Raw genomic sequence first — 144,179 nt, forward strand, 5'->3', positions numbered from 1 at the left:
TGTTGTTCCAAACGATGTTGAAGAACAGACTGTTGTTCCAATTGACACTGAAGAACAGACGGTTGTTCCAAATGACGTTGAGGAACAGACTGTTGTTCCAATTGACACTGAAGAACGGACTGTCATTCCAATTGAGGCAGAGGGATAGGATGATGTTCCATTAACAAGGGAACCACAACGACCTTTCATTCGTGTTAAGAAAGAAAAGGAGAATAAAGAGATCCAAACAGAGGCACCACCCTCAGGGGTAATTCGGGTTCTGAACTCCAAACAATATAATAAAAAGGTTCAGGTAAAACTCCCGGCCTCTACGGCTCTATGGAAAAAGGATCCGAAAACAAGAACCTTGCACAAGATGATGAAGCAAGATCAGCAAGAAACAGAACAGCTGAGAGAACAAACAGTCCCTCGGGAGAAATATGAAGAGTTGCAACAGCAACTTCGGGATATGAGTCAGTCCGAGAGCCAGGCTTTCGAAGGCTGGCAAAAGGAGCAAGAAAAGATTGCCAAGGTAACTCGTCGATTAGATATTGTTGTTAGGCAGATGGACACTGTGTGTTCTTTGTATAATGACGTTCTGGCCTGTAGGGCCCCTGCTAAAAACTATACTTTATTTTTGCTTGAATGATATTTACGATTAAAGATAAAAGCTGTCAGGGCGGGTGCCCCTATACAAATCAATGTTGTTAATGATTTTATAGATTGTTGCAAGCATTATGGAATTAAGGTTCAAAGATTATTGTGTGAATTTTACTTGCATAACCTCGTGCTAGACCAGGAAACTGACTTAAATCTTGGCCCTTTTGTTGGGGATATACAATTGCAAGCCTTCGTTTCATTCGGGGTTAATCAGCTAAAATGGCTCAGGGCTTATAACACTTTTCAGAGATAGGAAAATAGCCTAGACTTGTGGGTAAGAGCCGAGCCTAGAGACCCAGTGCTGCTATGAAGAGCACATAGGGACCTTATGAGAACCCCGGGTGTTATGGAGACATTAGGACCCATGAACGAGGACCTAATCCGACACAGTCTGGAATATTTTCTGACTATTAAAGACCTCGCCATCGATGCTGCAAAATTCTGATACCGGACTTCTAACCCAAACATCCAGCTCAGGGAACCGTTCAAATACGAAAATTTTGAGCTGGCTGCCAACCGATTGAACTTTTATGGCGAGCGTATTTTGCAAGCAGGGCCATCTTGGTTAGGGTATCGATTGCGTAGTCCAATCATTTGGCACCCTGCACCCGGATATGTGGCCTTGTATGAAATGTCTGAAGGTCAAACAAATCAGTTCTTTGATGATCTAGTTGCTCATCACGGTTGTAGGCCTCAACACGAGGTTCCCTCTCCAGCCTATTCTCTTACCGCCTTGCATGTCAACTATAATGTTTTCATGAGGGCATGAAACAGGGTAAGCAGGGGGGTGTGTGGAGCACTGGAAAGGTATGTTTTTGACGAACAATTTAGTGACTTTTCAGTAACAATTATAACCCTTTCTGCATCATGAACTTAAAGAAATAAATAATTTTAATAGAATGTGTGAGAATTAGTATGGAAAGCTTAATCGCTGATAATTGTCATTTTTCTATGCAGGAAAAGGTGGAAACGAAGCGTTGCCGCCAAAATGGAAAGACAAAGGAGGAGTAACTGTTGTCCCTCTAGAAGGGAACCAGATGCAAACGAGATCGAACAGATCGAAGCAGAACGACCCAGGAAAGAAAGAAGGATTACCAATTCGGCGGAACAGGGAAAGAAAAGTGAAGGATTAACGGCTTGGCGAATCCTTCAAGATCTTTGATCCTGAGGGATCGTTGTTTTGCTTATTTTTGTTACCTAGATACCTCCGCCGTTACTTTTATAAAAAGGAATAGCACCGTTAAGCAAGGAGACTTTTTTAAAGTTTCAGACTAAACTCTGATCATCGACTCTCACTGAGACTTGGTTTGTTGTACGTTTGTTGATGCGTTAATATAGACTTGGTGTTTATTTCATCTCTGCGTCTAGAGTAATCTAAGGCGGTGTACCGTTGGAAGCTAAGGGCCCAGCTCCGAAGGACACTTGCTTTTGTATCATTATAATTTGATTTCTGCGTGGTTTGCTTATCTTTATTGCTCAGCGATCTGACATGTTTTTTTATATGCTATTCCATGCTCTGTTACGATTAATTCGTTAATGGTTTCTTCAGGGGATTTATGTAGTGACTCTGTATCGTATGAGTGAATCCTTTCAGAGTTGATTGCATGTTATCAGTCTAAGCCAGCTATTTCTGTTACAGAGCATTTGTACTGAATATTACTGTTATTGGATTCGTGTGAAATCCCAATTATTGGAATCCGGAAGTAATGTTATTCTATTTGGAAACATAGTCATATTCTCTTTAACCATCAGATTGCTATATTAGCGTGGTGTGTGTATATATGGTTGATGCTTGCTATTCCATAATTCATCAGCGAGTGTTGTTCCATAAAGTAACTTCCATCCAATTTGCTTTAAGAGAGAAGATTGCTATTTTATTGCAGAATGTGAGTTTGGTTCAATAGAGCAAGTTTAGTTCTGACTCGCGAGACTTAGTTTATTTGATTGTTGTTCCATTTACTGTTGTTCCATTTCAGACTTGCTGTTCCATTTCCTGTTTGTTGTTCCATTTTACTTTCTGTCGTTCTATTTACTTGCAATTGCTGCTTTGGTGTGAGAGAAGGTCTAAGGCTGTAGAGAGCCTCAGTTGTCGCTGCCTAGCTCCCAGACCTATGGTCCATGCTCTAATTTCCTTTCCATCAGTTTCTAGAGGGATGGGTTATCGCTTCCGCACCCTTGACTGATAAGCTGCCTTGTGTGATTTTATGCCTTTAAAGTAATCTAGTCATAGTTTAGCATCTATTTACTCTTGTATTTTCTGAACACTGTACTACGAAGCATTACTCTGACGAATAGCCTCGGATTGAGATACTCTTTGCAATAACAAAGCGTTCCCGGATTGACTTATTAATGTGGCATAACTAGAGGTGAAAAAGACCCTTGTTACAGCTCTACACAACGCTTTTCTTGCCATAACTTTGGTCACAAAGCAGCTCAATGTGTTGCATATAAAACGATCATGACTAGAGAAGCTCAAAAACAAAGAAGTATGACCGGGATTACAAAAAGGACCTATAAAAATTTTTCGGTTCTTGAAAATGAAGTTGAATGTTCTATTTGCAATAACTTTGGTCATGAAGATTCTGAATGCAGGAGCAGGTTTCAGCGGACAAAGGAACAAGCCTCAAGCACCAAAACATGGAAAATAAAGGAACCACAAACAGAAAGATGTGGGATAGCATTTTATGCAGAGGGACAGGAAAATCTATGGTACATTGACAGTGGATGTTCGAAGCATATGACAGGTGATAAAGAAAAACTTGAATCATATTCTGCTCTAGAAAAGGGAAAGAAAGTTTCTTTTGGAAATGATACTCCTGCAGCTATAAAAGGAAAAGGCACTGCCCAGTTAAAAGAAAAGGTCAAAGCTGGAAATGTTTTGTATGTTGATGGATTTAAACATAATCTTCTAAGTGTTAGCCAGATGTGTGATCAAGGAATCGAGGTGATATTTAGAACAAATGGATGTCTTATTCGTGATCTTGATACAGGTAAAACGGTGATCAAAGGTAAAAGAACTCCAAATAATCTATACATATTTGAAGAAGGACAACAACAATGCTATCTAAGCAAGGATGATGAACACTGGTTATGGCACCGGAGGTTGGGGCATCTAAGCTTTTCACAAATAAGGAAAGCATGCAAATATCAGGCAGTTCGCGGCTTTCCAGATATCAAAATTCCAGACAACACCATATGCAAATCATGTCAGTTTGGAAAACAAACCAGAACTAACTTTCCAGAGAAGGATCAGCTAGCATGCCTCTTGAGCTTGTACATACAGATGTATGTGGACCATTCAGGAAAAGGACACCTCGAGGAGAAGAATACTTGATATTATTCATTGACGATTTCTCCAGGTTTGTCTGGTTAGGACTTATGAAGCACAAAGATGAAGCATTCGAAAAATTCAAATCCTTTAAAGCCTTGGTTGAAAATGAATCAGAATACAAAATTAAGTGCCTCAGATCCGACAGAGGTGGGGAGTTTACCTCAAATGAATTTTTCGATTTCTGTGAAGAACATGGGATAAGAAGAGAATTCTCTACAGCTAAAACTCCTCAGCAAAATGGAGTAGTGGAAAGAATGAACATAACAGTCCAACAAATGGCTCGTGCTATGCTTGATGAGTCTGGAACTCCCGCAACTTTCTGGGGTGAAGTTGCATATGCTGCGGTTGTTATTCTCAACAAAACAAATGTCCGGGTGAACAGCACTCAAACTCCTCATGAGCTCTGGGATGGTGAGACTCCTTCGGTAAAGCACTTCAAAATATTTGGGAGCAAATGCTATATTAAGAACACTGATGAGCAACTTGGCAAACTTGAACCTAGAGCAGATGAAGGCATTCTTCTTGGTTATTCTCCACACAGCAAAGCATACAAGTGCTACAATAAAAGACTTGGAAGAATTGTTGACAGCATTGATGTAGTGGTTGATGAGAAGGGATACATTCCCAGGCAAGTAAATCATGAAGATATCGAAGAAGATGAAGACTACCCTCAAAGACAGAATCATGAAGAAGAAGAACCTCAAGAAGAACCAGAGGAGCAGATAAAGATAGAAGAGAAGACTCCATCCAGATATTTTCAAAAGAATCATCCAGAATCTCAGATTTTGGGGCAGAAAGAAGCAGGTGTACAAACAAGAACAGTTGCAGAAGCTTCAAGCTATTTGGCATTACTCTCTTCCACTGAACCACAAAATGTGAAAGAGGCATGCAAAGATGAATGTTGGGTGAAAGCAATTGATGAAGAACTTGAGCAGATTGAAAAGAACAACACTTGGGAGCCGGTTCCTAGACCAAAGGATAAGAACGTTATAGGGACAAAATGGGTCTTCAAAAATAAATTGAATGAAAATGGAGAAGTAATTAGAAACAAGGCCAGACTTGTTTGTAAAGGGTATGCGCAGCAAGAGGGAATAGATTTTGAAGAAACCTTTGCTCCTGTTGCAAGACTTGAGGCCATCTGAATGTTCCTTGCTCTCTCAAGCTTTCAAAAATTCAAAGTATTTCAAATGGACGTGAAATCAGCCTTTCTGAATGGAGACTTGGAAGAAGTATACATTGAGCAGCCAGATGGTTTCATTCTTGGAAATGATCCAAATCTTGTATGCGGATTGAAAAAGGCTCTCTATGGTCTCAAACAAGCTCCAAGGGCTTGGTACTATCGTTTGGACAAATATCTTCATCAACAAAGGTTTTCAAAAAGATCAGCAGACAACAATCTTTATATAAAAGTTGAAAATGACAAATTGCTAATACTTGTGTATGTAGATGACATTATCTTTGGTAGCAATGAAGAAGCTATGAGTCAAAGCTTTGCCTTGGTGATGCAGAAAGAATTCGAAATGTCCTTGCTGGGAGAACTGACATATTTTCTTGGTTTGCAAATCCAACAAAAAGGAGAGATATTTTTGTCTCAAACCAAGTATCTCAAGCAGATTTTGAAAAATGTGGCATGGAAGATGCAAAACCAGTATGTACACCCATGGTCACAGGATGTAGCCTCAGTGCAAATGATGAATCAGCAGCAGTGCATCAACCAACCTACAGATCTATGATTGGAAGTCTACTTTATTTGACAGGTACCCGACCAGACATCATGCATGCAGTGGGAATAGTTGGAAGATTTCAAGCAAATCCGAAGGAAATTCATCTTCAGGCAGTGAAGAGAATCTTTAAATATCTTCAAGGGACTCAAAATTATGGCTTATGGTATCCTAGGGATACAGATCTCACACTTCATGCTTATACAGATGCAGATAGGGCAGAAAGCGTGGATGACAGGAAGAGCACAAGTGGTGGTGCGTTCTTTATGGGTTCCAGATTAGTATCTTGGTTCAGCAAGAAACAGAGTTCGATTGCCTTGTCTACAGCTGAAGCAGAATATGTTGCTGCTGCATCTTGCTGCACTCAACTCCTTTGGATGATGCAGACCTTGCAGGATTTTCAAATCACTTGTACACCACCTATCTTCATCTTATGTGATAACACAAGTGCAATCAGCATTTCAAAAAACCCAGTGATGCATTCAAAGACCAAGCACATACCGATCAAGTATCATTTTCTCCGGGAACAAGTACTTGAGCAAAAGGTCAAGTTGGAGTATGTTCCTTCTAAGGATCAAGTTGCTGATATACTCACCAAACCATTGCCCAGGGAAACCTTTGAATACCTCAGGCAAAAGCTGGGGGTTGTTGATGCATCATCTTGTTGAATCTCTTCTGATGGTTGTACGCAATGCTTATCTGGGGCATATGCGTACATGCGCTGGGTTGCGGATTGGTTGAAGATCGAATAGCACAGGTTCAGGGGGAGCATATAATGCATTGTTGGCATTATGGAGGACGTACAGAAGGAGATCATGGATGCTGGTCTGAATATTGCTGCAATATGTCTTTATCTCTTTCATGGTCATTTATGGTGTTTGGTGGATTATGGTTCTTCTTTGCAGATCTGGTTTACATTCAGGAGGAGCATGTTCTTAGGGGGAGCATAACCCTTTGCCCTTGATGTCAAAGGGGGAGAATGACGTTGAAGATTTTGAAGTTGCCATCAAGTCCAAAGGGGGAGATTGTTGGCATTATGATTCTGGTATGGCTCTATGATACAGATGTTGTACTTGATGGCAACACCCTCAAGTGGCAATGCTCTGATCAGGCCCTCAAAATGTTGGAAATTAAGAGGTACGCAGGAGAATAGTTCAAAAGGTGCATACCCGCAGGTACGCCGTGAAGGGACGGCAGCCACACACGCAGGTCACCCGTTCAGAAGGTGCGTACCCCCAGTTCACTTACTTCAAGGCAGAGAAGCGCGTTCACGTGGGGTTTCTTATGTTTGGCCCGTGGTATGTAGCCCGCCGTTCTTGATTCTATGGTTTTGGCCCGTGGTATTGTTTTGTATTATTATTATTATTGAGCCCCATGATTTTGGGCCCCTTGTATTGGTTATCTATGGTATTGATCCATGATTTTAGGAAGAGCTTGCCTATATAAAGCAAAGGAGATCACTTGGCTAAGCATCTTTTGCAGAATTGAATATCTTAAGATCTGAAATATTGGGTTATTGTTTTAAAAGCTTGATATATATAAAAGTGAAGTTGAAAGCGAATCTATGAAGGGTGATCTCTCGAGCGCATGATCAGATCTGAGCATCTGACTATCTGTGGCACACTGGGGGACTGCCAATTCGGCCATAATCAGAGGTACGCAGGTGATTAACGGTGCAAGTGCGTGGGTACGCAGAGTAGAAGAAGGAGAAGTGCGTGGGTACATAGAGCAGAAGAAGGCGCAGTGCGTGGGTACGCAGCGCGACAGAGGTTCAGGTGCATAGGCACAGGGAAAGTACGCGGCACTTCAGAAGCCGCAGGTGCATAGGTACGCGGCGCTTCAGAAGTCGCAGGTGCGTAGGTACGCGGCGCGATAGCGTCTGTGGGTGCGTCGCTACAGTAGCAGTACGCGGCACGATAGTGTTTGTGGGTGCGTGCCTACAGTAACAGTACTCTGTGTGATTAAAGAAATAGTGCGTGGGTACGCGGTGCAGCAGAAGGCTCTCTGAGGGTATACGCAGGGGAGCAGAAGGTGAAGTGCGGGCCACGCAGGCCAGATAAAGGAAAACTGTGGATCTGTCTTAAGACCTTTTGTTGGCTGAATTTTTATGTTGATAAGTTTGAAAATTTATGAAAAGTGGTCCTTGAAAGAAAAGAAGTAGGGGGTTGTAGCTCCCTTCCAGGAGAGACTGGAAAACGAGAGAGTTGTAGCTCTCTGTAGGTTGCAACCTGCGTACTGCTAAAGGACTGCACCAGTACAAAACCATTGTAAAAGGAGTTTCTAATTTGAAAGAAGATAGAGACATATTGCAGCAGGTGGTTTTCACCCACATTGGGTTTCCACCTTATATCTGGTGTTCTTTGGTGTGACTATCTGTTTTCTTTGTTCATGCTCATTATTTTATGGTACTGATATGCAAAAATGTTGTCATTACTATTCAATAGTCAACAATTAACAATGGAATCATCTATCAAACATAGTGTTGATGATTTCCCTTATCAACCACTTCGATATTGGTCATCCACCTTGTCAATTCTCTATCTGGATAGTCTTCCACTATCAATTCTAGTGATCCCCTTTCAATGAACACCTTTTCAACAACATACGCCATGCCTTTAATATTACATGCAGCGTGAAAGGTAATCCATCACATATTTTAATAAGTCATTTCACTACATTAATAGGAAAACATAGACTAGTTTTCTTTTCTCACACCATGTCATTTGTTGAACTCAAAAATTCATTTTAAATTAAAAGGCATAACGTTCCACTATCAGCAACAAAAACCAAGAAAGACTCACCTTTACCTTCTTCTAGAGTAAACAAGGTTTGCACGTTCATGACATTTAAGGTTGAGACCACCATGCAAGTTCTTAAGAAAGAGGTATGAAAGTGATGAATACTAGTGATGGCTTCTTCAAAACAATGAAATAATTATTTTAGATGTGATCCCAATAATATCTAAAAAACAAAATCATAAGCCATGTGCTACGCAATGTCGTAAACAATGAAACCATGGAGCATTGCATAATGTCGACTCGGAGTACCATTGAACTTTGACAAAACCAAAAGCCAATGGGCTACTCATGTCAGAAACTATGAAACTAGGTAGTACCTTTGACAAATTACACAAATTGAAGAGACTATACTATGGTAGTGACATTTACAGTGACATAGAAAGTAGGGAGAAGGTAGGGAGACTAGGATAGAGTAACATAGGGAGTTTTAAGAGTTTTTAAGATGGTTTAATTAGGCACACTATGTTGTTACATAAAGACAGTTGGCAAAAAAAATTTAAGAATATGGGATTTGTATAGTATGAGCTAGCTACATTCATTGAGGAAGTAACCTCAAACTTGAGAAAGGAAAAAGGTAGTGTGAGTAAACATGGTAATGGAAAAAAACTTTGGAGGAGATTCAACAAAATAAAAGAATAGTTTGAGCTCAGTGAATACAAATCTTGCAAAAGTAAATCGAACAGTAGATAGGTGACAAACACGCCTTGTATGTGCTTCAATGAAAGGCAATAATGATAATAATCTAATTTTAAAGCCAGACACCAAAAGCACTTTGTTTGTGTAACAAGGAATCTGCCTCCATACAGTGATTTAATTGCTAAAGTTTATAAAGGTATACATACTCTACCTCCTCTGGATTCAAACCTATAAGCTTTTAAGAGGAAACACATATTCTTAACCATTAGACCCACTCAAATTGTATAATAATCGCAACAAATACTTGAGCAAAGACTAAAGTGGATGAAAAACCATGCACTATGAAAAGAACCCATAATATACAATAGATATGATAGTGTCGATGATACACTGTCATATGACATTGTGGATGAATCACCCCAGATAGATAAGAAACCCACATCATTGTGTAGCATAACACACTAAGTTGGGAAAGGTGATGGCTCTCCAAAGTACATGGTGTCGAGTTCAATTGGGACTATAAGCGAAGTGAGTTCGATTGGGACTAACCAAAAATAGTCCCAAAAACAAGAGGAGGTGAGGCTTTCCATAAGTGCATGGCAAGCTCTTTTGGGAGTACAGAGGTTAAAAAACAAGAAAGATCGTTGTGTCAGATTAACATGTCAAGGGCAGGGAAAACCGGAGGATGCTGACTACTACCAACTTAACAACAAAAATGAAGGATTGTTTTGCCCTGTTGGGAGCTGTTGAAAAAAAATAATGTTGCAAATTCTTTTTTGACTTTCCTTGCCCTTGGTGCAAACGACTTTTGTGAAAACAGAGATGTAAATTGAAAAGTTGTCCTTCAAGCAGAATGAAGCGTGAACAACGAGTTGCAATCTCGTTAAAGAGGGGCTTGATGTGAAGCATTAGCTATTAACCTTTACGAGGCCCTAGCACAGAAAAGTGAGGCCTTGGTTGGAGATGGGCAGAGGAAAGTAAGATTGACCGATATTTGGTGAAATCTATGCTTAAAACTTAATGGATATTTTAAAAAAAGTTTGATTACGCACTTGTAGGACTTTGACTTCGGTAACAACAAAGTTGCTAAAAGTAAAAGCAAAAGGCAAACTGAAAAAGAAATTGCTTAAGCAAATTGCAGTGCAGGCAATGAGTTACTGTTCTTCATAGTCCCTTTTACACAGAAGGGGCTTTAACCACTGTTGCTCACGAGGCTTTGGCGGAAGGTAGTAAGAGAATGGCTTTCTACGATCAAAATTCCTAGACGGCCAACAAAACAAAGTAGGGTAAACTTCTGGGAGGTGTTAGGAGAGTTGATTTCTACACTCAAGCTCCTTGACTGGCAACAAAACAAAGTAGCATCGACCAATGCATTAGACTTGTAATGCAAGAGTGATTAACACCAAACCCAAGAGAGTTTGAGATAGAATCGCAGCCAGCTCCCTCAATGAGAGTAAGGCAATGATTGGTGATCGATTGCGTCGAAAATTTGATGAGCGTTCAATCAACAATCCCAACGGGAAGTGCGTATACATATAAGTTTGAGTACCACATAGCTAGTATGTGGAGTGACACCTCACTCCTCTAACCGGAGCACCTCACTATAGACATTGGATCATTCATAAGCAGCTTCATGTAACCACCGCACGAGAATTCCTTTCCTTCCTCTTCGTTTTTTTGTAGTTTGGTAATATATTATACACGTCATCGACTCTTGCCCAGAACCATCAATGAACACAATCGAACCATGTAGACCCTTGCCCAAAACCACGAATGGGCATTATACACCAGGTACTCCTCTTGACCAGAATCATGAATGGGCACAATGGAACCATGTAGACCCTTGCCCAGAACTAAGAATGGCCTGCATTGTGCATCAGGTGCTTCTCTTACCCGCCAACCATGAAGAATGGCCTGCATTGTGCATCAGGTGCTTCTCTTACCCGCCAAACATGAAGAATGGCCTGCATTGTGCATCAAGTGCTTCTCTTACCAGAATCATGAATGGGCACAATGGAACCATGTAGACCCTTGCCCAGAACTACGAATGCCCTGCATCGTGCATCAGGTGCTTCTCTTACCCCCCAACCATGAAGAATGGCCAGCATTGTGCATCAGGTGCTTCTCTTACCCCCCAACCATGAATGGGCACAATGGGAACCATGTAGACCCTTGCCCAGAACAACGGGATGGCCTTCACTGTACACCAGGTACTCCTGCCTGAACCATGAAAGAGAAAGTTGCAACCATGAATAGCCCATACCAACCCACTCCATTCATGGTTCAGTTCCAGGCAGGAGTCTGAATGGCTCTTAATATTATCACTGGAAGTAACAATCGAGATTCCATGTGCACCATAAAATCAGGCAGAATTTTTGTATACCATAACCGTAGGTTAAAGTCACAGTATAGAGGAGATCGAGGGGGCAGTCGTGCAAAAGGCAAAATTCTGGTCATACCGAGGGGAGCTTTAGGTAAATGGGTCCCAAATAGGAGAGATGCCTAACGTAAGACTTGACATTAATTGCAGACTGGAGCAATGAAAAGACATCCCACTAATAATTCTTGCAAAGGGATATGCTGGTTTCTTGTGACAAGGCTAGAAGGGTAGACAATCACTGGATAAAGGTGGTGTACCTCGGGATGCCCCAGTCCTTGTTAGTCCTTGTTTCCTACTATGCGCAGGTTTGCAGGCTATTGGCGCTAGCCTCGAGGTTATTGTGGCAGCCAGTAGTCTTTGAACCTAGGCCTCGCAGCAAGCAGGAGGCTTTGAACCTAGGCCTCGCCGGGTAATCACGATGAGTTACCACTTTAGACATCCACTAGGCCAAAGTTCCAGGGAAGATTCAATGGATCAGAAAATCTCAAGTCAAGTGTTAAGCCCGGGCAGACTAGTCCGGAAGGATAACTTTCAGGAAGGAAAGCCAAAGTGGATAATCGCAGGTTGACGTGAAATGAGTGACTTTGGAGGTAATCATCATACAGATATCATAGGACACCATAAGCATCCAGTGCGCAAGTGCAAATTTTGTTTGCAACAATGTCTAATTGGATACTAAGTATCTAGTTGAAATACTACATACATTCATAACAGACCCCTTGTAGCCTCTTAAAGCCAAAAAAAAGAGGACATACCCAAGAAATTCTTGTTCTGTGTATCTTAACCTTCCAATAATCTGTCTGCTTATAAAAGAAATGGTACGTCTTAATTTGTAATCTAAGTTCATGTGCAAAAGTAGTGACAATCCAAGATGTGATATATGTGGCTCAGTAAATGCATCCATTATGTCCAATTGACTTCTTGATCTCGTGTTAGACACTCTGCTCACCTGGCCTTTTAATCTAAAAAGATTGCAGGCATGTATAATCTAATCAGATAGCTGGCATGTAGTCCAATTAGCGTGAGGTAAACGAGGATAACGTGGACAGTGAGACGTCACGGTAGTAAGTCCAGGTGGGTCTCAACCAAATAGAAAAACACCGGATGATAATCTGGGGTATAGCAAATTTGATGGAAAATCAAATCGCTAATCAAATGCTAAAAAAAGGAACTGAAATTTTACGAAGATACTCTCATCCTAACGATGACATGAGAGATTGGATACGGAATCAAAAAGATTATTTATTGTTCTCCGATGACACATGCAGTGATTATTGGACCCACAGCAAACAACCACGCAGAAACTTACGCCTGAAGATGTAATCGTCCTTTTTCTGGGAAATTTTAACTACAGATGACCAGATTGAGACTATCATATATATCCCGGACTAAAATATCCTTAGTAAGTTCTGGAGTTAGGAAGCAAAACACGTCCCCACAAAATTGAACCAGGAAGCATATAAAAGGACAAATCTAGCCATTTCAGTCCCAGTTAAAAGCATTGGCCTAGTTAATGGAAACAACTCAGAAACAGAGGAAGATTTACACACCATAAAAATATAGGATACATGAAGAAATCAGAAAGAGTGCCAGATATCTCATCTTCAGTTGCAGTCACAGATGTTGGTCAATTTCTGTGGTGATCATTCATGGACCTGTCTCTCCGTTGCCATCTACTCATGGATCTCCTGTAGTCCCCCTCTTTAGAATGGGTAAATATATGCTCTCAACAGATGTTGTATCTCTGCTAGCCAATGTCACATGGTTCGGGTTCGGGTTCAGGGTCGACAATGATTACGTTCGGTTTGAGTTCGAATTTTTTGATGAGGTTCGGATGAGGTTCGCTATTAGGCTCCTCTATATATATACACATATATTAATTTAAAATGAATTATAGGATAAAATAGTAACAAATCAACATCAATAAACATGAAATATGCTATCACAAACTTCGAAACTGCAAGGATGAATTACAAGCTTGAGTTGTGACATGAAGCTATGAGTTTTGATCTATGGACTTGGTCAATGGCTATGGGGTTCGATGAGGTTCGTCAAAATTCGAACCTCAAGGTTAAAGTTCGACGAACCTTGTGACATAGCTGCTAGCAATAGGACTGTTTGTGTTAAAACAGTTTTCCCCGCGGCATGTTTTTAGATTTGTCTGTATCTTCCTTTATGATATCGAGTTCCATTATACAGGAAAACCAAACTCAGACAGGCTGGACTGTCTTGTATAAAATTTTGTACGTGTGGTAAAGCAAGATGTATGTAGTGGGAAGACTCAAAAGTAAAGATGTACTGTAGCTATGATAGCAAGGTCCCATCGGAAAGAATGCAGGTCTGTTTCACAAGTATACTATAAATTATCGTCTAGCAAAAACAGAAAAAGAAGTTTAGTATTCATTTATTCCATAAACATTAAAAGCCGAGTCCGTCAAAGTCGACCACATCCCTCTTGCAAAGGGAAAAGCCACAGTGACAATCAGCCCAACTAAGCAAGACTTTCACTCGACCAAATTACGTTTTGCACAAGGCCACAATTTTTAGCTCGAAACATTCTGAATTGTTTGTACAGACCAACGCAACATAAATGAATCACAATGCCATGTGTCAATAGACTGCCTCATTCAAGTTGCCTTAAGTATTGGATTTGTATTTCAGCAAAATGAAGACAGGATTCCACGGAAAATCTAGTAAATTACCCAATTTACCCATCAATAAAAATACTTGATGTGATGATATGAGGTGTTGAGAATTATAGCTGTGTTGAAAATTATAGCTCAGATAGGAACTTCTGCACAGATTCATTGTGAACATGTTAGTTTGAAATATTTTTAAAATGTACTTTCAAAAAGTAATTCTATTTTTTTTAATTCTAATTTATAATTAAATTTACTTAAAACGTGAAAGTCTTATATTTAACAGTTGAGTCTAGACTCTAAATAGTTGAACCAAGTAATTCTATTTTTTTTAATTCTAATTTATAATTAAATTTAGTTAAAATGTGAAAGTCTGACATTTAACAGTTGAGTCTAGAATCTAAATAGTTGAACCAAAATTTGTATCTCATGCATGACTTGAAACTAGAAAATTCTTAAAAATGAGTTCTCAGAGACACGGGAAAGTTGGGACTTTCATAAACAGGAGAAGAGGAAGAGACAGCCAGGGAAGAGGAAGAGATTCTCAGGCAGCATGCAGTATGAGACATGCATCCGTACCTATATGTACATTCATATGGAAGAGGAAGAGGCATTCTCAGGCAGCATGCAGTACGAGACAGCCGTCCCTACATATCTGTACATTCATATGGAGAAATCTGTAGATGTCCATGCAGTCAGGCAGACAGTTTATAAATTGTCATGCAGGTTGTACAGCAGTTTTCCGCTGTTTCAGAATTTTTCAGCAGACTGTAAAAGCTCAGTTCAAGGCATTTTGGTATCCGTGCATGTTGTTTTTCTTTGAGCAGCGTATGCAAATTTCCTTGCAAGTTTTTATCGGCTTAATGAAAACCTGATGAGGAGTAACTGCCTGTTTCGGTGAAATTAATTTTTTATGCTTCCACACTTCTTTCTAGCTGTAAGTGATTGATGCTATGATGTGAAAATTTAATTTCAGCATTAATCAGCTATCTACTTGTTTGATTGAAATCACAAGGACAGTAGTCACCTACAGCTTGAAATTCTAAAATTCTAAGATGATGTTCAATTTCCCAGCACTACGAATGAAGTAGACGAAAAGGTTTGAACCTCAAAAGAAGACATCGATAAAAAGCTTACACTTGGGTCAACAAAATATAGAATTTAAAAATGTATAGATATATTTATTTTATGTTGCCATCAGTGCAGTTGACGCACAATCACGTTTAAAGTTTAAACACCCACCTGACACCATAGAGGAACTTATTATTCGACAACTTCCACTGCGCTTGAGAGCTACAGATGACTAGCATAAATCATCTTTAATTGCTCTGTTCAAGGCAAACATAAAATTCTCTAAAAATTGCACAGGCAAATCAAAGGATAGGATGCTCAACTCTGTAATTAGATAAACTAGTTATTTAGAAGGTTTCACAAACAAGACCAGCATGCTTTGATACAATACCAAATTTTTGCAGCATCCTAGCTTACAGAACCGTTTTGAAAGTTAACAGATGCACCAAAACTATAACTCTAGGATTACAAAGAAATGCATAAAAAATAGATCCATGACCTAATTTTAACTATGCATGGCCATGATTGACAGGCCTTCTGCAATATTACACACAGCTATGCAAGGATAAATCATAAGACTGCATACTGCAATGCGTTTGGCCCTTTCTGTCAAGATTATCCCCAGCTGAACACCTTTTAGTCTTGCATTTGCAGAAACATGAAAGGACGTCTCAAACAGCCAAATTCATGAAATCCTGGGACTTTACAGGTCTGTGAAAGAGTATGGAGAAACTAACAATGCAATGCAATTAGCAGCAATCATCAACCCTAGGCAAGCTATGTCCCTTCTGTCCAGATTGCCATCATTACTATGGTAATTAGTTGCCCAACACACAATTATCTCTCTGTCTATTAAAAAAGGTCTGTCCCTGCCTCACACTAATTTCTTCACCTCCCTGTAACAAGGAATTCTATCAAAAACAAGTTTACAGTGCAAAACAAATATGATAAAGCAAGCCACATGTTTTCTTGTTTCCAGTGAGTAAACCTCACTTCATTATTTATAATGAAAAATATAATAAATGGGGAGATGGTACATTTCACTGCTCAATAATCCACTATCAGAAACACCTCAGGCATAGACATGCAAGGCACCAGAATATTACTCCAACACATGAAAGAATTATGTATTGCGTAGTTCAAACATAATCAGTATCATGTGATCACATTTTACTCAAAATATATGCAATGTAATTCATATTAACTCCAAAAATAATGCCTCTTGTTTGCTTGTCAATCCCAATTCACTCAAAGAGGATCCATGCTCCCCATCAGTGAATGCACGTCTTGGATATTGCCTCACCTGTTTATACAATATGGTTATCATTAGTCTGTCAACATGAGGGCACACATCCATTAGAAATAAAACATCATTTCATAATAAACATTATTGAGAAGTCAAGCCATAAATATGTGTAATAACATGCCATTTCAACATTCAACCATTATCAAAAACATGATGCAGGAATGACAACTTCACAAAATTCCGCTGGTCCCAGGCAAAAATATTTCAGAACATAAATGCCAACAAAAATGGATGCATTACCAGTCTATATGTTTTAGGCTTGACACCGCCACCTACATCTATAAAATCAAAAAGGGACTGCAGCAGAAAAGTCAGAGTATTAGTCTCTGGCATGTATGATGAACATAATAAGAGATACTTTGCCAAATAATATTCTAAACAGAATAATGGGCTAACTAAATTATACCTGAAGCCTATCGGACTTCAGAAAACGACGACCACGACGAGTGCCATCAGGCATCCTCACAAGAAGTGTAACAGCATTTTCATCTTCTACGGATGGCTCAGGTGGAAGAGAAGCTTTTTTTGCTGCGAGTTCTCGCTCTGATTCCTGTATCCACAGGCAGAAAGGTCAGCCCTTTGCTAGAGGAAATGGTTCATGTAATAAATGACCAAAACTTCAATCACAGCTTGGGGATGCACTAGCATACGCTGTTTGGTTCAGATTTGAGATACTGGTATAGCTCTCTATTTATGATGCATAATCATTCTAACAATTAATTAAGATTACTTTTGTGAAACATGGAATCTAATTGGTAGTAATCTCATGAAGACCCTTTCAAGTAGAACTCGACATATATATCGTGTGCATCACTCAAGAGAAAGAGCAAAGGTCTTACAATTGATCACTCGAAAAAGAGCAGAGGTCTTACAATTGATCACTTGAGAAAAAATACAAAAAACATGCAAATCAGAATCAATTACTCCACTGGAAATATATAGGAACCGAATTTGAAAATTGTTAAAATTGGCAACTAGGGCCAAACTCCATGTGGGTCATCTTATTTATGGCAGCTGATATTTTTCTTGGATTCCTCTCGTCGAGAGGTGTAGGATTGATCTAACGATCATCCGATTCCGACAAGTAAAACTCCACATATCTATCGTGTGCATCACTCAAGAGAAAGAGCAGAGGTCTTACAATTGATCACTCGAGAAAGGGAAGAGGTCTTACAATTGATCACTCAAGAGGAAATACAAAAAACATGCAAATCAGAATCAATTACTCCACTGGAAATATATAGGAACCAAATTTGAAAATTGTTAAAATTGGCAACTAGGGCCAAACTCCATGTGGGTCATCTCATTTATGGCAGCTGATATTTTTCTTGGATTCCTCTCGTCGAGAGGTGTAGGATTGATCTAACAATCATCCAATTCTGACAAGTATTTATGGAAATATATAGGAACCAAATTTGAAAATTGTTAAAATTGGCAACTAGGGCCAAATTCCATGTGGGTCATCTTATTTATGGCAGCTGATATTTTTCTTGGATTCCTCTCATCGAGAGGTGTAGGATTGATCTAATGATCATCCGATTCCGACAAGTAGAACTCCACATATCTATCGCGTGCATCACCCAAAAGAAAGAGTAGAAGTCTTATAATTGATCACTCGAGAAAGCTCAGAGGTCTTACAATTGATCACTCGAGAGGAAATACAAAAAACATGCAAATCAGAATCAATTACTCCACTGGAAATATATAGGAACCGAATTTGAAAATTGTTAAAATTGACAACTAGGGCCAAACTCCATGTGGGCCAACTTATTTATGGCAGCTGATATTTTTCTTGAATTCCTCTCGTCGAGAGGTGTCGGATTGATCTAACGATCATCCGATTCCAACAAATATTTATGGAGATATGAATTTATTTGTATTTACTTGACAAATTGTCAAGGTCGGCCAGCAGCTAAATGTGTGGCACACATGCCCAGCTTATCATATAAATACAAGTGAGGTTGAGGCATTATTCACTCATCTCATCTCTCACACATTCTTCTCTCTTTCGCTGAATGAGTCTACACACAAGGAAGAGAAGCTCACAAGTGGGAAGGAGGAGGACGCAGAAGGGCAAGGAAGGAGGATGCAGAAGCTGCAGCAAGACGTTTTGACCAGCGTTGACCAAGCGTTGACTTTTCAGGAGTGTGGTTTTGGTGTGGCTGCCTCTCCTAGGTAGGCCGCAGTTTTGGGCACACAAACCGAGGCAATCTGACCTCTGGTTTGACCACTGCCCTAGTTTGTGGCAGCAGGTTGACTTCAGTTGACTGAAGTTTGACTGTGTTTTTGGGACTATTTATGGGCTGCTTCTTATTGTTGTTGGAGGACTAGATGACCAGGAAATTGACCAAGCATATTGAAGGTCAATTTCATCTTGTTTGACCAGATTTGACTTTGTTGGTCAGGGTTTGCTGTCGCTGTCATTAAATTACAGATTTATGTATTTGTACTATTTCTCTCTGCTGAACTATTGAAGACTAAGGAAGAATTGATCAAAGGGTTTCCCCACATTGGGGTTTGTCCCTATCTAGCCGCCACATCTGGTCTCTCTTGTCTTGGCTTGTTTTCAGTCGATCTATTAATGTTCTATCTAAATTTTACTTTATGTTTATGTGATTGCTAAACAGTGGCTAATAAAAAGAAATCGAAGTAAACCGCACTAAGCATAGAACATAATACCATAAATTAACATAGTATCAAAGCTGAGGTGAAGAAAAAGCCCAAGAAAAAGCAAGAGCAAGAGCAATCACCGAACGTTGTTGAAGCAATCTTAAAAGACTTCATGGATTCCTCGTCATACTTCCCCGCCGAAAACAAGCTCTATGAGAAGTCTGACTATCACGGATGGAAGATGTCTCTTGATCTGACATTGGAGGAGCAGCAAGTGTTGGACCATGTGAGAGGTAGAACCATTGAGCCTCCATCAAATGCATCTGTTGCTGCAAGGAACAAGTGGACTAGGAGAGAAGTCAAAGCTAAGAAGATCATCCAGGATTCTATCAACAAGTGCCTGGTGGCCTATGTTTCCGAGCTGACCACCTCCGAGGAAATCTACGATAGACTGGTAAGCTTATTCAAAGTTAATGATGCAAATCAAGTTTTGTTCCTTAAGAATAAGCTGAAGGAAATTAAGAAGGGCAAAGATGAGAGTATGCAAGCCTACTTCTTAAGGATCACCGAGATCAAAAATGATCTCCTACCAATCAAGGAAGTTATTCCTAACAAGGAACTGACCATCACTACTCTCGGAGGGCTCCCATCTGAATGGTATATATTCAGAACCACTCTTCTCAACAACAATGTAATTCCAGGACTTGAGGAACTGATGGCGAGATGCATTCCAGAAGAAACAAGGATGGAAGAGCAAGAAATGCTTGCACTTAGAGGCAATCCCGTTGCATTCTCCTCTCATGCTAAAAGGAGAAATAATTTCGGGACAAAATCTAAGGGAAAGGTCAGACCGAAAGGTGGAAGGAAAGGTAGATGTTACATTTGCAACAAAATTGGCCACTATGCGAGGGAGTGCCCTGATAGAAAGGACACATCTCATGATGATGATCAAAATCACTCCCGAGGCAATTCCAACAACAATCAAAGGAAGGGCAGGTTCAATGGCAAAGGAAAGAGGAATGACGGAAATCAAGGAAGTGGTCAACCCTCCAAGAAGGCAAGAAACTCCAGGTATGAATCTAACGTTGTTAACAATAAGCAAGATGAATATTATCTACCAGCGACCCTCTCTACTACTTCTCCCCCGGACTCGCTGGGAAATTGGTTTATTGATAGTGGCGCCTCAAGGCACTTCACTGGTTACAAAGAAGCTCTCTCTAATTTGATAGAGAAGGAGACCAACCTGGAAATTGTTCTTGGGGAGAACTCCAAATATACCGTGAAAGGCATAGGGAAAGTCTCTCTTCAATGGAATCAGGGTAATACAATTCATTTGCAAGAAGTCCTATATGTACCTGATCTCAAAAAGAACTCTTTCGGCAATGGAAGACAAAGGCTACAAGGTGGCCTTCATCGATGGCAAGGTACATGTATGAAAAAAGAGTTTCAAAATGCTTTCACTCTTGGGTTTCGAGTTTATTCTTTATATCATGTCGGAGGAAGTCCGTTGGGTGTCATGACTTGTGACACATCTCTTCAATCCGAACTATGGCACTGGAGGTTTGCCCACCTTCATTATAAAGCTCTACCTGATGTGAGACAAATGGTGACCGGGATGCCCAAGTTCAAATTAGAGCAAGAAGGTATATGTCTTGGATGTGCTGAAGGAAAGCTCAAAAGGGAACCATTCCCCTCAAGCCATAGCAAGACCTCCGATATATTGCAGTCGGTTCACTCCGACATATCGAGTATGATGCCTGTGAATTCCTTGGGAAGATATTTATATTACCTCACTTTTACAAATGATTATTCTCGCAAGACATGGATAGACTTCTTGAAAAAGAAGGATGAAGTGTTCTCCAGGTTTAGTCACTTCAAAGCCTTGATCAAAAATCAAACCAAAAAGAAGATCAAAATCTTAAGGACTCATGATGGGACTAATTATGAATCCAATGAGTTCCATGACTTTTGCAAAGAGGTTGGCATTAAGAGGGAGATTACAACACCATATACTCCTGAGCAGAATGGTATGGAGAAGCTGACACCAAGAAACCAAAGGAAAAGGAAGATGAGACAATGCCCGATGTAGAAGCACTTATGGATCCACCTCCGCAAGAGCCTTCCTCTTCTAGGAAAAGGCCTTCATAGCTCAGGGGGGGCACTTGATGATGCCGAAGGACACATTGCACCCAAAGGGACTTTCCGAGAAAGTAAGAAGTCGGCCAGGTATCAGGAATACTTGACCCTCATGAGCACGATCATTCAAAATGAGCCTTCATCGTTCGCCGAAGTAGTCAACCATCAAGTATGGAAGGATGCTATGACTGAGGAAGATGAGTCCATCATGAAGAACAATGTCTGGGATGTGGTCTCCAAACCCCAAGACAAAACAGTTGTCACTTCAAAATGGCTTTACAAGATAAACCCTGGAGCTGATGGAAGTGCTGAAAAGTATAAGCCTCGTTTTGTCGCTCGTGGCTTCTCTTAAAAGGAAGGTATAGACTATGACGAGATATTTGCACCTGTTGCCCAATACACCACCATCCGCTCGATCATAGCCCTTGTTCCTTCGCAAGGATGGAAGCTACATCAGATGGATGTCAAGACCGCATTTTTGTGTGGTTCGATCAAAAAGGAAGTCTGTGTGGAGCAACACGAAGGATTTGAGATTCATGATCGAGAATCTCAAGTATGCAAGTTGAAGAAAGCCCTCTATGGGCTAAAGCAAGCCCCTGAGCTTGGTATGAGAGAATCGATAGCTACTTTATGAAGTTGGGATTCACTAGGAGTGAAGCCGACCCTAACCTTTACTTTAAGGTTGAAGATGATAAACCTCTCATACTGGTGTTGTACATTGACGGCCTCTTTCTAACAAGTGCAGACCCTCTCATTCACAAATGTAAGAGGGAGTTGGCTTCCGAGTTTGAGATGAAGGAACTAGGATTGATGCACTATTTCCTAGGACTAGAAGTCTGGCACAAGCCAGGGGAGATTTTCCTATCTCAAGGAAGATATGTGGTGAAGATATTAGAGAGATTCAGTATGGTGGATTGCAAGCCCGTGACTACCACGATGGAGCTTGACTTCAAGAACTTAAGCGGTAGTGTTGCGGGACCTGTTTTGCAAAATGCTACCGAGTATCGTCAACTCATCAGAGCATTGATGTTCTTGGTGAACTCTCGTCCGGATATATGTTTTGCAATCAACACGTTGAGTCAACATATGGTTGAGCCTCACCACACACATTGGATTGGTGCCAAGAATCTGTTGAGATACCTTCGTGGCACAATCACTCATGGGTTGAGATACACTGCCAGAGATGTGAGACTACATGGATATACCAATGCTGATTGGGCAGGCAGTGTGGTGGACCGAAAGAGCACTTCTGGGTGTTGTTTCTCTTTGGGATTTGCCTTGATATCCTAGATGAGCAGGAAGCAGAAGTCGGTGGCTTTGAGCACCACTGAGGCAGAGTACATTGCTGCGAGTATGGCCTCATGTGAGGTTGTCTGGTTGCGGAAGCTCTTCAATGAGTTGTTTGGATTTACAATGGATACTATCATTATCCTATGTAACAACTAGAGCGGGATTTGTTTATCAGAGAATCTCGTATTTCATGATCGCTCCAAGCATATCGATATCAGGAACCACTATATCCGGGATATGGTGCAGCCGAGAACAATAAGGCTCCAACATATCGGTACAGATGAGCAGGTTGCCGACGTTTTGACAAAGCCCCTGGGAAAGGTCAAATTCTTGACTTTCCGAGAACAACTTGGTGTCGTTGAGAGACCCTCTCATGAGGGTCGTGTATGATGCATACATTGAGCTCTGGGAGCTTGGGGTACTTCTTGGAGCGACATGCGACCACAGGGCGACTCACCCTCCCCTAGTGGTGCGCTATGTATAGGGTGAAAGGTTCAACCTTCCCCTGTGATACCCCGTGGCGACTTATGGACAGGATGATTAGTTCTTCTGTCGAGGCAACCTACCCATGCAATCTAAGACTCATGGGAAGTACCTCTCATATGATCAATGAGTAGGGAAATGGGGTTAGGGACCATAGTAGTACTATCGATGGATGCATCGTTGTATCTACCGTACTCCCTATGCTAGGATGACCTCCATTGATTTGGGATCAATGAAACTGATCTGGGATCAGTGAGAGTGGTATGACACACTCTCTGGGACTGACTTCGAGTCAGTGGAGGATGGTATGATACATCCTCAATCATTTCTTCTTCTTCATAGTTCAGCAGAGCAATGTCGAGCAGTGCAGGGCAATGCTTTTGATGGCAGAGATAGTACCGACGGTCAGACGGATTAGCAGATGGAGTTCTCCCGAGTTGAGAGGGAGTATTAAAATTGGCAACTAGGGCCAAACTCCATGTGGGTCATCTTATTTATGGCAACTGGTATTTTTCTTGGATTCCTCTCGTCGAGAGGCGTAGGATTGATCTAATGATCATCCGATTCTGACAAGTATTTATGGAGATATGAATTTATTTGTATTTACTTGACAAATTGTCAAGATCAGTGAGCAGCGAAATGTGTGGCACACATGCCCAGCATATCATATAAATACAAGTGAGGTTGAGGGCCGAGGCATTATTCACTCATCTCATCTCTCACACGTTCTTCTCTCCTTAGCTGATTGGGTTTACACAGAAGGAAGAGAAGCTCACACATGGGAAGGAGGACGCAGAAGAGCAAGGAAGGAGGACGCAGGAGTTGCAGCAAGACGTTTTGACCAGTGTTGACCAAGCGTTGACTTTTCAAGAGCGTGGTTTTGTTGTGGTTGTCTCTCCTAGGCAGGCCGCAGTTTTTGGCATGCAAACCGAGGTAATCTGACCTCTGGTTTGACCAATGTTGATTGCCCTAGTTTGTGGCAGCAATTTGACTTCAATTGACTGCAGTTTGATTGTGTTTTTGGGACTGTTTATGGGTTGCTTCTTCTTGCTGTTGGAGAACTAGATGATCGGGAAATTGACCCAGCATATTGAAGGCCAAATTAATCTTGTTTGACCACATTTGATTTCATCTTGTTAGGGTTTGCTGCTGCTATCATAAAATTACAGATTTATGTATTTGTATTATTTCTCTCTGCTGAACTATTGAAGACTAAAGAAGAATTGATCAAAGGGTTTCCCCACATTGGGGTTTGTCCTTGGCTAGCCGCCACATCTGGTGTCTCTTGTCTTGGCTTGTTTTTTGTCGATCTATTAATGTTCTATCTGCATTTTACTTTATGTTTATGTGATTTCTAAACCGTGGCTAATAAGAAGAAATCGAAGTAAACTGCACTAAGCATAGAACATACCATAAATTAACAAAAATTGAATACTTCCCCTCAAGGGAAACTACTTCCACACCACACTCTCAAGGGTACATTGATGTTGTTGGGATGAGCTCTCTTGATCTTCTCTTCGGATTCAAGGTTGTTTTTCCAGTTCTTCCATTATTTATCAAATCATTGGAACCGAATTTGAAAATTGACCATTTCCCCTCAAGGACAACTACTTCCAAACCACACCTTCCCACTGGGTTTTCTCCCAAACAGTTTTCCCAGAGAGCATTTCTTGTGTCCTGTGTGTGTGTGTTCTTATTTTGTCAATCTCTACTTTTTTGCATCATTTCCATTCACATTCATGCACTAATTACAGTTAAATCTATAGATATTAAAGTTTAATAAACTGTAATAATGTAGAATGTTCAGAGTTTTTAATATAATATTATTAGATCTATTGTGACGAATTGTCCAGTGGAATATCCATGGAAATTTACATATCATTTGGTATGAGATTGGGTTTCTTGCGTATTTTGTGGAGATTGCAGGGATTTAGGTCAGCAAGTTTGTAGCTCGAATGAGCTCTCTTACTCATCTCTTCAGGTTCAAGCCTGCTTTTCCAGTTCTTCCATCATATATCAAATCATCGAGCCTTGCATCGTTCATGAGATACGACATATGACTATACCATGGTATATCAACTCCTATGCTTACACCTTAAACGCTATACTCACAGATCATACTTAATCTTATTCTTTAATTCAATCCATGTGCTATGCTTTCATGTGTAGGTTTCTTATCGATAAATGGTGTGATGGTTTCTAACCTTGTCGTGAAAGTAATTAACTTTAGAAGTGATTTAGTAACAATTCTTAACTATAATAATTTTATTATTTTATCTCGTGTACCACTAAGTGAGTGTGTTTTGCCATGGTTTTAAAAACCAACTAGTTCAAACCGGAAATCAACCAAACTAGTCGGTCAGCTAATCTCGGGATCGAACTGGTCCCATAAACCCAATTCATTGACCGGTCAAGACTAGTTGGGTGCCAAACCGCCCGGTTGGCACCTAACCAGTTCTAACTAGACAATTCCGTCACCTAACCAGTTCTAACTAGACAATTCCGTCACAAACCGGTTGATTCAAGTGTCATGCAGGTTGACAGAAAGATGGGGCCTGTAGGTGGTTTTTAGGGGTGGTGTTTTGCCAACCATGGGTAGATTTCTACCCAAATCTGCCCCCCTAAACTTATAAAAGCAAGTCCAACCTCCTATTTGCCTTACACATTTGATTTCTAGTGTTTGTGATAATTTGAGAGCTTGGACAGTGCTACAATAGAACTGAGTTTCAGAGCAACGACAGCAAATTTGGAGGTTCTTTTTCATTTTGGAGGAGCTTTCTAGTGGAGTTGCCATCTTTGGGAGGAGGCTTCATCAATCAGTTTTTATTTCCAACCTTCCAAGTATGATATTTCCCTAAAAAAATATCAGAATTTCATTGTTGTCTCCATTTTTTTATTTTTCCTCTCTTTCAAGTTAAAAACAGCAAGAAAGAAGGATAGTAGTTGATTATAGTTTGTGAATTTTTCTATTTTATTTGCAGATCTCTTTCCTTCCAAATCTAATATTTCACCATCCATTATGGCCCCAAAAGCCAAAGACGTTGCATGGGTTCATTGTGATGTTGTTGATGGAAAAGTATCGCACAGATATTGCTAGCACCCAATGGGAGGAGAGGGTATTTATAGGTTGAAACAACACTTGGTTGGTATAAGAGGCAGAGTAACCCCTTGTGATGCACCAGATAAAGCGATAGGGCTTGTTAGGAAAGAATAGCTTGAAAAGTTTGATGAGTATCAAGAGGCAAAGGCTAGAGAAAAGGTTATACAATATTAAATTGCAAAGAAGGAACTTGCAAAAGCTATGGCTAGGAGAGAAACAAGTGAGTATCATGATTTTCACCTTGAAGACTCCTCTATCCCTTCCACCAATCTCCATGAGCCCTTCTGTTATGCTCCTCCCCCTCTTGGGTCTTACTCTCAACTTCAAGGGAAAAGCCAAAAGTGAAAAATGGATTAACATTAAGAGCAATTTCACACCTTCCTCCACCTTTCCATTTGCTACTGCCACTGCCTCCCAACCAAGTCAAAGTCAACCCACCTTGGATGCTCATTGGAAAATGCAATCCAGAGATGTTGCTTTCGAATATACGTTGCCATATGATGGTATGATGCAGATATCCCCTTTAATGTTGCTTGCTCACCTTCTTACCAAGCTATGTGGGATGTTGCTATCGCTGCAAGAAAGGGCTTCAAAGGCCCTACTATGCATGACTTGAGGGGAACTCTTTTGCAAAGAGAGATTGCATCCATGGAAGAATATTTGACCGAATTTAAAAGAGTCATGGACCAAAACAAGTTGTCCCATCATGTCAAATGGATGGATTGATGGAAAAAATTGCACTCATAAATTTCATTGTCTCTTGCCCTCAAGGAACCATGTTTTTGAGATCGGTTGATGCATCTAATAGGGTGAAATATGCCAACCTATTATTTGAGTTTTTGGATGAGATTGTTACAACAGTGGGGGAACAAAATGTTGTGCAGATCATCACCGATAATGCCTCAAACTATGTTCTTGCTGGAAAGATGCTAGAGGCCAAATATAGGATCATATTTTGGACCCCATGTATTGTACATTTCATAGACCTCATACTTGAGGGCATAGGAAAAGTGGAATGGGTAAAGAACATTGTAGAGCATGGCAAGAGTATCACAAAATACATCTATAACCACTCATGGGTATTGAGCCTAATGAGAAAAACCATTGAGGGCAAGGAGCTTGTTAGGCTTGTCATCACGAGATTTTCAACTCACTTCCTCACATTGCAATCTCTCACTTACGAACAACAAAACTTGCAGAAAATGTTTTCCCACATATTGGTGGGCTCGTAGAGCAAATGGAAAAGCACCAAAAAGAAAGTTTTGTGAAAATATTTTTTGCGAAAAAAAAAATTAAACAGCGAAGCTTGTGAAAATTGGTGAGCCCCTTGTTAAGGTGTTACGATTGGTGGATGCAGAGAATTTGGCCATGTGCTACATCTATGAGGCTATGGATCAAGCAAAGGTGCAGACACAGGTAGCCTACAAGGACAGAGTATGTAAATATGGGTCTATTTGGGAGATCATTAATAACAAATGGAACAATCAACTTCATAGTCCTATGCATCCAGACAAGTATTTCCTGAACCCAAAGTATCATTATAAAGCTAAGCTAGGAGAAAACCATACTAGGGAGGTCAGAGATGGGTTATATAAGTGCTTGGAGTGCATGGTACCTAATGAGTCACAGCGATTGAAAATACATCAACAACTCACTGCGTTCTCTAAGGCCACATGCACATTTGGCAAATATTGGCAAAGATTACAGGAGATGTGGATCAACCAAGTAAGTTATTCCAATTTATTTGTTTTTCTTTTCTAAAGTTCGATTGTTTAAAATTGAAGTTGTAATTTGTCAATTGTTCAAATTACCATCTAAATTGTTGAACAATGAACTAACTCTAGTTTGTCTTTGTCGCACACTGGTGGGAGTCATTTGGAAGCCAATGTCCTCAACTGCAAAGTTTGTAGTTAGAGTTTTCAACCAAACTTGCAATGCTTCTGGGTGTGAGCGCAATTGGTCTGTTTTTGAACAAATTCACATGAAGAAGAGAAATCATTTGGAACAAAAATGATTAAATGATTTTGTCTTTGTGCAGTAAAACCTTCGACTAAGGTGCAACCAATTGTTGAACAAAAGACCTAAAACAAATCCCATTGTGTTGGATGATATTGATCCAACTTCAGAATTGGTGGAAGAGACTCAACCAACTGAGTTTGATGTTGATTTTGATATTGACACCATGCAGTTAGGGGTGTTGATCCCAATACAGATCTGGAAGTTAAATCGGTGGGAGGAAGAGAACCACCAGGACCAGACATGGCACATGGTATTGGTGAGGAGAGCAGTAGTCATGCAACTCGGCAACTCGTGCTTCTAGTTCTATTAGGCCTAGTATTTGCTATTAAGGGTGGAGAGGAGTTTGAGGAGCCCTCAAACTCTGAGCCAGATGATGTTTATGTAGCTCTTGTCCATGATCCCATGTCTAGTAGTGGTGATGTGTTTGATGAGTGATCATGTTGATCAATGATTTGTAGTAGGCTAGTGGCCTAGTAGCTTGAGTTTTAGAATTGTTTTTGGACTCCAGAGGCCATTTAGAGTTATATATTTTGTTGATGATATCATTATATGTATTGCACTCGATACCATTTTAATATATGCACCCTTACATGGTATATAGATGAGAAGACTTTCCATATTTTGTTTCTAATGGTTTGGAATCATAGTTTGTAAACTTAAAAATAAGCTTTTTCATTAAAAAAAAAAACTTTTTTTTTTAAATTTTGGTTTATTGAATCTAGTTTGATCTGGTTTGATCTTATTTGATCTAGTTCCAGTTCGAATCACGGTTATATAGGCGACCAGTTCAATGCCCAATTCCAATTTTTAAAACTATGGCTTGGACAGTGCTGCAACAGCAACAACAGCAAGTTTGGAGGTTCTTTGTCATCTTGGAGGAGCTTTCTAGTGGAGTTGGCAACTTTGGAAGGAGGCTTCATCAACTAATTTTCATTCCAACCTTCTAGGTATGTTTTTCCTTAAAAAAAAATCAAGAGTTCATTACTCTCTATTTTTAATTTCAAGTTTCAACTTTCAAGTTAAGAAAACATAAAGGATAATAGTTGATCATAGGTTTTGCATTTTTCTATTTTATTTGCAGACCTCTTTCCTTCCAAATATGAAATTTCACCATCCATTATGGCCCCAAATGCCAAAGACGTTGCATGGGTTCATTGTGATCTTGTTGATGGCAAAATGTGCAAATATTGAAAGCACCCAATGGGAGGAGGGAGTATTTATAGGTTGGAACAACACTTGGCGGGTACAAGAGACCAAGTAACCCCCTGTGATCCACCATATTTCATTATTGTCATCATTGATTTGTGAATGATAACTTTACATTGACAATAAGAAGTTTTGTTAAATATCTTGTTTTGAATCATTGGCCAATTGTTTTAAGTGGATATCTCTTGTTGGCACTTGTAAATTTGGCACATATTCTTGTTGATGAGATTGTCTTTTACTTTCCATTGTTATGTACTTGTGGGCATAACTCAAATAATAACTAAGTACTTAAAGGAATCTTAAACAATCTCACATCAATATCTCTCACTCATAACCTTGCATATCATCCTAAGAGCTAGTCTTGCATTTAACAAACTGACCTCCAAGCATAAGCTTGGTTGATAGAGATAAAAGGACCACTTTTCTCACCTAGCTTGAGGAGCCTAACACCTCTTTCGTGGATAACATGGTGACCTTGCAGTCTATTGATTTGGGGTTGCATCGGATGTGCTCTAGCCATGAAAATTGGTGGAGAGGCTCAAGCACTTGAGACCTCCAAGACCTAGAAATGGTTTGGGTAGATTCTAACCGATTTGGGAGATATTAAAATAATTAATATTTTTAATGGAGTTCCTAAGTCTAAACTTAGAAAGAATAAATATTAGGGTATTAATATAAAACTGAGTTAGAATGGTCCAAAAGTCATGGATCAAGCCAATCTAATCTTAGCTGTTGATTAGAGATTTAATCTCGGTCGTTGATGGACCAACGAGAAAAGTATAAGAAAAGGCTTGAGGGTCAGTTGGAGAACACACCAGAGTAATCAGTCATTCTATTCTCTAGAGCGAAGTTTGCTAAGAGAGATAGAATCAGTGATCAGCAGCGAGGGGCAATGAATACATAGCAGAGAGGCAGAGTTGGTACCAGAGAGGCAGCGCAAAGCCCAGAGAGGTTGATGGAGGGGTAGATGGAGGCTACGTAGAGACAACCAGGAGTTGCGCAAAGCCAGAGAGACAAGCGTGTGAGATGCAGACGGTTTAGGGGCTAACGCAAAGGCTCCAGACGCTGACGCAAAGGCCAGAGAGGTTGACCCAAGGCCTAGAGGCAGCGCTGGGAGGATTTCATGGCACGGACTGGAAGCTGGTGAGCCAGATAGGGTGATGCAGTCCCTATTAGAGTGACGCAAAGCAGCAGAAGCTGCACTTGTTGTTGTGGATCGTTCATCCTGTGATTTATCAGCCAAAATATTTGTCTCCGAGCGAGAGGTACTACTACCGAGGGCATTCTCTGTTGGGTGAGCCATTTCTGGCACCCTGGTTGTATTCTAAAAACTGCATAATAATAAAACCCTCAGAATAGCTGCATCAGTTTTCCTGCATTGGGTTTTTCCAAGGACATTGGTCCAAAAACAACGGTGTCACTTGTGTGCTTCTTTACTTTCAGTTGATGATCTATAGATGTTGATATTTTGTATTTATTTTCAGTATTCACATGGTAAATAACTTGTTAAGTAATTGAACAAGTAGGAAGAAATAAATCAGATAGTACAGAAAGAATTTCTAATGGGTTAAACTTAGAAATTCCAACACAGTTGTCAAAACCGCAGACTCTGCAGCACTGGAGGCACCAAGTGGTTAGTACTTGAGGGGAGGTTTTGTTAAACAAGCCTCTGCTTGCTTCCCCTTGGCCTTTTTCTCACAACCTACTCTAGAGACTAGCTTCAAAACGGCGAAGAGGAAGGATACACCTAAAATAGTTATTTAATTAAAAATAACCAACATTCTTGCATCACACTTAAATTCTTAGGATTTTCATATCATATAGGATAGTTAAGCATTCAAGCAACGGTTATTCATCCAGTTACTTGGTCTTCAATCGATATAAAGCAAGAAATTGACTCCATAAGGCACTGGTCTCACATCTAAATCTAATCAAATCTATAAATCTTGCTAAATCAACCAAGTGGCTAGTCCATTCAACTGTCTCCCGGACTTGTTGGTTGCCAACAAGTCTTGCATTTCTATCTTCCATAGGGACTACCCCCCATAGCCTGCTGTTAGGAGACAGCTAGAATAGAGTGAGCATGGATTAGAGTAACAGCCGCCGTCCAAAGTCATTGTCGCACCGTGCCTGTACAATCCGAGCAACAACACCCCCTTTATAAATATGCAGGAATACAATGTCTTCTTCCTACCTTTATAACAATAATACATTGTCTTGAATAATGGGGACATATTATGAGAAAATGGATTAAACAACCAAAACAATTATTCAGAAAACAATGCCTAGATGTAAAGATGAAGACTGAAACACAGACAATGCTTTAGTTAAAGGCAAGACTGAAACACAGACAATGCTTTAGTTAAAGACAAGACTGAAACACAAACAACTTTAGTTAAAGACTTGGAATAAAGTTAATGTTGAACCCTTTCACCTTTGGAAAAGTAGATAATGAAAATTTGACAAAACCATTCATGACCCTTTAAGCTAATAATATAGAAGCCACTCACCTGGAAAAGTGTACTGAAAGAGCAAGATTATGAAAAGAAATCATAAATTCTGTCAATACAAGAACAGATCCTACAGATATAATGGGCAATAGATTACTCCCTCTAGAATAAGAGCTGTGTCACGTAATAACATGAGATCTTGGTGATTAAGTTGCATGGAAACAGATCTAGATTCAGATCCACCAGAATTTTGCAAATCACAATCCACATACAGGAAAACAGCATATATGAAAGCTTGAACCTGAAGCATAGAAAATTCAGATCTCTAATTTCATTCAAATAGCTAATAGACAAAAGTTGGGATTTTTAGATAAAATGGGCAGGTATTTTTGGAGATGGGTTTTTTGGTTAAAAAAACATCAGCGTAACATTTCTGGCATAGAGGCATATTCCAAACAGTCCTCCAGCACTTCCAAACTGGAAACATAAGCCAAGTAGATCGAGGATCAGTGGAACATGGTTCCTGAATCCTCCATAGGCAGATCTGGTCACATAGATTGACAAAAATGCCAAGAAAGAACTAAGTTAAACAAGAAATGGACAATAGCAAATTATTCTGAGAAAAAAGGATCCAACAAAGAATCAAGTGACTGGTTATCACATATCAGCCTCAATCAAAAAAAATAACTCGCTGAGAAAAATATGGAAGGACATTAAAAACCATTATCAAGTGTTAATACATTCATCAGCAAAAATAATAAACCCCAACTCATATTGCAAGCATTACAAAATCATCAGAAAACCAATTATGTATTTCAAAAGGTCAAAAAATGAACAATCTATTTAAATTATCATGTCAACAAGAATTAATTATTCCGACAGGCATGTCTATTTTGGAATAGGATTTCCAAAATTTTAATTTAATTACCAATCATTATTAGGTGGATGTTAGGGATTTAAACTCCACAAGATATACTAAAATATTCTTAGTAATAATAATAGATCAAAGGTTGCCCTTTTTTCCCTTTTAATTAAATTGATTAATAAAAAAATGTCATATGAACATGAGTTATGGTTTTTTCGGCATACGGTATTAGTAAGCCATGGTATTGTAACAAAAGTATCTCCATCGTTATGAATCATGTTACATGTTTTTTCAAATGTATATATGTTTAATTTGTATATTAATTCTTTTTATAGTTAATAATAAGAAGAAAAATTCAAAATAAAGTTATAATTTAGTTAATTTTTATGATTTTTTTAAACTTGACAACATATCATGATGTAAGTGTTTTAATGCCTATTGGCATTTACCAGCCATTTACTTTATATGGCTAGACTAGTATTAATAATATTCATAATCTGCCAGGGTCTACTGATTGATAGAGGCTGTCACCACAATAAAGACTCAGGTTCAAACCCCAGCCAGCATATAGAAACAAGCACCAATCAATATTCAAAGTTTTCCAAATTTAGCAGTCCCCACATTAATGTGGATTTACTGCAGTTATGCACACAGTTGGCATTGAAAGCTCCCCATGATCAAGAAAAGGCCATTATAACTTGGGCATCCTTGAACATATATATGTGTGGCCGCCATGTTAAAGTGAATTTTGTGCAATAACAAGAGTTGTGTACACTGCATATAATGAAGACTTAACCTACTTCTTAATGTTAAGAGCCACTATCTAGAAAAGAATGAAAGCATCATGTTACCATTACCAAAAGTGCATCATAACAATTTCCAATGAATAATCCATAGCTGCAACAAACCATACTCATTATTCAACATGAGGTTGCGACAGATATCTTTCATATGATACTAAAGATAGAAGTGGTGTTAATTCGAAGAATGATGGGATGTCAATTCCATTTACATTTTGAAGCATTTCAGAAAGGAAAAGCATGTTATATAACTCAAACATTATTGAACTAGTTCGATTGGTTGATAATATTAACTTTGCAAATATGTATTAGGGAAAGGTCATGTCAATTAGTGAACAGATATTAAGACATGTAAATATGCCTCCAAGTTATCACAGGATTCATCTCACAATATTATTCTTCTAGTCTTGCTTAATATCTTACAACTTTGAACAGCACCCCACCTGGTAAGTTTCCACTTCAAAATATAACACTTGGGATAATAATTTCTGCAGTTTCTTCGATTGAGTGCGTTGTCAAAGTGATAAATGAGGCACATTTCCGTATCTCATGCTAATTTTAACTAAAACTTCACTTGACACATATCTAGAATTGCAATTTATCACTTCACAACATAAAACACAGAGAGAACAATGATTTACATGGAATTGCTTATAAGAGAAGAAAATCAAAATAATAACATAACAAAGAGTTCATATAAAAATATTATCAGTCAAAAATTATGATGAGCAAATCCGTGTGTGTGTGTGAGTATAATTTCAGTGAACTAATAAATAAGATAACTCAAGAAAAACTAAAATTTTAAATGACATCAAACAATTTAAAGACTTCTTTTTATTGAAAGACACTTTCATTGAAGGGCTATGAGCATAGAATCAGCATGCAAGAATAAATGGCATTGTCAATGCCAGTGACCAAAAGGAACCTTGTAAACATCCAATGGAAAATTCATAATCAGCAAAAGGAGCTATAATAAATTATAGGAACTTTTATCGGAAACCATCCATGTAACCATATGCATAAGATTTAACAACTCATCACCTAAAAGAATGGATGATACTATATAACTTACCTTCTCCTCCTGTAATCTTCGAAGTGCCTCCTCCTGTTGACGCTTTTCTTCAGCGGCAGCAGCTTCTTTTGCCGCCGCCTCTTCCATGCGTTGAGCCTCAGCTTTTTCCCTATCTGCTTGTAATGATGCAAGATACTCATCATCCTGCAAAACAGAAACCATGTAAATTCTCACAAGAATTACATCTAATAATCTTGGTCAACATTTACGAAGAAATAAATGTCGATTTACTTGCTGTTCACGAAGCAGCCTCTCTGCTTCCAGTGTAGGAGATGGTGGCTGAGGAATTCGCCTCCTGTATGGTTGTTCTGTAACTCCAATATTAGAATCATCCTGGAAGGCACGTTGGCGTGGATATGAAAAATGGTAGGCAGCCTCACCTGGAATCCCACCAAAGAGGGCAGCCTCGAGCATAACTGCCTCATCGTGTTCCTGAGAAGATATTCCCCACTTGAACCAAGATGTAAAGGGAACAGAACGAATAGTTCAAGTTAGACACCACATGCATCCTTCTCTCGAATCAGAAACTAGTTTCCACCGACAATGAAAATTGTACCCCAACTGCAATTTTATTAGCCACTCAAATTTATTTTTCACTATCAATTTTTTTTCAAACTGTGCCTTCATCTCACCTCATGGAAGGGATCCCCATTGTGCTGAGGAGCACCAGTGATACTTTGTGGCCCAGAACTCAATGGTGGACTGTCTAAATCTTGACCTATGTCTGTGTCAGTTTCTGCAGTGCCTGACACAGTGCGTCTTATTGATCTACGCCTAAGCAGAGGCTGATCTTCTGGTTCTTCTGTCTCATCTGGTATACTAACAACATCGAGGTGTCGGTGTGTGTCCACATCCATTTTTTCTTGATTAGATGTACCAATATTACTTGAACTGGGTCCTTGCCTGAAAAGGGACAAAAAAGGCACTAGAAGATTAACATGAACTCCCAAGGAGTAAAGGAATTCATAATAAGAGAACACGAAACAAGTATCAAATTATAAGAAGTGTGTTTGATGGATTGCATCTATGCCTCCACCTTCTTCCCATGTTTGGTATCTCTCTTTCGAGAAGGTTAACATAATCCTCATTCTGTTCACCACTTCCTGCCACCCCCTCAAGTTCCCGCCATGCCATTTCTTGTTGTGCCGTCTGTTCCTCAAATAGAAATGCATTAATCAATATGAATATAAATGTTTAGTTAAAATATTACATACTAAAAAATAAATAAATAATATATATATAAAAGAAAAGAGTAAAAAAATAAAAATAAAATAAAATCTAAACAAACAAACACACAACAAACAAACAAACAAACAAAATAGGTAAACACCTTTATGGACAGTGATAGTGCCCGTGCAAAATCATCATCATCTGATATCGGAGTAATTTGATCAACTCCAGAACTAAGTTGATCCTAAACACATGAAAAAACAAAACCATATACTCTGAATATTCACAACCAGTAAACATATCTATAATCACAAAATCCAAGCCTTTCAGCAAATATTAAAAAAATTAAAATAGTGTAAATACCAAAAACAACATACATTAGTTAGACCATGCTGCTGCCTCATGTTTGCTTCCTCTGCTTCCCTTTTTGATGCCTCAATTGCAGCTTGCAGCATTTCCTCTTCTATAGCATTTCCTTCTTCAATGGCTGCAACAGGTTCTTCAGTAACTTGTGGAGCACTTGCTCTATGCTCTCTACCATGAGGATACGAATTATAGTAACCACTTCCTGAATTTGAACCTGATATGAAAGTGGAAGATGCAGTACTTGGAAGCTCGTCATCATCATCAAATATCGGTGTCCCTCTGACTTCTGGACCTTGTGCATGAACACTAGCAGACACCTCCTCAATGGCAGGTGCAGAATTTGCATCCGCTACTTGACCCTCCTCATCCTTCGACTCAATTGGAATAGTTCTCACATTTCTTGGATGAGAAACATGTGGTAGTGAATTCCTAAAAGGCATGCGAGATGTACTTCTCCCATCAAATATAGGACTACCAAATAATCCTCGGTTTATTGGTCCAACTGCAGGAAAATTTGTAGGAAGAGAATGGAAAGGCTCAACCGGGTATCGAACTTCCATTTCAGGAGGTTCACTCTGTTCCATCCAATCAGGTTGGGGATCTTCATCACGATCTGGTCGTGTTCTGAACAGCAGAAAGGACAAATCAGTTTCACAGACTAGATACCAAGTACCATTGCATTATAAGCTTGGATACTTTCCTGAGATTTTCAAATAACCAACTCTGTAAACCAACATGACAGAGAGGCTGAAATGAACAATGTAGTCATGAATTACATACAGAACATGTTCTCCTTCGTTGAAATAGGCATTTACGGCTTCATTAAGATCTCCCGCATGTGTCTGAAAAGTAGAGTCAATCAATCAGAAACTCTCTAAAACGAGGGGGATGGGAATCAAGAAAAAGGGTGACAAATTCAATCTATATCTGTAATCCTGTAATCCTACCCACTTGATAATAATAGAAGACAAGAAACACATCTGAAGATTTGAATAAAAAATGCAGAGACAATATAAGCTTTGAAAACAGAGGGCCGTATATTAGGGTAAAATGCAGAAGGAAGATTGAACATATAAAAGGAACTCCAAATATATATGGCCCACAATCTCAGAATGCTGCATGAATTTACAAGAAAATCTTGAAAGAACTTACTTGTGACCTGCTACCTCAAAATCTAGCAGGTCTTGTGAGAGGCCTCATTGTTTATGTAGTTTGTTGATGATATGTAGTGCACTCAATGCCATTTTGATATATGCACCCTTACATGGTATATAGATGAGCAGACTTGCATATTTTGTCTCTAATGGTTTAGAATCATGGTTTTTAATCTTATAGTTAAAAATATTTTTTTCATTAAAAATTAATTATTTTACGTATTTTTTTGAATTCTGGTTTATTGAATCTGGTTTGATCCAGTTTGATCATGGTTACATAGGCGATTGGTTCAAAACCAAGTTCTGTTGATTAAAACTATGTTATGGAGGTATCAAACCCTAGAAGGGAGTAAGGGTGGAAAAACCCTAGTTTTTCAAAACCCTAGTTATCACTTCATGAGGGGATAAAAATAAAGAGGAAAGCTCTCTAGGAGGTTCTCAAGGGATGTCCAAGATTCTTTAATTTAAACATACAATATTTCACCAAAATTCCATATAAAGATATGCAATTAAAAAAAAACATAGAAATGCTAGCAAAAAATAATGCATGCAGTAACCATTAAAAGGTATTCAACAAAAAGATACTCACAAGATATGCATGAACAAATCCTTCATATCCCAAAGTGATGTATCCACAACGAAAGCTAGTCCCCAATAGCAAGATTATCCACAAAGATCACATCTCCACAAGAGTACAAGGCTAAAACAGCTAGGCCAAAATCTCTAAGGAGGCCCAAATAGCAAATTGTCCACCAGTGATGATGAAATGAGAAGTGAGCTGACCTTTATTTATATGAGATCTACCTCACCTAATTTTAGCCTAAGAAGCCCCTAAAAAAGTTTGGCAATGAATAAACATAAAATAATCCTTGGGTTAAAAGAAAACCCACTAGCTCAATGTATAATTATTCCACAAAATACCCACAGGTGTGAGTCATAACCCTCTAAATGATGGCGTCAAGTCCTTTTTGGGCTCCATATGCTATGTAATGGTGAGTATAATGCTGAAAATGTGTCCATGTATCGTGATCATCCATCATTTGAAGAATATCCTTCAAATCAACCTCAAAACAGCTCCAAGGGTCCTAAATCCAACTGAGGTGTCACAACATCATCTCCATGGGTCTCCAATGGTCAACATAAAGCCTCCTCTCTCCAATATTAGGGCTCCATTAGGTGCAACAAGCCCTCACTAGTCATCTCATGGAATACCATCCTCATCTAGACTATGAATAACGACCTGCCATTAGGTAGTGACAAGGTCAGCCTAGGGGCATGTTGGGTCCAGTCATGCAATCATAAAAAATCCTCTATGTCAAGTCAAAGAAGATCCTCATCCTAGGTCATGGGGGTGCTCTAGGACGGGCATCAATTGCTCAAGTCATCATAATGCCCAACACTCTAATGTAGGTGGGCAATGCTCCATCTGATAAGTCATTAACCTCCCTGAAAGGCCTAGTTACCTATGGAGTTGGTGCCCTCAAGGCCTGTGCCACTATGGACCACCTGAAAAAACCAACTTAAACTCTAGTGAAAGTAACCATTCATTAGAGACTAAAATCATATAAGTGTCTAAGTGGACCAAAATTGCATGTTAAGGGCATATTAATACTTCAAACTTGGATCGACATATGATATCTAACTAGACCAAGTCCCATAAAGGTGTTCCCTACCTTGATAGAGGTGGCTAATGATCAACCCTATTAGGTGCTTCCAAACCCCTAAGGGGAGGTGGCATTTCCAAGGTCAACCCCTCAATCAATAGGTGTTAGTGTAAATGAATGGCAATGGAGGGGAAAGGCTTCATGGCCAAGTGCCATGGTTAAGGGAACTAGCTAATGGGAGTCCACATCCTATAGATGCAATGAAGGGAGCAATCGTGGAGGCAGGAGGTACCATGCCCGGCCTGCTTTTTCCATCCCTCTAGTACACCTTTTACTTTTTCATAAAAATGTTTTTTAATAGTGTAAATGAGTGGCAATGGAGGGGAAAGGCTCCATGGCCAAGTGTCGTGGTCAAGGGGACTAGCTGATGGAAATCCACATCATGTCTATAGAGGTAATGGAGGGAGAAATCATGGAGGCATGAGTTACCGTGCTCGACCTGCTTTTTCCACCCCTCTAGTGCGCCTTTTTACTTTTTCATAATAATGTTTTTTAGTTTGTGTGCATAGCTCAAGGGTTTGAGCTTGCTCTTTATGATATAACATTTAATTTTACCCTTTAAGATGAGACAATTCATCACTCATCAAGGTTGGAACATGCAAGGGTTCCTTTTGATAAAATGCAACATCAAGTGCTTAGGCGCCGAGTGATGACCAATGAGGAGGGTAGAGCTCATGCTAGATTTTTGCCCACTGGCTAATTTATGTCCCAGCCATCTTTTGCATTTTGATTTTCTTCATTTTCTTTTGATGTGTCATAATATGCTTTTCCATTCTTTTTAACTACATCAACCTCCAAGGCAATGTTTCTCGGCCCTACTCAAGGGCATGGATAAGAGGGTGCCAAAACTCAATGAACCAATGACAAGTTTGACCCAAAAAATGGAGGCCATTTATAAGGGGTTTGCAATGTAGCATGGAAAGTGGTAAGTATGGTGTGAGGAAAGTGAACATGCTATATCAATCGGAGCTTTCCAAGTAATGCCCCTCGTATGACCCTAAGGCTTTAAGGGAGGTCCCACTGGACAAGGGCTAAGGATTAACCCCCCTAGTAAAGTTAGAGAACATCCAAGAGGAAATGCCAGATGGCGGAAGGTATATGGTTGAGATGTTGGAGGCACATGGCATTATCATCATCAAGAAGTGAATATCAAGGGTTGGTTGGTTTGTTGTCCGATTAGTTGTCCAATATAGGAGAAAAATTTTCTCCTATAGGGTTTACCCATTTTGGTGGGTAACATGACCAATACATATAAAACCTTCGAAGCAACACTTGACCTATAAGGTTTCAATATAACGTTATGTAAATAATAAAAGAATTCAACAAGAACAAAATTGAAGTACAAAAGTCAATAAATTCAATCCAAACTTAAACAATAAAAAGTAAAGCTTACCATATTGCCTAGCCCGGTCCAACCTCAAGAAAGGTTGTAAATTGATGGAATGTATGGAATGAACCAATTAAGAAAATATGTTTATTTTGCTTTTCTATCAATTGTGTTTTTTATTGTAATTACTAAAAGTTATACAAAACTTACCCATCATTTGCATAAAATGTAGAAGATAAACTCTTCAATTTAATTTTACATCCTCTACATTGAAACTTCTTTTGAAATTGTTTGCCAAAACCTCAAAAGATACTTTTCTCATAATTGATTAATATAAACACAAATATGCCATTGACAAAGATACAACAAGTAATGAGACAAAAGAAAAAGATATAATATTACCCGGCACTTGGAGGGGTAAAACTCCAACACCACTTCATACAGGCAACCTCAAAATGAATTCACATATATCAACATAACCCCTCTATATATACAATATCTCATACTTATAGAATGGAAGTAGAGAAAAAAGAACATAGTGTCTGCATGACAAATAGAATGGCCCTTACATAGCAAGTAAAAAGAGGAAAGAAATAATTGTATAAGTAGAAGAAAGTAATAGTGTGGGTAGGCACAAACATGACACCCCTTTGGCTAGCTCCCTCTAATGGTTAAGTGCTTTGCACTTCATATATGAAGTTTCAAGCTTAATCCCTCGGCCTAAATGCCTCTATTGTGTGCCTCACTCAACGTCCCTATTGAGTTATGCACCATAATGAGCATGAACAAGTTTCCCTATGTACCATCTCTGAAATACAAGCAAGTGTCGAAGGGTTTCCCCGAGAATTTTCCTTAGGAAAAAGCATTGTGCCTTCTTTGAAAAAACTTGGCCCTCAAAGCTTTGATTATCCTCAGTTTCCCCGAAAATTTTTCCTTAGAAAAAAGTGTTGTGCCTTCTTTGAAAAAGATTAGCCCTCAAAGCTTTGGTTATCCTAGGTACTTCTAAATGAAATCCTTTGCTCCATATAGCATCATCAAAAGAACAATTCTTTCATTTGATCAAATATTCAAAAATCATGTTGTGACATAACTATTGGCTTCAAGTATTTATCGTTGATTCTAGCTCCAAAATAAATTTTGCAATCTTCATTTAACGTAGGTGATCTAAATTGTAAATGTGCTTCCCAATAACATTTTCCAGAAAAAGGACATGGAAGTCAATAAGAATGCATCAAGATGAATGATGTACAAAGATGAATAAGGATAACTATTAATGCATCTGCAATCTCTCTAATTTTGTTCACAATCTTGTAGGATCCTTAGAACTTGGGCAATAAACTTTGGCTATGTTTTTTCTTTCACAAACATGTGTTCTTAAGCTTGAACAAGAACCAATCGCTCTGAAGGATTCTTACTTCCTTGTCTCATCTAGTTTTGGGTCTGTTATCACACAATCTAGTGCTTCCTAACATAAAATCCAAAAGCTCAAGTGTCATCAAAGTAAAACTAAGAGGGAGGCCACTATCACCCCATCAACCCTCTTCTCACTTCAGGTCAGCTCTCCTCCAGCTCAAGGGGGTCTTCCCTAGGTTAAAATAACAAGTTCTAAGGTGAAATAAACAGTAAATCCAGCAAAATGGTTTTAATGTCTTTTCATTGGGAATATGGGGTCAACCATGGCTCCTTTCAGAAGGTACGAATGGACTAAGGGTGGTGCCTAGAGTTGTCAACTACTAACCCTATTGGATCCTCTAATTGCCTTTTATAAGCTCTAAAATAAGTTTAAGGGAATTTTCTCCACTAGAACTCTTCCTGGGGTTTACAACATAAGATCTATCTAAGAACAATACAAAGAGAATGCACTCTCACCACTAAATAAGCACATTTGCACTTAATACATCCAACAAATAAATCCACGAGACTTAATGAGACCACTTACTCAAGAAATCATTATTCATCCATAAACCTTAGCCATGAACCATAACTAATCATCCACAAAATCATTCCCTCTGAATGGGGCACATTAACCTTCCATCCATATCACCAAATACAAGACAAAAGATCTCCAACAAAATTTCAGACATTTCAAAATTTACCAAGTGATTTCTCCCCCAATCCAATCATATGAGAAAATAATGAGGAAGACCATATCTATTTATAGGGGATGCTCAACTTCCTTTACATTAGAACATTGAATTTTTAGCTAAATGCCCCTAATCTAGCCTACGGAGGGACAAGAGGCCGCCTTCTCAAAATATTTGATTTAAAATACAAAAAATAAAGGGTTGTTCAAGCCACATGCACAATCCAATTGACCCCAAAGAGGGGTATCTCCGCAAATGATGAAAAGAAAGGTCTCTAAGATGCCACATCTAACCTTCTAAGGCCCCCTCCAAATGGTGATGCCTCCTCAAACCATGAAATAAATGCTCCAAGTCTTCTTTTAATCAGGCATTGACAACCTCAAGGTGAGGAAGTATTCCAAAAACATGAACAATTCCCTCACAAGGGGACAGCCTTACCATATTAATACCAGTCCTTGCCAATTGTGCCATGAAAGCATCATATGAACCCCCAACAACGTGGTTGCACAAGCCTTGAATGTGAACAAACCTTCTTAAGCAATATTTGTGTACTCCAAAGTTTCTGAACAAAAGCATATGTACAATAAAAGCTCCAGCCAACAAACCATAACATTAGTACAAAAGGTATTAAAAAAGGTTTCTTCATTCAATGGCACTTGAGACCATCCTCTTGTTAAAACACCCTGTTAAATGAAATAGTGTGTGACATTAATCCTCCAAGTAGAACGCCTCCTTCCTTCAGGGCAAATAATCACATGTGAAGGAACATTTGAAAAGCATATTTTCAAAACCATGCTCGTTTTAATGCTTTAAAAACTTTCCAAATGCTATTTTTTTAAAGCATAAACAAAGACATGCTTTTGAGTAGCTACATTAGTACCCATTTCAGCACCAATCCTCGGTAGAAATATCTTCCTGACTGCTGCCAGTACACCATCTTCACCATGAACTTGAATTAAGGCACCCAAAACCTTGCAGATTTTGACAAGCTTTGGAGTTCATCCTTTACAATGAGGTACCATGTGCATGTCGTAAAATTTTAAGGGACCGATACCTTTCTTTTTCATAACGATTTGAATATCTCCAACAACGCCTTCATTCCAGGTTGTAACAGCGATATTAAAACCATATTCCATAAAAGATCTTTCTACCTCCTTTACTATTTAAAACATTCAACAAGGCTACATTCAATCAAGGCCAAAAAGTAATTGTGCATTGTCATTCTTCTTGCTAACGCAGCTTCTTGTTACTCGTCGTGACACATCCTCAATTGGCATCAAGGGTGTCGAGTTCATCAAATGGTTCCATCCTCCTTTCCTTTCATGATCAAGTTTTTTCATTGCATAATCCTATCAATATTGCAACTGAAACTTTGTTATTTAGTGAGCCATCTGAACTTTTTGGATGGAAAACACATTTTTGTTGCACCAGTATGCCCTCCATGACGTCTTTACGAATAACGCATACTACACATAAAGCTTTCCATATCAAATCTGCCCTGGTTATGCAAAAATTTTAGTTCTTAATGCTAAACCCTTCTACTAGTACTAAAGTTGAGATCCTCATAATCAAGTTTCACTTCGAAGGTGTCTATCTTCATGTCCAAGGGCTTTGATGGAGGTATTCATATCAACTTCAACCTATTATGGTATTGTCCATAGCTCAAAGTAAACCCCAATTCAAATTGTTGGTTAACAAAGTCAACATACGATCATCTTGTTTAAATTGTAGGGCATCTTGAACCTTCTAACTATATAAGGTGTGACTATTAGAACCTTGTAGCTAGAAAGAATGTGGTGGAGGATAGCCACAAACAGCGTAAAAAGGGTAATATTCGATGCCATATAATATAAGTGTTATACCACCATTTTGCCAAAGGTAGTTATTTAATCCATTAGGATTGTTTGTTAGCAACAAAGCAATAAAGATAGCCTTCTAGGCACTCGATCATAACCTCAATTGCATTTATTTATGGATGGAAGCCGAAGTTCATACCAAATTTGGTGCCTTGGAGCTTACATAAGTCATTCCAAAAGTCACTCATAAATTTAGGATCCTAGTTTGACTACAATCACTTTCGGTCATCCATAAATTCTTTGAAATATCACTAAGGAAAACATTTGTAATTTAGCTTGCTTTGGAAATAGATTAAACCGCTAATAAATGGGCATATTTGGCAACTACAGCAATGGCAAAAATAGCATATTTTTTCTACTATGGGAAATCTAGCATTGAAGCCCATTAAAAACTCCCCCCCCAAAGATGATTTGGAATGGGTAGGGGTTGAAACAGACCTAGAGATTTGACAATTTCTTACCCATTGTGTTTGTTCGTCCACTTGAATACAAACTCATGAACATCACCCTTAAGACCATCTCGAATTTGACAATTTCTTACCCATTGTGTTTGTTGGTCCACTTGAATACAAACTCATGAACATCACCCTTAAGACCATCTCGAAAAAAATAAGCATTTGACACTAAGCTGTATTTTCAAAAAGCCAAAATGCCTATGTATGTGAGGCATGCAATTCAAATAGCATTTGTTTCTTGAAACTATTTCGCATACAACAAGATACATTTTCTATACCTCAATGTCTGCTTAAGTATAATGTTTGATAGGGTTGAAACCGCCTTGAAGTTGGTGTATGAATTGTTATGTGCATTAGTAAACATGTTGTTGGTTTTTTACTACTACTGTCCATGTCAGTGAAAGGGAAAATATGACATATACATGGAGTTTAACCTCATATTGAGTAGACAGTGCATCGGCGATAGTGTTGTCCTTTTTATATTTGTAGATGAACTCAAAATCATACCGTCCACCATTATTTTGGTGTGAGTTTAACAATCTCCAAGCCCATGTAACTTTTCCTAAGTTTCACCTAGGGAAAATGTCTTAATTAAGTTAATTAACGATTTTTAATTAATTAAATGGCATTAGTTGAGATAAGGTCGATTTGCCTCTAGAAGTTTATTAAAAGTTTATAGGATGATCTTAGCCATTGATTGGGATGAGATAACTTGTAATAATGGTCGTTCATTTGTGAATGAGAGACTATAAAGTGGAATCGACGTGCAGCGTTGGAGTACATTGAGTTGAGTATTGTTGGGTCTGTTTTCAGTGAGACACTTGGAGGTTTTCAGCATCAATAATTGAGAAGGAATTTTTTAGGGTTTATTCTTCATCCGAGAGACTTCCATCTTCTGAGATTCAGGGGGAGGTTTTGCTAACTGAATTATTTTCTGCAGAGAGGATCGAGTTTTCTCCAAGTCATGTGAGAGCAATAGAAGGTTGTGAAGAGGGCATGTGAGTGTCAAAGGAGGTTGTGTGAGTGCTAGAGAAGGCCATGTGATTTGTAGAAGGAGGGCCAGGTTTTCCTTCACCAATTTGATCAGTAGGTGTGAAGATCGATTTGCTAGTGTGATGCAAACAATAAATGTGATTTCTCATTCGCAAATTTGCTAAAGATTTGATAATAAAACCCTCATCCTGAAAACCGGTTTCCCCATCTTGGGGTTTATCCAAGGACATTTGTCCAAAAATGTTTGTGTTATTTGTGTGATTGGTTTCTCGTATGTTCCACTACATTTTAATTTGGTGAATGGTGTTGTTCATGTTTTTTATTCATTACTTTCAGCTGAAAAATTAAGTTTGTTGTGCATAAGTAATCAAAAAAAATTACTAGGTTAATAGCACCTTTTGGGTAGTTGAAATTTCACACCATATCACATCCCAAAAAAAATTCCGAAGTGCTCCAATTCAACCTGCCTAGCCATTGGCCCAGTCATCGACTCAAGATGCCACATGTCCCCATCAACATCTACTTTGCACATGGAAAAGGTAGCCTCAAAGACAAATTGAAGGTTTATAAGAAAACACCAAATCACCAAAAGATCGACTATCAACTAAAGATGACAAAGATAAAAATGACCATGCACAATCCCACATGTACCATTACACTACTAAATTAACAATGACCTCCAAAAATGTAGGAGACTTGAACGATTATAGCTTGCCACCATAACCAAATACATGCATGATCAAAATAGTACATGCTAAAAATCAAAACTCACTAACAATAGTAAGTTCACCAACCCATCCTCAAAATGTTAAAACACATCCAATGGCAACATTTACTAAAATAGAAACACCTAAAATTCGCCACCACTAAAAATAGAAATCTCCTGCATGTGACTGAAAATAGGCCCATTAGACTTGTGACAGCAATGAAAAAGAATATGATGTCAAACTGACTCAAAACCAATATGTAAGCATTATAACAACACCTGCCAAAAATTGGTAGTGTCACAAGATTGCATGCATGTCACGTGCACACTAATAGGAAGCTCTCCATGCAACTAGAATTTCACCATCAATCCTATCTGCACTAAGAATTATATCTTAAGTAACAAACACAGGGTGTAAATGGCGCATGTAGTCGTCCAAAATTAGTAACACTAAAAACAAGCATGCATTTGTATGCAAACTATAACTAAAAAGTTGAAAGTTCATACAAGCATATAGCAATGTGAAATTTCAAGTGTTAACAAGGTGCTTTTGAAATCAATGAGAACCAAAACTCTATGGAGTAGCAATATCAGCTAGAGCATCATGCATGGAGAGCATGAGGACCTCTAGTTCAACTGATGTTGTTTCCTCAATAAACCCAGTTTATCTTGTTCCTCTTCATGGTTAACTTTAGAATGAAGTGTTTAAACTATTTCACACATTTCTAACTTCTAGACCACTTATTACTACACTGAAAACAAAGACCCTCATCAAGATGTTCTTTTAACTCTTTAGGAGACATTTTGATTGTGGCAACCGCAAAAAAAAACCCTAGGAACCTTATAATATTAATAAAAGACTATGGGGGTCAAAAGACAATAATTTTGGCCTCAATTTATTAATCCAATATAACTAGTGTAAGGATGCCCACAAGCTAATGCATTTAACCTCAACATTGGATGTCATTGTGATGCCCTCTAATATAAAGCTCAAGAAGCTTACTAACATTGAGACCAGTCAAATGGCTGACTTGTTTTTAGTGTTGGAGCATGTAGTCATTTGCAGTTCCCATGCTACAATTTACTAACCTCACTGAAGTAGTCATTTTCCCACAAATCATCATACTAGGTCATGAGTTCCTTCACAAATCATCCCAAGCGTAGAATTCATTGAGAGGCCTCTTTGTTTACCACCAACCATACCACTGCGATAATTGAGCATCAAGGTGCATGGTAGCCAAGGGTAGCATCAAGGTCCATGGTAGCCAAGGCTAACATCTTATTCATAGGAACTTGGTGTACAAAAATATACTATTCCAGTTGAACTAACATAGCCTTCACATCCATACCATCAAACCTCTTAATGTCAACCTTCGATTAAAACTATTTTTGTAGCCCAAGATAATTTGATTCAACAAAAGAAGGAACACAATCCTATACAAAACCTAAAACCTATAGGTAAATGTGAGTCTTAGACCTATTTCAAGACATTGAAGATGGTGTCCACTTGTTTAAGCAAGCACTAGAGACATTAGATCTCAACATCCAATGCACTCAATTTGCTAATTGAGGGAGATATTGGTATTCTCAAGGTATATGTGGCATTCTCGACAAAAGGCATCCTTGAGCTTGTCAAGGTTTGGTGGAGTAACGCCATAAGGGGTGTCCAAAGTATTATAACCTATGGTGATGAATCAAAAGGCACAAGTGATATTACTCAAATACTTAAACACAAAGGACTGAGCAAGTGTGTTGTTGCTAGGGTTAACAAACTTTACAATTGATTCTAAGATAGGGTAGTTGTATTTTTACTTTGTGATTGTGGTGAATAAAAAAAAAATCTTTCAAACAATTGCCCTAACCCCACCCATCAACAATATGAAGGTCTATAATGGGGTCTTCAACCCCCACATGGGAAAGAGAATCATAAAAAAGGTTCATAAGAAAATAATGGCTTGGGTAGGTGAGCCAAAAAAATACAAGATATGTAATCAAGGATAGACCACTTTGAAACCACTAGGCAAGATACTTTACTCATATTTGATGATATGTACACATATATGCCATTAACATCCAACATCAAGAAACAACAAGCAATGATGTAAGGTCTACAATGGGGCCTTTAACCCTTTCAACCCCCACATGAGAAAGAGAATCATATAAAAGGTTCATAAGAAAATAATGGCTTGGGTAGAAGGGCCAAAATATACAAGATATGTAATCAAGAATAGACCACTATGAAAGCATTAGGCAAGACACTTTACTCATAATTGATCATATTTATACATATATGCCATTAACATCCAACATCAAGAAATAACAAGCAATGATGTATAAGAAGAAGACATTAACCTCAAAAATGAATCTCACATATATCAAAAGAAGACCTCCATACACATGATGACTTATCTAAAGAGTGGAAATAAAGAACATAGTGGATGTGCGACAAAATATAAAACCCTTATATATCATGGTAAAAAGAGAAGAAGCTAGAAGTAAAGGCAGGTAAGGAGGAGAAGATTTGAAATAAAGGAAAATAAGGAGAAGAAGAAAGTAATAGTATGGACAGGAACATGACAAAACCACTCCAATCCAGTGGGAAAATTGCGCTTTTCATTTTAATTTTAAAGAAAATAGTTACATGGAAACCATTAATAGGCCCTTAGAGCACAAGTTAACAAACTTTAAATTAAATACTCATAGAAATGGACGTTTAAATTTTAAGTAAAATTACTTCTGCAAAGATATATTTGAAATAATTGAAAACATAATTTTTTCCTATAATACATTCATAGAGGAAACCATCAAGCACTCCCATCCATTTCAAAGAGGACAACGCTCAAGGTAAATTGGATTATTCAAGACTTGGAACCAATACAACAATATATTCATTTAAGAGCCCAACATGTCACTCACTAGAATTGATCATCGGTTGAGTGGAAAACACTCCTCTCAACCACTCCAGCTAGACCCCATTAACAATTGAAACATAATTACAACAATATGCATCAAAAAAGATTCAAGACTAATCCATAGATTTAAGGGATAAAAAGGCTAGTAGTAATTCTTGAGATTAGAGTATTTGCATTGATGTGCAAATCCCTCCATGAACAAAATAAGGAAAACAAAAAGAATCGAGAATCCTGGTCTTTGTTGAAGGTTAGATAATAATTAGTTGAAAACAAGTCTCAAGATGTTGGCCCATTCAAGGGAAATGAAAAATCACTACTAGTAATATGTATGATATGTACTAGTCAAGCAATTAAGACAAAATAAACATGAATTTACTGAAGAAACAAAAATCTCACCAGCTCTATCAAACAGTAAAAATAAACACTTCAACACTTAATGCATGGTTTGATGACAACAAATGTTCCCAAACAAGAACATGGACATTAATCTCCTAAATCTACTCAATATAGATTTCGAGTCAAGTGTTTTACTGTTGGGTTGTGTTATATTCTTTCCACGACTAGCCCCAATAGTTTAGCTGGGGGGACAGAGGGGAGCCGGAGCGCCCCCTTTGTTGCGCAGGGCGCAACAGGGGGGTTCACAAGGGCGGCGGCAGCCCCCCCCTCAAGGCATTTGAGTGGGACGGTAGTGTTAAAATTGGCAACTAGGGCCAAACTCCATGTGGGTCATCTTATTAATGACAGCTGATATTTTTAATGGACTCCTCTCATCGAAAGGTGTAGGATTGATCTAAAGATCATCTAATTCCGATAAGTATTCATGGAGATATGATTTTATTTGTGTTATGGGACAATTCGTCAAGGTCGGCCAGCAACTAATCTGCCCCCTCTTGTGCTCCACATTTTACTGTTAAAGAAGGAGGTCTTCAAGTCATTTAAACACTCACTTCTCCTAAGATCTCTCTCCACTCGTTTGGGTTTAGTGGCTAGAGAGGTCAAGAGGGAGAAGCCCTAGACTCAGTGAAGAAAGGGTTCTATGTGCCCTAAACGCAGTTGAAGAACGCAGTCCTAGCCACAGTCAAAGGGAGCTCAAATACGCAACCAAAAGGAGCCCTAACAACTGTCTAAAGGAGACCCTAATACGCAACCAAAAGGAGCCCTAACAACTGTCTAAAGGAGGCCCTAATACACAGCCAAAAGGAGCCCTAACAGCTGTCTAAAGGAGGTCGTAATACCAGCAAAGAAGGAGCCTTATACGCAGCCAAGTGGAGGCCCCAATCCACAGATCTAAGGAGCCCTATACACAGCCAAGTGGAGGCCCTAATCCACAGCAAAGAAGGGAGATCTACCCACTATTTAGGGGAACTTCTACACGCTGCAATGTAGCCCTAATCTGCAGACATGAGGAAGCCTTAAAGGAGCCTTAGCTTGCATATCTAAGGAAGGGTTAAATGTGCCCTAGATGCAGTCTATACATGGCTGAACGCAGGCCTAAACGCAGTCACCTTAACACTATTCTAGGCTGCATTTGTGGAGGGTTTCATGTGCCCTTAGACTGTTGTGAGAAGGGATTTGAATGGTTCCTTATATGCAGTCTCATAACTGCCCTAGCCACAAGAAAAGAGAAGGTTACAACAGTTCATTAATGGGACAATTTGGGAGGTCTACTATATCAAGGAGGACCGTTATGATGCATCGTGGAGGGCAGCAACTCATTGGAGGACAACCACAGTCATTAAGAGCAATTCTGGGCCAGCTTAGATGGGTTGTTAGGGACTATGGTCAGTACCCTAATCAATCCCTGAATTACAGCATTACATCATGTTCAAGAGTTGACATTTCTATAGACTAAATGTTGTTGCGTTAATAATGATTGGACCCTATCTGGGATACGTTTGTTGCTATGTGCTGGGCCGCAGGCCATAGCACCATAGCAAGAGTTTTTATGGGCAGTGTATCAAGGTGTGCAGCACAAGTGTATCAAGGTGCAGCACAAGGGGATGCAGCATGATAGGCACAGTAAGGTACAGTTTGAAGATGCAACACAAGGAGGTGCAGCATGATTATATGGCGCAACAGCATGATGTGTGCAGCATGAAGATGAAGAGCAGCAAGATGTGTACATCATGATGAGGTACAGCTCAGCAGTGATGTTGCATGGTGCAGCTCTGGGATGAGACATGGTATGATGGTGCAACATGGAGCAGCACTGTGATAGGGTGATGGAATCGCATGAGTCCATATCAGTTACCTCATGAGACTTTTGATGTATATGTACTATCTCTCTCCCTCTCTCTCTCTCTCTCTCTCTCTGCTGAACTATTGAAGAAGATATAAGAAGAATTGATCAAGGGTTTCCCCACATTGGGGTTTGTCCCTGGCTAGAGCCACATCTTGTGTCCTCTTGTCTTGGCTTGTCTTTTGCGATTTATGTTTATGTTCTATCTGTAGTTTACTTTAACGTTGACGTGATTGCTAATCTAGAAGAGATATTGAGCCAACTGTGAAAATTGAAATAAATTGCTCTAAGCAAACACTGTATCAGAGCTGAGGCGAAGACAAAGCCCAAGCAAGAGTGAAAGAGCAATCACTGAAGATAGTTGGGAAAGGGCAAAAGGATCAATGGATTCCTCATCCCTCTTCTAATTCACCAAGGGTGAAGTCGAAGCAGAGAATATTATCAGAATGGCACAGTGAAGTTTCCAATGGCCTACCTGAAGATCACTTCTATGGGAAAACTGGATCTAAGGTGGAAGGAAAGCCAGATGCCTTGGTTGAAATAAGTTCGACCATTATGCGAAGGAGTGTCCAACTAGCAGGGACACATCACTTGATGATGATAACAATCATTCCAGGGACATCTATAATGATCGGAGGGATGCAGGTCATCAAGGATACGGCTGATTCTTCAGAGAAAGCAAGGAACCCCAAGTATGAAGAATCAAATGTTGTCTCTGATAAGATAAAGAATTGTTATCTTGTATTGGCCCTCTCCTTCAGATTCTTTGGGATACTGGCTTATTGATTGTAGTGCTTCAAGGCACTCCATCGAATAGAAGGGTGCTCTCTCTCTCTAATTTGGTAGAGATGGAAACATTCGTTGGATTATACTTGGAGTCGATGCCACCTATCACGGAAAGGGTGTTACCCCTCAATTGAATGAGGGTAACTCGATTCATTTACAGAATCTCTTTTATGGACCTGATCGCAAGAAGAACCTGGTGTCCATTTTGGCAATGGAAGTCAAAGGTTTCAAGGTGGCATTAATCAATGGAAAGGTACGTGTTTGAAAATGAAATTTTCAAAGATGCTTTTACTCATGGGTTCAGGGTTGGTAATTTGTGTCAAATTGCAGGATGGTCCATTGGGGATCATGACATATCTCATCTATAACACCTGAGATCTACATTATGAGGCCCTAACCGATGCGAGTCAGATGGTGACTCGGATACCTGAATTCAAGAAGAGCATGAAGGTACATGTCTGAGATGTACCGAAGGAAAATCTTACAAGGGAACCATTCCCCTCACATGTAGCAAGTCCACAGGTTTGGAACAACCCGAGGGGATTGAGATTCATGATTGGGAATCTCATGTATACAGGTGGAAGAAAACCCTCTATGGCTTGGAAGTAAAACACCCCGGGCATAATATGAGGGGATTGATAGCTCTCTGATGAAGCTGAGATTCACTAAAAGTGAAGCCGATCCAAACCATTGTTTGAAGGTTGTGGATGATAGACCTCTCATACCAGCACCTTCTAAGAAACGACCTATTTCTGACAGGTGCAGACCCTCTCACTTGCAAAAGTAAGAGGGAGTTAGATTCCAAATATGGAATGGTAAACTGCAAGCCTGTGACTACCTCGAGGATCTTAACTTTCAAAAGTTATATGGTGGTGATGACAGACCAGATTTGGGAAATGCCTCTGAGTTTCATAAACTCATCTGCATTGATGCTCTTGGTGAACTTTCGTCCGTATATATGCTTTGCAGTTAGCATGGTGAGCTCATATTTGGTTGAGCCTCACTAGATTGGTGCTAAGAATCTTCTGAGATATCTTCAGGGCACAATCTCTCCTGGATTGAGATACACTGCCGGAAATATGAAGCTGCATGATTATTCAAATGTTGACTGGGCAAGCAGTGTGGAGGATCGCTAGAGCACTTCCCAGTGTTGGTTCTCTCTGGATTCTGCTTCGATATCATGGATGAGGAGGGAGCAGAAGTCGGTTGCTATAAGCACCGCCAAGACCGAATACATAGCTACGAGTATGATCTCGTGTGAAGCTGCCTGGTTGTGGAAGCTCATCAGTGAGTTGTTTGTACATATGATGAATACCACTGTGATTCTTTGTGACAACCAGGGGGGATTCGATTATTAAGGAATCCCATATTCGATGATTGCTCCAGCAGATAGACATCAGATACTACCTTATCTGGGATATGATAAGTCAATGAACAAGGAGGCTCCATCGCATTGAGACTGATGTACAGGTCGTAGACACTTTGTCAAAGCCCCGGGGAAAGGTCAAATCTGTGATTTTTCCGAACGACTTGGAGTCGTTGAGAGACCTTCGTATAAGGGAACTACATGTTGCATGCAATGAGCTCTGGGAGCTCTAAGGGGCTTGGAGTACTTACTGGAGCGACATACGACCATAGGGGGACTCACCCTCCCCTGGTGGTGCACTATGTACAGGATGACGGGTTCAACATTTCCCTGTGATACCTCGTGGCAACTATGGCACAGGATGATTAGTTCTCCTGTGGGCCAGGATGATTAGTTCTCCCGTGGCAACTATGGAACAGGATGATTAGTTCTCCTGTGGACCGGGATGATTAGTTCTCCCGTGGAAACTGTGAAACAGGATGATTAGTTCTCCTTTGGGCCGGGATGATTAGTTCTCCCGTGGCAACTTTGGGACAGGATGATTAATTCTCCTGTGAGACAAGATGATTAGTCCTCCTGTCGAGGCATCTTACCCATACAGTCTAGGACTCATGGGAAGTACCTCTCATCTTATCAATGAGCAGGGAAATGGGGTTAGGGACCATAGTAGTACAATCGATGGACGCATCGTTGTATCTATTGTACTCCCTATGCTAGGATGACCTCCACTGTTCTGGGATCAATGAAATTGATCTAGGATCAGTATGAGTGGTTTGAGACGCTTTCTTATGATATTGATCTGGGATCAATAACACTGACTTCAGGTCAGTGAGAGTGATATGACACACTCTCTTCATATGAAACTGACTTCGGGTCAGCAGAGAATGGTATGAGACATTCTCGATCAATTCTTCTTCTTCATGGTTCAGCAAAGCAGAGCAGAGCAGAACAAAGCTCAGCGAAGCAGCGCAGAACAGAGCTCAGCAAAGCAGAGCAGTGCAAAGCACCGATGGCATAGATAGTACATTTGGACAAATGGATCAGCAGATGGAGTTCTCACTAGTTGAGAGGGAGTGTTAAAATTGGCAACTAGGGCCAAACTCCATGTGGGTCATCTTATTAATGATAGTTGATATTTTTCTTGGACTCCTCTCATTGAGAGGTGTAGGATTGATCTAAAGATCATCCGATTCCAATAAGTATTCATGGAGATATGATTTTATTTGTGTTATGGGACAATTCGTCAAGGTCAGTCGTGCAACTAATCTGCCCCCTCTTGTGCTCCACGTTTTACTATAAAAGGAGGAGGTTTTCAAGTCATTTAAACACTCACTTCTCCTAAGATCTCTCTCCACTCATTGGATTTACTGGCTAGAGAGGTCAAGAGGGAGAAGCCCTAAACGCAGTGAAGAAAGGGTTATATGTGCCCTAGACGCAGTTGATTTAAACACTCACTTCTCCTAAGATCTCTCTCCACTCATTTGGGTTTAGTGGCTAGAGAGGTCAAGAGGGAGAAGCCCTAAACGCAGTGAAGAAAGGGTTCTATGTGCCCTAGACGCAGTTGAAGAAAGCAGCACTAACAGTTGTCTAAAGGAGGCCCTAATACGCACGCAGCCAAAAGGAGCCCTAACAGCTGTCTAAAGGAGGCCCTAATACGTAGCCAAAAGGAGCCCTAACAACTGTCTAAAGGAGGCCCTAATACGCAACCAAAAGGAGCCCTAATAGTTGTCTAAAGGAGGCCCTAATACGCAACAAAGAAGGAGCCCTATACACAGCCAAGTGGAGGCCCTAATTCGCAAATCTAAGGAGCCGTATACACAGCCAAGTGGAGGTCCTAATCTGCAGCAAAGAAGGGAGATCTACCCACTGTTTAGGGGAACTTCATGCAACAACACAACCCTAATCCACAGACATGAGGAAGCCTTAAAGGAGCCTTAGTTGCATATCTAAGGAAGGGTTAAACGTGCCCTAGACACAGTCTATATCAAGGAGGACAATTATGATGCAACGTGGAGGGCTGCAACTCATTGGAGGACAACCACAGTCATTAAGAGTAATTATGGGCCAGCTTAGACGGGTTGTTAGGGACTGTGGTCAGTACCCTAATCAGTCCCTGAATTGCAACATTACAGCATGTTCAAGAGTTGACATTTCTATAGACTAAATGTTGTTGTGTTAATAATGATTGGACTCTATCTGGGATACGTTTGTTGCTATGTGCTAGGCCGCAGGCCATAGCACCATAGCAAGAGTTGTTATGGGCAGTGTATCAGGGTGTGCAACACAATGGGATGCAGCATGATAGGCACAATAAGGTATAGTTTGAAGATGCATCACAAGGCACAGCAAGGTACAGTTTGAAGATACATCACAAGGAGGTGCAGCATGATGATATGGTGCAGCAGCATGATGTGTGCAGCATGAAGATGAAGAGCAGCAAGATGGGTATAGCATGATGAGGTACAGCACAGCAATGATGCAGCATGCTGCAGCTCTGTGACGAGACATGATATGATGGTGTAGCATGGAGCAGCACTATGATAGGGTGATGGAATCACATGAGTCCATATCAGTTACCTCATGAGACATCTTCTTAGAGAAGATCTATGTTCTTATCTTGTCAAGTCAAAGTGTTGACTTCTGATGTATATGTACTATCTCTCTCTCTCTCTCTGTTGAACTACTGAAGAACATACAAGAAGAATTGATCAAGGGTTTCCCAACATTGGGGTTTGTCCCTGGCTAGCACCACATCCTATGTCCTCTTGTCTTGACTTGTCTTCTGCGATTTATGTTTATGTTCTATCTGCAGTTTACTTTAATGTTGATGTAATTGCTAATCTGGAAGAGATATTGAGCTACCTGTGAAAATTGAAATAAATTGCTCTAAGCATAAGAACATACCTAAAATTAACAGGTAGCCCCCCTCTACGAGATCCAGGGAAGCACCCTGGGATAACAAAAAAAAAATTGGACCCTCATTAGGTGGGTGGACCTACCTAAGGTTTTGTGCATGGATTTCGCACATGGTTTTGGGCATGATGGTTTTAAGTCCATGGTATTTTGTAGATCCGGTCAAGGGAACTATGGTTATGTTCTAATCCAGGGTTAATGGATTGGGGTTTATGGATGTTTCGACATGTATATATGTATTGTAACATTAAAAGGAACATAATGAAAAATCAATCTGGTAGTCTTGGTTTTGGGATCCAGGGGAAAATCTCTGTGTTCATTTGTTTTATGTGTTATGCTCTCGCCATTGTTTATTTTCTGTTTTTAGAATTCGTATGCAGGTAATTTTTGTATGGGGTTTCAAGAGAAATGAAAAATCACTACTAGTAATATGTATGATATGATACTAGTCAAGCAATTAAGACAAAATAAACATGAATTTACTGAAGAAACAAAAATCTCACCCGCTCTCTAAATAGCAAAAATAAACACTTCAGCACTTAATGCATGGTTTGATGACAACAAATGTTCGCAAACAAGAACATGGACATTAATCTCCTAAATCTACTCAATATTGATTTCGAGTAAAGTGTTTTACAAGTGATCATTGGTGGGACATCAACTGTCATAGGTCATTTGACATAAGAGCAATCATTGCACAAAGCATGAACTAAGTTTCTCTCTAACTTTGATATTTTTCAAAAGAATCTCAATTTTCATCCCTCGAAAAAGAATCAGAGATTCAAAGCGTTTAACTATTATGCCAACCATAAGACTTGTTGAAAAGGTATGGTAGCTATGGTCAGTATTTTCATTATAAAAGAAATTAGTGTAAAAAATAATTTTAGATATAAATAAATAAATACCTCCTGAATTGTCAAGTCCATTACAATGAAATTTAGGTCAATTGGGCCCCTAAGATGCACCCATTCAACCCCACTTGAAGACTATATATAGGAAATCATTTTTCCTCATTTGGACACACAATCTTGTCTCATATATCTTTGATCAAGCGAAATTATAAGATGGCTGAAATTTCAGGAAATTGGTTTTTGAAATGGCACTTGATCATGATCCTGATTACTGGTTTGGCTATTAATTTTGCTATGGTTATAACTTATTCCTTATGTAATCATGAATCTGGAACCATCTCTCTCGCTTGTAAGGAATGAATTATGGGTTTTCCCCTTGTGTGTTTTGCCCTAGCCTCAGGCCTAAATTTTTTGTGTCTCTTGTTTTTATTGTCTCATGGTTTCTTAATGTTTTTCCTACTACTCTTTCATGCTTATGAATGAATTTTCTTAATATTGTATTTAATGATGTAACATTCTAATGCTTATAATTGTTATCTGTGTAAGAAAATTGTTCTAAGCTTTTCCCTAGTCAAAAATTCAACAAAGATGCGGAGGCATTGGAAGGCAGATAATGAACAAATGATCCTATAAGAAGAAGTTGACTCTGTAAGGCTCCCTATGGACGCAACAATCCAATCTCAGTGATGAAAGGAAGACTTTGATCTCAGATACGCATTTTGTGGTATCATATCAATATTTTATAATGACTTGCTTAATCCCTATGAAGGCTCGCAGCTTATTTCTAAGCTTGCATATATAATCTCAGGGCTTACATCAAAAGTTTATAAGGCTAACAGTATATACTCTTTATATTTGGTAAATCACACTACTCCTGAAAACTATGCTTGTGTCTCGCACCATAATCTATGACTCAGTGGTCTATGACCCTTTGATTTTATATGTATCAAGGCTCTATGGCTCTCACATGTTGCTCGTTGTCCTAGTTGTAAAATAAGTGCAAGTTTTGTATACAATATTCCTCCACTATGGCAACTAACAGGGTCACTATATATAGGATGGCCCACCATACATGTTACAAAATCTCAAATATGTCAAAAATTTTCAATATAACAATGACCTAATAGACATGTTCTCAAGATAATCAAATTACATATGATTCAAATAGTGGCTCTATGATTGCATGCAATGGATCCTTTATGATTCAAATAGTGGCTCTACGATTGCATTCAATGGATCCTTACCTATGGCTCGAGTTCTGAGATGGTGTTGCAATTTTGCGACTCTATGGATTACCTTCGGTAGTGGCTCATCTTATATACAGTTACAGTGGCTATAGCGACTTGCTAATCACATGATATATAGTAACAATATTAAGATGCAACAATGTTTTGATTGTCATGAGGATTAAGGTATATGGTAGAGTATAATATACCTCTATAGTAATAAGCAAAGAATCTCAATTCGCATGACAATAGCCTTGATCACATTTTTCAACACTTTGGCATCACATTCTCGATTGAGGTGTGACTCGCATCTTTAGCACTCTATGACATGGGTGACTTGGAGGAAGCAAGTGGTTCCCACGTTGTTTAAACAGAAATTTGTTGACTATATGTGATACATATTACAGTGTTTATGGAACAGTGAAATCGTAACCTATGCAACAGTGGAAAGAACAAATAGTTATGGCATGATAAGCGAACCTCCTACGAGTTCTATTTTGCTAAGTATCTTCGTATAACAAGATTGATGGAGTCCCTAAAGCAACCTATCTATCTTTGAGAGATACAAATCTATGCGAAATTTGTAGATCTTGTATAACTTTTTTGTTAATGTTGAGAGTTTGAAATAAGAATGAGGCCTATCTACTCAGTGCATAAGTATATGATGTGATCCCAAACCATATGTATGTCCTACACTGTGACACAAATCAGTAAACGATTCTAACTGAGATCACATGGAGGATATCCTATCCTATTCACATAGATCGACATCTCTCTCTCTAGACTAAGCCGACTTGATTGACAGATGTCGACCGATCCCTTGTATATTAAGCAAAGGTCTCAAAATTAAAATCTTTAAAGACCGTAGGCATGTCTTTATGATCTGAGACAATTCTGAGCAATATATATGACTTCTATATTTTGAAGTAGGTTGACTTCTACAAGAAAGACGATTTGATTATATGACATACATATACCTATGAAAAACTCTGTCATAAAGAGCAAGTTTCAGTCTAGCTTTAGAAATTTCAAATGTTTGCCAAAATATATGGTTGTTGCTTAACGAAGTCCTTTATAATTTAGTGTTAGCATGAGTAAGAATGTTGGAATTCACTGCATAATGCAATTATGTCTAAAAGGTCTCTTGAAGAACTGTGCATATTTCTTGAGAATCCTAGGAGTTTGAAATATTTGTTCTAGGAATAATAAAAATGAATGCTACATTGTGTGAGTTGGTAAAACCCTAAATTGACTAAGGTTTGAAGTTAAATCCCTAGCCATATTGTTGTCAAGACAAAGGGATTTATAACTCCTACTGAAAGGGAAAACCTAATTTCTAGATCTGACATTTTGAAGTTGAGGTTGATTTTCAGGTTGGACTCAAGACCAAGAGGGAGTTGCCTTGATCAGAAAAAGATGGGTATTATATCTCTTTTATTGTTTTAACTATTACTGACGTTGGATTGTTTATTGTTTGTAAACCTTAGGTAGGATTTGGAGAAGGAAATTGAAGGCTTATGGACCATTATGTCTGATTGATAATAGAAACCCTAACACCTTAATGTTGATATATACTTCTTGATGATATATTCCTTGTTAATATCACTCCTTGATGATGTGATGGAATCACAATGATATGGACTCTTTGATGAGATTGGACTACTTAATGATATGGTTGAATTCCTTAATGATATAATGGATGATGAAGATTCATTGATGATGACATGGATGAAATTGAACTTCTTATGGCTAAACTCCGTGATGACATGGACTCCTCGATGATGTGGATTTTGTTGATGATATTGACAAATGATTTCTTAAGATGACATGGATGACATTGAACTTCTGATGATGATCTAGGCTCCTTGATGCTTACTCTTCAATGACGATGACGTGGATTTCTTGATGATATAGAGTCATTTGATCATGACTTGGTCAAATTCAACTCCTTGATGATATAAACAAGTTTAGCTACCTAATAATGTTGACAAGATTGATTCCTTCTTGATATGGACAAGCTTTTTAAGCTTTTTGACTCCGTATAGATGTAGATTCCTTTGATGATGTAGATATGAATCCCATTAATGATGATGATTTGGAGTCAAATCTTGGATGATCTAAACAAATTTATCTTCTTGATGATATGGATTGTTTCCCTGAGGATTGGCCTCCCTAGTCTTGCCGATATGATTGATTGCAAGTTGGTTAAGATTAAGAGGGAGCTAACACACTCTCATGAGATAAGTACTTCAATATTTATTTCTATTATTGTCTCATTATGAGTCTCTTGTCTTTGTATATCTTGTTTGGTTGTATTTGTTCTTCCATACCTCCTAATGATGATTGCAGGTACATATTGAAGATTGTCAAGGTGGGGCAACCATTGAAATGGATGGAAGAATGAAGTAATAAAATGACTCATAATTGGATTCAAAGGGAACAAACATGAACATCCTGATTGAAGCATGTTTTAACCAATGAAGTTCAATATGAAGACGGCATGAAGTCCTGAAGGAAGATCTTGATCTACTAAAGACCATTTCATGAACTTCTCTGCCACATGTTGATGATATGTTTCTAACGAACGCTATGAACCTCTTCAGCATAAGAGGCAGTTGATTGATAGTGTTGCATGAGCATGATGAAATACTTGTTGAGAATGTGGCATGATGGACTGTGAGTCCATGGACACTTGCTTGATGAAGAAGTTGTTGCAAGACTCTGTTGTTGATGTGTTGATTTGGCCTGTTAAGCAAAGGAGTAGCATTGATAAGTTGTTGATGTTTACTTATGGCTAAAGCTAAGTGAATAGCTAGATGTTGTTACTGAAACAATTGTTGAAATCAACCATGGCTATGTTTATGCTTCTTAGCAAGCTGGTGATTATGTAAGGAGCCTAGAATGGTTGTGGATCCCTATGAGAGGGAGCATTGGTTTGATAACATCATAAAAATACTCCCTTCGGGTTACTGTGAGACCTATGTGGTCGGGGAGTTTGGTTCTGAGGCCTATTGTGATCCCTTCAAGTTATCATGAGGTATTGTTTTCATCTCTCTTGAGAGGAGATTGATGATGTATTGTTTTCATCTCTCCTGAGAGGAGACTGATGGCGTATTGTTTTCGTCTCTCCATAAGAAGAGATTGATGGTGTATTGTTTTCATCTCTCCCTGAGAGGAGATTGATGGTGTATTGTTTTCATCTCTCCTAAGAGGAGATTGATGGTGTATTGTTTTCATCTCTCCATAAGAAGAGATTGATGGTGTATTGTTTTTATCTCTCCCTGAGAGGAGATCGGTGGTATGATCCCTTCCTCGGTTGATGAAGGACGAGTCACCTCTGTGAGAGATTGCACTGTGTTGTGGCCTCATGAACAATGTTGTTTGGTTTGATGCTATCAGCTTTCCTTTGAGACTGATGATCTCTCCCTTAGGTGTTCCGTGAGACCTTTGATATGGTCGGGGAGATTGATCGTGAGAGAGAGAGAATGAAAAATACCTCCTTGGCTAAGAGAGAGTGTTGAAAAAATATGGTAGCCATGCTCGGTATTTACATCATAAAAGAAACTAGAAAAAAAAATGAATTTGATTTTGCCTCCTAAATTGTCGAGTCGGTTGCACTAAAAGTTAGGTTCGTTGGACCCCTAAGATGCACCCATTCGACACCCACTTGAAGACTATATATAAGAGATCATTTTTCCTTTTTTGGACATACAGTCTTGTCTCGCGTATCTCTGATCCAATGAAATTTCAGGATGATAAAATTATAGGGAGGTCCAAAATTTCAGGAAGTTGGTTTTTGACATGGCACTTGATCATGACCACGGTAACCTGTTTGGTTATTAATTTTGCTATGGTTATTTCTAATGTAATAATGAATATGGAACTCTCTCTCCTCTTATAAGGAAAGATTTATGGGTTTTCCCCTTGTGGGTTTTGCCCTGGATTCAACCCTAAATTTTGTGTGTCTTGTTTTTATTGTCCCATGGTTTCTTGATGTTTTTCCTACTGCTCTTTCATGCTTATGAATGACTTTTCTTAATATTGTATTTAATGATGTAACATTCTAATGCTAATAATTGTTATTTGTGTAAGAAAATTGTTCAAAACTTTGCCCTAGTCAAAAATTCAACAAGACTAGACACTAGAATTTTGGCATAATCAGCAAATGGATGTTGTCGTGTCAATAAATATATAACAGTGCCACCCACAATAACAAACATGACTCAAGAAAATGTATTTTGAGTAGCAAACATTTTAGTGAAGCCTTTAGCAATGAAAACTACATTTGATTGCACTATTTTTCCCTAGTTAACCATATTTAATGAAAATTGTACTTATATAAATTTGAATAACCAAAGAACTCTATTGACCATAATAGAATTGGTTTTTAACTGTCTGAGCATAAGAATCAAGTTTTAGGTTGCCCAACTGGTGGAAAAGTTATACAAACCTAAGTTTTATAAATAATTCTGAGATGCCCCAAAATGATAAAGAAATGGCAAAAACCCCACCCAGAAAAAACAACATGGAAGTGATAATTGCATCATCAAGAATAGTGGATAAACTCACTTAATTTTCATGATACCTGTAACTATGAGAATTGGCCCACATCATTAATGTGGAGAAATCTTAAGCCTATGTTACTAGAAACATGACCAGGAGACTTGTTTCCTACTCTATTGTTGTTCCCATTGCCACTTCCATCTTGAGACTACATCGATAGATTACCTATCAAATTCAAATGCAAAAAATATGCACCATGGGGTTCATGGTTCTTAGCCTCCTAAAGCCTCCAACCCCATTTCCCTTTCAATTACTTATTTCAAGTATCAATTGAAATCAATTGACGACCATCAACTGAAACCCTGGATACTCATTATTTTACCATAATTTCAAATCTAAACCATGCAACAATTAGCACCACATCAACATTAATCAGTTCAATGTCAAGTATTATCAAAAGTCATAGTTAAACAGATGAACCATTGAGATTTTTAAAAGGATGTTCAATAAACAAACATATAGAAACATCAAAAGGCAATAAGAAAATGAATAGAGGAGAAAAAAGGTACAAATACAACTTTGGAACAAATAAGAGACCTAACTTGAAAGAACACACGCTAGTAACCTTGCAAGAGTGAGAATTGTAAAGCAAAAAGGGAAGGTTTCATATTGTAGTTTATAATTGCAAGAACAAGAAAGAAAGATACTAAGGATTCAATTATGGAAAATTGCTCAACAATAAAGTCAATCAAAGCAACCAGTAACAGTTAATCATGTTATAGGTTTTGGAAGTTGTTTGGTCCAACTTCTAAGGATCACACCCTCAACCTCTAAAACTTGCTTCAACAACATAGGTTTAAAATGTCGATATGTTTGATCCTTGAAAATAATATATTAAGCATCAAGACCCATAGCATTCTTGCCACTAGCAACCCAAAGGTCGTCTTTTACATCTTGCATAGCAGGTTCTTTTGGAGTCACACATATCAGTCAATCCCATTCACCCATGCCTACTTGTGTATCTCAAGACCCATAGCATTCTTGCCACTAGCAACCCAAAGGTTGTTTTTTGCATCTTGCATAGCAAGTCCTTTGGAGTCGCACATCTCAATCGATCCCATTCACCCATGCCTACTTATCTATCTCATATTATCTAATCCACCCATACCTACCCTTGTCATTGAATATAAGGTTGTTGTCTATTTGCAAAGTTCTCTCTATTCTGGTTTGCATTTAAATGGTCCAATATACTTGTGCCTTCCTTATTCACCATTTAAAGACTTATATGTATATTCACACTGCAATTTTCCAAATAATGACTTAAAAATAAACAAATAAAAAAAGATCCCCTCATTTATACAAAACATCACCAATTGCTCAAAATCATCCCAAGCTTAATGGTCTTTTATGTGAATTCTTTTGATTTATTTCCATTGGAAAAAAACAAGGCTTTAATTAATCATGATTTGCCTATGATTATAGGCTACAATTATAAGCAGATGAGATAATACAGAGAGCTCCACCTGTGTTTCAACATAAGCCGAACAAAAAGGATTTTAATTGAAAGAAACCTTGGATTACCGTTTGCCAAACAAAAAATAATTCTTAAATTATTTGCACTCAGTAGGTAATTTATGTCTTTTGCGTTCTATACAATTTCTTAACAAAAACAAATATTGAATTTTTAAAGTGAAACAAATTTGTGTTATCAATGTCCTAAAATATTAATATTGAACATTTCTCGGTATTCATTATAGCACAGATAGTTCCATATTCATTATATGGCGTTAAGCATCTTTTGGGCAAACCTAATTACCATAACAACATAGTCAAATCCTTAGGCACGCATACCTAGGCACAAAAAATCATGTTTGAAAATTTAGAACACCCATCATGTTATCTGTACATTTTACCACTTTGGAAATACACTATGTTAGGCAATTTACCATTCTAGACTATAAACCTGCTCACTTGTTTTAAGTAAGTCAATAATTTATAGCCTTGTAACTTTTGTTGTACTTTTTGACAATTATGGAATCATAAATGGTCATTGATATGTATCATGTTTAATTTATAAAATTCCTAGTTAGTTACTTTTAGGAATTTTGAATATATTTAGATTTATCTTTTGCAAAATTTCAGAACTTTATATTTTTGTTCATTCCCCTTTTGTTGTTCCATGGAAATAAATTTAAGGGGAACTTCTAGTTATTCCCAAAACTTGTATGACTGTATCCCCATCCTCCATTCCAAAAATTCTTGCAACATAAGGGGGTCGTTTGTTTCATCGATATGGTAGGGTTTATGTTGATCTTCTATTATGTCTTTGAAGACATATTTCCTCCCCTTCTTTAACACTCATGGATTAGGAAAATGTTAAGCATTTGTTCTTTCAAATCCTTAATCAAAATTATATATACATATATTTATTTAAAGGCCACATTAAGTCTTCCATCCTCCACAAGTTCTCCTCTTTACAAGACCTTCCTTTTAGATTATGAGAAACATATGAACTAGGGCGTTTTTATGATTTGACCTCCTTGATTGGTTCGTTGTTCTACAAAAGTTCTAGAAATGCCTGATCACCCTTAATTCAATGTTGTGTACATTTTTTAATGGTCAAGAACATAGGAAAACATTGCAAAAGATTTTGAAATGAATTTAATATCCTTACTATTGTGGAAAGTACCACAGTAATTATCAACATAAAAGTACCCATAGTACCCAACAAAAGTAGCCCCATAAGGTTTTCACCTGCTAAGCATCATTCCAGATGTTCAATGTGTACTCTATTTCATGGGGGCTCCAATCTCATTGTTGACTTAAACATTGTCAAATGGTTTATGAAATCTACATAGCATGTCACTTTAACTAGAGAAAAATAAGAATATCAACTTATTTTTGAGCCACTACATTTTTCAACTAGCATCCATTGCAAAACAACTTTGTCAAAACATTGTTGTTCTTTCCTCCTTTCTTTAGATGGCTTCTTTCCTTCACAGAGTCCAAATTTTTGGGCATTTTAAGGATTAATGTCTCTACCTAGCATATTGTTTGCTAAAGGCCATTACCTAAACCAACCATCCAAGTTGGTCCCATTGTTCGTCTCAAAGGCATCTCAACTACTCCAATTAATTGCCATCTATCTAGACCAACTTAAGTACCTCTTTGATGTTCCAACCATAGTTTTAAAACTCCAACTCCGACTCCAACTCAGCCGAGGATCGACTCTGACTCCGACTCCGAAACGGTAATGACTCGGTCGGCTCGATTTCAATGACTCGGTCATTGTAAAAAATAAATTAAATATTTATTTTTTCATAAAAAACATAATTTTAAAGATTTTAAACATAATTTTAAAGATTTTCATTCATGTTTCCAAACACACAACATTATAATATAGATGGAAGACAACATATGATCAAAGTAGGCTCATGAACCAATCCATTATATCAAAATGGTACCCAATGACAATACATAGTCAACTGTCATACATGATCAAAGGCTCAAAACAAAAAACACATAACCAAGGAGGCTAGAAATGGCCTCTACAACAAAAGTAAACTGTGACGGTGACCAGACTCCAGTACTAGTACTACTTAGTACTGGCTAGTAGCTACTGCCAGAGGAGCCAAGATCATGTCGATAAATCTCTAGATCATCATCATCAGAGTCAGACAGGGGGCCCCATGGCTCCTCCTCATCATCATCATCTCCAACTGCAACTGTAGAAGTGGTACCACTAGCAAGCTGTGCAACTACAGCAAATGCAAGCTGAGATAGAGTAGATATGCGGCTGCACTTCTGTCATGGCTGAGCAGAGGAAGCACCTACAACTGGAGTCCTTGCTCGCTGTGAGACTGAGGCTGGTGCATTGGGATCTCCATTCAACTAAACAGGCTGAAGTTGAACAGCATGTTCAAGTTCAACTGATGTCTCGAAATCTAAATCTAAATCAAGATCCTCATCAGGATCAAACTCTGTTGGACGACTCTCCACTACCCAATCTGATGTTGGATCAATGTCTTCCAACACAATGGGATCTGAATCAGGTCTTTTGTTCAGTAAATGGTTTCGTCTGAGCCGAAGGTTGTATTGGACATAAACTAGATCATTTAGCCGTTTTTGATCCAAACAGTTTTCTTTGTGTGAATCCTCTCAAAGACAGACCAATTGCACTCACACCCAAATGCACTGCAAGTTTGAATCAAAATACGAATTGCAAACCTTTGCAATTCAGGACAACGGCCACCAAAGGCCTCCCACCATTGTGCTGCAAAAAACATAGGAGTGTAATGAGTTAGCTCAACAAAATTACAAATTATATCTAACTTTCAAATTATAAACGATTTAACAAACTTTAAAAAAAAAGTAAAACTATTAAGAAATTGAAAATTGAAATTTTTGTTTACCTGGCTCATCTGCTTCTCTTGCAATCTTTGCTAGGTTCTTCCTAAAGGTACCTGATGCATTGCTGAAGATATTGCCCTGTCGATGTATCTCCAGCTGATCAGACTCCAATGGGATCATGTGATCAATACAATCAATCAGTCCATCTCTGACCTCCCCCCTCAAAGCTCCTGACTCCTTAGCTTTATAATGATACCGTGGGTTCAAAAAATACCCAGCTACATGTATAGGGCGATGGAGTTGATTGTTCAATCTTTCATCAATGATTGCCCAAATGGGCCCATACTTTGCCACTCTATCCTTGTATACCGTCTTTATTTGCTCCTTTGCTTGATCCATAGCCTCATAAATGAAGCCCATAGCCAACCTTTCCCCATCCACCAACCGCAACACCTTAACTAGTGGCTCAGCAAGCTTCACAATCTCTGCTGCCTTTCTCCAAAAAGTTTCTTCATAGACTTTCATTTTCAATTCTTTGCCTTCCGGTTTGTTAGACCAATTGCTTTGATTCCATTCATCACTGGAAAACATCTTTTGCAAGTTTCTATGTTGAGAAAGCATAGATTGCAATGTCAAAAAATGTGTAGCAAATCTAGTGATGGCAGGCCTAATAATATCCTTCCCCCAATGTGTTTCCTCATGGGCTCAAAACCAATGTATGGTTGTAGATAAATTTTGTTATGCTTTTGGCATGATCTATAGTGTTTTTGACCCAATCTAATTTTCCAATATCCTCAAGCATGAGGTCTATGCAATGTGCAGCGCATGGGGTCCAAAAGATGGTCTTGTGTTTTTCCTCTAACAGTTTACCAGCAAGAACATAATTAGAGGCATTATCTGTGATTATTTGAACAACATTAGCCACCCCCACCTCCTCAACAACCTGATCCAATAGCTGAAACAACAAGTGGTGATCTTTTACCTTATCAGATGCATCAACTGATTTTAAAAACATGGTTCCCTGTGGGCAGAAGACAAGAAAGTTTATGATGGTACGGTTTCTTTGATCAGTCCATCCATCTAACATGATGGTACACCCTGTTCTTGCCCATGAGTCCTTGAACTCTTGCAAATACTCATTAATGGATTGAATTTCTTTCCGCAAACGAAACCCCCTTAGCTCATGCATAGTAGGGCCTTTGAAGCCTTTTCCAGCAGCATGTATGGCATCAAACATAGGCTCATAATATGGTGAACGAGCAGCATTAAAGGGGATATCAGCATCATACCACCATCTGGCTATGTACTCACAAGCAGTCTCCCTCAATTCTTTCTTCCAATGGTCATCTAAAGTGGGCTGCATTTGAGTTTTACTAACTTCAGGACCATGTGCATCTGATGGAGAGGAGGGAGTGAAATAACTTTTGATAGTCACATCACCCTTTTTCAAATTCATTCTACCCTTTCCCTTATCTTGAACAGAACCAAAAGAGGGAGGAACATATCGGAAAGGGTTGGATGTATCAATTTGAGGGATAGAGGAAGAACCCTCAAAATCATAATGGGGGTTGGTAGCCATCATTTTTTGTATCTCCCTCTTCCTCCCAATTTCAGCCTGTATGTCTCTTTGCCTAGCCTTATCTTCTTTAAATTTATCAAAGTTGGCCAACAAATGCTTCCTAATCTCCCCAATTTCTGGTGAGGTACATGGGGTGATTTGGCCTCTAATCCCTGCCAAGTGTTGTTTCAGCCTATTAATGCCCCCAGGACCTTCCTTAATTTTCCTATGGCAAAATTTGCATTGCATTTAACTATCAACCATTTCAACATATGCCCAAGCAGGATCTCTTGCTCTAGGTGCCATTTTTTGACTAGGAAATGAAAGCAAACAATCTGAAAATGAAAAAAAAAAAAACATTGATTCAATGTTCATTTATTTGACGAAAAACACTCTCTAAGCTTTCTAGATATGCACCTAAAATTTACTAAGCAAAAATAGATTTATAGAGGTGAAAAAAAATACCTCCAAGCACAAACTGCCTCCTCAAGCTTGCTCCAAGAATCAGCTCCTCAATGCTGCTCCAAATGGCTGCCCAAGAAGCTCCTCACTCTAGCTACAATGCTCCTCCAAGACTCCTCACTGCTACTCCAAAAACAAGCTCAAGAACTGCTCACTAACTCTCAAAGAAGACTCTCACTCAAATGCATAAGATTGTTGTGAGAGAATGAGAGCACTTGAGTGTGTTAAATAGGGTTTGGGAGGGGGAAATGGACCCCAAATGACATTTAGCAAATTCATATAACTCCTTGGAGTCCAAACCAATCAGAAAACACTTTAAAAATCCATTAAAAAATAGTAAAACATTGTTTAACGTGTTCTGGGCCGGCTTTTTGTGACTCAGCCGAGTCATAACGGAAATGGCCGAGTTGGCCGAGTCATGGGTGACTCGGCCAAACGAACCGTTCCAAAGGCCGGGTCATTATGGAGGGTATTGGCTCGGATCAACTCGGCCGTTTCAGTATCGAAATGGTCGTTTCTTAAAACAATGGTTCCAACTCACCTCATATCATCTAAGCATGGCCTGAAATGGAAATCCAAGATAACCTCTACAAATAGTACATTCAATGCACCTAAACCACAACAACTCAAGGCCTTAGATGAAATTCGCTTTCTACTCAAAACACTTCTTGAGATAAGAGATGCCACGATCATTATACCTCAATATACGTGCAAAAACTAGATGCATGCCCTCTAAGTCACCCTTGGACAATTTCATGTGGCCTCCAACAGATTCTAAATCAATAGCAACCACCACATCTCCACACACACGATTTATCAATTAGGTCTACCACACAAAATGAAGGAGAATTCATTTTTCGATGGCCCTCCTCATATGAGATCCATGGGGGGTCTTACTATAGCTTATTCTAAAACCTTAGTAACTCGTTTTCTACCTTCTTCTACTACCCAATCAATGGTGCCTTGCTCTCTACATTATAAAAATACTTGGACAAAGATCTTGAGCTCTTCATACCTCGCCCCAATTGGAGATTTCAAGCAATTCACATTTTACTTCCAAGTTGCCCCATTTGATCTGGTAATAAGCTACAAACAAAGGCCCATGGATCTTCTGATAGACCTCAAGATGGTCCTTCCTTGCTCTCTACATTAGATAAGTACTTGGACAAAAACCTTGAGGCCCTTTGTACCTCACCCCAGTTGGAGACTTTCAAGCAAGTCACATCTTACTTTCAAGTTGTCTCACAGCTACCACCATCCCTAGGAGACAACAAATCTCCACAAGACCTTTGAAGAGTTATTGTTCCAAACCACTTGTTACACCACCAAACTTATAGATAGTCCAGTAGACAAACTCGGTCCTACACAACTCTAAGGTAGGTCGCACCCTCCCCATAAACATAGCCAAGATTCCATCAAGGTATTCCTCTCCACAACCTTGGATGTCAGGGAAGTTGAGCTCCCTCAGTTTCCTAAGACCACGCAAACAAACCCCCTTATGTTAGCCACACCCCAAAGGGCATCATTCGTGAGTGCATTGACGATTTCACAATGACTAATAAACATAAACGAAGATTTTTCCTGTTCCCCGTACTCATCCTCAGCAAACTACTTCATCACTTATGGACATTAATATCTTTTGATCAGCTTTCAGTGCCTTCTACTTTTAGCACTCTAGCATCTTTGCATCATCTTCTCTTTGCATATGCTTACTTCACTTTTTGCACCTCTTTATAACTTTTATTAGTTAGTTATTTAACAGTTAGTTATAACTTTGTTCTTCTGATTTCGGCATCAACGTAGGAATTGCATTTGCACTCCCACACTGTACTTCAGTTTCTGAGTGTACTTAGGTCCCATTCACCTTCTTTTTTCTGGTCATTTGTCAAAATTAATAAAATTGCCTTATCTATCTATATTTTCTTCACGAAATTCGTGTACCTTATAATATTGCCTAGTGTAGCTTACAAGTATTGTTCTATAATTCGAAGGGCTGATCTTTTCTCCATTCTAAATGATTGAGGTAAAAAATAAGCTTTATGTCCAGATTTCCAAAACATTTCTGTTTCATGGAACATAAGTTTGCTGCGGCAGACAAGTATTTCTGGTGTCAGCAATAGAACGCCAGCTTGACATGCTTAAAACGTCTTCAATTTGGCTCCTCTTAACCATACTCTACATAAACCACGCGTAAACAAGTTTTATTGTAGAACATCGTCTTTTTAAGTGCTTCTTTTGAATTAAAGGAACGAATTACGACTGACCCAAAGAGATCCACAAGCACAAGCAACTAACTTTAACGGGCAAAAAGGCATCGAGAGGCAAACCACTGAAGCTGTTTCATTCAGCTAAGCTGCTGCGTAAGGGATACTCTTCAATGAAAATCACACAGTATTTAACAGTTCCCAGGATCTAAGGCATGCATATGGGGGAATTGGACCTTGGTGGGTGGCCTGCCATGCTGCTATCTTCACTGCCGCACCACCACCCTTGGCACTGTAAACCATTCATCACTAAAGTTTGAAAACCCTGATCAAACGAAAGCATCCCGCAACGTGGAGAACAGATTGCCTTATTTTCAAGTCCCATTCAAAACAATCAGAAAACACAAAATGTTACAAGCTGTCAACCTGTTTTCTACCTAATAGACACCGTGATTAGCTTTATCAATAGCTAATTATGAGTTCGCAGAGTCTGTTGTTATCATTGCACAGAGCTAGCTAGTCAAACATGAAACTCGGCACTAGACATAACCAGGTCGATAACTTAGTTGGTCTGTGCTCGTACATAATCATTTATAGCTAGCCAGCTAATGTTTCACATATATATAAAGCTACATGAAATTAACCCTAGGTTGCACTGAACGATGGAATCTGATTGCAGAAAGTTTAAAACTTCGAAAAACGGGTTCCAGACAAATATAATCTGAACAACAAAGCAAAACCTACCTGGAGTTTCTCTACGGCCGCTGCTTCAGAGGCGCCCGTAATACTCATAAAGGTCTCTATTGCATCTTGCTGGGGCCGAGCCATCATTAATTAAAAAGGTAAAAATAAATTAACAACCCGCGCTATAGAATTCGAAAGACTCAGAATTCACCCTGAAATTTCTGACTTGCGGTCGATCGGGAGACGAATATTTTTTAAAAACCCCAACGTTCCATCCGAAAATATTGGGGTTTTCGCGCAAAATTTGCGGCCTTCCTGTGAGTAAAAGCAAGGCAGAAACTTATCTATAAATTCAAGGGGAATCCAAAAACATTTGTGGCTCTGAATCAAGAACTGGCAGTTTGTAGTTGACAAAGAACTTGAATTTAGCGCTGCTGCTAATTATATATAACGCCCTTCCTCTCCATTCCACTCCCAGCCACAGCCACCTTAAAGGGCTCTGCGCTCGAGTTCCCAGACCGGCGCTGCCGGTCCAATTTGACCGTGAGTCGACGGGCTCACTTGACGTTCCGGTAGCCACCAGATGACAGACACGTGTCGGGAAGCAATGCTCTAGCTGGCTCCCACGGTCATCTGTCACACCGCTTTTTCTTTCTTTTTTGCGTGGTACTTTGGCAAATATTAAAGCGGAGCGAGACTAGACAAGCCGATAACCCTTTTTAAGTTAAAGTGAACTTGGACAGGAAGCAACCTAATTGAACGGTGAGGGATATGGGGATCCAAGTTTGTGTTTTATAGGAATTATAAATAGCAAATATACTAAAATTAATAATTAGGTTAATATTGAAATTTTATGTATTATTTGAATATTATTTAATTAAATAATATGGGGATAAAATTTATTAATATTATATTAGATTAAATAATGATAGTCAAATTAATAGCGGGGTTGGGTTAAGCAAACAATATTCATCTTAACCAACCAGATCTATCTATTTTTGTTTGCCTCTATCAAATCATTTTGTACCACGTGCAACTCTAAAGAGTGCAATATGTCAACCTCACCATCAACAACTCTTGGTACTTTGAACAATGCAAGTCGTCAACCTCACCGCCAATAGCTGTGACTTGGTCAGTGCAGAGCTTTCCAAGAACGCCCAAATAAGGTAGTAAAGAAGCAGGGTCACACACCAGATTCGAAGAGTTGGATTATCATTTTAATCCACACTCACTCTTATAATCCTCCCGGGTATGATTCTCTTATATTCTCATGAAGTATCCAAAAAATGGCATGAGGCCCTCCAAATGCCATTGGAACACCAAGCCTCTAAGCAGATCCAATAGCCATATTTGCTATGAACTCCCCCGAAGACTTCGATATCATCAAAGCCAATAGATGTGGCGATGAAAACCTTAACACCATTGGCATGTATTCCTAACAAAATCAAATTAATCCCAGACCTCGCCTTTGGCCTCAGTATACTGGACTAGAACCCCGCAGAAATCCTTGGAATTATTGTAATCAAAATCCTTCAAAACAACCTTCAGGACCTTCATATCAAGGGTGTCTACCCAAATCAACGTGGCTTTTGTCGCAACAGTCCTTTCGTGAAGGAGAGAAGCAAGTCAGTGAGATCTATAATCATCACTTGGAAACTCAAGAGTGGCTTCAGCCACCCCTGGTCAGTTTTTTGTCTAACACTTTGAAGTTGTCCTTTGAGTTGTATTGACCTGATTGGTAAAAGCAATTGTGTGAAAATTTGTCCATTTTGTCTTCACAATTTGCCCTACCCAGCATGGCAACATAATAAACCAACAATTTCCTCGATACTCAAGGATTTAGATAAGGAATTGTACAAATTTAGTGGTCATTTAGCATAATTTTTCATTATCATCTTACTTCGAGCATAACCAAATGTTACAACAACAAATTTTCATTAGCAAGTAAGCAACCATTGGAGTAGAAGGTTGCTCTCTGTAATAAAGTTCTCACATATTTTTTCAAATAACCTTTATACGATATTTATTCTATTAGAAATCATATTTTTCATATTTAGTGATTTAGTTTTTCAAGATAATTTTCACAAATCTTCCTTTGATGTATCTTTGCACCTTTAGGGGCTAGTTTATAAATTTTATGAGTTGTATGACATGTTGTTTATCATTTTCCCCTTTATAAGTGTATTTATAGTTTTTCATATGCTTTTTATAATATGGAAATGTTGCATTATTGACCAAAGCATGTTACTAAATATTGTTGTCTAGTAATTTTATTAGGGGTGACTGAAGGGGGAGAGGTTTTGTATTGCCCCGAAGGAAAATTGGTTACAAGGTAGGCAAGGGGGTTGGGTTGTACGATCAACAATCAAGCCGAAATACATGGCCCATTGCAAGGTCTGCTTTTAACTAAAGTTTTTCGAATGACTAATATTGTCATCCTTGGAGACTTGTTTATCATTATTCAACATCTTCATATTGTAACTTGGCCAAAAGACAATCATTTGAAAGTCCTTCTAAAGAGAATCTCAATGTTGCTAGACAAATTCCCTCGTAAAGATTTATTTCAAATCCGTATAAATCAAAACATCGAATTTGATAAGAGAGTTCAATCTTGCATGCCAGCTCCAGGCTAGGCAACTTGAAGCCAATGGCGAATAAGGATGGTGTAACCTACCATAAGGCCAAAACAATCAACATGGCAATAAAGAACTATATGGTCAATGTCCAATGAAAAATTTCACCCCAAAGGAAAAAATTTAATAGTCTTAAGCTACACATGGGAAAAAATTTCAACAAGTGGAATGGAGCCTGACTTATGTCACAACATCCCATAATTATTGTACGCATGTATTTGACGCGAGCTCAACCTCCTTGCCAAGTAAGACCTTCATCTAGTGACCATAGTGTGAGTACAAAGTATATCATCATATCATAAGTATGATTGCATATCATACCAAGGTGATTATGAAAGGGTTTACGGTAATAACTTATCTAGCGTGTGGTTTAATGTAATTGAGGCATAAAATGATGAATCAAAACTCCCATAGACAATGAGGCTTACCCATTCTAAGTTTAATCCCAAAGAGAAATAGCTACAAACTTTGGCATATACCGTGGTCTATGTGGCAATGCCAAACAGGGGGGTCTTTGTTTACGCCTACGAGACTCACTACTAATTTTGTGTCGTTTTCAAACCTACAGATTGTAAGTGGACTTAGTAACTGCATAATTGGGTTAGTGTGGGCCTGCCAAGTCCTTCCAAGTTGGCGGGTGGACATTTTTCCTAATTGGAGGTTCAACATTTGGAATTTGATGTAGCATGCAAGTTTGTGACAACCCCTGGTTGATTTTCCATGTAAATAAAATAATACCAAGGTCATGGGACATGTATTCCAAGTTGAATGGTGGGTAAAACATTATAGTGGGCATCACTTGTGGTTTATTAATGGCTATGGAAATTGGCAAAGGCAAAGAGGCAATAAATGGAAATTTAATTAAAGAAATAAAGGAAAATAGGAGAAAAATAAGGTGAAGAGACACAAATATGCATGCAAAGGAAATTGGAGAGAAAATGAAGGAAAATGAAAGAAAAAGGAAAAGGAAAAAGGAAAGGAAGAGACTAGACATCAATGATAAAAAGGCACCTGAGAAATAGTTGTTCAGCTTTTGATCATGATCAACAATGGAGAGAGGACAAGCAAGGAAGCAAGCAAGAAAGGAAAGCATAGGTGCATAAGAGTAAGTTTGGAAAACAACAAGTAAGGACAAAAATTAGTTGTGGATTTGCAGGTAACAGTGTGCATGTGTGATTTAGCATGCCTAGATTTGAATGCATGGTACATGCATTGGTTATTTGGTTATGTTTGTTATCATTGGCATGGGATTTGTCTATATTGATAATGGTTTCAACTTTGCCTTGCCATTTCCTAGATAGCCATGGTGTGTGTGGGTTCCTTGTTTGGTTTAATCTTTGGATGCCCAATAGACTTGGATCCCGGTTGAGGTGGCCTTGGGAAAATTCCCAAGGGTCAAGGGTGGAGATAGAAATTTTCATAGAACTATTGACGAGTGGGTGGAGAGAGGAAAATTCCTCATGAGCTGGGAAGAAAGTCGACGACATCCATGCTTGTTTTGGTATTAGTGATTTCTAGACGGTGAAATCACTATGGTTGAGGGTTGAGGTGGTTTGGCCATTGGAAGCCCTGGTTGGTTATATTTTGGTTCAACCTATATGATCCCATATTCATGCCTCTAATATGGCATAGGGGTGATTGGCTAAAAGAGAGATTTGGTTAAGCCCAATCTATGGTTAGGTGGTACGTGGAAGTACCTGACTTGGTTGGCATTTGCATATGTTAATATGAGTTATTTTCCTATTGTGATTTATGAGCATTTGTATTGGTGTTGATTTTATGGTTGATTTTTCATGGCTTCTATTCTCGTTTTATGGTGGTTATATGATGTGCTCTCACTATGGATTTTGTTCATGATTTGATAAGTTATTAAATGGTTGATGGATGCATGGGCTAACAAGTGTTGTTGTAGCTACTTGAGAGGGCATTGGACCTTCTTGATGATTCTCTGATGAAGTACAAAAGTTTATGATCAGATATGCATTCATGACCTATAGCTTCTATGTTTATCATATGTTTGACGAAATGTTTATCATGTATTAGGCATGTTTTGGGCAATTTTTGGCCCTAGTATTAAATGATTAGACTTGTCATCATCTTAAACCTGGTTATAGAAATTTTTTGCAAGTTTTGGGCAGTGGTCTGGAGACTAGCCTAAAAACGTGGCATAGATCTTGCCACCGCATGCACAGAACTAGGAGATCTTGGTCATAACCGCACGTAGGCAAGCTTACAAGTGCGTTTGGAGCCTCATAATCACATGCACTATGTGTTATGGGTGCAATTGGGGTATCAAGTTTGTGAAAATGAAGTTTTGACTCAAGGATTGATCACCAGGGGTGGTTGTCAGGTTGTTGAGTGATCCAGTGTCCTTGAGGAGTGGTAGTATGTGTTCTGGTTTCTAGGCCCCACTTCCATAACTGGAACATGGAGGTCAAGTCATGCCATAGTAGCATTCAGCTCATGTTTACACTAGAGAGTTGTAAAAGCACGTAAATGTGGGAGGAGGTGTTACAAAGTCCAGTAAGGTGGCAGGTGTTTTGAGATTGGTTGCCTCGGTGTGGAATTACTGGCATCTAAGGAATTATATGTGACGTCCACAACAATGCCAAGTAAGTAATTTTCATTATTTAACTGATTGTCTCACAAATCTATCTATTTTGTTTGATGCATTAAATTATGTTGAAGATATTTGGCTTTTGCTAGTTAACATTGCCCTGAATTCCTCCTCTATAGATCGCAGAAGTGGAACTCTACTAGGTCTAGTGGATTACAAGATTTCTCCTTTGTGGAGGTCTAAACCTGAAGTGGTAGGGAATAGTGCCTCTTCTCACGCTAGTAGAAAGAAAGACTCCGAAGAAGATTGTAGGAGTTGGAAGAGGAGACAAGTTGGAGAAAAAATGTGGAGAGGCCCCACATAAATGCCAGGTAGTAGAACTGGTGTTGGGAGAATGAATTGTGGTTGTCTAAATGCAATAACTTAACTGAAGCGAAAAATGGACGTGTTTCAAGTGGATTTACTTGTATTAAATTTGAAATTAAAGGACCACAGTTTGTCAATGGTACAAGTATTGGAGGAAAACTAGTCTCTGGAAGAAAAATTGGCCATGTAAGATGATGAGGTGGATGCCTTAGGTAGCCAACTAATGGATCTCTAAGACCAAATTAATCTACAAAAAACTCAGTTTAGCAAGAGGGGTGATACAACATAGACTCAACAAGAGCAGCTTCTTAACCTAAACAGGCCAACAATTGGGGAGGAATATAAATATAACTGAAGTTCGTTGCCACGCAAATTTTTCCTTTTGCGCGGTTCTTTTTGTCGTATATATAACTTCAAGAATGTTTTGAAACCTGATATAGCATGTGATTTAGTAAGTACATCATTAGAACTCGTCACCCTTATGAACTTACAAAAGGATGCTCATGTTGTAAACCCTCTTAGGTATATGTTCTGATGGGGCACACATTTAATACAAATCATACTCACTCTTGTTAAAGGAAAAAAAGAAACTACAATTTTATGTTATTGAAATCACATTTTTGAATGTATAAATAAATTCAACACCCTAAAAAAACTCTAAATCACTCAAATTGTACAAATTAAACAACACAAATTTGTGATTCTAAGTTATCACACAAGAATTCAAATAAAATTAATTGAAAGTATGCTCGGAAAAAATCCAAAATATAGAACATTTATATTATAGTTATTATACATGTTTTGCCCTTCCAACTTGAATACTTCAATATTTGATATTCATCATCAAATATTAATTCATTTTTGAATGGTGTTGTCTAAATAGTATACGTTTTGGAGTTTTTGGTTGAAATCCAGTGAAACAATTTGTTGTCAAATTATGATTTTTTTATATTAAAATGTGTTTTTTAATGCATATATGGAATCAACACCCTGAAAAACCCTTAGGGCACTTGAATTGTGGAGAGTTCACTACTCAAACTTGTGATTCTAATTAATCCCGGGTAGATTTTGGGCAAATTCAACCAAAAAATATGTCTAGAAAAGCTCCAAAACATATAAAAGGTAAAATAAAGCTTTTTGAAACACTAACATAGTTACCAATCAAACGATAAAATGAACTGGTACCCGTTTTTTTGAGGTAGCAAAAAATCACCCTATTTTGAAAAGTGGTGATGCCAGAATACACTTTTTTTTTAGCAATTCAAATGTTCTTATGTATTAAGTATGAACATTTTTTAAAACATTAAGATTTTCATCTTGATTTTGAAAAGCGTTGATAAAATATTAACACATTTTTTTAAAAAGTTTATTTTTTACACCTTTTTTTCTTTTTTTCTTTTTTTTTTGTAGCAAGTATAAACACTTTTTATAATGTTAGTGATTTCCATCTTGATTTTGAAAATGGTTGATGTAGTATCAACCTTTTTTGTTTAGAGTGTTTATTTTTAACACTTTAAATTTTCTAATTTATTAAGTGTGGATATATTTTTTAAATATTTATGATTTTCATGTTGGTAATAAAACATAAAAATAAAATAAAAAACATGACCAAAAAAACTCAAATAATAAAAAAAAATAAAAAAACATCCATAAAGATATAAAAATAAAACAAAATTAAATTTAAAAAATAAGTAATAAAAGAAAATATTTCAAAAAAGATAAAATTTAATTTAATTTAAGGGTAAAATTAAATTTAAATATTAAAAAATAAAATACATCCATAATGATTTTTTAAGTTATATATATATATATATATATATATATATATATATATATATATTTTTTATTTTTTTTTGAAAAAAAAAAATTAAATTAAAAAAACAGAGAAGTTAAATTAAAAAAAATAAAAAATTTGAAAAATACAAAAAAACTATTTAAAAAAATAAAAATATAAAACAAAAAAGATAAAGAAAAATAAAAATTAATAATATAAAAAATAAAAAATTTCGGCCACCCATTAGCGGGGTTGGCCGCGAGCGTGGGCGGGGTGGTCGACGACACAGAATCGGCCTGCCACCCCCCCGGGTGGGGTTGGCTGTGGGTGCGGGCTGCACGCAACTGCCTCCCTGCCCGGGGCCAACTTCGTTGATGGGTGGCCAAATTTTATTTTTTATTTTATTATTTTTTTTATGAGAATTTTTTTTGGCATAAATCACATGAAATTTCATTTGTCGACGCGTTTCGAACCAACAAGTGTGGTTCATCGTCAGGACAAGTTGAAGAAACAGATCTGGCTTAGCCTATTAAATAATTTGAGCAGGACATCCAACGGCTATATTTCTTGACCAAGCAACGGCTAAATTTGACTGGAAAATGGTGAGTTGAACAGGATTAAGGGCATGACCTCTATTTTTATAATTCCAATGAATATTAAATTGATAGTTAGTTATATTCTTATTAAAATAAAGGTTAAAGGGACTACAAATAATTATAACTAAAACTTAAAATAAATAATTTTTAAAATAAATAAATTAATAGTTAGTTAAAAAATTATTAAATATATAAATAATAGTGTAATTAATTATTAAGAGATGTTAAAATATAGTTAGGCCGATAGGCCTTCCTTTGAAAGAGACTTTCGTCGTCTTTTTGTTTCTAATGTTGACACCTGGCGTCAACATTCAGCGAGCATTCAGTGAAATGGTAGGCATTTCTGTTATGGTCTTCCGGGTTTCTCATTAGCGTGGGTTAGTTATGGCCATAACCACCTTACCCCTAACCGCATTCTGACCTCATTTGCCTTCTGCGTGCCTCTTTCTATCACGACCGAAAATGGCTGCCGCACCAGTAGTTGCTTCACCCGCGAAACCGATCGGATCCCTAAGCTTCAAGCCGAGGTCACGAAGCTGAACCAGATCAGGTAAGTATTAACAGTAAAATTCTCTGTTGCTTTCATTTAAAGATCCGCCGCCTTTAAATTCCATTTAAAGATATGTCACCATGTAATGGATACTTAATGCTTGCAGTGATAATGAGAAGGAAGGGTTTGTGCGACTGGTTTCTCGCTACCTCAGGTGACTAACAGCTAACGACTCGCCATTGCATCTTTACGGATTTCGAATACTGAGTGAATATTTCTCAGCTTATATTCGCAGACCTTGGTTATTCATTTAATTTACGGTCCCGTAAATCTAATTGTCTATTTGTCTGCTCCCGGGGTTCGACGCCATGACCTGCCGCTTCGACTAACCGTTAATATTTTTTGGAATTTGATGGATGCAGCGGCGAAGAAGAGAAGATTGAATGGGAAAAAATCAAGACCCCGACTGACGAGGTCGTGGTTCCCTACGATACGTTGGCAGCTTTGGGAGAAGGTCTGTGATCTGTTATCAAACAATGCATATATTGGATATTTCTCAATTAAATGTTGGCGTCTCAAATTTCTAGATTGGATATTTGTGTTTAGCATATCTGGATATTTAATTTGGATCTGCATTAAAAATAGTTTCTTATGAAATTTGCAGATCCATCGGAAACCAAGGAACTCTTGGACAAGCTTGTTGTGTTAAAGCTTAATGGCGGTTTGGGAACAACCATGGGTTGTACTGGGCCCAAGTAAGTGTTTCTAACAGACATATATTCCATACTCTTCAATGTGCAAATTCGTCAAACTCGATTCTCTGTTTCGATCTTGTTTGCCTCCTATTGATTGTTACCAGTAATACATAAAGCAGGCCCACCACTGTAGACACATAATTTGCATTTAACATGCCACCGATACTAACTGGGCGGATTTTGATAGGCATATATAGTTTGATATCTGCTTCAGTCATTTTGAAATTGCCTCTGGGTATGTTTTCCAGACATACAAACCTCTAACAGTTTAGTTAATAACAATATGCAAAATTAAACAGAAACTATAATATATAGACCGAAAAATTCAATTGAGACTTCTATGGAACATAGCAGAGTAGATCCAAAATCTACCTTGCAGGTTGTAGGGTCTTACAGTGATGTGACTGCAGTGGAGGCTGAGCTTCATCTGATGACTTTGATTTATGGCTTTCTCCCTCAGGTTGTTGGAGTCCCATAGCACATTATGTAAAGAGTTCCTTTCAATCCATTCGCAAATATCAACTAGTTCAACCAGTTTAGGCCTTATGCTTGATAGACTATTTGCCATAATCTAATCCAGGTTATAAAATCTATGTTTCAATTTACCTGGCTTGCTTGAAGTTTCTCTGCACCAGGTTATAAAATCTATGTTTCAATTTACCTGGCTTGCTTGAAGTTTCTCTGCACCAGGTTATAAAATCTATGTTTCAATTTACCTGGATTGCTTGAAGTTCCTCTGCACGACTGAATATACCTTCGCATTTTAAATTCTTTCACGTTGACCTGCAAAGTTGCTTGGATTAGAAGTTCTACCTCCTCTCCGAGAAATCCATGAATTTGTTGAACTAGTGTCTTGTATCACAAGAATTGGGGACAAATGTCTGATCCCTTATTGGAAATGTTCAACAAGGCTAATATCCACAGATAGGTGTTTGCAGTATAGAATGCTGATTATCTTTGGTCTGCCTCTATATTCATTGAGCTTCTTTCTGGGTTACGTCCTTCATCACAGCCCCTGATTTATCATTCTTTCGAGATTGATCCACTTGAGTTGTACGTAATGGGCAATCTCTATTGCCTCCGTTCCTATTCCAAATATTTGAGATCATAGACCATGATCTTTTATAATGGCCTCAATATTCAAAAACTTGATTGCCTTTTGTAGTTGATACTGCCCTGTTTGCCAGCCAATTGGCTACTTGATTGGCAGATCTTCTGTTGTGGTTGAAGTATATTGCTTCAAGGTTTCCCAAGCCCTCTATTATCCATTTGATCTTGTTCCACAATTCTCATGAAGGATCATTATTCTTCTTGTTTAAGTTGTTGATCAAAATATTTTACACTATGGCAAGAGAGAAGCTCTATAGCATGGTTGGGGGGAGATGTTCATTACTTTTGTGTGTAACACCTAAAAAAGGCTAGCTCTCATCAAAAAGGTTGACTTTATATGTAAAATAGTGTTGATAGGTTAAGATCTAGGGTTAGGATGGATCTATGGTAGTGCAATCCCCTTGATTTTAACTTGATTGTAAACCCATGTATGGAAAGTAGAATTCTCTCCATTCTACTAGGCCGGTCTTTTCCTCTAAGCCTATTACATTTCCCATTTTTTAACCTAATGTAGGACCTACATAATTGTGATGGAAATTTTGTGTGAGATATACTTGAGCACTCTTCTATGAGACTTGGTTGGTTAAAGCTACCTAAAAAATTCACGAACTTGCTAATTTTTCCTCCTTCATTTCAACTTGATTGTAAACCAATGCAAGGAAAGTATATTTTCATCTTAAAAACTCCCGGCTACTTCTACGCTAGGCTTGTCGTTTGATGCTCCATCAAAATATAAGATTGCTATTACATTCTCAGTTTTTGTGGCCTACTGTAAGACCTATTTAATTGTGATGGAAATTTTGTGTGATATAATTTAGTACTGTTCTATGAGACTTTTCTGGTTAAAGCTACCAAAAAAATTCAAGCAGTTTGCCTTTTCCTTTTATCTATTTTAATTTGTATTTAAATCCTTTAATCTAATTGGAAGGCCAAATTACATCTTCAAAAACCTCTGAAATAATGGGGGGTTATTCTATGGCATAGTTTGTTACGATGTTAGAAAAAGGGCAATCTTGAGTGGATATGCTAGCTTTCATTGCTTATGTACGAAGGGGGATTTGGTGTGCATGCCCTTTGGCTCGTAGATGGGTCCCCATCTTGAATCTTGATGTGCATGTATATTGATTTCTAACATAATATATGTGGCAGTCTTAAAAAATGGGCAAACTTTCTTTCTTGCGATGAATTGCATTTATATTGATTTCTAACATAATATATGTGGCAGTCTTAAAAAATGGGCAAACTTTCTTTCTTGCGATGATTGGCAATTCTTTGAAATTGACTTAAAATTTAAGCTATTCGATTTAATCTGCAGATCCGTCATTGAAGTACGAAATGGCCTAACATTTCTGGACTTGATTCTAAAGCAAATAGAGGTAAAGTGTCAATCTATTCGAGATTTACAAATATATGTACTTAAAAGATCGCCTGTAAGTACTTGAATCATTCTAACATTAACCTGTTGCTCTGTTTTAGTTTTTTGCTGCTTGAAAGAGAAAAACTCGTTGCTCTGTTTTCTTTATTTGTTGTTTGACAGTTTGTTCGTAAAGAATCTGCAGGTAATAACCGAGGTGCGGGGAATTAGGATGGTTCGTGTCCTCAGTTATTTCTATCACGTTCGGGAACCAAAATCAGACGAAGAAGTCACATGGTTCAAAAATTGGTGTGATGGGGTTTTGGGAAACTGTCTAAGGAAGTTGATCGACCCTAAACCATATCGTTTCAGGAAGTTACAACTTGTTGCAACTGAAGATCGTCATTTAGAAAGCATACTGAGGAGGGTAGAGTCACCAAACCTAATATGGCTACGCTGGAACAACTATCCCTTCTCTTGCCTGCCTCCTTGGATTCCGATGAAGAATATAAGGGTTTTAGAAGTGGTATGAACCAAATTGAAAAAACTATGGCAAGCAGAATCTCAGGTTAGGGCTAAAGACAATTTTGTTTTTATTCTCTTTTTTTACTTTGCCACCCTAATTTATGGTAGATTGTTGCTGCAATTTCTATACTAGCACAGGCTCTTGAATGCATTTGAAGGGTTTTGTAGATAAAGGCTATCATCTCTGTATTTTTCTTACTGTTGAAAGATGAATATTGTGTGGCAGGCACCTCTGGAGTTGCAGGAGCTACATGTTTATGCTCCTCTTTCAATGTTCCCAAGGTCCATTGGATGGATGAAGCACATCGAAAAGATTGTGCTGACTTGTATGTCAGATTTGATTCATCTCAAAACTTTACCAGAGGAATTCTGTCATTTGTCCTCACTGCAATACCTACACCTAAGATGCCCAGATATGAAGTCACTGCTTGATTCTTTTGGGTTCTTAACAAATCTCCAGCACCTCAATCTCTCTCACTGCCGGAGTTTGCATAGGCTTCCAAATTCCTTCGGGAATTTAATTCGACTTAAATATCTGAATTTGGAATATTGCTCCGAAGGCCCTCAAGGGCTTTATCTGATTCTGATAACACTTGGGAGTTGGGACATTTGAGAAGTCAAGTGGAAGAGATTTATCTTATTCTGATAACACTTGGGACATTTGAGGAAAAAATAATGTAGTAGGAATAGCCTGTCTGATAGTGTACTCTCTGAATCTAATAGAAGACCACACATACAAACTCTATTTAGTCAAGTGGAACTGTGGAAGGGCTTTATCTGATTCTCATAACACTTGGGACATTTGAGAAAAAAAATAATGTAGTAGGAATAGATCACTTGGGACATTTGAGAAAAAAAAATAATGTAGTAGGAATAGATGGAAGGGCTTTATCTGATTCTCATAACACTTGGGACATTTGAGAAAAAAATAATGAAGTATAGTAGGAATAGCCTGACTGACATTGTGACTCTAAAGTGGAGACTCTAGATCACATCCAACACAGAATTAAACAACGCCCTATGTGTATCCACTTTGGCTACGGTGAAGAAGGCAGATTCAGCCTTTAAAAGAGGTCTGCAGAGGGTAAATTAAGTGAGTGAAATACATGGCAAGTGCCTGGACTGAAGGAATGTGTGACCTTTTAGATCCAATAGCTCTACCCTTTCATGCATCAGACTCATAAATTTATTGAAAGCTATACATAGTGTTTGAATAGCGTGTTTGTCATATGCAATGGCCACTATTCGACATATGTTTGATGGCCTATATTCTTACTTATATATTTAATTTCTGTAAGCCAACTATGCATATTAGCTCAATAGATTTGAGTATTTTCCCCCTACTAAGGAGAGCATTGAATATTCTCCAACAAATTTTCTAATAGTTTTAGAGAAGATTACTGAAAATGATTCCCTATAATGTGCAAAACTGCACAAGCACAGTGAGTACAACCGAATATAGCTTAATAAAAAGAAATTTGTGGATTGTTCAGAAAATAGTTAAAATATCATGAATTATGCACAGGATTCACAAAAGAAGCACACTGCTTCCAAGTGATGGGTCTCACACTGCCTGCCCTAAATGTGGGCACTTTATGTGGTTGCCTGCACTAAGTTGCCTAAATATAAGGTACAATGCCTCCGAGCTAAAACACAATGAATATAAAAGATATAATTGTCCAATAATGCTCTATATTACAAGAAAACTCTGTGGTTATGAAAATAAATTGACAAACCTTAATCCAGACCAAGGCCTACTAATATGAACCACTTATAAAATATTATTACAAAGCCATAAGGAGTCCAGTCCAGGTGAAGGAGATGCTCAACTTTCATGTCTAATACTGACTTGAGTTGAGTTTGGCCAAATATAATATTAAAAAAATTATAACAGAATTTAAAATTCCTCATCAATAAATTAAAAGCAACATACATGTCTGTATGCATACACACATTAGCCTATATCCATGTTAGTGCTGAGTTTGTCAAGTTTTCCACTGTTCAGAAGGATCAAATCCCGTAAAACCTAATGAGGTGATCATCTTTTATACTATTCATTCCCTATGGTGTGTCAGGGGTATAGCATTCCCTTAACTTCATTGCCATCTCTCCTTGATAGTGTAGTATCTCTACAGTTTGAAACCTGTTGAGACACACAGCTGAAGCAAACCAAGTCAAAATCAACCACGTGGAATCAAGAAAATATGCAGCAAAATAACAATGGCAAAAAGATGTGGCAGGTCATAGAAGATATAACTGTCCTTCAGTCATATTAATATTTCATGCTCTATGCCCAAAACTCCCTTAAAATTTCCTATAGTTTCCAAACTGTGGCTACTCTTGACAATAGTCCTGACCTTTCATATAAGGCACAGGTTGGACTGCTCGTAGGCAAGTTCATAGATTGAGCAATCCATTTCATAGATATAATAAAATACTGTCTCAGGCTAGACAAAACGTTAAATTTAATATCTTGAGACCTCACCTCAAGTTGACCTTTGCTTGCAGCAGAATGCAATGCAGTTGAGCCTTGACTATCCCTGTACCAGTGAACATCATGACAATTTTTGAAAATCTCTCTCAAAATCTCCACACTCCCTCCCCTAGCAACAGCATGAATAGCCCTGCTCATCATTTTAAATGAAGGGGAAGACTCATATACTGCTGCATCGTCCTCCTGATCGCATCCATGACACTTGATATCATGGGAAAGCCCAAGGATTTCCCTAAATATTTCAGCATTTTTACTTCTGGCAGCCGCATACAACATGTTAGAAACTCCATACTCTCCTTCTCCCAACACCAACAATGGCTTCCTCTTCAACAGACACCTTGCCAACTCAACATCCCCTGCAGCAGCAGCAGTGTAGAGCAACCACCCACCATACCCTGCATCAATGAGGCTGTTCCCATCACTTGTTTCACACTCACCCATGAGTTCCCTGGCCACAAGGCCTCGGCCTTTCGCTGCATCAATGGAGGTGGCCTTATCCTCCCACGCAGCTTCAAGCCTTCTAATTCTTCTTAGTGATGTGAGCATGATAAGAAGATTTCCATCTAAACTGAGCAATTCTCTCACAACATCAAAGTATCCATTGGCGGTTGCCCAATCCAAAGGTGTTGCAAACCACCAGTGTTGTGCAGTGGTCTCCCATCTCATAGGACACTCAGCAGCCATCAGCTTTTGATTCCAATGTCAAGCACCATTCATACAATTTTCACCCAAAGACTGTCAACCAGAAGAATTGTAGCTGATTTATAAACAAAATAAACCCTACAGATATGATATTTGGTCAAGGATGTGTTCATCTTTGACGTAGTTTGACGATGAATTTTAGATATTTGTCAAAGACATAGTGTAACGACATTTTTCCTTGGGTAATTTCAAGCAAAATCCAGGCCATTTCGTCTATAATTTCCTCCTTTTTCAAATGATTTACACCACATTTTTTGATCCTGTGAATACGTTTTAAATATAAGGTAAATATAGATATGTGGAGAGGTTTTTTTTTTTTAAAATTAGTCCATTATATGTTTTTTAGTTGCAGCTGGGGAGAATGTTAAAAATAATTTATAATTAATATTTTAAATGGTATGTATGTGAAAATTAAATATATTTAGAAAGTTATTAAATTATATGTATTTTTTTTATTGTAAATTTGGTAAGACTATATTTTCATCATATCTAATTTTTTATTCAAATGGGAGATAGCACAAGATTTGAACTTAAAAGGTGAGACTTCATTTTCATGACCATTACCAATTAAACTATATCCCAAATAGACAAAAATTATATATATTTTTATTTACTGAATTTTAAAAAATAATATTTTACATTACATTTTATTTTATTTTTAATTTTAATTAAAATAAACTAATAATAGTTATTATATTCTTTATTTAATTAATATAATTATATATATATATATATTTTTTTTTTTTGCTAAATTGGTCTAATCCTATATTGATATAAAAATATAATTACAGAGAGGCATATGCCTCGAGAATTCTAGCCCAAGAGATGGCATTCTTACAAAATACGCTTGATGTACTGACTAGAGGACCTGCAAAGTGACTTACTTCAGGACTTGAAGTTTCTGAAAATATTAGACTCAGTGCCTTGACAGTGACATAATCTAACCCAAACATTGACCAAAAACTGACCTGTAAGCAGCAGGCACCTAAACAGAAACCAACATACAAGAGAATGCTGCCCACACAGGGGAAACCGACAAGTAAAAGATGAAAGAGACCTGATTCTGGGAGCTTAAAAACATGAAAAACTATGTGTCCAGAGGGGATTGAGCGACTTCCTTCAACAACTGACCAAAACCAAAAGGCGCGGACCTGCTCAATCTTCATGCGAGGTTGTTGGCTGTTCTTCAACAATGCGGCACCCGAGATGATCTGGGTCTTCAAACACAGAGGGATGTCCCTCTATACCTGAAGGACCGCCTCCTGCTGGTGCACTCGGGCCGGCATGTGTAGTCGAATTCATAATTGCCAAGCCACCTGCATCTCAGCGCTGAGAAACGTTCTGGTCTTCCATCCGAGGTTCCGTAGGAGCCCTAGGACTGACCTCCCCCGAACCCACAACATCCTCACATAACTCTACGGTGACAGAAACGATAAAGGATGAATTTCCTTGAGAACAGGGGAAGCGGAAACGAGCTGAGTGCGAATGAGAGTGGAGAGAGCGAGCTTCTGTCATGACTTGCCCTCTTCCCCTGCCCCTGCCACTTCTGGTTGCAGGATATCTAATATAGCAGAACTCTGAAGCCTCAGACAAGGGGTCCGAGGTTGTGGAAGAAGGCTGGCGGGATACACGACCTCGAGCACTACCTCGTCTGCACCCCATCCTTGTGCGCTCTCTGGGCATTTTAAAGTGAGCCGAACAATCAACCGAAGAGGGAATGGCGAGGTAGCTACAGAGGCAGATGCCAGTCGGATGAATAGGAGCCTGAATGCACTGATAACTGTCAGCCCCTTGATCCAGAGCCCAACAATACCCTATTTTGTTTTGAGAGGGAGGAGCTGCCACCTTGCTGAACCTGTATGAGCGTGGAGGGGAAACAAGAATGAAGACCAGGCCAAGCGTCATTGCAAATAAATCATAATCAAGGGAAAGCTGCATTAATGTTGCATTTAAGATGTTTGTGTGAAGCCATAACTCATGCCTCTGACGAATCCATCTGGCGGCTGTGAGTGGCCACGCGCCCACCCTCCACGCCACCTTCGTACCACTATCCGGACTATTCACCCGCATCCGGGAAAATAAAAATGTTTATTAACTTTATACTATTATAAAAATATTGAGTCTGGTAGTAAGAAGAGCCCGGAGTTTAACGATGGGCTTAAATATATGGATGATATGGAAAGAGAGAAACCAAAGGATATTTCAAGATAAAGAAATAGCACCTAAACTGATTTGGAAAAGAACCCAAACCCACATAAGGGAAACAATCTTAACGAAAACTGGAATCAAGAAGATTGGGAAACAACTCCGAAGGAAGGTAAGATTCTGACATATCTCAATCTAGAACAAGGAATGGTTCATCCCCAAAAACATAAAGATCTGGTAACGACTGTCAACAGCCCTGCCAATTTTAGACGCCCTCAAGATGGCTTCATCAAACTTAACTTCGATGGTGCCTCTAAAGGAAATCCAGGGCCAGCAGGATTCAGAGGCATCTTTAGGGACCATCAAGGGAGGACAAGATGGGTGTACGCAGATCATGGGGGTATTATGAGCAACAACGAAGCAGAATTAATGGCAATTCACCAAGGACTAAGAATAGCGATCAGAAATGGATACAATAATCTGGAAATAGAGGGGGACTCAAAGATAGTGATAGAGATGCTTAGAAAGTTGAATAATGGCAAGGACTGGGAAAAAGTAGTGCAGAGCTGGAGGACAGCAGGCCTTATTCAGGACATGGAAACGCTCATGAAAAGAATAGGCTACAAGATTATCAATCATATTAGAAGAGATGGCAATAAGGTAGCGGACTCCCTTGCTAATTGGGGATGCAATGAACAAGGGGGTAAAGTTGATAGTATATGGTTGATGCATACGAAAGATCAAAGGTGGGAGCCCCTCAAAGCAATTATCACCCATGACAATAATGCGGACACGATCTCAAGTTAATAGTCACACGTGGCCCCTGAATAGGGAGAGAGATGGGGAGATGATGTGGGAACGGATCCCATAATAAATCAAGATGTGGGGGCAGCATGCAGATGGGACAACACCCTGAGGAACAGAGCTGACAGGGGAATGGGGGAAGAAACAACAGAAATCGGCGGCGACAGAATAATGAGACATAGGACAGATGGTAGAAGGAAAATAAGAGAGGTGAGGGTAGTGAGGGTGGCCATTAAGAAGCGAAGGAGGAAGACAGCGGGAGCGCAGGATGCGCTGGTTTCATCTGAGGCGACGCAAAGGTCCGGGTATGTTTTCGTAAAGCCAAATCTTGTAATTTTCTTAACCTTAGGTAGTCTGATGGAAGAAGGGGAAGAGCTAGGAGTAGTAGAGAGAGGGAGGAGTATATCAGAGGGGGCAAAATCCTTTAGAACTGGCAGTAAGGAAGAGGAAGGTGGTTCGAAGGAAAATTCAGGGGAAGGGCATAGAATGGGAAGAAGCTGCGGAAACCAAGGCAAAGTCTTACTCAGTTTCTACAAGGGAGATGATCAGGGACAACTCGAGGAGGACAAAGAAACAATCTGGGAAATGGGAAAGACTATAAAGAGTACCCAATTGTCTGGGATAAGGGGAGGAAAGACTGAGAGCAGCCCGACCATAGGGAGAAATTGGAACGGGGAAGGCCAATTCTGGGGAATGGGAACTCAGGAAATGAGAACAAACGCAATGGCAAAGAATCTAACCTTCGCTGTTGGACATGATACACAGGAGACTGTAAGTGGCAAAATGGCGCGGCCGAGATGGGGAAGGGGGCGTGGTGGAAGAGGCCAGTCTAACCAACCCGGCCACAACAATAATGCAACCTCAACGTCGGTCCCTCAAAGACGCAGTCGGGGAACGATGAGGAAAACTGTCCAAGAGGCGGAAAGGGCGTATCGAGAAGGCACAGACGAGGACATCCGCAGACTCATCAAGGAACTGGAAGAAAACGTAATGGAAGAGGACTCAGAGCCAGAAATGGAAGAGTGGGGGGACCTCATCCCAGACCCGGGTAACACCAGGGGACGCATGACTTTATATGAATAGGCCTTGCACGTTTATTGGGTGTTAAAACGCCTACTAGCAAAGGCGCTGGAGCAAGTTGCCTGAGAAATGGCAGAACTAGCCCAAGGCATATAGAACAAGTAAGCTCCTTATCAATAACAGATGTTGATGATGATTGTGTTAAAGCTTTGGAAATAGTGGGCATGTTCCCCACTGTTTTCTCTGAAGTATATAATACCATTTTAATACCATTGGATCCGTTAAGATTTGAAAATGGACTCTCTGGAAGATTATGTCCATAGATGTTGCAAGGAAAAAAACTCACTGATCATTACCTTTTTATAATAATCACCAAAACAAAACAAATTAGCTTCTATTCAACTACTTCTAGGAACCCATTATTGACAGCTTGTTTTCTAAGCAAAATCTTTGTCATATTCTTTATTTTATAGAACTGCAGACTGTGGATGATGGTCTCTACCTTTCTTGATCGTCATTGTCCTTCTTAGGCTCATCTTCATTATTCTCCAGCACCTCAAGCAGGCACCCAAAATGATCGGTTTAAGGAAAATTGTTGAAATTACTACGAGGAGAAGGAGATGACCTACCTTATTGGACCAAGAGGTAATTGACAATGTCCATGGAATTAGATGAATTGATTGACGATGAATCTGGATCAAACTCTGGGAGTTGTGACATCCAAACTCATCTATCACTTGCAATGCTTGGAGTTGATGATGATTTGGTATCAAACAGTAGTCCAGATCAAAGTGTAGATCTTCTACATGAGAGCAAAACCTTGGAAGATTATTTCTATGGACGTTATAGCCGTTCACCAAGCTTTGATTGATTTAAAATTACTTCTCTGAGCTTCATAATTTTTCTTACTCCTTGCTTCTATAAAAGCTTCAATATTTTATATTTGGTGTATTACTGTGAGCCAATGTCACTACTTAGCTGTGTTCAATTTCAATCACTCTGCATATTGGCTGAAGCTGTGTTTGAAGTTGAGTGGAGTCCATGTAAAGTTCCTTGCCAATTCCTTGTATACCATGAGATAGATATAGCCGGTTGTCATTTTTTCACATGTGCATCCCACTTCTCTACTTCTAAATTCTCCATGCCAAGTGCTTTGGACTGCAACCAACAGCCACATCGTCTTGATTCCTTGAACATCTGCTAAAGTGGTTCTATTAAGGGTTCAGTAGCTTGGGGTTCCACATTTCCCCCACCAATCTAGGGGTTTGCCCCCAATTTAATGCTCTTCCCATTATTTACGTTCCAGAGTAGTCATTTCCCCACCAAGGGGAAAGCTTGATGGATCAATGCATTTCTGCCAATATAGGCATCAATATGAATTTTTGCGAAGAGACTCCTATTGCAATCTAAGACTGAAAAATGATGGATATATTTTTGAATTAGGACACCCCTCCACAGACCAAAACCTGCAATCACTTTCCATAAATTATTGCCAGAAAGTGCCTTGGAGAAATAAAAATTACTCCTAATGCCCCACCCAGCTTCTTTCTTAGGCATAGCAAGCCTTTCCCATTTGACTAGTAGCATTTTCTCTTTATCATGCTTTCTAATCCGCAAAACACTGAAGATCTTCCTTCTAATTTTAAGCAATATACCTTTAGGAATATTAGCCAGTGCCAATAGATGTTAATAGCTTCCGGAACTGCTTTGACCGATGTGAGTTTGTTACCTAAAGAGAGCCATTTGATATACTGAGATACACAAAAGTATTTTATGCACTGCAGTGTCCACCTTCATAAGAGCAGATAAATAATTCCAATTTGCAATCACAAAGGATAATCCAGTTTTATGTTGCCTTCCCATGTCATGACTGGCTGCTTCATCATCCCCAAGAATTTTTGGCAGATGGAAATGCATCTCAATGTGCTCTGGAAATCTTGTCTATGGAACGAATATGCATACATAGTTTTTAGACTACATCAAGAACCTACTACAGAACAATACCCTACTTTTACGTTGAATCAAGCTTGTGTCAAACTCTTATACTTGTTTCCATCTTCCAAATGGCTATTTGATTATCTAATTCTAAACAAAAGTATCTTATGAACTGCAATGTCCATCTTCACAAAAGCACATACAGCAAATCAGAGCTGTAGGTTATAATATCTTCACTGTGTGCATATGGATGCCTAAGTATTTTTGGTTGAAAAGAAAAGCTACATACTAATTCTCCATTGCTTAACAAAGAATTTACCATTATTGATGAGAGGATGAGATTTACCATTTTGTTCTTTATGTTATCTGCCAAACATAAAACACATATAGTTGAATAGCAGATATTGATTGTGAACCAAAATTGAAACTTGCATATCTACTGTAAACGCATGTGATAACAAACACTACTTATGAGAACAATAGTGTTTGACAATAGAATTCTAATTAACGACTTTGTGTTTTCTTTGGATTAATACAATTGTGTCTCTTCTTGTGGTCACTCGTTTTAGTGACCCACTGGTGCTCACTAGAGCTGAAAATTCTCTTGTGCTTGCCTTTGGAGCAATTGTATGTATGTGGAAGGAAAAACAAGTATGATACCGCTATTGATTTGCCAGACTATTGTTATGTACTTTTCCAGGTCTGAAGATGTATAACTTGTGGTTTAGCTTGGTACATTCTCTTGTATACCACTTTACTTTGAATTTGTCAATATCATAAGTCCAGTAGCGATTTAAGTGTATGTCTGCATGGCAGAACTGCATTGGGCTTGAACTTTTCTAAAAAATTACATTGTATTTAAAGAAATATGATGTCCAATTAGCATAGAACTCCAAACATCAAATCTCTTTGCTCCTTGTAGGCTTGAACCAATATCTCTTTTAGAGAAATTCAACAACTCTAATTTAATAATCCTATCGGCCTCTCTTTGTACCTTTTGGGACAATTGCTAGTTTTAATTGTTTTGTTTTGATTTTTTTTAATTCAATTTATTTTGTTTTTTTTTTCTAAGCAACATTATCTACTATGTATTAATATTTACAGCGGAAAATTACACGCAGTGTGTCATGCTGCCCTATGGCAGCTGTAGCAAAGTCCCCCAACCCATTACATTTCTGAGAAACCCACCTGAAGATACCTGAATTGTTCCCTAAAACCTTCAACAAAAAGACAAAAACCATCTCTGTAAAGCCCTCGCAGGGGCAGAGATTGTCACATAGAACCAGAGCTTGTGGAGATAGCCCAAGCCAAACAAAACTCAATTCCATAACGGAAGAGTGACACAGAAACAACAGATGATTCATATGACCGAGAATGACCGACATATAACAGAAAAAACATACTAGAACCACTAAAGACAGCAGGAGAGAGAACCAACCACGAGCCCAACACGCGTCCAGTCTTCATGCATGAGAGCCATCTGGGCTTAGCCCTCTCTCTCGTCATCCCCGGGCTCGCCCTCCCCAGGTTTAGCTTCCCGAATCCACGCCCAGCCATGTCCTTCCGGTAGTCCGTCCATGAAAGCCGGCAGCACAGGTTCGTTCTCCCGCAATTCTGCCTCCCTTGAGCTTGAGGCCTCCCCCACAGGCCTTTTGCCTTTATCCACGAGCCTACACTCTGCCTCCATAGCCTGAGGCAGATTTTCCTCTCGCTCCGGGTGGAGTCTCTCTTCAGTGACCGCGGGGTGCTCCATTGCAGAAGGCCGAGGCATGCCTTCTTCCAATTCTTCCGGTATTCTGGTAAACAAGACTGAAATATGAGCATTGATGCCCAGATTTTCTCTGGGATTGCACAGCGAGAAGATGACAGAGCCGAATGCTGGTAGAGTTTGCTCGCCATTGTTGGACCCTCCAACCTCCACAACTTGACTTGCCTGCACCTGAGGTGCACCTCCTCGTCGGTGGCAGTAAATGCAACAACAATGGTGGTGTTGGTCAGTTGCAGGCCCGCGAGCGGATCTGGCTCTCCCTGAGCCTCTGCCCCGACGGCATGGCATTCTATCACGCACCATTTTCCCAAATTCCACTTCCTCCGACGAAGCTTTCTCCCAATTCGGCTCACTATGGCAGACAAAAGACTGTAGGCATGAACCAGGGAGGACCAGCAGTCGACCAGTCTCCCCCAATTCCACAAAGACTCCAGAATTCTCAGGACACAGAGCAGGAGCACCATCACTGTGGGCTTCGTCCGCGTCCAAATCAGCAAATTTAACGACCTCTGCATTCCGTCGGAATGTCCCCGCATTGAATGCGGCCATCCGCCTTCGCTGTGAACCCTGCGCCTTCATTAAGGCTCGAATGCTGCCTTGCAGGTTGATGGGAGGTGGCGGCGAGGAGCCTTAATGCTCTCTGTCCGTCGCGTGTCCTGTCGACCGTGCCAAGTGGCCTTAACACGTTATGCTTGGTGGCACCCGCATCCGGGCAATTCAATTTATTTTGTTAATTATGTATTTTTATTTTTATTTTTTTAAATGTTTTGTATTTAAAAAATGTTTTTATTTTTATTTTGTTTATTTCTTTTTTTAAATTATGTTTATTTTTTTACTTATTTTATGATATTTTTATTTTTTTTTTTATTTTTTTTTATATTTATAAGTTAATTTTATGTTGTTTTTTTAGATTTTTTTTTATACTTGAATTTTTTTATTTTTTATTTTTATTTTTATTAATTTTTATTTTAATGCTTTTTTCTTGTTATTATTTAAAAAATATATATTATTATTATTATTATTCTATATTTGAATTTTTTGTGTTTTTGTACTATTTGATTATTTTATAATATTTTTATTTTTTATTTTTTTTGGGCCTTTAATGTTTCTTTATTGTTTTTTTCAATATTTGAATTTTTGTTTTCTTTTTAATTATTTATTGTATTTTTTTTTCAATATTTAAAATGCGTTTTCTTTCCTTTTTTGTGTTTTTTCAATTTTTTTTTTATCAATATTAAAAAAATTATATTATTTTGTGTGTGTGTGTGTTTTTCTTCTTCTTCTTCTTCTTCTTTTTTATACATTTTTTTTGGGTTTTTATTTTCATTTTTTTTTACAGGATCTGTGTTGATGTTCGTCTAACAAACCGATCCCATTATGGGCAATTTGATAGTTGATTTTAAATTTTTCGTTATAATGAATTGAGACTGGCCGCACAACGTATCAATTTCATGGTTGGTCTTTAAGTTTTCATTACAACGCGTCGAGTTCACCTACACAACGTGTCAATTTGATGGTTGATTTATAAATATTTGTTGCAATGTGTCGAGTTGTCTTAGACTAAGATTTTAAAATTGCTATATATTTAACATTTAAAAAATAAATTACTCTTAGGTGTTCATTTTTAAAGTTTTTTGTCATAATTTTTTTTCATAATGTCATGTTTGAAATATTTTGAAAACTTGAGTTTTTTTGTAGTCATAATCTTTGATTTTTTTCTAAGTCATGATATTTTATCTTTAATGTTATGGTCGAAAACAATTACAATTACAAGGTTTTTTTGGAGTCAATATATTTTATCTTTAACAACATGGATGGAAATAGTTGGAATTGTGAGCATTCGAGACATGATATTTAATCTTTAACATCATGTCTCGGAATTGTTAGAAGTTTATAGTTTTTCAAATTCCAGATATTTTTCTCTTTAAATCCATTGCTAAAAAATGTCAAAATTGTAAACCGTTTTTTTAATTTGTATTTTTATTTTTTATTTTTTATTTTTATTTTTCTTTTTCCAGAATAAACAATTTTTTTTAAGGGTGTTTTTTCATCCATTAAAAAAATTGGTTTTTACTTCCATTTAAAAAAAATGTTGAAAATTTGCCTTAAAAAAAACATCGTTCTAGCATAAACAATTTTCATTTTTGGGTTGTTTTTCATGTTTTGTCAGGGTTTTTGGGCTCGAGTACCAATGTGTTGGAATGTTGTGTTTATCTCTTAACCTTCACATTATCATTTATCCAAGGAATTATTCATTTATCATGTTCATTCTGTTGAGAATCTAGGGGCATCAACATATGATAATTTATCTTCTTTTGATAGTTGTTCGTGGTATATTTTTGTAACAACCCCGGTGGAAATTCTATGTAATAAAAGTTAATAAAGGCAAAATAATAACCACAGATTAGGGCACACTTATTCCAAGCTGAATGTTGGGCAAAACATACTAGTGTGGGTGTTCATTTGGTTTACTGTGGCTAAGGAAAATGGCAAAGGTAATGACTAAGGCATTTGGAAAGGCACAGTAGCATCAATTGACATTTTATTTATGAAAATAATGGAAATTAGGAGAAAAGGAAGGTGAAAGGTCACAGGTTGCATGTGAGGAGGAAAATGAGGTAAAATAATGGAAAATGAAGAAAATAGAGGCCTAATTGATAAACAAGGGCTTATGAGGATCAATTGGTACCTTCTTTGTGAGTTTTACCTTTTGTTAGTTCAATTTTGGAGCTCTCTTTCTATTCTCTCTCTTTCGTACTCTTTGACACTTAGAGTTTTCTTGGAGCATTTCAGCATTGGATCAAGAAAGGCAAAAGGGGCAAAAAGAAAGCAAAGATCAAACAAGGAAGAGCAAGATCAAGCATCTATTGCAGGATTCTTTGCAGGTATCGATTTGCATGTGTGGTTTCCTTGCTATATTTGGCATGCATGGTGTTACATGTGTGTCCTTGATTCTCTTTTTGTCATTGGCATGGGTTTTTTCAGATGTGACAATGTTTTTCAACCTAGTCTTGTTATTTCCGGATAGCCATGGTGTGATGGGGTTCTCATGTTTTGGTTGAGCTGGATTGTTGGATGGATTCGAAACTAAGTGAGGTGGATCTCTGAATAAAAGAACACATGGCGTAGTAACCCCTGAATGAGACTGTGGGTTGCGGTAAAGCCAGATTTTGTGTTGCCTCGGTGGGTGTAAGAATCCTCGGGATATACGATAAAGCCTAGAGGTGGGTGCTCTCCATCAGGCCTAGTAATCTCGAGATGGGATATACAGTAAATCCTGGAGAGTGGAGTCTCGATTAGGGCCTAGTGATCCGATGTGGATTGCGGTAAAGCCTAGAGAATAAGAGACAGGAAAATTCCTCACGGTGTAGGTAGAGAAATCTAGTGGCATCCATGCTTATTTTGGCCTAGTGATCTGGTGGAGATCATGGTAAAGCTTGTTATTACATGTTTATTATTTTTGCCTAGTGATCAGTGTGGATTGCAGTAAAGCCTAGTTTCTATTGATGAGGGTGAGGTGGTTTAGCCTCGGGATGCCCTGGTTGGTTCTTTTGGTTTGAGTCCCACATTCATGCTTGGAATATGGCATGGGGGTGATTGGCTAAAGAGAGATTTGGCTTAGCCAATCTATGGTTGGGTGGAACGTGGTAGTCCCATACCAGGTTTCCTTTTGCATTCATTAATAAGAGGTTATTTCCTTAGTATCTTATGTGTAAATGTATTGGTTTATATGTGGATTTTATGGCTGATGTATCCTTGATATTTTTGTTGTTATTATGCTGGTTATAAGCATGTATTATGACAGTGATGATGTATGGCTCTCCTCATGTTTTGATTTGTAAATGAATGAACAATGTATCTACGACCTAATAGATGATAATGTAGTTAATGGTACAAGGGAACAATGCTTCTTAGTGAGTCTCAGATAAATATGAGACCCCTATGCTCATATATGTTGTTTAAACCTGTAGATTACATATTTGTGACATGTTTGACAAAATGCCTGTCATGGATAGTAGGGGTCGAGTCTAGTCCTTGTTGATGTTTTGCAAATGTATCTTTGTTTCGCTGTGAAATTTCATTTATGAACCTGTCATTGAGTTATGGGTAATGACCTAGTCCCTGGGCTTGAAAAAGTGGCACAGATCTTGGAGTCGCAAGCACAGGATTGAGGAGAAAAGTCCCCAAATGCACCCACGTCTTGTTGTGGGAGCAACTAGAGCCTCCTAGATGCACCCTTGTCCATATCAAGGGAGCGTTTAGGGTTTCGATGGTCTAAAAACTTATGGGGACCCAAGGATTGGTCATGGGAATAACTGAGAAGGTTTTTGGGAGTCCTGTTGAAGGTATAAAAGGTTTGTATTGTGGGTTTCTATTGATTCCACTTCCTTAAGGTCACCTAGGAGGTTAAATCCCATTATAGTGGCCTCTCGTTGCATATTTACCTTGATTGGCTTGTTAATTGGGTAGATGTGGGATGAGGGTGTTACAGAGTGGTATCAGAGCATGGTTCCCCCCTTGGACTGGATGGGCGGTGTTTGTTGGTCATGCATTCATGTCAGTTGCACATGTGTTACTCATCATTGTGGTCTATATGCTTGTTGCATATGTATGGTGATAGTCATGATTGTAGTGATGTTGCCATGTGAAAGTGAGGGTGTTGTCGTGGAAAGTGTCATCATGAGCGTATGATTGGCTACATGTTGTCTATGCTTAAGTATTGTTAGTGTACATAGGTATGGTTGTTGTTTTCATGCATGAGGTCATGGTGTGTGGTTGATATGGTCATGCATTGATGACTGAACTCTAGCTAGAATGATGTTTATGTGTTGATACACCTATTCGTTTTATGTCTATATGTTGTTATGATTATGTTTGGACATGTATTATGCTGATTTGGTTGATCTTGCAGATGAGATATCCTCCTTGAATTATGCTAAGGTACATTGGTTTATCGTGATTTGGTTTGGCTGACATAGTATGCCTTGTAGGAAAGAGATAAAAAATGACTAGTAAGATGGTAGACTACAAATATTCTCAATATGAATCAGATGAGAAGTGTGGTGTTGGGAACTCTATTGATTTAGTAGACACATTGAGAAGCTTGAAGGATGAAATAAGGATTTGTAAGGCGGACAATGAAAAAATCATGCAGGAACAAGAGAAACAAGCAAAGGTTAATGCAATACTTCTTCAGAGTTTGTCATAATTGCAACAATAAGGGCCACTTCGGATCAGCCATGGACAAGAGGACAAAAATAATGGGGCATATGGCAATAGGTCCCATGGTGGTCACAAGTCGGATATAAATGACACAGTGAGAGATGGAAAGTTGTTAGATACTCTGGATAAGGGAGGTGATGGACACAGGTACTACTCTAGTTCTAGTTTTGATAGGAATTATGATCGTCATCGTTATCATCGTTACAGGAGGAGTGATAGAAGATACTTGTCAGATGAATATAAGAAAGTAAATCCACCCACTTTTGATGGAGATTTGAAGAAGCTGGAAGATTCAGAGGCTTGGATACTTGGGATGAAGAAGTTCTTTGAGTTGCATAATTACACATATAATATGAAGGTCAAAGTAGTTATCTTCAGCTTGAGAGGTAAAGCAAACATCTAGTGGGAAGATGTGAAGCGGGTCAGAGACATCGAGATAGAGGAATTGAGTTGGCATGAGTTCAAGAGGCTTTTCAGGAAGAAGTACTTGTTAGAAGGTACTACGATGGTAAGGCCAAAGAATTCTATGAGCTAAAGATGGGATCAATGACAAATGAAGAATACATGACTAAGATCCAGAAGCTATTGAGGTATGTACCGTATCTTAAAGATGAGAAAGCTAAATTTCAACGATTTGTCAGTGGTTTTCCATTAGCATTTAGAGATTGGATTGAGTATGATGAGCCTCGGTCACTTGAGGAAGTTATTGGGAAATTAAAGCATTGTTATGAACAGTCAAAGCGTAAGAATGAATCTCAACAAGGATGGCAAGGGAAAGACAAAGGTAAAGGTAAATGGCAACTGAAAAATAACAAGGCCTCATAACGCAAAAGAGAAAGAAAATGTAGCACCACAAAAGAAGTTCAATGTAGCTAGACAGGGACATGGATCACAACAACAACATAGAGGTGATGGTATTGAACTGTTGGAGTGTTGGACATGTGGTAAGGAACACCTTAAGAGAGATTGTCCACATAATAAGGGTGGTAGGCCTCATATTCATAGTGCACAGGAGACGCAGACTGTTGGGGATGTTGGATAGAGCATTCTTCGCATCTATGCAACGTTGGACAACAAATAGGCAGACCATCAAGCATCTATTATTGAGATGGACGATAAGCTTTGTGATTAAGTTGTTTCTATTTTGATTGACCTTGGATCTAATTATAGTTATGTTAGTCTTGACTTGGGGGATAAGTGTGGTTTGAATAGAAGTGCATGCAGAGTCTTAGTTAGTGCAGTTGGCTACATGTACAAAGAAAATAGTTAATCATTAGGTAAGAGCTTATGCATTTGAGTTGAATGGCATGTCTACATTAGCGCACTTGAACATATTGTCATTGGGATCATATAGTATGCTATTGGGTATGGACTAACTATACCTTCACAAGACTAGGGTGGATAGTTATGAAAAAGCCATTAAGTGATTGGATGACAATGGTGAACCAAGTGTCTTATAGGGAAAGAAGAAAGTCACACCAGTTAGTATGGTGACAGGTATGCAGGCCAAGCGTAGTCGCAGGAAAGGGTGTGTGTTATTTGCAATACATATCTCTAGTGACAAAGATAAGGAAGTTGAGGATGCAGATGTTTTGAGTAGGTACCCAGTTCTATAGTAGTTTCAGGATGTATTTCCTGTAGATATTTCAGAGTTGCCACCTCACAGAGAAGTAGAATTTTATATTGAGTTGGTGTCAGGGGCAGCTCCAGCATCAAAAGCACCTTACAGGATGAGCACATATGAGTTGGTAGAGTTAAATTTGCAGCTGAAAGAGATGCTTGACAAAGGATACATTAGGCCAAGTGTATCGCCATGGGGTGCACCAGTATTGTTTGTGAAGAAGAAGGATGGCACTCTTACACTATACATTGACTACAGACATTTGAACAGAGTGACCATCATGAATAGGTAATTATTGTGGAGAATTGATGACTTGTTTGATCAGCTGAAGGGAGTAGCAGTGTTCTCTAAGATTGATATGAGATCAGGATATCATCAACTAAGCATTAAAGAGGAGGACATTTACAAGACAACTTTCGGGACCGAGTATGGGAATTATGAGTTTGTTGTAGTTCCATTCGGTTTGACTAATGCTCCAACTACCTTTATGTGTTTGATGAAGAGTGTGTTGCATCCCTATTTGGACAAGTTTGTTATTGTGTTCATTGATGACATATTGGTATACTCTAAAAATGAAAAAGAGCATGCCAAGCATTCAGCAACAGTGTTGAGATTGTTGAGAGAACATCAATTGTATGCTAAGCTTAGCAAGTGCAGCTTCTTTCAGACTGAGGTACATTACTTGGGACATGTTGTCTCTAAGGAGGGCATAGTAGTGGATCCATAAAAAGGTAAGAGCTATCATGGAGTGGGAATCTCCTAGAAATGTATATGAGGTGAGATCCTTCGTGGGATTGGCAAGTTATTATGGGAGGTTCATCAAGAAATTCTCACAGATTGCTTATCCTATTACATCATTGCAGAGGAAAGATAAGAAGTTTGAATGGACAGAGGAGTGTGAGGCCAGTTTTGAGCAGCTTAAGAAGTTGTTGACACATGCTCCAGTGTTAAAGATTGCAGATCCAGACAAAGAATTTGTAATATGTACATATGTTTGCAAGAGAGGACTTGGTGGAGTCCTTGTGCAGGAAGGACAAGTAGTGTGCTATGAGTCACAGAAACTGAATGAACACGAGCAAAACTATATGACGCATGATCTTGAGCTAGCAGTGATCATACATGCATTGAAGATAATGGAGGCACTATCTTCTTGGCAGGAGGTTTATATTGTTGAATGATCACAGTGGATTGAGGTATCTATTTGACCAGCCAAATCTGAATGCCAGAAAAGCTATATGGTTGGCCATGATTAGTGAGTTTGATTTTTATATCATATACATCAAAGGAAAGGAGAACATGGTTGCAGATGCTGTTAGCAGGCGGAAACATGTAAATCATATATCAGCTATGAGTTCCTATGGGATAGATCTACAGGATAGGATCTTGTTGGCAAGTTAGCAGGATGTCAAGTACATGGAGCTTAAGCACATGTTACAACAGAATACATGTAAGGGTACAAGTAGTGGTATAGGTACAGGTGCAGGTGTATAGGATGTGGACTATTGTCTCACTGTAGATGGATTGATCAGATTTAGAGATAGGATATATGTGCTAGACAGTAGTGAGCTCAAGAAGGTTACCTTGAGGGAGTTTCATGTAAAACTATATTCAGGTCAACCAGGCTATCAAACGAAATTGACTGCAGTGAAGAAGTTTTATTATTGGACAAATATGAAGAAGGATGTAGTCGATTTTGTGGCTAGGTGTTTGGATTGTTAGCGGGTGAAGGCAAAGTGTAAGCATCTAGGTGGAATTCTACAAGAAATTGTGATTCTAGAATGGAAATGGGAGGTCATTTCCATGAACTTTATCACAGGTTTGCCAAGGAGAGTCAAACAACATGATTCCCTCATGGTTGTGGTGGACAGGTTAACAAAGATTGCGCACTTCATTCCAATGAAGTATGCATTCTCAGCTAGTGATGTAACACAGGTATTCATTAGAGATGTGGTTAGGTTGCACGAGGTTCCAAAGAATATTGTATCAAACAGGGATACTAAGTTCACTTCCAAGTTTTTGAAGGAGTTGTTTGCAGGATTAGGGACAGAGTTGGCCTTCAGTATAGCTTATCATCTACAAATTGATGGACAAACAAAAAGGGTCAGCACAATATTGGAGGACATGTTGAGGATGTCTATGATGCATCAACATCGAAAGTGGGAAGAGTACATTCCACTGGTATAGTTCGCTTACAATGATGGGTATCAGGAATCCTTGAGGATGAGTCTGTTTGAGGCATTGTATGGGCGGAGTTGAAATACTCCCATCAGTTTGAGAAATCCAGTGAACAGGGTGTTGATTGGACCGAACCTGTTGGCAGACATGGAGTAGAAAATGCAGGTAATCAAGAAGGATCTAAAGGCAGCAAGGGGTAGGTAGAAGAGCTATGAAAATCATAACAGTGTGTTCAAGGAGTTTCAAGTTGGGGAACAGGCGTACGTATGCATCAAACAGACGACGAGCTTCTTGCGGATTGGAGTGTGTGCCAAGCTGGCACCACGGTTTTGTGGACCTTTCGGGATTCTTGAGAGGATCAAACTAGTAACCTATCGACTTGCAATGCCTCTGACAGTGAAATTCCATGATGTTTTCCATGTGTCATTGCTTAAGAAGTATTTTAAATATGTTGATCATATGATTGACTGGTCTGTATTTCAGGTAGAGCTAGAAGGAGAATTCTAGTCTGAACCACAATGTATATTACAAAGAAAGATGCTCATGCTCCGGAACCGAGCAATCTAGCAGGTTAAGGTGCAGTGGAAGCACTTTGGGCTCAATGAATCTACATGGGAGATGGCGTATCAGATGCGGGCTATGTATCCTTCATTGTTTGTCGGTTGAGACAAAGCAATTTTTGTATGATGTTTGGTATATTTTTGGCATATGTTTGGGTGATGTTTTGATATAACATATGTATGTGAATGTAAATATTGCTATGAGCTAAGTTATAAAGCTCCAATAAGCGATATGGGTGTCATGTTATTATGATGTTATGTTGTCATGTTAGTTTGCTTCTTAGCAGGGTGATCATTGTAAATACTGCATCGATCCATGTTATAAATTTCCATGGGTAGTGTGTTTGATTTTTAGTGGTTTTGCTGAGGTATAGATGTGGTTGAACATTGAGGGTGGTGTCCCCCAAGGGGGAGGGTTCTGTAACCACCTTGGTGAAAATTCCATGTAATAAAAGTTAATAAAGGAAAAATAATAAGCAGGGAGTAAGGGACACTTTCCAAGTTGAATGTTATGCAAAACATCCTAGTGTGGGTGTTCATTTGGTTTATTATGGCTAAGGAAATTGGCAAACTAAGGCATTTGGAAAGGCAAAGTGGCCTTAATTGGCACTTTATTTATGAAAATAATGGAAATTAGGATAAAAGGAAGGTGAAAGGTCACAAGTTGCATGTGAGGAGGAAAATGAAGGAAAATAATGGAAAATGAAGAAAATAGAGGCCTAATTGATAAAAAGGCTTATGAGGATCAGTTGGTACCTTTTTTGTTAGTGTTACCTTTTGTCAGTTCAGTTTTGGAGCTCTCTCTCTTTTCTCTCTCTCTCGCACTCTTGGAGACTTAGAGTTTTCTCAGAGCATTGATCAAGAAAGGCAAAGGAGGCAAAGAGGAAGCAAAGATCAAGCAAGGAAGAGAAGGATCAAGTAGCTACAACATGATTCTTTGCAGTTGTCGATTTGTATGTGTGGTTTCCTTTCTATATTTGGCATGCATGGTGTTGCATGTGTGTTCTTGGTTCTCTTTTTGTCATTGGCATGGGTTTTTCTAGGTGTGATAGTGTTTTTTAGCCTAGCCTTTCCATTTCTAGATAGTCATGGTGTGATGGGGTTCTCATGGTTGAGCTGGATTGTCGAATGGATTCAAATTTGAGTGAGGTGGATCTCTAAATAAAATCACACGTGGCCTAGTAACCCTTGAACCAGACTGTGGGTTGCAGTAAAGCTAGATTTTGTGTTGCCGCGATGGGGTTAGGAATCCTTGATCGGTAAATGGCAAGATATACAGTAAAGCCTAGAGGTGGGTGCTCTCCATTAGGCCTAGTAATCCAGGGATTGGATATACGGTAGAGCCTAGAGACTAGGAGATAGGAAAATTCCTCACGATGTAGGTGGAGAAATCCAATCGCTTCCATGCTTGTTTTGGCCTAGTGATCTGGTGGAGATCATGGTAAAGCCTGTTATTACATGTTTATTGTTTTGGCCTAGTGATCTGATCTGGATTGTGGTAAAGTTTGGTTTCTATTGATGAGGGTGAGGTGGTTTAGCCTTGGGATGCCCTGGTTGGTTCTTTTGGTTTGAGTCCCACATTCATGCTTGGAATATGGCACGGGGGTGATTGGTTAAAGAGAGATTTGGCTTAGCCAATCTATGGTTGGGTGGAACGTAGAAGTCCCATAATGGGTTGCCTTTTGCATTCATTAATAAGAGGTTCTTTCCTTGCTATCTTATGTGTAAATGTATTGGTTTATGTGTGGATTATATGGTTGATGTATCCTTGATATTTATGTTGTTATTATGATGGTTATAAGCATGTATTATGAGAATGATGATGTATGTCTCTCCTCATGTTTTGATTTGGAAATGAATGAACAATGTATCTATGAACTAACAGATAATAATGCATCCAATGATATAAGGGAACAATGCTTCTTAGTGATTCTTAGATAAGTATGAGACCCCTATGCTCATATCTGTTGTTTAAACTTGTAGATTACATATTTGTGACATGTTTAACGAAATTTCAGTCATGGCTAGTAGGGGTCCAGTCTAGTCCTTGTTGATGTTTTACAAATGTATCTTTGTTCCATTGTGAGATTTCATTTCTGAACCTGCCATTGAGTTATGGGCAGTGACCTAGGATCTAGGCCTGAAAAATTGGCACAAATCCCAGAGTCGCAAGCACAAGACTGAGGAGAAAAGTCCCCAGACGCACCCATGCCTTGCTGTGGGAGCGACTGAAGCCTCCCAAATGCACCCTTGTCCATATAAAGGGAGTGTTCAGGGGTTTAATGGTCTAAAAACTCAGTGGGACCCAGGGACTGGTCATGGGGATCATTGGGAAGGCTTCTGGGAGTCCTGTAGCATGTATAGAAGGTATGTGTTGTGGGTTTCCATCGATTCCACTTCCTTAAGGTCACCTAGGAGGTTGAATCCCATTATAGTGGCCTCTCGTCGCATATTTACCCCGATTGGTCGGTTACTTGGGTAGATGTGGGATGAGGGTGTTACAATTTTCAGTTCATTTAATTTTATTATTATTTTCACTTGTTTATTGTTATAGTTTTCTTAATTAAACATTTACCAAACCAAATAGAACAATAAGACAAAGGACACAAGTTATAGGCGAATAACTAGGGCCAAAACCAATCCAATTTGAGCGAAAAACCCACAAGAATTCTTCTTCTTGTAGAATCTTCAACTAACGAATTCCACGACCTAGACCCTTGACCAAGACCAATTAGATGCCTCTCCTTGATGATCTTCTCTTTCACAAAGTCAACTTTATTCAAACTTCCTTCTAGTTTCTACAACTGCACGTGTGGGAGAAAGATGAATATTTTACCTTTTTCTCTTCTCCACTTGGATAGAGGCTCCTTCTTCTTGAATTCTTCTTGCAATGTGACTAGCCTTATCACTTGTTTCAAGCCTCCTTAGGTGGCTGCAATAATTCACCTTCTTCTGCAACAAATGATTCCCTATCTTCTTCGCACGTGTGGAGAGAAGTAGCCCAAAACTAATCCAGAAACCTCGTCCTTCTTTTCTTCCTTCGTCCTCTTCTATTTCGTACTTTTTTTCTTCCTTATGATCGAACTTGAGTGAGTGAAGTGTGTGTCCAAAGTGAGGTTGAAGTCTTCTTTATATAGGCTTTTTATCCATGATTTTAGGCCGACTCAAACTATCTCTAGGCCTACTTGTTGCTTGTGTAGGATGACTTGTTCATTGCAACTTAACAAGGTCTTAGAAGGTCCTTTGACTCAATTTTGACTGAAATAAATTCTTTTTACAATACGTAACATGCCCCAAATGGGTCTTTCATACATAACAATGACCTGATGACTTGTAGACTCAATGACAAGCCCTAAGAGCTCACAATAAATAAATTTCTCTGAGCATGAAACCCATGCCTCAAGAACAACAATAATAACTTTTTTTTTTCTCGTTACATCAAATATATAAAATCATGATTACATATGTCATTATGAAGACCGAACCTAGTTACATATTTCAATGCTCCCTCTCAACTAGGGAGGTATTCATAATCCATACAAAGCATTTGGACATTCTCATTCTGATGAATTCTCATAAGAAGAGTCGAATCGGTAACCCATTTGTTTAACATCATATCAACCAACATTGTCACATAACATGGGCTTGACTAACAACTCTATCTCTCCACAAGATCAAAGCATAATGTTGGTGAGACCAATGATTTATAGAAACTATCATCATTTTCTATCAAGGCACATACCCCACACAGGTATTCACAATTTATGTCCTCTCAGGACTATTCTTATCTTGGATTCTCAGTCCTCAAAGAACATTAGTCCTCTACGACTACTATTATCTTGGATTCCCCACCTCATCCTCGAAGAGTATCATATGCCAACTTCTTACCCAATCCTCCATTCTTTCTTCCAAAGTGAAGACAAGAATGATGTGTCTATCTCTCCTTCTCTATTAGGGAGGATATATCCATTCCTATGAAGGAATGTACCCTTTTCTATAAAAAGGAATGTACCCATTCATGTAAAAAGGAATATACCCAAGCTCCATCTTAATCATGGACTTAATTCCAACAACTTTATGCTCTAGGTGGAGATCATGGGACTATCATCTGATTGTGGGGATCCTTCTTTTGGTGTCATGACTTTCATATTTATCATTGTGGAGCCTTATTCTTTTGGGACTTCTTTGTAGGGCATCGACCATCTATCACTTTCCTTCACGAACCATATCAGTCAAGTCATCCTTCTCTTCGTCGGAAAGTGATCTTCTCATCCACATCTCGCTTTTCTTAAGACAACTACCTCTTCCAAGCCATGTTTTCTTTAGGATCTTTCATCCAACGACATGAGTGCTTAGTTGTAGGTGACATCTACAACTCTTTTCTGGTAGCCCTGTATAAACGCATCTAGATGGTGTTAAAAAATCAAGAATGGACATCAAATCAAAGTTACCTTTTGTGATGGTCTTTTATCATGACATCTTGCTTGCAACATTAACATATAAGCACATCTCCAAGACTTTCAATGTTAAGGGTCTCCTTTCTTTACAAGCCTTAGCAGGGTCTTCATGCCTTCTCTATGGAGATGTCATGGCCAATTCTTCTAGTCATCAGATGTTTATTTCCTTTTCTATGTGCCTATAGTTGAATATTTCACGATCTATTCTTTCTTCACAAATTTCTCCCCAAGAACTTCCATCCATAACTCCTCCATCTTTGTCAACCACCTCATATTCCATATGAGAACACACTATGTTGATTTCATCTAGTCGATATGCGAACCATGCCTTCATGCAATTTTTCAAAGGAAGAGATTCCTTTCCTTCGACCATGCTCATGAGGTAGAGAACTTACCCATGTTATCTGCAACTATATTGACATGAATTTATTTATCAAACATATGCATACATACCTATTTTCTTCTTTTGGTCATCTAGGCTTCCTTCAACATCTTCCTTTCCTTGACTAAGAGTACTTCAACCATCTTGACAAGCTACATTCCTTTGTCATTATACCATCATTTTTCCAAACAATGAATCCCATCCAATGTGGAATTCTTAGCAAGACACTTGCTTCTTCCAAGAGATGAACCTTCTAATGAAGATTCCAACAGAGGATCTTACTTATCCTCATTCTGCAAATGCTCCTTTCTAGTGATGTATGATGAGTTTTACACTATATGACTTTATTCTTCCCATAAGTACTACATATGCTTAAAATGAGTTTACCAAGAGCTACTTCATTCCAATAAATATTGCCATAAACTTCTACTTTAGCTATCTTTCAAGCTTCTTATGATGATGTCATGAGATCTTGCTTGATTTGTATGCTCTTATGGTGCCATCTCCTAAAATGATGCATCCTGTCATGCTTCTAATGTTTCCTACCATGATATCTATACTTTACAAAAACTGGAAAGAACTTGGTGGAGGAGATTATCTCAAACATAGTAGAGATATTTTACTTCCTCCTTCTTTGTTTTCTTCTTCTCAACTTCTTCTATTTCTTCGGTAATATGGCCTTCTCCCATTCCTCTTTTTTTGTTGTCCTTCTCGAGTTTAGGAAATTTCTCTTATAATTGGATTTTCGACATATCCTTCTTGTTTTTTTTATGATGACCAAACCTTCCCAATTTTCCTTTCTTCTTAGCCATGGTAGCAAATGCTTGTGCTTGCTCATTTGATCCTACATAGCTTTTTGCCTTCAACCTAGTTTCTTCAATTTTACACAATGACCAAAGTTCATTGAATGAGGTAGCTTCCTTCTTTCCACAAATGCTTGATGTAAAGTTGCCCCATTCCTCTGGTAGTGCATTGAGCACTATGGTGGTCATTTCGTTATCAGACATCATTTCTCCCAACTCTTGTAGTTGGTCTCTTATTTCTGATTGACTCATAAAGTATGGGGTTATTCCATCTTCCTTTTATATCTTCATCTTGTAGAGTTATTGTCTTAATGATATCACTTCTCCAATAGTACTTACAAAGAATAATTCTACTATCTTATTGTATATTTCTTTTGATGTCTCCAAGTTTGATACATACGTTATAAGGGAATCTTTGATGGATTCTATAATGGTCCTTTGTTTTTACTTCACTTAATTAGCTTCTTCTTTTCACTTGTTTATTATTATATTTTTCTTCATCAAATAACTACCAAACCATAAAGAACATTAAGACAAAGGACACAAGATATATGTGATCAACCATGGCCAAAACCTCTCTAATCTGAGAGAAAAATCCACAAGAATTCTTCTTCTTATGGAATCTTAAATTACCGAATATCAAGACCTAGACCCTTGACCAAGACCCCTCAAGGACCAAGTCAATGCCTCTCCTTGACGAGATTCTCTTTCACAAAGTCAACTTTAATCAAACTTCCTTCTAGTAGTAGCAACTACTTCTTCGACCTCTTTTTCGACCCTTGCAACCTATGACTGCAATTTTCAGTCACTATAGAAACCCTCGTTTATGCACGTGTGGGAGAAAGATGAAGATTTTACCTTTTTCTCTTCTTCGCTTGGATAAAGGCTCCTTCTTCTTGAATTCAAATTGCAATGTGACTAGTCATATCACTTGTTTTATGCCTCCTTAGTGTTACACCAGACAAATCCCTCTTGCGGACAAGAGCAATCTCCCTAGATCCTTGACAGAAACTAGAAACAAGCAAGACAATTGAACTGAACCTTTCCCTAATTTGGACTTATTTGAATTATAAGAATTAAAGCTAATGGATGAGCCTCTTGCCTATTTCACGAAATTCTCGATGAATATCCCTTGCTGTGATTTGATGCAGCTCCTCAATGCTTGATAAGACCTGCAAATATCGACCACAAAAGGATCAAAAGCGCATGTGATATAATAATACAAACAAAACTTAACCTAATGATCAAGGAAATTAGGAATCAAATTTTCCTTAATAAACATTATAAACAATTATAAACCATTCATCATTCCAATAAGACAAATCAATGGGAGAAAGTGTTCATTTGTATTGATCAAAGATAAAGAGGAGCCTTACAACCTTCGCCTTAATGTCGTGAGGTCCCTCCAAAATTCCTTCAATCTCCTCCTTAGATGACAAGATTTCCAATATCAAACTAACAACATAAGTTTATCTTCTCTGAGTTCTGACCTCCCCAGTCCTTCTACCCTCTTGTCATTTTATAGGCCAAGAGGAAGAAGTTTCATATCCAAAAGAGGAGGGTGAGACTACTTAATTGAGGGATTAGGTTTCCATGAGAAAAGGGATTAAGATGCATCATATGAGGACTATAGTTTGAATAGTCATCACCTGGAAGCTTTCAGTTGGGAAATATTCGACCAAATATATTTCTAGAATGTACTTTTTATTTTCGATTTCTTGAATTCACCTGCTTGGGTTTATAGTGGCAGACAGAGCGCAACTCTGCGCTTTTCTCAAAGTTAATTCCAGCAAATGCATGGGAAAATCTAGAAAAATCAGCATAGGTGAAACTTAACCAGGTGTGACAGTTAGTTTCCCCATATTTCTCATCTACTTCAAGATATTTTGGGTTGTTTGACTTCTAAGGGAGATGATTCAAACATGTTCACGGACGGTAAAAAGACCTGTAAACTAATCAAGTGTCATGGCAACAAATTGACATGTATCAAATTCCCCCCTAAAGTGCGAAGTCTGTAAAATAAGCTTAAAATATTGAAGTGCTTTATCATTCCAAGGATCAGATCATAGTCAATGGTCAGAAACATGCAGGGAACATTCAAGGATTACAATGCAAATATATATCGATAATCATCATTTGAGGTGGGCATTCCCATACTCAAAGTAAAGCGAACTCAATGAATAGACATGGAATAACCAAAATCATATAGATAATAGACATAACATGGACACAACTATCGGTCATAAATGGGTCTACATAATCATGAATATAAGATCTCCTCGCAACTTGGATTGATGAAACTAGATCCAGGGTCTTGATCTCCATCTCTCGATCCACAGTATGAATCTAACCATGTGAGTGAATGTTTCGAAGTCGAACATGGCAGAAACCACTTGATTACCGATCAATAATGTGAACCGTTAGCAAGTGAGAGAGAAACCACTAATAATTACAATGGTTCTCAAGGTACTTTTGGTACAATCTATGAAGTGTGAATAGATGATCTGAAGTTGAACACTCATAGAATCATTTGATTGAAGGCCAATGATGAGAACTTGTTGTTGAAGGCGAGAAACCTACCATTAAGGCATGCAGGTCTCAAGGTACCGAAGGTTTCTAGATCAACTTCCCAGATAATGAGTTGAAGTCGATAGGAATCAACCTGCCATAGGAAAGCCTACGACATGAAACACAATGTCAAGTTTTGAAAATAGTTTGCAAGGACTGACTCAAGGATCGCTGACACGAATGAAGGCTAGAATTTGCAAAGAGATTTTGAACTGAGGTTGAAATTCTCTTGAACACATAACGACATGACAATTGACTTGGAAACATTTGACTTAACGATAATACCATGAAGAATTTCAAATGAGGTTCGATTAATTGTAAGATAAAATAGATTTCCCAACCTGGACATGAGTGTGATGGAGTTATGTGTTCAAAAGTGACATGCTATCTTTAGAAATGATAATGTAAAATGAACACCTTTTCCCAATTTCCCCCACCATTACTGGCAAGTACCTCTTTATTTTTTACAAGCTTGAGGAGGATAACATATGCTTGGACTGTAAGCTCATCCTTCGGATGAGTCCATCGAAGTATTTTTAATGAACCCTAAGAAGGAATGGTTTGGTCCCGTTATGCTTAATGGGTCCTATATTGTTTAGTTTTTACGAGTCTAGTAAAGGAGTAACTCGATGTCATTTTATTTTAAAGAGTTTGAAAAGGACACAAAAAGGAAAATCATTCAGTTCTTTTACCGTAAAATTTTAACGAGCTCAAAGAAAGTAAAGCTCGACGTTTTTCAGTTTTAGAGAGTCAGAAGAAAAACATAAGTAGACTCCATCAAGTTCTTTTTCGTAAGTTTTAGTCTCTCAGGTTCGAAAAAGGATAAAATAATACAAGAGAGAACTCTATTGACCATGTTCGGTCAACATATACCTTTTTCGTAAATAGTCCTAACTCAGTCCGTAAAAGGGGTAAACTTATACTGAGTGGACGATTGTTTATTTACTTCTACGAGTTCAAACAAGCAAGTGCTAGACAATCTTTTCATTTTGAAAGAGTCAAAAGAGCTTAAAAGAGGACTCCATGATTTTCGCTTTTCGTAATTTTTTAAGAGCATGAAAAGTGATAAAATTCTGCTAAATAGTCAAAATGATTTATCCTCACTTTGTAACCTATCTTGCACATTCAAACTCAATAAATCATCATAACTTCTCAAAAATATAATATCCCCTTCCAAAAGGTTTTAAATATAAAAAATAATACACACACACACACACACACACACATATATATATATGTATTATCTTAAAAAGTCCTATAAAAGTGGGAAAAGTAAATTATTTTCACCATTTGAGAGGAGTTTTTACCACCAGACTTCCAGGACTGATTCCGAGCTAACCAGTGGACAAAATCATGAACCGCTTTGTCTAGGTAGAAGATCTCTCCTTAACTTAGTTTTTCATTCGTTTAAAATTCCATTTTAAGCTTCCAATTTTTTTTGGGGCAAGATTATGTTTAAAATTGTGCCCTCGACCTTGCGGTGGTTTCTTTAGTTGAGCTCGCGCATGCAAGTAAAAATTTCCATATAGAAAATTGCAGCATGTGTAGATTTTTACTGGAAAAATCTACACAGGTGCGCCCTGTCTGTAAAATAGCGGCAGCACAGGCGACGATGGTTTATTTTTAAACAAGATTTGGGCCTCAAAAAACATGAGATGGCTTTAAAAAATGATTATAATCCTTTTAAAACAATCATTTAAGGCTATTTGATTGTTCAAAATGGAGTGGAGGGAAAGAGAGCATGAAGCCAATGGTTTGGCAGCATTGGTAGATCCAGCTACCACACAGGCTCTAACAACTTGTGGCCTCATAAAATACTGGCTCATTCGTGGGATGAAAGCTCAAGTAAATCTGATGACATGGTTGGTAAGAACCTGGAATGTCCAGGAACAATGTTTTGTGATCGCAGATCATTGCGTTACCATTGATGCCGATGGAATCTATTTCCTGACTAGGATGTCTCATTGGGGAGGCGACATTTTCATTATTTGGACAAAGGACGAGAGGAGATATTACTGATGGGTATCTACGACACTTTTGCAGGGGTGCACCACCCAAGGATGACAGAGTTTATATTTAAACCATAAAACTCTTTCCCATAAGGACCATTACTTTCACTTTTAGCAAGTTGTGTGGTAGCGCTGCCCTTCATTTAGCCATGTGGGAACAGATGTAGACTGCCGTGGAATGCTGGGAATCCACAATGTTCAACTAGTGCGAGGCAGTGGTGGTAAACATGAAGGGACAACTGACTAGATGCAAGAATGGGAATCTAAAGAATTTCGGTTATGGCGCCATCTTTATTGCTTTCGCCCTAGAGAGGATTCCTCTTCTCTGGCCACAACAGATTCTAGCAGATGATGGGGGGCCTAGGGATCCACTCATGATGAGGTGGGTCGCATTGATGGAACATCATGGAGGTGATAGACCAGTAGTGAGGTATACTCTAGAGTTTTTTCACTGGTGAGGCCAACAAATTATTTTGATCGAGCACTTTCCATATGCCAGGATGGATTACAGAGGTGATCTCGATTTCCCACTTCTAGCTAGAACTCAGTGGAGTGATCTAGTTGATAATTTCTCATTTTGACATATTTCCAAGTTTTAAATTTTTTTTATGTTTTTTTCTTCAAAGGCTAATTATTCGAAATGCATGTGCAGATGTGGGCCCAAACTGACCAACATGGATGAGGCGATTTGACAGACGAGGAGAGCAGCTTATAGTAGCTACGACAACTAACCCGAAGGCAGAAGATATTTTGACAGAGCTGGAACACAACCTTGGGAGGTTGAATTTGGATATCCTAGAGACTAGGATGGATGACATTCCTCACCCTTATCAGAGACATGTAGTTGGGGTTCCAAGACCACTTAGATGTTTACTGTGTCGGGTTGCTCATGTTGTTGTTTGATATCATGAGCATCATCATGTTGAGTTATTCTAGTTTCTACGACCACATTTTTATTTTTTGTGTCAATATATTCAGACAATAAAAGGCCACGAGGCCTTATGTCTTCGGATGACATATTTTGTAGACACACTTTTATACAAACTCTATTTTAATGAAAAATATTACTTTTGCCTACTGTTTATCTTGATCAATGTATGAATGAATATTGTTTTTAATTTACAATTGTTGCAAATGTCTATTTAACACATGATTCGCCAATGCATATGTTAATGTGTTTAAATATGTCAAAATGTGTTGATATTCGATATAACCAAATTGTGTTTCCAAAAGACAGACCCGTAAAAACACTCTTAACATTGTTAGATTTCTTACTGTATAGACACCGTTTAAATGTAATACCACGAGTTGCGAATCTAACTTAACGATCAAATTTCAGATACCAAATGTGATGGTATCAACTAATAGCTCAATGACTACGCTATATTCCACTATGTTATTTGTTGTTTAACTAAGACATATTCCATGAGTAGAGACTAGCTCATTTTTGGGTGAATAGATAACCCAGGTTACGGAGGATAAATTCCGAGTACTACTACTATCGCCATCAACAAAGCCAATGTAAGTCTGAGGGAATGTCGACATATACAAATCAAGTGAAAAACAAGATAAGCAGGAGAAGTAGTAGAAAATGCGAAAAAACATTAACTATCACACATACATAAAAAACGGTAAATAATGTACTAAACTCCACCAAACTTTTTATGCATAATATTTCTTTAGGTAAAGACCATTTCTGGGATTTCCCAAAGGAATACCATCGTAATCAACCAGCTCATAGGATCCTTTAACTAATACGCATTTTATAATATAAGGGCCATGCCACATGAGTTTGAACTTTCTTGCGCCTAACTTGTCATGAGCTTGATCGTAAACCAAGACTAGGTCACCTTTTGAATATGAACGAGGGTTAATGTTTTGATTAAATTGAGATTTGACACATTTTTTGTGAGCTTCGCTAGCCAGTGCGACATCACGACGATTTTCATCTAAATGTGCTAAATATACAAAACGTTCTTCGTTTGCAGAGGTAGCATGTAATACTTTGATAGCTAGTTTCAGGGATGGGATTTCACATTCAATGGGTAAGACTGCTTCCAAACCATAAACAAGTTGGAAAGGAGTAAAACCCATCAATGTTTTTGCAGTAGTACGGTAAGTACACAGTGTTGAAAAGAGCATAGAATGCCAGTTTCTTTTATGAATACCAACTACCTGTTTAATCATGTTGGTTAAAACTTTATTGACAGCTTCGACCTAACCATTAGCTTGTGGATAGTAAGGAGTAGAGCTATCATGGCATAGGTCAAGATGTGTGCATAGTTCAACCATCATAAAATTACGAAAATGACTACCATGGTCAGTGACAATGGCGTTTGGGACACCAAACCAAGCAATCACATGATTGAAAATGAAAATTGTTGCAGTTTCACCGTCGTCTCTATATGTAGGCATCGCCTCGGCCCATTTCGTAAAGTAATCGACTACAAGGATAATATACCCATGCCCCCTGGCTGAGTGAGGGTTACAGGTGATGAAATCGATGCCCCATTTGGCAAAAGGATCGACAACTATGATAGGGTGAAGAGGAGCTGGAGGTGCTCGCATTTTGTGATCGTAGATTTGGCAATTATGGCATTTGCGGACTGTAGTAATGCAATCTTTAAACATTGAAGGCCAAAAATAACCGGCATGTAATATCTTTTGGGAAGTAGCATACCCAGACATATGACCACCACATGCTCTAGAGTGGCAGTCATTTAATGTTTTTTCAGCCTCTTGGAGAGTCAAACAACGTTGGAATATAGAATCGGTATCGCGACGGTAAAGAGTGTCACCAATAATATTGTATTGTTGGGATTGGTATCGGATTTGACGACAATCAATTTTAGATAACTCAGGCCTAAAAGTTTGTGTTTGGAGATATATAATGATATTTCCATACCACTAATCTGACATACTAATAAGAAAGAGAGATTTGTCAACAAAAGGATCTTCTGCTAGAGTTTCTATATTAGTATGAGGAAAGTCACACATTAGTTTGGCAAAAACCAAAGATTTATTTGATTTAGATTTTTCAAGTTCCAAATCAAACTCTTGTAATATAACTATCCACTTGGAGTATTTTCCCCCTAGCAATTGCTTAGTGAGAATAAACAACACAGGGTTGTAATCTGAAATGACAGTTGTTTTTCGGAGAAGTATATAGTGACAGAATCGTTGGACATCTTGGACAGCTGCCAAGGCTAGCTTCTCCACATGTGCATATTTAATCTTAGTTTTAGTGAGATTTCTACTCAAATAATAAATCACATGTTCACTACTAGAATCATCCTCTTGGACTAACACCATGCCAGTAGTAGCATCGGACGATGCGGCTAAGTACAAAAAGTAATCTCCATGATAATCAAGTGGATGCAGTAACGGTGCATTGGTCATTGCATGTTTTAATGCATCAAAATATTTATCGGCAAGATCATCCCCAAAAAAAAATGAATGCCCTTTTTCAACAGTCGAGTAAAACCCTAGGTTAGTTCGGCATAATTGTGGATGAATATACGGAAAAATTTTGCTTTCCCTTGCAAACTTTGGAGTTTAGTAAGGCTAGAAGGAGTAGGCAAATTCAGAATCACCTCCACCTTGAGGGGGTCAACATGAATGCCTTATTTTGAAACGATGAAACCAAGAAGCCGACCTGATTGCACCCAAAAGACAAATTTGTGCAGATTCAAGTGAATATTATAATGCCCTCACCTTATGAAAATTGCTTTTAAGTGTAATGGGTGATCCTACCTTTTCATTGAATGAGTCGGCAGGTCATCTAAGTAGAGATAAACAATATGCTTGATATCATGAAATGCATAAGGCATTGCTCGCTGAAAATTTGTGCTAGCATTTTTCAGGCCAAATGGGAATTTGCGATAAGCAAAATTTTCCCATGGGCATATATACGTGGTTTTGTACTGATCGGTAGGGAGTATGTTTATCTAATTGTAGCTATAAAATCCATCCATGAATGAAAAAAATTCATTCCCGACACAATCATCGACAATTTGGTTGATATACATAGTTGGATAATTGTCCTTAGGACAAGCTTTATTAATGTCTATGTAATCAACACATACTCGAATAATTCCTTGTTTTTTATTAATGGGTACAATGTTTGATACTGAATCATTCAAAGGAATGGGGTAAATGAATCTTGCTTTTAACAATTTTTCAACCTCTGTTTTGATAGCGACAACTTTTCATGGATGTATAGGAAGTAATCCTTGTCTAACAGGCTTAACATCCGAATAAGTTTTTATTTCACGTACAACTATACTAGGGTCGATTCCTGGAATTTCTTCGTATGGCCAGGCAAAGATGTCGCAAAATTCCTGAAATGGGGCTTTATAAGTTTGAATAAAGAACAAGAAGCTCTTATATGAATACTTTCAGTTATCTCGGGTTACACTGAGATATCTATGGGTATCGTTGCTGATATGGTCCCTAAATTTCGTTCAGAATTGGAAGAAAGGGTAGATATTGGACATTGAGATAAACTATGATATCTCCATACCATGGATCAAGAGTGCTGTTTAGAAACAAGGATTCGTCTGCAATGGGCTCTTCCGCCACAGTTTCGGTATCAACACGCGGGAAGTCACACATCAACTCTGAAAAAACTAAAGATTTATTTGACTTAAATTTTTCAAACTCCAAGTCGAATTCCTGCATGATAACAATCCATTTGGAATACTTGCCCCCTAGCAATTGTTTGGTCAAAATATAGATCATAGGGTTGCAATCGGAAATTACAGTAGTTTTGCGTAGTAAAATGGAATGACGAAAACGTTGGACAACTTGAACAGCTGCTAGGGTCAATTTCTCCACATGTGAATATTTTAGCTCAGTGGGATTTAAGGTTCGACTAAGGTAATATATCACATGTTCACTATCGAATTCATCTTCCTGAACTAATACCATTCCGATGGTGGAATGCGAGGTGGCGAGATATAAGAAGTAGTCCTGGTTGTAGTTGGGAGGATGCAATAACGGTGCATGGGTCAACGCGTGTTTTAGTGCATCAAAAGATTTGTCAGCGATCTCATCCCAAAAGAATGGAGTATTCTATTTCAACAACCTGGTAAAACCCTTTGTTATCTTGGCGTAGTTAGGAATGAATTGATGTAAAAATGTTTGCTTTCCCTTGCAAACTTTGGAGTTGGCGAAGAGTCGAAGGAGGAGGCAATTTGACAATAGCTTCAACCTTCGAGGGATCGACACGAATGCCGGCTTTCGAAACAACAAATCCCAGTAACCGACCTGTTTCTATACAGAAAACACACTTGTGTGGATTCAACCTAATTCGATAATGCCTACACCTCATAAAGATTGCTCGTAAATGGATGAGATGATCAGCTCGATGTAATGAATGAGCAGGTAAATCATTGAGATAGGGTTGCACAATGTGCTTGATGTCATGAAACGCGTAAGACATGGCCCTTTGAAAAGTTGCACCGGCGTTCTTAAGCCCAAAAGGTAATTTGCAATAAGCAAATGTCCCCCATGGAAAAATGAAAGTCGTTTTTGGTTGATCAGCAGGTAGAATATTTATTTGATTATATCCGGAAAAACCATCCATGAAGGAGAATATTTCACTGTTGGCACAATCATCAATGATTTGATCGATATAGGGAGTTGGGTAATTGTCTTTTGGACAGGCTCGATTAATATCCCTATAATCAATACATATTCTTATCGTTCCTTGCTTTTTGTTAACAGGAACAATATTCGATACCCAATCCGTTAAGGGAATTGGATAAATGAAACCTGCTTTAAGTAATTTTTCAAATTCTGCTTTAATAGCAGCAGCTTTTCGCGGGTGGATCTGACGCAAACGTTGCCAGACGGGTTTAGCATCCGGGTAAGTTTTGATTTCATGAACAACAATTGCTGGGTCAATTCCTGGCATTTCCTCATATGACCAGGCAAACACGTCGCGGAATTCTTGAAATAGGGCCTTATATGTTTGAATTTCATTTTCCGTACAAGAGGCACCTATATGAATGTTTTCAACAATTCCAGGCTTAACCGAAATGTCGATAGGAATAGTTCGAGAAATATTTCCCAAATTTAACTCAAAATCAGGATTTTTCAATGGATTCTGAGGTTCCTTGACATAATCAGTTGTAAAAATAGACAAAAAATCATTTTCAAAGTGATCAATTTCAGGTAAAAACGAAGATCTATGATGAAGATCTTCCCATGGTAAATCATCAACAAACAAGATTTCACGAATTTGCTCATCAGTGTGAACAAGTTCGGAAAAAGTTGTTGAATCTAAGTTTGATATTGAAAGTGATTCTTCATGGACCACATTCATTAAGTCAATTTCGGTTGAAGAAGGGTCGGAAAACGACTGTATGGCCTGATACACAATTTCATATGGACTCAAAGGCATAGCATCACCAAATGAATCTATCTCAGATTCGTAAGGTACGATCCAAGGATCATCATAAACAATAGTGTCGGATGAAATCATATGAATGGTTGCAGTAGAAGGTGATACGCTGGGAGGAGGAAAGGAAAAACTTCCTAGTAAACCAGAATCTTTAACTAGTCCTACTCCAACATCCTTATAAGGGATAGTTGTTTTGCCGACATGCTGGATACTTTCAGAAGAGGCTGGGTCGGATGAAAAGTAAGTTAGCTGGTCTATAGTTACGATCTTTCTATTATGAGGAAACTTTATAAGCCGAAATACCGATGAAACAACAACAGTTATAGCGTAAGACCAACTACGACCCAAGAGAAGGTTGTAATCTAGAGGGGCATCAACCACCTCCACATCTAGATTAACAGTTTTGCCTTCAACCCCTATAGGTAAATCCTGTAAAATGCCAAAAGGATGGAACCCATGACCATCAAATGCCTTTAGAATCGTTGGGGATTGATTAAGTGTAGGAGAACCAAGCAATCTCCAACACTGGATCGACATAATACACGTTGAGGCTCCCTCATCAATCACAGTCCTATAGCAAGGTCTGTTTTTGACTAACACCGGAATCTGGAAAGCCATTTGATGAGGTAAGTGAGGTGTACTATTTTCTAGATCGAAAATTATAAGGTTTGAGTCCTGAATATCAACAGCTCCTATAGCCGACAATAGCAATTTACGCTGTGCTGGACATGATTGCAGCGCCTCCAAAACCGACATTGCTAAAGGTGAAATAACCAAATCTTCAACAATGTTATAGTTCTGAGTAGCTCTCGCATGTGGACTGAAAGCTGACTTTCGAAGTATACCCTTGGCGGGCGGTTTGATTACTAAGTCTGGGTTAGGTTTCTTGATCTATAGTGGATCGGAACCGGGAGTTGAAGTTGATGGGTTCGAATTAGAAGATTCTGCTTCCTTACCACCAACAGGAATTTTACTTCCATAATCTTGCGATCATGTCACAATCCTAACATCGGACATCATCATTATGGGTTCTTCTGAGGCATTTGAGGAATAACCTATCATCTTACTGTCTTAACTAGGAAAAGGATCCTTCAAAACAACAGGCGTTTGAGAAAATTTGACGATTTTCGCAACCTCAACGCGATGAGGGCAGTCTCTTGTAAAATTCTCTTCGTCACAAATGAGACAAGGATAACGAGGTTTGCGTTTCTCATCAGTAGATTCCGTTTTTTCTGGTTTCTCTTTCGAATTTTTATCTGTTTTATTTTTCTTCTTCCCTTTCTTTTTACTGCCAGATTTTGATTTGGCTGTAGATGACTCTACAACATGAATATCAGCAGAAATTTCCACAGAAGAATCTCCTGTCGGGGAATCTGGTAAAGTTATGATAGGATAAGAATTCTTGGAAGATTTCTTCTTACTTTTGGTATTAACTGTACCAATCATACCATCAGCGGCATGAGACCCTGAAGGAGCTGCAGTTATTTGATTTTGTTTAGGAAGATATGGGATTTTCTTGAGTAACGTACCCGATTGCGTATAAACGAGGTCAAGGTACTGAGCTTGAGCAATTACTTGCTCTTCAGTAACAACTCTTGCCTTAGCTACATCCTCAGTGATTTTTGGTAATAAAGATTTAACAAACCATTATGCTAAGATCTGATCCGGAATAAAAACTTTCACTAAATGACGTCGACATCTCCATTCATGAATGTGATCTGAAATGTAAGTGGACGTTGACTGTTTTAATGAAGTTAATAATTCCGTGCCATTGTCATATCTGACTGGCAACTGAAAATGAGTTAAAAATGAAGTAGCTAACTGACTAAAATTATAAAAAGAGGCATGCGGTAACTCAATGTACCACTTGGCCACAAGACCAATTAGAGTGTGTTGAAAAAGCCATAAACGAATTGAATCATCTGAAATGGAGTTAGATGCACACCAGAGGTGATAAGTCATCACATGGTTTGACGGATCCTCTCCTGATTTACCTTCAAACTTAGGAATATCACTAGGCAACTTATTTGGCATTGGTGGCCAAAACGGAAGATAATTAATCGGATCGTTCGTAAGGCGCGACAAGTCAGGCAAGTCCAAAGTTGCAATGAACGGTAACTGATGATTAGGGTCTCTGAAACCCTGGGTCATGAGACCAGCCCCAGGAGGAGGATATCCAGGATAACTAGGAATTGGAATTGCATTTGGGATATTATATCCTCCCAGAAAACCAGGATTAACCGGACCGTACTGGGGTTGTTGAGGTTGTTGATAAGTATATCCAGGGTACAGTTGATACTGATATACTGGGTTCTGCATAGCAGGACCGAATTGGTACTGTCCCTGGTATGATTGATAAGTAAATTGAGGTTGACTTGTGACAACCGTACTTGGACCAGGTTGTCCTACAGGCATTTGAACAGAAGTCTGAATTGTGGGTCCAGACTGAGGTAAAGATGCTTGAGGAATTGATGCAGGAACAGTAGAAACCAGAGCTATCGATACTCCAAAAGTAGGTGGGGTAGATGGAACAGATGTTGCAGCAGTCGTTTGAGGCAGAGTTTGAGGCGAACTAGGCCCAGGCCGAGAAACTACAGAGGGTGCAGAAGTTTGAATAGTAGGCTGGACAGGATGCTGGGTTGAACCAGAAACCAAGGGTTGTCCAGATTGAGATGACAACTGCACATTCGATTGTAAGATCTGTTGAGATTGAGATGGATCTCACACTAAGTTCATTCCAGGGTATGGACCCATAGAAGGTTGAGCATATTGAGGACCATAACCGGGTTGAGGGTAGGGTTGATAATTCAAAGGTACATTTCTAGTTCCTTGAACAAATGATTGACCTGAAGGTGGTTGGAAACCTTGGGTTGGGTACTGACCTTGAGGTTGATAACCTTGAGGCACGTACTGATACTGGGGTTAACCTTGAGGTACATATTGATACTGGGGTTGACCTTGAGGTATATACTGAGTCTGGGGTTGACCTTGAGGAATGTATTGTCCTGTAGATACGTACTATCCTTGAGGTTGCCCCCCAAGCAGTAATTGGGTACCTTGAGGTTGCCCCCAGGCGATAATTGAGGACCTTGAGGCTGCCCCCAAGGCGGTAACTGGCTGCCTTGAGGTTGCGGATTTGGAATGGTACCTGACATCATAAGAATATCTTCTACACTCAACAACTTAGTTCTGTTATTACCAGTTAATAACCCTTGTTCAACAGGTTGAGGAGATGCTCCCGAAAAAGTACCAGTAAGTGACTGATACCCAGAGGGAACAGAAGGACCGCCATATAAAAATGTTTCTGGAGATTGAGAAAACATGGATGATTGTCTCGACATATTCAAAGGAGGATAATAACCCTTACGTGTTGGATGAAAAGGAATGCGAGGTGGTGAAAAACTTAGTCCCGGGTTTTCCAAAAAATTGGTCAATGAAAGATACCAAGCGTCCCTCCTAGGTGGACTGTAAAAGATCGATTCATGCTCCCTAAGTTCTATAGTTGGTTGATTTTCAGGGATAGGTATACCTTCTTCCGGAGTAACAAGTTCTTCAACAACGATAAGTCCAGAAGGAAGATTTTGGGTAATGACTCTTTCTACCCTGGGTGAACCAGGACCACTGGAAGTTGGAGAGGCAAATCCTGATGTTGGAGTAGCAGCAGGTTCAGATATTTCAGGTTCCTCGGCTAATTCACTAGTAGAAGAAAAACTACCAGTAACTTCGGAAAAAGAAACAGGTTCAATAATATACTATGGTGCTTGAACTTGATAATCAGGATGTACAACTAAAGAAGACTCTCATTCTTCAGGTGACCCAACTCTACTGTCACTAGGAGTTACAAGGGCTCGTAGCCCTTCAAGCTGGCTTGGTGAAAACTCAGGAGGTTGGCCCCAAAGTCTACGGGACTGCCTCGGTAATTCAGCCACGATTAAAAAAATTTAATTACTTCACCCGCAAACAAGGAAAAATCTCAATGAAAACCACCTAAAGTATCTAAAGAGCCAAACAATTTTGAATCACACTCCTGAAGAATATAGGAGGTCAAACCACACATAAACAGTAACTTTCCGTACCAAAAACACTAGTTGGTGATGAAATCCAACGTCGCAAAATTCAATACAGAAATGGCGGCTGGAACAGTTACCCCGACAACCTACTTAATGAATAGACTAGCACAAGTTTCTCCACTAAACCGTCTCGAGTGAAGAGAACCCCCTAGAAAATAGAAGTGAGTTTAGCCGACGTCTACTCCAGGTACAGTGGGATCTTCCCTCCACCGTCACCTTAGGAAAGAATCCTATAGATTATGGTCACTATGGTTACCAACAGAAACAAATATACCTGGGGGAACAGTCTATGATTCAATACGCACGCAAGGGCAGAGTAGCAAGCTCAATCCCCTTGAAGGCTCCTTGACATAATCCAAGGTTTACCAAAAAGTGACCCCAGGCTCCTCGATAACGGTTAATTCGAGGTTTACCGTTTTTAATACGTGTATATCTGCTATCATTCCCAATGAGGAAGGATTGATTACCCCACTGCTTCGGATATGACCTCGTGCTTGACTCCTTTAAGAGGAGCTTCCCAAAGTATAGATGTAACGATTGGAATTTATCTCCTACCGCAAGATACAACTACTTGTTTGTTTTACTATCTTGGAGAGTTAATTACTCCCTACTCCAAGATATTAACCTAAGCTATGCTGGTGATAAAGAGCCCTAGAAATAAAAAGATTACTAGATAGATTTTACTTTTAAGCGTTATTTTTATTGGTTTGTTCTTAAGTCAAAAGGTGTGGAGATGAAACTTTATGGTGTGAAGACTCGACTCCAAAACACTACAAATGCACTTAAGATGAAAAACAATCATTTTTCTTCAATGGATTTCTAGCTAAAGAAAGAATTGAGAATGCAAATGCTTGTAAAAACAAATTTTCCCTTAACAAACAAATAAAAAGAAGATTTTTTTTGTCTTTTTCAATTAACTCAAAAATGAGACCACTAATTACGCTCACGAAAAAATCCTTTTCTTTTCAAACACTCAAATACTACAAAAACAAACTTTTTCAAAAGAGATTTTATTTTATTTTTTTTATTTTATTTATTTTATTGTTTTTATAAAACACTCAAAACTATTAAAAAGTCTAATCTTGAGATCTATAAATTCTAAAAAACTAATTGAAGTAAAAGTTTACAAGATTTCTTTTCAAGGATGTTTTACTTAGTTATGAGCAAACTAAGGACTAATTTGTCCAGAATCACAAATTAATCAAAAAACAACCAGCTTTTGTTTTCTTTTTTAAAAATTAAATCCAAAACTTTCAAAACAAGTTCTTTCGAAGCTTCGCAAAGAGAAAAACAAGATGTATTCCTCAACAAAGGCAGATTTTACAAATCGGTCAGACTCATAAGAAGACCAGCAAAAACCAGGGTGATCTGAGGTTTCTAAGGCTTCTAAGCTCTGAGTTACTACAAAGACCAAATGAAAATCAAGCCAGGCACACAAAGCTTCTAGAAATTTCACCTAAAACCTAAATGCCAATGGAATTAACCTACGAAAAGTTTCTGACAAGACACGTGCAGATCTGGGCAGAGGCTAAAACATATAAACAAATCCTAAGCTGACTGAATGATAAAATTTTAAGTTTTTCAAAATTTTGACAGGGTCCGCAGGCTCCCAGTACAACCAGGTGCGATACCGCTCTATGTGTAAAGCAAAAGTGTGGGGATGTCCGCACTGTGTTACAAACGGAGGTGTAGTCCTCTTCCAAAAGCACAAAAAACAAAAAATAATTCAAGATCTACAGAACCTACCCAATCCCACACACATCAAGCAAAAACCAGAAACAGAGAAACAATTTCTCAAGTCAAAGTGAAAGCAAAGGCAAAAACCAAAAATTCAAGTCCCCAGTGGAGTCGCCATTTTGTCGGGCGGATGAATCGTTCTTGCGGACAAGACCGATCTCCCTAGTATCTAATGATATCTAGTGACAAGCAAACCAAACAAATTCTATCTTTCTCTAAATATGTGATTTATAAACAAAGGTTACTAGGTGTTTTAGGCCTACCTCGGGTCCAGTGCTAGTTTGTGGAGGCCACGCTCTGTTTGTCCAAATGAGCTCCTTTTTAAAGAATCTGCAAACACAAACAAGCACACATATTAAATAGCACCTGCATAGCCAATATAATAAAGCATATTTATCATGATGATCAAGGAATTCATGAAATAAACCATAGAAGACAATTTATTGAGAAAAATGAATCTGATTGTATTAACTTTAATCAAAGAAGAACTTTACAACCTTGGTGCCTTGATGTTGTACAAGCTCCTCCCAGGGTCCAACAAGAATCTCCTCTACTTTGACAAGTTTCACTCTCTTCCCAAAGAAGCCAAAAGGTATATAATCTCTCCTCTCAAGCTTAACTAGGAAGTCTCAATTCCAACATCATTTACCCTAAAAAATGTTTAGCTTTTAACCTCTCTAGCTACTAGCCCAATGCCTTAATTTATAGTGCAAAGGAGGGAAGTTACTAGGTCCACCTTCAAAGGGATAGAGCCCTCCTTCAAAGGGATAAGCTCCTCTCATCAAGGGGTTAGCTCCTTTAGTTATGGGATGCATGAACCACCTAGGTTGCAAACCATCCACGTCAAGATTCCTTCTAGAAGTGTCCAGAATTAACCCAAAGTGAGTTTTTAAGAATAAACTTGCGCCTTTTTGACTTTTACAGGGGTCCACACCCACTCCTTTAGAGACAGAGCGAGCAGGTTCGCAGGTAACATGACCAAGGGGTGCGGGGCCGTAGGTAATGGTAAGCGAAAGTGCGGAACCAGAGGTTTATAGATTTTCAAAGACTTTCTCTCATTTTTTAAAGCTTGACATGAAGAGTTGAGGTTTGAGACTTGCAAAGGAGGACAGTATGAGTGGTGATAGACTCACACTGACTGCAGAAAGTCACGGTGACAATATTTTGTGTAACAGTTGTCTTAGGCAACGGATCGATCAGATTGCAAAATACACAGACACTGGAAAATGGAAAACAGTAAGAGAAACACAGTAAGCAAATATAAGAACACAACACATTAATAAGTAGTTCACCCTATTCTCCAGGGCTACGTCTCTGGTCCAACTTTCAGTGGTGGCCTTCTTTTATTGTGTCTTTAAAGCAAAGATTTACAACGAGGAGCTCAACTTGAGTCTCCTGAAATAGATAATGCTTGGTAAGGCGGTTCTTGGATTCCCCAAGCCACTAGAGTGCACAGATTCTTTCCTTACCAAGTCTCGACCTCTCTGGTCTTTAATGGGATGAGTCCAATGTGGTGCTCAATTCCCGACAGATATCCTCACAGGGATTGCTTGAACCTCTCAAGCCTGGTTCTGTCTACTCGATGCTGCCTTAACTCTGCAGGTCAGCTTGGCTCTCTGTTTTCTGCTTCTTGCTTCACTATCTCTTTCTCGCTTTTTTCACTGTTCCCTTCTTTGGTTCTTCTTTCTGTGTTCGGTTCTTTGTATGTTCATGGCTTAAAGCCAATCTGTCCTTGACTATTCGCTTCCTCTTCTGCCCCTTCGGATCGCCTGCTGCAGTTCGCTTGGAGTTCCCTGCCTTTGCGTCATCGCCAACGTCTCACAAGGAAGTGGCTACTTGTCCTCTCACGAACTGCGCCAGCTCTTCCTCAATGATTCGGTATTTTCGGTTACGCTGTGTGATGATTCATCCACCAACTCAGCGGTCAAATCGGACTTCAGATTTTTATATGCCACGGCTTAATTCCCCCGTCAAATCCAGTTTTCCATCGGGCACAATCTCCGCTGCCAGATCTGGAGCCCCCAGATCCTACGGTGTTCGTTCTTATCACGCGGTCGACTTGCTCGACCATTAGCCCACGATGAGAGGCGGTTTTCTCTCTCATTCGCCAGACACGCGTAGTGCAATGTATGGAATCGCTTGTTTTCTGCCAAATCCGCTTACTGCCCAATATGCCTCCGATATTCCACCGGTTTTGGAGCGTAGGACTTGCCTTTCAGCTTAGCGCATTCCCTATGGTTTCCCGGCTTCCCATGTGACCGAGCACTCAGGGCCTTTCCTTCTCGAGGGGTTTTGCCCAATGATTGCGCATCAGAAATGGCCTTTGTTTTCCGATCCAGACTTCCTAACTGCCAGTTTGCGTCCTGCGCGGTTTCCATCGGCATCGGTTAGCGCGCTTTGGCCGAGGTCCTCGTCGTTCCTTGCTGGCTACAAACTGCCACTGTCCAAAGGTCTTCCTAATAGCTCTTTGTTCATAAATTTTGAAGTCTGTCCTGATTTGATACAGTCATAGCACTTTGCTAGTTTTCATGGATCCAATTAGGATCAATAAAGGGCTTTGTTCTCGTAAACCACTTGTTAGGTGTTCAATTTTCATGGAGGAAGTGATAGCACATTATGAGGATACAAAGAGAAACACCTTCTTTAGCCAATTGATAAATCTAGAGAAAAAGTGTTCAATGGCAGAGCACATTGAGGAATTTCAAAAATTGAATATAAGGGAAAATGATATTCCAGAGAAGTAGAGGATTGATGTCTCCATAGGGACTTTAAAGGATAACAATCAACATGAGGTTCATCTTTGGGAACCTGATTCATTGGAGAGGGCATTCAGGTTTGCAAGAAAAGTGGAAAGAAAAATTATGGCAACAAGGAATTCTACCCCTCACAACTATAAAGATGGAAGTGTTGTTTCTCTTAGCCTTCCATAACCTATAAGGTTGACACCACAACAATTGGAAGAAAAAATAGCAAAAGTACTTTGTTACAATTGTGATAACAAATACATTAAAGGTCATATGTGTGTTGAGAAGAAATTATTTTACATTGATTGTGAAGAGGAGGAAGAAAAGGATCAAGAAACATCAAAAGAAGAGGATATACACCAAGAACCAACCCCAGAGAAAGAAGAAATGAATCCGACCATATCTTGTAAAGTGTTGGCAAGAATTACCACTCCTCAAACCCTCAAGATAGAAGGACATATCAAGAAGAAAAATGTTCAAGAAGTGAAAGATCACACCGAGAAAGAAGAAAGGAATCTGACCATATCTTGTAATGCATTGGTTGGAATTACCACTCCTCAAACTATCAAGAATAAAAATGTTCAAGAAGTGAAATATCACATCGAGCATAAAGAAATGAATCCGACCATATTTTGTAATTCATTGGAAGAAATTACCACTCTCAAACTCTCAAGATAGAAGGACATATCAAGAAGAAAAAGATTCAAGTAGTGAAAGATCACATTGAGCATCAACAACAAGTTCTCCAACTTTTAAAGGATAACGCCACTTTGGTGCAGAATCGAATGAAACAACATGAAGATCAACATCGCAGTGAAAGAAGTTTTGATGTAGGCAATTGGGTATTTTTACGGCTACATCTCAACCAAGCTATTCATGAGAAGGAAATGTTGGCAATATTACATGCACTTAAGAAATGGAGACCTTACCTAATGGGAAGACACTTCAAGATAAAAATGGATCATGATAGTCTTAAATACATTTTAGAACAAAGATTATCTTTAGAAGAAAAGAAAAAATGGGTCACAAATATGTTGGGTTATGACTTTGAAATCATCTACAAAAAAGGGAAGAAAAATGTTGTTGCAGATGCACTCTCAAAAAAGGATGAGGATGTGGAAGCATTGTTTTGTGCTATTTCTATTATCCAACCAGATTGGATAAATGGAGCAAGGGATGAATGAAAGAAGGACAAAGAAGCGTGGCCACTAATTCAAAATTTGCAGAATATCTTAGTTCAAACAATATTTCTAGAACTTGATGAGCAAGGAAAAACCATATTGGAACCTGGAGCAGTCACAGAAACAAGAACTCGACAGCTACGAAATAGATCAGTTTCAAAGTATCTCAGCAAGTGGAATAACTTACCCATTGAAGATTCCACATGTGAGGACAAGAATTTATACAGAAGCATCAAGAACTACTCAAGCGTTGAGGACAACACTTTTTGAAGGAGAGGGGCATGTTAGGTCCCTATACTACTAGTGTAACCCCTTATTGTTATTAGTACAACCCCCTTATTATATTGTTGTACCCATGTAGTCCCCATATTGTTATTATTGTGCCCCATAGAAGCCCACTATTGTTATTATTATGCCCTTACATTATTATTGTTATGTCGACTCTGATTATATTATGACCCCTTAGACTCCTATATATAGAAAGGAGGTCTTGTCATTTGTAGCATCTAAGAATTATTCATTTGTGTAATGTGAAGGAGGTTTCCCCCTCGTAGAGGCTTATTTATAAGGCGTTAATCTATATTTTCTATCTTTTTGTGAGTTGGTTTCATAACATACCCTTAGGAGGTAGATGAATTATCATATCAGGGTTTGGTTTTTCAATATGCAACGATGCAAAAGGAGGAGGAGCAGATGTGGAAATTTGACTAGGTGGACTGGAGTCATCTCCATCTTGAACATGACTCTTTAATGTGTAATCTTTGGATCTCGTTGCTACCATAACTTTGGAAGACATCATCATGATATCTACCAATGTAGATGAGAATGATTGGTCATGAGAAACCATTTTGTTGCCTTGGGGAGGAAAGGGGTCCTTCAAAACATCATGTGTTGGGTCCTTATAATACTAGTGATTACCCCATTACTATTGTAGTTATACCCCTTATTTATATAGTTGTGCCCCTATTACCCCCATATTTTTATTTCTGTGCCCCATAGAATCCCTCTATTGTTATTTTTGTGGCTTTATATTATTATTGTTAGGTCGGCTGGATTATATTGTGACTCCTTAGACTCCTATATATAGAAAGGAGGTTTTGTCATTTTATCATCCAAGAATTGTTCATTTATGTAATGTAAAGGAGGTCGCCCCCTCGAAGAGGCTGAATTCTAAGGCGTTGATCTATCTTTTCTATCTTTTCTTGAGCTGGTTTCATAACATTTGGTATCAGAGCTTTGGATTCTAGGGTTTTGCTGCTCCAAACAGGTCATCGTGGCATTTTCGCTATAACTTTTTTTCTGTGACGTTTCAGAAGTCGCAAAAAAAACCCATTTGAGAAGAAATCACTTTGAACCTTGGGCCCAAATTTCAGAGCTTTTCGCATGATATTTGCGGAGATATGATCTGAGGAAGTTGGTATTTTTGCAGACTCCTGAATTACATTCAAAACAGGTGACCTGGGGAAAATCGTCATAAATTTCTCTCTGGGAATCAGATTGAAATTTCGTAAGAAGGTACAGAAAGAGGACAGACTATAGTTTCTTGTATATCTTTTTCAGAACCAAATATTGAAAATTGTACATGTGGCACTTCGTACAACTTTTCTCTTCTGGAAAGGTCTATAATCTGGTGATCTTGGGAAATTGTGCATAAATCTTTCTTGGAGAATCCAATTTGGATCAGACTGGTGGCATTGGAAAGAGGACACAGAGAGCTACTATAGGTCACAAATTTAGAACTAGATGATTGGAAAGTACAGAGATACATCAGAGGCAATATCGAGCTCCTACAAAGTGAAAAAATGTGTGTAGATTTTTTTAAATTTTTGCTTAAGCTTGGTTTGAAAATTTATTTTGAAGGAATTCAAAGGGCATAGTAGAGCATTATTATCGGTAACTGATGCCCCGAGGAAAGAAAATGCAAACACCTAGTAAGGAACCTGAAAGCTCTAGCATGACTCATGAAGAAGAGGAAGAAATGCTACATGATATATCAAAATTACAAGAACAAGTGCAACAAATGTCACGCTCACAAAAGTTAACAGAAGCTAAGATAAATGGCGTGGAAGCTAAGATGAATGGCATGGAAGCTAAGATGCACAATTTGAAGATAGATTTGAACACAAATTTGAAGACAGGCATGGCAGATTTGAAGACAAATTTGACAAATTTTCTACAAGAAATACTTACTAATGGTGAAAAGGTAGTAAAGGAAACTCATGATGAGAACAAAAGAAATGTTAATCATGATTCCATAGACGCTAATGTTGGATCGAAGAATCACCATATTCCAAAAATCGATATGAGGAAGTTTGATGGCAAGGATCCCGCCACATGGATATTACAGATGGAGCAATTCTTCGATCTCAATAATGTGCAAAACGCACAAAAGGTACGTATGGCAACTGTATATTTGGAACCAAATCAGTTTGTATGGTATCAATGGCTTTGTTCTCGTAAACAATTTATCACTTGGGCAATTTTTACGGAAGAATTGATAGCACATTATGAGGATACAAAAAGCAACACTTTTTTTAGCCAATTGATAAGTCTCAAACAAAAGGGTTCAATAATGGAGCACATTGAGGAGTTCCAAAAATTGAACATAAGGTAAAAGATATTCCAGAGGAGCATAGGATTGATGTGTTCATAGGGTCTTTAAAGGATAATATCCAACATGATGTTCGCCTTTGGGAACCTGATTCATTAGAGAAGGCATTCAGGTTAGCAAGAAAAATGGAAAGCAAAATTATGGCAACTAGGAAGCATACCACTCACAACTATAAAGACGGAAGTGTTGTTGCCCCTAGTCTTCCACAACCTACAAGGTTGACACCACAACAATTGGAAGAAAAAAGAGCAAAAGGGCTTTGTTACAGTTGTGATAGCAAATACACAAAAGGTCATAAGTGTGCTGAGAAGAAATTATTCTACATAGATTGTGAAGAGGAAGAAGAAAAGGAGCAAGAAAGGTCAAAAGAAGAGGATATACTCCAGGAACAAAGCCTAGATGAAGAACAAATAAATCCGACCATATCTTGTAATGCATTGGCGGGAATTACCACTCCTCAAACCATCAAGATAGAAGGACAAATCAAGAAGAAAAAGGTAATAGTGTTGATTGATTCAGGAAGCACCCACAATTTTATTCATTGTAGGGTAGCAAAAGAATTGAATTGCTTCCTATATCCAGCACCAGAGTGTCAAGTGATGATTGCAAATGGAGGAACAATAAATTGCTCTGGAAAGTGCCATAATATCAAGCTATCCATGGGAGAATATGTATTGACTAGCCCAATGCTTTCCATTCCAATGGGAGGTGCTGATGTTGTACTAGGAGTCCAATGGCTACAATCCTTGGGTACAATAGCTTTTAATTTTCAAGAACTTTTCATCAAATTTTCTACGGAAGGAAAGGAAGTTGAATTAAGGGGTATTGCAGGGAAACCAGGAAAGATAATCAGCTCTAATGGCATGACAAAGCTTCTAAAAAAGGAGCAAAGAGGTGTAATTGCACAATTATGTTCGCTAGATGTTTCCACATTGGAATCATCTATTTCTCCAGATCTCCAAAAAGTCCTGGACAATCATTCCAAGGTATTTGAGACTCCCAAAGGTCTCCCACCTATGCGTGATCATGATCATGCTATTCATCTGATTCCAGGAAGTGTTCCTCCAAACATCAGGCCGTACAGATATCCCTATGTCCAAAAAAGTGAAATTGAACGTATGGTTGCAGAAATGCTAGAGGCTGGTATAATTCAACCGAGTCAAAGTTCTTTCTCAGCTCCAGTAGTATTGGTGCACAAGAAGGATGGATCATGGCGCATGTGTCCGGATTATAGGGAGCTCAACAAGCTCACTATTAAAGATAAGTTCCCCATTCCTGTCATTGATGAATTACTGGATGAATTGCATGGATCAATTTACTTCACCAAGTTGGATCTTCGTTTGGGATATCATCAAATCAGAATGAAGATTGAAGACATTCCGAAAACGACATTTAGAACTCATGAGGGTCATTATGAATTTTTGGTCATGCCTTTTGGCCTTACCAATGCACCTTCAACATTTCAAGGTTTGATGAATTCAATTTTCAAACCATTCCTTAGAAAATTTGTGTTAGTATTTTTTGATGATATACTAATCTACAGCAAGTCTTGGAAGGATCATGTTGAACATGTTGACAGGGTGCTACAACTATTGGAGGAGAAACAATTATATGCAAAAAGATCCAAATGTTTCTTTGGAGTCCAGGAGGTGGAATATTTGGGTCATATTGTATCTCATGAAGGAGTTAAGGTAGACCCTAGCAAAATTAAAGCCATTAAGGAATGGAAAATCCCCACATCCATAAAGCATCTGCGAGGATTTCTTGGGTTGACAGGGTATTATCGCAAGTTTGTTAAGAATTATGGGAGAATAGCAGCACCTCTAACAACATTATTGAAGAAAGATTCATTTTCATGGACTCCGGAAGCAACAAAGGCCTTTGAACATCTTAAAGAGGCAATGTGCCAAGCACCGGTCTTAGCTACACCGGACTTCACAAAAACCTTTATTGTGGAATGTGATGCTTCAGGAAATGGAATTGGTGCTGTTCTAATGCAAGATGAAAGACCCATTGCTTTTGAAAGTCGTCCAATCAAGGGAAAGTTTTTAAGCAAAGCTATTTATGAGAAGGAAATGTTGGCAATACTCCATGCACTTAAGAAATGGCGACCCTACCTAATGGGAAGACACTTCAAGGTAAAAACGGATCATGATAGCCTTAAATACTTTTTAGAACAAAGATTATCCTCTGAAGAGCAACAAAAGTGGGTCACAAAGATGTTGGGTTATGACTTTGAAATCATCTACAAAAAAGGGAAGCAAAATGTGGTGGCAGATGCACTCTCAAGAAAGGATGAGGATGTGGAAGCATTGTTGTGTGCCATTTCTATTATCCAACCAGATTGGATAAACGAAGCAAGGGAGGAATGGAAGAATGACGAAGAAGTGTGGGCACTTATTCGAAAGCTACAACAAGATTCCAGTACTTCTGATACATTTAGCTGGCAAAATGATTCGTTATGGTACAAAGATCGCTTATACCTCTGTAAGAATTCCCAGCTAAAACAAAAGATTCTTATGGAATTGCACACTTCTCCCTTAGGAGGGCACTCAGGATTTTTAAAAACTTACCACAGGGTTAAGAAGGAATTTTTTTGGGATGGCCTTAAATCAGATATTCAAAAGTTTGTGGCGGAATGTTTGGTTTGCCAACAAAATAAAGTTGAAACAATTAAGACACCGGGTCTATTACAACCTTTATCCATTCCAAGCCAACGTTGGGAGGAGGTTTCAATGGATTTTATCACAGGTTTACCCAAGTCTGAGGGAAAGAGTGTCATCATGGTGGTAGTTGACAGACTTACCAAGTATGCACACTTTTGTGCATTATCACATCCATTTAAAGCCAGTACAGTTTCTACTGCATTTATGGAAACAGTTCAAAAGCTACATGGAAACCCAAAGATTATTGTAAGTGACAGAGATCCCATTTTCACTGGAAATTTTTGGACAAAATTATTTTCTTGTCTTGGTACTCAGTTAGCTCATAGCTCATCTTATCATCCTCAATCTGATGGGCAAACTGAGATAGTAAACAAATGTTTGGAAGGATATCTTCGTTGCTTTGTATCTGATAAACAGACACAATGGGTCAAATGGTTGCCTCTGGCTGAATGGTGGTATAACACTTCCTTCCATACAACAACAAAAATGACCCCATTTATGGCACTTTATGGGTATCAACCACCATCCATCACATCATATTTAAGAGAAAATTCTAAGGTTCAGGCAGTGGAACATCACATCGAACATCAACAACAAGTCCTCCAACTCTTAAAGGATAACCTCGTGTTGGCACAAAATAGAATGAAACAACAGGCAGATCAACATCGCAGTGAAAGAAGTTTTGATGTAGGTGATTGGGTATTCCTACGGCTACAACCATATAAGCAAATGTCCCTAAAGCAAGCTAAGAAGGATAATAAATTATCACCAAAGTATTATGGTCCGTACAAGGTGTTGCAAAAGATTGGTACTATGGCATACAAATTGGAGCTTCCTGCAGCTTCTCGATTGCACCCAGTTTTCCATGTTTCATGTTTAAAGAAGGTTATAGGCGACAAGCTCCCAATTCAAAAAATATTGCCAGAACTTGACGAGGAAGGAAAAATTATATTGGAACCGGAAGCAGTCACAGAAACAAGAACTCGACAGCTACGAAATCGATCAATTTCAGAGTATCTTATCAAGTGGAAGAACTTATCCGCTGAAGATTCCACATGGGAGGATGAGAATTTTATGCAGAAGTATCCAGAACTACTCAAGCGTTGAGGACAACACTTTTTTGAAGGAGAGGGGCATGTTGGGTCCCTATAATACTAGTGATTACCCCATTACTATTGTAGTTATACCCCTTATTTATATTGTTGTGCCCCTATTACCCCCATATTGTTATTTATGTGCCCCATAGAATCCCTCTATTGTTATTTTTGTGGCTTTATATTATTATTGTTAGGTCGGCTGGATTATATTGTGACTCCTTAGACTCCTATATATAGAAAGGAGGATTTGTCATTTTATCATCCAAGAATTGTTCATTTATGTAATGTAAAGGAGGTTGCCCCCTTGAAGAGGCTGAATTTTAAGGCGTTGATCTATCTTTTCTATCTTTTCTTGAGCTGGTTTCATAACATCATGAGTGGGGAACCTTTGACAAATTTAGAAACTTCAGCATGATGTGGGCACTCCTTGGTGTAATGATCTTCATCACAAATTAGGCACGGATAAAAAGGTTTCTTCTTTTCATCAGATGGTTCATTCCTTTTTGATTTACCCTTAGAACGAGTGTCTTGTTTAGCTTTCCCTTTCCCTTTTTCTTATTTCCGAATTGCTTACCCTTGTAGGTAGATGATTCCACGCAATAATTTTCGAAGTAGTTTCAGGAGAAGGATCTTCTTCAGGTGAATCAAATAGAGCCGAAATCTGAGTTTTCTTAGGTTTTTCTTTTTATTCTTAGATTTCTGGCTCACATAACCAATCATACCATCAACGACATCTGATCTTGTAAGGGCTGGATTAGTTTGACCAGGGTGAGGTAAATCTGGGATCTTTTCATACAAAGTATCCGACTAAGTATAAACAATATCAAGGTATTGAGCACGAGAAATTACTTGCTCCTTAGTTACAACACCTCCTTTGGCAACATCTTCAGTTATTACTGGTAAAAGAGATTTTATGAACCATTCAGCGCAAATTTGATATGGAATGTAAACTTTAACCAGGCGATATCTTCGTATCCGTTCATGAATGTGATCTGAGATATGGGTTGACGTTGACTGCTTTAAATAAGTTAAAAAATTCGATTCCATTATAATATTGAATGGGAAAATGAAAATGGGTCAAAAAAGTTGTTTCAAGGGCATTAAATGTACTGAAGGAAGCGCGCAACAATTCTACATACCATTTGGTTGTCGAACCAATTAAGGTTCATTGAAAAAGTCGTAATCTAATAGAATCGTCGATTAATGAGTTGGACTCGCACCAAAGATGATAGGTCATAACATGGTTTGATGCATCTTCACCCGACTTACATTCAAACTTAGAAATATCACTAGGAAACTTAGTAGGAATGACTGGCCAAAAAGGTAAATAAAGAAGAGGATCATTAGTTAACTAAGAGACGTCAGGCAAATCCAAAGTTGCAATGAAAGGCAACTAGTGGTTAGGATCCTGAGACAGATACTAATAACCCTGAGGGATAAGTCCTGTACTAGGAGGAGGATACCTAAGATATCCTGGAATAGCCTGAGCAGTTGGAATATGCATACCTCCTGGATATCTAGGATGAGCTATGCCGTATTGCGGCTGCATAGGTACTTGAAATGTATAACCTGGGTATGGTTGATTCTGAAATGGAATAATTTGAACCATTCGACCTTGAATCAACTATCCTTGAAAGGGTTGATTTTGCAAAGGTTGACCTTGGAGAATTTGAGTTTGAGAATGTGGATCTTGAATAAACTGACTCTGGGGTTGACCTTGGAAAGGTTACCCTTGAAACAACATTTGCATATATGGGACGTTAGGCTATATAACATGTATTTGGGGCATGGATGGAACTGTAGGAATAGATTGAACACTAGATACCTGAGGTAAAAATTGAATAAGGGGTTGCACCATTACTTGTGATGTAAGTGTGATAGTGACCTGCGATACTCCTGGAATGGGAGTTTGAGGCAAACCTAAACTTGGGTTCTGAATAATCGTTGGTACAACAGACCTTACCAAGGTTTGAGGAGTACTCAAGACATGATGTTGAAGTGGTTGTTGGGTAGGTGTCGATGATTTAACTTGGACAGTCGGTTAGACTTGAAAAGGCATACCTTGAAAGGGTATTTGTTGTATAGGTTGTCCAATAGGTTGAACAGGTTGATAGACAAGAACTTGAGAAGCAACTGGAATTGACTATTGATTTAACGAAGGGTTCCAGATTGTATTCATTCCAGGGTAAGTCATTCCAACGGTGAGTTGAGGCATAACAGGTTGACCAAAACCATTTTGAGGCATTTGAGCATAATTAAGATAATTTTTGGCAGGGGGTTGCCCCCCAGCTATAGGGTAAGATCCACCTAAAGGTTGTCCTTCGGGTGGAGGATACGATGGTTTCCCCCCAGGTGGGTAATAACTACCTATTGGGTTGATTTGAGGATTACCAACATTACTGGAAATCATATTAATAAATTGTTTAGATGTCAAACCTTCATTGGTAGGATTAATTATACTAGTTGACATGTTTGAAGATGAATTTGAGGAATAATCTCCCGAATAAGCTCCTGCAAGAGAGTGATATCCAGGCGGTAGAAAACCATCATACAATGTTGACTCCAGAGAAGTAGAAGACATAGATGTATCTGATGAGGTACTTCTAGAAGCCATCATAAACGAACCAAAACCTGGTACAATAGAGTAAGGAGTCATGTATCGCTGAATCCCTTGTCCTAAAAAGTTTAAGGGTGTGAAATACCAAGGGTCAGGGTGAAAAGATCTAAACAAAAGCTCTGAGATATCTGACGGTTCACTGGTAGAAACTATTGGTTCTTCCTCTTTGTTAAAAACAAGTTCTTCAATGCTAATGAGACCATGAGGGAGACTATCAGTAATAATAAGTTTCACACGCGGTGAATGTGGAGGCTCTGGAATATGCGTTGTAGCAAGTGTATAATTATCAGGTTCAGAAACATCAGACTCAGATTCATCAATATTTGGCTCAGAAATCGGATTTGTATTTGAAAAGTATCCAGTATCTGATTCAGTTTGAATGAGTTCAGTAATTTGTAAATCAGTTCCTTCTGAGTGTGATGTTAATCTCTGAGTTTGATCAAATTCAGTTTCTGTCACTTCAAGGCCTAAAATAGTAGATGTTTATGGTTGATTAACTTCAGTTCCTTTTACATCAGAGTCTATAATAGTACAAGTTTCAGTTTCTGCTGCAGTTTTGGAACCCAATGATTTATATTTCTTGGCTTTTATCTTTTCTAACTGACTGGGTGTATACTCAGGGGGGTCCCCGAGTATCCTACGTGATTGTGTTGGTAATTTCATCGCAATGAAATATTTTTAATTAAAAAATTACACCTAAAGTCTCTACAAAGTAAAAAGAACAACAAAAAAAGTGACACACGCTAAAAATCTAGGACTTCAAACCATACAAACTCACTCTTCATAGAGATCAATAATTACTAGTTGGTGATGAAATCCAACGTCACAGTGACTAAGGTAAAAAGTTTTATAGAAATGAGCATTTGGAACCAGTTACCCTGACAACCTACTTAATGAAACAGTTTGGTTCAAGTAACTCTGCTGTAAACCATCTCGAGCAAAGATTACCCTCCAAAAAGTCCAAGTGAGTCTAGTCAACGTCTATTCCAGGTATAGCAGGACCTTCCCTCTGCCATCACCTTAGGTAGATCCCTAGGATTATAATCACTAAGTTCACTAAATACAACAATTTTAATTGGAGGGACAGTCGCAGATCGGACGTACACGCAAGGGCAGAGTAACAAGCTCAATCCCCTTGAAGGCTCCTCCACATGATCAATTGGAGGTTTAATTTCAAGTGACCCCAAATACCTTTCGGTACCGTTGTAATATGTGCAAATCACTATATCTAGGCCGATGAAGTGGGTACGATCACTTCACTAGATTCGACATGATCTCGTGCTTAACTCATGTACAAGAAGAGCTTCCTAGAGCAAAACAGAAATAATTGGATTTTCTCTCCCTAACTCAAGAATCTATTGTTCGTTTGTAGCTTTGGAAAGTTTACTTCCTTCCCTATTCCAAAGCCCTATACTTAAGCTACTGTAGGTGGAAAGAGCCCTAAAAAATGTAAAATTATAGATGAATTTTAATTAACGTTGTATTATTAAGTTGTTATTTACTCAATAGGTAATGAAGGTGAAACTCATGATGTTATGACACGACTCAAAATCTTAATGCACTAAAAAATGCAATAGAAACTTTCAAATTTGATGAAATCCTAATTAGGGGAAAGAAATATTTTCTTTGATTTTCCCGAAATGAAATACAAAACTCACAACTTTTCCAATTTTATTAAAAAACCAATTTCATCTTAATGCAATGAAAGTGCAGAAAATAAACCAAGTTCCAGATTTCCCTAAATATCAAATAAACTGAAATACTTTTTATCTTTTATCACCAAAACTTTCAAGTACACAGAAATCAATCAAGAGAGATGGAGAAAAACACATTTTCCCTATGAATGCTTTGATTTAATGATAATAACAATGTAATTGTAAGAAATTCCCAAAATTGAAAGCAATAATTTCCTTTATCAAACAAAAATGACCACAATTTCTTCACAAAAGCACTAAATCTCAAGAAACCCTAATTTGCAATTTAAAATGAGTTTGATCACAAATAATAAAAAATTAAGGCTAACTGGTGTATGTGATAGAATAAAATAAAAATATCATAAGCAAAAGGACAACCTATCTTGTTTTGATCAATAAGAAAATCAACGAGGCAAAACCCTAACCAATTTCTTCAAAGAGACCTAATTCTTAAAAAATATTAGCGAAGCGCTCAAATAAGTTCAGAAGAGACCTAACACAACCTAAACAAAGATAATGACACTTTCAGAAAAACAAACTCAGGTATGGGTTGAATAAAAATCAAAATTTTAAAAAATTCTCAAGGCCTGCATAGGTTAGTAATACAAAATAGAGCGCATGCACCCTGTTGCTAAGGTGAAACTGGCGCAGAATTGCACTCTTTTAGCAAACGAAAACAACGCAAGTGTAATAAACTCAAGAAAAAATAAAGATTCAAGGAATCAACCACACATATATGAAAGGTCATTAATTCATAAAGGCTCAGGTCAAGATAGATCAAAAGAATTAGAAAGCAAAACTAAGGAAAAATAAGAGAACAATGACGTTCCTCAATATGGTCGCCAATTTGTTACACTGGACAAATCCCTATTGCAGATAAGAGCGATCTACCTAGATCCTTGACGAAAACTAGAAACAAGCAAGACAATTGAACTGACTCTTTCCCTAAGTTGGACTTATTTGAATTATAAGAATTAAAGCTAATGGATGAGCCTCTTACCTATTTCATGAAATGCTCGATGAAGACCCCTTGTTGTGACTTGATGTAGCTCTTCAATGCTTGATAAGACCTACAAATATCGACCATAAAAGGATCAAAATCACATGCGATATAATAATCCAAACAAAACTTATCCTAATGATCAAGGAAATTAGGAACTGAATTTGCGTTAATAAACATTATAAACAATTATAAACCATTCATCATTCCCATAAGACAAATCAATGGGAGAAAGTGTTCATTTGTATTGATCAAAGATAAAGAGGATCTTTACAACCTTTGCCTTGATGCCATGAGGTCCCTCCCAAATGCCTTCAATATCCTGCTTAGATGACAAGCTTTCCAATCCTAAACTAACAACATAAGTTTATCTTCTCTGAGTTCTGACCTCCTCAATCCTTCCACCCTCTAGTCATTTTATAGGCCAAGAGGAAGAAGTTTCAGATCCAAAAGAGGAGGGTGAGACTCCTTAATTGAGGGATTAGGTTTCCATGAGAAAAGGGATTAAGATGCATCATCTAAGGGTTATAGTTCAAATAGTCATCACCTGGAAGCTTTTAGTTGGGAAATATTCGACCAACTATGTTTCTATAATGTACTTTTTATTTTTACTTTATTGAATTCACTTGCGCAGGTTTATAGTGGCAGACAGAGCGCAACTCTGCGCTGTTCTCAGAGTTAATTCCAACAAATATGGGAGAAAATCTAGAAAAATTAGCGCAGGTGAAACTTAACAAGGTGTGACAGTTATTTTCCCCATATTTCTCATCTACTTCAAGATATTTTGGGTTGTTTGACTTCTAAGGGAGATGATTCAAACATGTTCACGGACGGTAAAAAGACCTGTAAACTAATCAAGTGTCATGGTGACAAATTGACATGTAACACTTAGGTAACTGCAACAATTCAACTTCTACTGTAACAAATGATTCCCTATTTGTGAAAATTTATGAGTCTACACATTAGAAATCCTACTGCAATAGCTGGTTTATCATCTCCTACTTGTTCTTTACATCAACAAGTTATTTAATTATTTAAACAACGATGAAAACACTATTGCAGACTACACATACATACAGATCATGGACTGAAATAAACTGAGACAATCACACAAGGGACACCATTATTTTTGGACAATCATCCCTGAAA

At 38.5% G+C, this 144,179-nt stretch overlaps 2 protein-coding genes and 1 long non-coding RNA gene across 4 annotated transcripts; 2 read left to right on the forward strand and 1 right to left on the reverse strand.

The window, feature by feature from the left end:
- Positions 1–16,350: 16,350 nt before the first annotated feature.
- On the reverse strand, positions 16,351–72,878 carry LOC149199184 (plant UBX domain-containing protein 8-like). 2 transcript variants are annotated; one of them, XM_089402328.1, is made up of 12 exons: positions 72,442–72,877; positions 36,869–36,930; positions 36,100–36,712; positions 35,883–35,966; positions 35,589–35,701; positions 35,185–35,455; positions 34,933–35,002; positions 34,784–34,860; positions 34,553–34,696; positions 16,928–17,071; positions 16,762–16,818; positions 16,351–16,518 (listed from the first exon to the last, which is right to left on the reverse strand). In XM_089402328.1, exons 1-12 carry the CDS (start codon positions 72,526–72,528, stop codon positions 16,411–16,413), a joined length of 1,830 nt encoding a protein of 609 aa, XP_089258454.1. In that variant the 5' UTR covers positions 72,529–72,877; the 3' UTR covers positions 16,351–16,410. The 2 variants fall into 2 exon arrangements, with proteins under 2 accessions (XP_089258454.1, XP_089258453.1); XM_089402327.1 differs by having other exon boundaries at positions 34,784–35,002; positions 72,442–72,878.
- Positions 72,879–80,805: 7,927 nt separating this feature from the next.
- LOC149199185 (uncharacterized) lies at positions 80,806–84,537 on the forward strand. The gene is made up of 7 exons (XM_089400481.1): positions 80,806–80,857; positions 80,964–81,011; positions 81,220–81,311; positions 81,462–81,552; positions 83,978–84,038; positions 84,222–84,471; positions 84,530–84,537. The coding sequence occupies exons 4-7, from the start codon at positions 81,533–81,535 to the stop codon at positions 84,535–84,537; spliced, it is 339 nt and encodes a 112-aa protein (XP_089256607.1). The 5' UTR covers positions 80,806–80,857; positions 80,964–81,011; positions 81,220–81,311; positions 81,462–81,532.
- On the forward strand, positions 84,472–85,830 carry LOC149199186 (uncharacterized). Its single transcript, XR_016253257.1, has 2 exons — positions 84,472–84,584; positions 84,768–85,830. It is a non-coding gene; the product is annotated as an uncharacterized LOC149199186 (long non-coding RNA).
- Positions 85,831–144,179: the final 58,349 nt, after the last annotated feature.

The sequence above is a fragment of the Pinus tabuliformis genome, chromosome 2_1, assembly GCF_031772625.1.
Source record: "Pinus tabuliformis cultivar Carrire ecotype Pingquan chromosome 2_1, CPIR1, whole genome shotgun sequence".
Classification (NCBI taxonomy): domain Eukaryota; kingdom Viridiplantae; phylum Streptophyta; class Pinopsida; order Pinales; family Pinaceae; genus Pinus; species Pinus tabuliformis.

Bases quoted from the DNA above. Each gene is read 5' to 3' on its own strand.
- LOC149199184 (XM_089402327.1), bottom strand. From the start codon at position 72,528: ATGATGGCTCGGCCCCAGCAAGATGCAATAGAGACCTTTATGAGTATT. The intron at 16,819-16,927 runs GTATAATTTAGT...TTTCTGCTGCAG, and splicing joins TGAAGTCCGATAGGCTTCAG to TCCCTTTTTGATTTTATAGA. The intron at 16,519-16,761 runs GTAATGCATCCA...TTGTATAAACAG, and splicing joins AGCCTAAAACATATAGACTG to GTGAGGCAATATCCAAGACG.
- LOC149199185 (XM_089400481.1), top strand. From the start codon at position 81,533: ATGGGTTGTACTGGGCCCAA. The intron at 81,553-83,977 runs GTAAGTGTTTCT...TTTAATCTGCAG, and splicing joins ATGGGTTGTACTGGGCCCAA to ATCCGTCATTGAAGTACGAA. The intron at 84,039-84,221 runs GTAAAGTGTCAA...AAGAATCTGCAG, and splicing joins TGATTCTAAAGCAAATAGAG to GTAATAACCGAGGTGCGGGG.